Genomic DNA, 144,179 nt, shown 5'->3' on the forward strand with positions numbered 1-144,179 from the left:
CCTTGGGGCGCCTCACTTACCACTCTAAACCAGTATGAATACATGTCATTTATCACCACCCTTTGTCTCTCTTGAAACTTATTTACACCCTTGGTCAAGTTGTGTTTTTACACACACTTTAAACAAAGTAACACTATTAGCTACTAGCAGATAAGCTTATTAAAAGATGCAAATAAGTGGCCGATATAACAAAAAGCCAACCATAAACAACCTTGACCAGCAGGAGCCAAACAAAATTTGAACCATTAATGGGCAGGCTGAATGTACCAAGTTGAGCGATCAACTACGATACAAACCAGCCTACCGGATTTTCTTGCGATTGTCGCTAGCAGCTGTTGTAGCCGTTAACGATAATCACTGTCTTCTCCTGGTGGGGATGGCTTCCCCCATCAGAAGCCAATGTGCCGGTGTTCTGCCTAATAGAGTCCGGCCATCCATATGTGTCCGCTCCGTACTGCGCATGCGCAGTACGGAGCAGACGAAGCTTCGGAAAATCTCCGAAGCTGAACGGCGCCTGCGCCGTGAGTGGAGGAGGTAGCCCCACTATCCAAGCGGACATAGGGTTTAGAATTTTAGAGGGCCCCTCGCGGGCCAGCTTCGCTCGCCATGCTTCGGGCTCGGCCTCGCTGCGCTCGGCTCTTTTTTATTCTAACTCTATGTCCACTTGGATAGTGGGGAAAGGAACCTGGACTCACGGCGCAGGCGCCGTTCGTCCTCGGCAATTTTCGGAATCTGTGCTCCTGTGTACTGCGCATGCGCAGTACGCAGAGGACAGCATCTGATGGAGGACCCTATTTGACAAGACACCGGCAAGAAGGATTCCCACGTCAACACTACATTGATGGAGGAATAGAGCAAATTTCCTTCTCCGTGCATCCTACTTCCCTGAATATCTTTAAGTAACCCTATAGCTATACCAGGAAAAAAAAAAAAAATAATTCTCTAAAGGTAGTCTGCAAAATAAGGTTTTATGTTAAGGCAGGTGGCAATACCAATATTAATTAACTCTTACAGAGCAAAAGTATCCAACACTTTCAGGTGAATCTGACATTGCACTGTGCTTCATTCTACTTTCCAATACAGAACAGAATGATGTAGTGGCTGGCAGGTGGAACATCTGTGCATAAGAGAAGACAACATTCAGAAGTGTCATATACATAGAATCTAGCTCTGAAAGAAAGCAAAGACCGGAAAACCCATCAGACAGGAAAGTGATATTCTTTTACAGACTGGCTCTAGATCAATCAATTTGAGTTGCAACAGGTGTGCTTCAAAGGAGAAAAAAAAACAAACAAAAAAAAAACACTGAAATATCGTCACTGCAGAAACTGCTGTCCAGAGCCCCTCTGACACTAGATACAATGCAAATGTAACAGTTACATTACCTCTGCTAAAAAAAAAAAATCATCCTTCCTGCTCAATAGAAATCATGGGTTCAATGCACCAATCTGTGGAATTGCAGTGCACCGTTTTAAGAAAGTTTAGATACCAGAGTTATTTTTACCTTCTTAAAATGTACTAATATTTAAGGAGCAGGACAGTTGCAGGGTTTTTTTTCCCCACTATTAGTCTTTGAGACTTACAATCAAGAACCCAACTAAAGTTAGAATAAAACTGAAGGAGAGCTCATACGTTTTCAGTTTTTATTCTGATGCCTTAAAAACGTTAAAAAAAGCAGTGCTTGTGTTGCATTGGTAGATATGCGTATTATCCTTTGTAATCCAATGCACAAGAGTTTTTTTAAACCGCTACAATACAAATGGTTAATATTCATTACCAGGTAGCAAAGTTATTGCATCAAAGTTACTCCTCATCTATCTTCACAAAAAATTAGGATTTCACAAACCCTTAGCACTTCAGATTCAGGCCGAGATGCTGCCCTTTTCTTTTGATGTATATTTCAGAGTTCCTCTGAAAAAGATTTTTCTAAAAACACAATTACCAAATGCATTACATTACTAACATGCAAAACATCAATTGCCAAAAATAAAACTCTATAGCTCAAAATTGTAATTCCGATATGAAAAAGAAGCACCTGGAAGGGCCAAATGAAAGGAAAAAGTTATAAGCATGCCTTTGGAAATTCGAGGAGATAAGTCACTGGCAGGCACATCATTTGAAGTATGGTATAATGCCATGCTTTCAGTCCATTTCCACTTTTTTTATCCAAATTGGGATAACGAATGCATTATGTTCCCCATTAACACAGCATAACTTGCTAAAAACTTCTGGTTATTTTTTTATGTGCTGGTTTACTTGCCTAGAAATCCTTAAACTCCCTCTCTGCTCTGTAAGGTTTAGGGTGGAATTGTGGAATATGTTTAACCTAATTAAACCTGTGTCTTTACAGCATTCACAGTTCTTAATTTTCAGGCATAAACTACTTTTGAACACTGGCGGTCCTAACAAAAGTTAAAAAAAATGTAGAAAGCGTCCTGCATGGCATGTCAGTGAGGTACAACTCGTTCTGTATGGGGGCACAGACTCTAGCCATGCCTGCCAGACATTTAGACAAATGTGTACGTATAAAGAGTTTTCTGGATGAATGGGAGATCCACACAGTTAAAAACAAAAAATTGCTATATTCTGTGCAATATAATTTCTTAGGATTGTAAAGTTGGGTACACATGAGACAAACAGGTGGATTGGCAGGAACCGGCCATCTTTCGGTCCGTGTGTACAGCTCCCAGCGACTAACAGTATACCAATGGCTGTGAGCACTGATCACTGTGTTCTGGCGGGGGTTGGGGTTGGCAGTCCCCACTGTCAGAATACAAATAGCACAGTGGGGAGATCGTCACACCAACATTGGATCTGTACTTTTTTTCCCCCCATCAAGCCTGCTGGGTTGAATAAAAAACTCCCCATGTGTAAAACAAGCATAATTGCCATCAAGTTGCCATAATGTGGGGCATTTAAATACCTCAAAAGGGCATTATGACGACAAGATGCGACTTAGGTTCATACAAGATAATTCGATATCAGAATACAGCAAGTTTTGTTGGAGCTGTGCAAATGTGTTTTATCCCTTTTAAACCTGTACAAAAAAGCTTGATGACAAAACAACCTTAGGTTACACTGCCATTCACAGGTTGGACACTAGGCACCAGACTGACAGGCACCCACCTTGAATCTATTTCACTGCTCAGTCGTAATAAACAGTCCCAAGATAAATACAAGAGTATGGGGGGGGGGGGGGGGGGGGGGGGGCTCGGTGTTCAATGGACTTAAAGAAAAAGCTTTTTCGGTTAGTTTAAAATAACAAAATTTTTGTCCATTGAGGGACACAGTTTGAGGATTACCAAGCAACCTAACACCACCCAGAATGAGTCCAAAAAGAGGAGCAGGCGCACCTAAGCAAACCCAGGCAAATAGCCCAACAAGAAAATAAAAAACCAAGACAGAAGGGAGACAAGGGGCATTAAACTGCCTACAGATCCCTTCAACCAAAAACTACCAACTACCAAGGAAGACATATTAACCTTATAGAACTTTCAAAAAGTAAAGAAGTTCAGTTGAAGCCATACAGATCTGAGACAGACAATCAGGTGACAAAAAAAGTTAAAGAAGCACTTACTGTCCTAGTGAAGTGTGCTTAAACAGGGGGGAAAAAACTCACCCCACAATGCATAAGTCTACACAACAAATCACTCAGAAAAAAAGTGGTTCAGGAAGCCAGAAAGCCTCTTTTAGCTCATTCTGGAAAAGGGAAATCCAGGCAATATAGTTCTCCACGGGGTGAACAAGAGTCAGATACAGGGAGGTAAATGCATTTTTTGTGAAAGTGAAGAGAGACCTCAGAATAAAAAGAAGGTTCTTGGTGGGGCTCCTAGCAGGAAAATGCTGCTAACTCAGAACCTTTTGAGCATGAGCAGGACTAAATCAGCAAACTTGTTGTCTCTCGAAACCTGGGTTTCAAATGACCAGGCCATCAACCAAAAAGCCGGTGGAAGATTCATCTTTGAGATGACAAATCTGGTGACAGAGCATTGGCTAACAAACACGGCAAGTAACCACACTCGACAACACAGTTTCATCTGAGTGCTGAGAATGACAGATATGCCCTCAGCCTTGATTCTTCTCAGATGCGCAACAAACTTCAGTGAAGGAAATATACAGATCAGGGCATACTGATCTGGCAATGCAACAAGGGCATCAGCTGTATATGCTGTCATGTCCCACAACCTGGAAACAATTCTTCCCAGTTTGTTGAACCTAGAAATTAGCAGATCCATATTTGGCATTTTGCAACATGAAACATCCAGGTGGAGAGACCAAACCCCTGGGGCCCAGATGAAGTCCACCAAGAAAATATGCCTGCCAGTTGTCCCATACTGGGATACTGCACTGCTGCAACACTTTGTGACCACTAAATATTGATGCAATCCATAAGGGGGGGAAATAAATGACAAGCAAAAGCCTTGTAACCCCAGGACTGGCGTGGTGAAGGAAAAGGTGGCTGTTAGACTCTTAGGGCTGAAGCAACACCACAGAAAGAGGCTGGTACACTGACACCACTAATTTTATGTGTCAAGTTGCAGCTGGCGAGTAAATGGAAAAATGTTTGTACACGTAAAAAGGAACAGTAAAAAGGGGAACCATTTAACTGGTCACAGCATGACTAATATCTGTAACAAGAGAGTCCAAACACACCATGCATAGCCTGTAAACCTAGATTATCACAACTCTGATAACCTGACAAGGACTTCTCAGATATACTTACCCGATCCAAATAGAGTTCTGTGGTAAATTAACACAGACAGGTTGTAACTTCTTTGCATAAAAGGCAGTATAAACTGGCTAACTGGAGTTACTTACAGGATTTTAAATAGTCGGCATAAATCTGCCAGTAACTGATAATCGAAAAATCGTACAATTTGGTTAAAAAAAAATAAGGGCAGGCACATCTATTCTCCTAAGGACACTAAGCAGAACTGAGCAAGTGCTATGGAGGGGGTAACACATTTAAGAAGGCTGGCATCCAATTGTCTTGTGCCTAGAGTCCATTTCACTTAAATGGCTGCATAACCCTAGGTTTCTTCATCATCAAGCTATGTACCCGCTTCTCTGTTAGAAATACAGTATGTTTTAATTTCCGCTTAAAAGGTAACAATGTATCTGCAGTACTGAAATTCTAAGCATTACCAAATTCTCCCTTCTGGACAACTGTGCATCTCCCCCCATCACACTCCACCCTCTTCAGCGCCATAGTATAAGGGGGGGGGGGGGGGGGGTCGGTGTACCCTGTAGACCATAAGGTAGAACATGGACAGGGCCGATAACGTGCTGGGTTTCAGTACAGCCGAGTGCAGAATTGTCAGCTCAGACAGGAAGCTAGGGCTCACTGGATGTCTGATAGAATCCAAAAGTATTTTTTAGCACTTGCAGCATTTTAAAGAGAAAAAAATAAAATACATTTTGTACATATACTGCACCAATATACAGATTTTTTTTCACCCAAGCATACAAAAAGGTCTGTATTGACAGCTTCTGTATTTTTCGCTGTACAGTTTTTCATTAAAGTTGAATTCCAGGCAGATAAAGAAAGTTAGAAATAATAAAAAGCATAAACAAATCTGTACAGCAACAGTCACCCTGGGATGGTGAAGTATTATCAAATTCACAAACAGTCTGACCATGCTCTCAGGATAAGAGTGAAAAATTGAGTGCTGCATTTCCATTGCCCAATAAGCTAGGGCAGGTTTGTGACCAACATATATTGCTCAACTGCAGTAAAGAAAGGTCATTAAGTAGCAGGAGTGCCTAGATCGCAAAACTGGGCAAACATAACAAATCTTCTCCCATTCACATTTTCAGCTTTATATTTAGCTCCCGGAGGTGCGTGGTCCGCATAAGGTCATCGACACGGAAGCTTAAAGGGGCTAATCACGCACCTCTGGGAGAGCGGTGAGCTGTTAACCTGAGGCAATGGAGGATTGTTTTTTTTTCTTCTTGATGCACTGTACTTTGACAAACAGTGATTTTAATTATTGACGCTAAGAAATGGTGAGGACCGGGTTAGAGGTCTTTCACATGTACACTATATGGCTTATACTTGTACCCAAGAGCTGGCTTTCAGGAGATTACTGAGGCGACGGGATAATTTCTCAATTTTTTTCTTGGAGGGATATGTGCCCGTTTGACCTCTAAACATGTAAGGTCTGTTTACAAGATGAACAGCAGGGTTTACTACATGGGTGAATGAACACAGTGTTTACACACGAAGGAGAAGGTTTACAATGTATGGCACCTATTTTGTGTGACTGTATTAATCAAACTGTTGAGATAGTTCTGGGACTACATTATTGAAAACATTTTCACATGATGTTTTTTGTATGATTGATATCAATGACATTTGCCGTTGTGTCTCATTCTGTTTTGGTTAGGAAAAAAAAAAACCACACCTTTAAAGTTTTTGCCCAAAAAATTAGGATGGCCATACAAATTTCTTTTTCCTCCAACAATTCCGCCATTCATGATACACAGGTGAATCTCATGCTGCAGCATTATATTATGTTACCTGAATAGCAGCTGCATCTGATTGGATGCAGCCACTTTTGAGCCGACAATTTTGTGAGCCTCTGAACGAATTTAAGCTGGTTTAATAGTATGACCAGCTGTACAATTGGAACCCCTTTTCGAAAACCTTTTATCATCAGTTTACATACATGCTACCAAACGGTAGCTATAAAAAAAGAATATTAGGACAGCTGTGACCCAACAGTTTTATGCACCCACCAACATTGCTTACTAAAACTGCTATAATGCCATCAGCAGTAGGTAATTTGCAGTACTACAGAATGTGTGAAGAAACTACCATTACTACTTTTCTACACCTACATATGAGCAAGAACAAAAATCCTTCACAGTTTAAGAGAGACCAAAACTATTTGCATTTACAACATTGCTTATTTCTAATCTTAAAGATGTTACTGAATATAAAGATTTATTTAACATAAGTTTGTGTGGCGTTCAACAAATCTGACAGGTTTACTTTAAGCAGATATTGGTGAGAAAAGTAAAACATTTTTACATATTTGAAAAATGCCAGTGACTCTAGGCCATCAATTTTCAAACTTGACATGCCAATTTCATCATGTAGAACACCCAAAAAACAAACATTTAAATCTGAAAAATACATTGGAATATATATTTAGCAAATTTACATATTTGGTTTGAAACATGTACAAATCAATATTTGCAAAATGGGCATAATACAAAAAAAGTATTCAAATATTCTATTTACAGTTTAAATCACATGAAAAAAAAAATGAAAAAAAGCTGCAATGCATGTGAGCAAAAACCTTCACAAGCATGTCAAACCTAAAGTAACTGAAAAAGTGTTAAAGGGTACTCACTGTGTCAAGATCTATCCACTCTTGCCATCTACTTGTTGCACTGGTTAAGTCAGCAGTACTTGCTGCATGGTTCACACTTTACTTCAGTCGTCTGTGCTGCAGTATTGCTCCCCCCCCCCCCCCCCCCAACTTTCCATACCAGATAAATTTTTCAGTGCCTTACTCCATCCATATCTCCTGCTTTTTTCGACCAAATTCCTTTATAATGTCCAACCTAATAGTTGGTAAGGCTAAAGATACCAGGTCTATCCAGTTTTACCCGAGCATGTGTTTGTCTAGCCCCTTTACATTGTGTTCGCTAAGAAACAAACCTAAAAGATTTTGTGTCCAACAGTCCCAGCTGATACCACCAACCATAGGAGGGAGTTCCAAATCCTTAATGCTCCAATAGTAAAGAAGCCCTTATTCATTTTAAGACTTAATTGCTTTGCTTCACACTTCATTCTATGGCCACATTTTCTTTAGGGGCCTTATAGTAAATATTTTCTTTCCAGTGCTAGAGTTACCATTTAAAGATTTGTTTATTGCGATCAAACCCCCCTTTAAGTTCTTCCTCTACAGGTGCAGGCCTTCCTTATAACTGAGGTCATCCAGCCCTTTATTAGCTTTGATGCCCTTCTCTGGATGCTCTCCACCTCAAGCACATCCTTTCCTGAGAATTGGTGACTTGAACTAGAAGGCATACTTAAAAGGGGTTGTATACCCTCGAGTTTTTTTTCACCTTAATACATTCTATGCATCAAGGTGAAAAACCTCCTTTAGTGTAGCAGCCCCCCCCCCCCCAAGTGTCCTCGTTTTCCTTACCTGAACCCTGTCTTTCCTGCATAGGGAACACGCAACACCAGCCGATTTCGTGTCCTGATTGGATAAATTGATAGCAGCGAAGCCATTGGCTCACGCTGCTGGGCGGGGCCAAGTCCTGCGGTCTGTGTCAATAGATGTAGCAGGAAGACACAGGAGGGCATCCGCACGGGTGCCATGAGGGAGAGCGCTTCTCTGAGGAGGCACTCGAGAAGGAGGAACCAGGAGCGCTGCTGAGGGACACCAGAAGGGGAGCGTCGGGGCCACTCTGTGCAAAATCAACTGCACAGAGGTGGTATGACGACATGCTTGCTAAAAAAAAAAAATAATAATAATAATAATAATAATAATAAATATATATCTCTTCCCTTTAGATATCCTTTAAGATGTGGCCAAACCAGAGCTTTATAAAGTACTAGAATTATAGCTTTCTCTCTTGAGTAAATAAACTTTTTAATGCATGTTAGCCAGTAAGCCAGCTTGGCTTTGCATGCTATTGCTCAGCCTTTCATTAACTAGAAACCCCCAATCCTTTTCAATCCAGCCCCCCCAAGCATATTTTTAGCTCCCAAGTGCATTGCTTTACATTTTTAAATTTAAAACCTCATCTGCCACATAGCTGGCCACCACTCTATTGTAACTAGGTCTTCTTGTTTCAATATCCGGTTGTGAAGTTATTGCCCTGATTAGCTTTGTATCATGAGCAAATGCTGAGATGGGACTACTTTTTGCAAACTCCATAGTTTATGAACAAGTTAAACAGAATTGGTCCCAGGAAGGAGGCCTGGAATACCCTGCTCACAACTTCAGGCCATTTAATCCCCACCCTCTGGGCACATTTCCATAACCATTTATCCAGGTACATAAGATCTCCCCAATGCCAAAAGATCTTAAATTTGTAAAATGTGAATGAAATGTCTTTGCATAATTTAGATATAGAATATTCACAGGCTTTCCTCTATCCAAACTATAGCTCAGCTCATAGAATGTTAAGAGGATGACCTGGCAAGAATGGTCCTTCATAAATCCATGCTGGTTACTACCAATACTATACTCAAATTCTTGGGTATGGTCCCTTATCACACCTTCCAATTAGTTTACATACTATTGATGTTAAGCTGATTAATGTTTTTTGAATAATTTCTTTTCTACGAGCTGCTGGGACCATCACCAATCTGCATCTTCTCTGTGCTAGTATAGCAAACTCCTAAAAGTTGTTCACCAAATATCTGATCTCTCAACTGCAGTATCAAACTCAGCACAGTTTTGCAGGAGGCATCCTACTGGATGGAGAAACACGTCACAGGTAACTGGCACTTGAAACTCCAGGTATAAGCTGGCTATACAATAGGTTTTTGTTCAAACATTTTTGTATAAATGGCATTCAACTTTCTAATCATTATGGGGTCAAATTAACAATAGAAATTTTTTCTCAAATTAAGGCTGCTTTCACATTGCTCCACTGGAAAGAAAAATGCAACAAAAATGCATATTCAGTTTTTATACATATCCTGTGGATTTTCTGGTTTCCTGACTTCTAGCCATCTATGAAACAGACATGTGACTCAAAGCACACCAAAAATGCAACTGTAGTGTTTATGTGCTTTATATTCACCTCAATGGGGAGGTGTGTTTGAGGTGTCATTTTTAACAAATTAAAAGTGCAAGGACTTAAAAAAATAAAAATAAATGCAACTGACCGGTGTGAAGAGTTCCGAAGGATTTAAAAGGGGTGCATTTTTCAAAAATTTCTCTTCGGCTTGCTTTTTTGTTAACAGAAAAACTGATCAGGTCTTAACACATTCCTATTGGTTAATGTGTTTGTTCTGGAAAGTCCATTGACTCCAATAACAAATGTTACTAAAAGCAAATAGGTTTTGACGCTTTTTCAAATATTTGTCCAGTCATTGAATGCATGGATGAGAATTTTCATACGAACGTTTTCAAAAATCTACTAGCGTATGTATGGCCAGCTTTACTATGCAGAGAAGCGTTCAGCAGTCCCCTCTGTAGGCTTCAGTCTTGGTACAATGGTGCCTAAATTTCACAACAGCACCCTTAATCAGGCTATACACTGATCAAAAATTGGCTGGTTCAACAGGGTGAATGTGTGGGTGGGCTGCTCTGGTCGAAGTAAACTAACCATGTATATGCCAAGATTTAAAGTCAGAACAGCTGGTTCTTGATGAGTCTTTATTTAAAAATATGTTTACATCCAAGTATACCAAATCGCGTTTCTGATGAGATCATGGAGCTGAGAAAATTAAATGAACTGAAAGACAAGGGACAAAAAAACACCAGTTTTCAAATATTATAGAACAAATCACCAGACATAGCAATTCATAGTTTTCAGGGAAGGCATCTAGCAAACCTAACCTAGTCTGCCTGTTCTTGGCACATTTAGGAGGTGGTAAAAAGGCTCAACACTGGGCGACCGCAAATACTTGTATAGTAAAACCTTGGATTGCGAGCATAATTCCTTCCTGAAACATGCTTGTAATCCAAAGCACATATCAGAGTGAAATTCCCCATAATAATGGAAACTCAGATGATTAGATTCACAGCCATTTATACATAAGTCCTTCCGTTTATAGTCGATTTAAAAAATAAATTATAGCAATGTGAGGTTGTATAACCATAAAATGTCCATTTACAAATGGCAGCCTCCACAAGGGGATTAGAAGCAAAATCCAGAAGGGGTTTCAGAGTATAAAAGAAGAGGTGCCTCCAACTGTGGCAATACGGTTACATTTAGTGTCGGTTCACAAAGGGGCAGCTGCAGTCATCCGACTCTGAAGCCACCCCATACAGAGCGACTTCAGCACGGCTTGCAAAACGACTTCTGTATAGAAGTTAATGCAGGCCGCTCCAAAGTCACCCCCAAATAAGTTCAGGAACCTTTTTTTCAGACGATCCCTGAAAACTCATCTATTCGGGGAAGCCTATCACGCCTCAAACTAATCTACCACTTCCATCAGCTCATTCCCGACAGTTATAACCTTTTGTACTACCTGCCCCACCCTATTAGATTGTAAGCTCTTCCAAGCAGGGCCCTCTTAATCCTCTTGTATTTTATTGTATTGTAACTGTATTGTCTCCTTTTTATATAGTAAAGCGCTGCGTAAATTGCTGGCGCTATATACATCCTGAATAATAATAATTTTTCTAAGTCGGAGCAACTTCATTACAATGCATGGAGTGCGACTTGTCAGGCAACTAAGTCACCTGACAGGTTGCCCGTGTGAACCGGCACTAAATGTTCATTAAGTAACTTGCATGGTTTATGATTAAAACAGGCACATGTAAGTATGCAGGCATCCGAGGTAAAGCTTTCCACCACTGTCAGTCTGCAATCGTGACCAGGAAGAACACCCTGTAGTAGAGCGATCTGAAAGCGAGGCTTGAAGCGCTCGTGGACCGCAGTATGGAAGGGACTAGGTTGATGGCGGTGCCGAGGACAATCTGTGCGGACAGCTTTACCCCGGATACCTGCATACTTCAATGTGCCCGTTTTAATCATCAACCATGCAAGTTGCTAAATGTTGTACCTTTATTAAATGTAACTGGATTGCTACACTTAGAAATTCCTCTTTTCTCTTTTATACTCAGTTGTGACATGACACTACTTGTATAAAAAGACATCACTTGTAGAATATAAAAAATTGTATCGTATTGCAAAAACACTCAGATCAATGTTTTACTGCATTTAGTACATTTGCTATACTAAAGGAAATTACCTGGGAGTATTATGTAATTAAAGAGGAAGTAAACCCTAATGGGTTTACTTCCTCTTTTTTTCCCTGCAAAGGTAAAGCATAATGGACTACTATGCATCGCATAGTAGCTCATTATGTGTCACTTACCTGACACAGGAGCCAGCGAAGTCGCCGCTGTCCCCTGTAGTCCGCCGCATCCATGTTGCTTGTGGCGTCTCGCAGCTCCGACGAATCACAGCGGCGCAACCGCGATGACGTCACTCCCGCGCATGCGCACGGGAGTCGCGCCTCGCAGCTCCGCCGCTGTCATACGGCGAAGCCGCGATGACGTCACTCCCGCGCATGCGCACGAGAGTCGACAAATTTGGCAAATCCATTCTTGGATTTGCCGCATTTAGTGCGCCTGCGCGCCGCTGTCTACGGCGCATGCGCCGTAGACAGCGGTGCCCATTTTCGGGCAAATATCTCCTAAACCATATAGGTTTAGGAGATATTGCTTGGACCTACAGGTAAGCCTTAATCTAGGCTTACCTATAGGTCCAAGTTGTTTGGAAGGGTTTACTTCCTCTTTAAGAAGCCATGCAAACCGATTACTACCAATCTCTCGCCTTTGGTGAGTACCTGATAAGCTTTCATGTTCTAAAGAGTATAAATACTTCACTTAAAGTGATGCTAAACCCAGGAACCTGCATTCATTATATTCGGTCTTCCACAGAACATGGAAATACAATGGTTTTAGTAAATATAAAAAGCTAAATACCTTTTCTTATCGGTAGTTAGAGCAGTCTTGTGACTTCTATTAGTATCTGGTTAAAGCTTGTAGGAGAAGAAGTTTTCATTCTACTCTGACCATCCTATGAGACTGCTGGACCCCTGACCCCTCTGTCTAGACCAGTAGTTCTCAACCTTCCTAGTGCCGTGACCCCTTAGATAAAATTTCCCAAGTTGTGGGACCTCTAAAAAGTAAAATTATTTTCGTTGCTCCTTCATTGCTGTAATTTTGGGACTTGTGAACCTAAATATAAATATCTGATATGCAGGAGCCATAATTGCGCAATATTCCAAAAAAGATCATTTATTTAGCTTAAAATATGAACAGATGTACACTCACATGATAGGGTGTTAGACCAGCATTAAGTCTATCCAGCAAACCTACTTAGTTTGTATACACCGCTACGTGCTTAGAAACCGGTGCGCGTTCCAAGCCTCATTGCTCCACTAGCCTGATGACGCATATTTCAAGCAAAACACGTTGAGACTAGTGGAACGATGCTGACAACATCCTATCATGTGAGTGTACATCTGTTCAAGTTTTAAGCTAAATCTCTTTTAGAATACTCCGCAATGATGGCTCTATCTTGCATGAGTATATGGGCGGAGAATACATACCACTGGACCTGCTGAGGCATCTGTGGAGTAACCAGTACAAATGACTGAGAGACCCATGTTCTGATCAGGCCCTTATACCGTATTCTGGTGAGTGCACAATTCAGAAGGTGGTGGCGCATCACAGGTGTTTGGACTGGTGACAGCACTGTTTTTATTAATTTGTCTCTGACTTGCCAGTTTACTCAGGTGTTCCATCAGAATTAGCAACCCATCTAATGTGGAAAGGGAAGTGACGTTCAGTCGCCACCATCTGGGCACATTCTTCCGCAGTAAGGCTACAGTTCGTCGGCAAGCAAACTTTTTTTTTTTTTTTTTTTTTACACCCACCAAAGTCGTGCATGTTACACTTTTTTTTTATCAGTAACCTGAGCTTATATACTATACAAGCCTAAGTACATAAGCTCAGTTTACTGGTAAAAAGGGACAAATTCAAAACTTCGGTGGGTGTAAAAAGATGTCTGCTTGCCAACTTACTGTAGCCTTACTGCCAACGAGTGACCCAAGATGGCGGCGACGGAACGTCACTTCCACGAGGTCTCTCCCAAAAGTGGCGTCTCGCTGGCCCAAGAAGGAACCAGACGTTACTATGTGTACGGAGTCGGGTCTGTCCTGATTGGAACAGCGTTTGTGACCCCCTGGCAAATCAGCAATCGACATAACACACCGCCCCCCCGGGTGTCTCGACCCACGGGTTGAGAACTGCTGGTCTAGACAGTGCTGATTGGCCATGCATAGATCACATGCACCCTTCCAAGAAAAAAAATAAAAAAAACTCTAGCAATACACACCAAACTGAGCATATTGACTAAGGCTCTGTCTTATCAGGAGATTGATTGAGGACAGTAGAAGGGGAGGATCAGAGAAGAGGACCCAACAGCATTTTTACACAATGCCGAGGATTAACCCCTTAGGTTCCAAAGTATAACAAGCATGCTTTACTGCATATACTGCCAAATTTTACTGTTGTGGGTTTAGTAACACTTTAAGACTACAGTTTCAGTTTCTCCATTGAACAGTCTTACCAGTATCACAGTGTGTGGCCACCTTGAAAACGTGCAACACCTACTTTTCCCACTACTTTTAAACATAAAATAAAAAGAAAGCATTTCAAGAGAAAAATCTACCCAACATTGGTAACTGGGAGGAGATCCCATTCTCCAAATTCATAGCTAAAATGACACACAAGACAAGACTTTTTTAAAGATGTAGGCATGTTATTCTACTTACCCTTGGCTTCCCAAACCATTTTACATTACCTCAACTAGGTCCTGATACTTCCTTCTTAAAGAGACCCTGTCACCAAGGAACATTTGATTTGTGGCTTTCACTTTTCCTTAAGTTGATATTTTCGGTCTGGCACAGCGTGGCTTTTAATTTACTAAGGCGGTCGACCACTCTGGAAACTGGTTGATTTCATAGCTTATCCATGCTACCCTGTGATGGCATTGTTCAGCTGCGGCTCAGCATGGTCTTGCAAGATCTGGACTGCATGTCCTGAGGCATAGTGCAGGGACACACAGACATGGCAAACTTAGGAAAAATCCTAAGAGATTCCACATGGCAAACTGCTTAGGGAAGCGGCTTTTGTCAATTCATCTGCCAGCTCCAGGACACCCCTAACTAACAGCTTCTACTGATTTAGTACCTGGGTGCTGCGCTGTTATCATTCTTCAGTCATTGGTCATCTTTTTTCTTATTTTTAGCTTTTCGGCAGATATTTACCCCCCACTTTCATCAAAACCAATGATATAAAAAAGGAAAGTGTCAAATTATTTCCGCTTACACTAGATATTTTAGTGTAGGAAATCAGACAATATGTACAACTACTAGAAAGCCAATTGCAATGTGGACACAAATGTATCGTAGCCAAAAACATTTCTAGGGCAACCAAGCTTAAGTGCACACACCAGCAGATGACTTAGTTCTTAATTTACTGCAAAAGCCCATTGAGCTATGAGGGCTCAATGATCTTCCGACTCTCCAGTAACTGATTGCCCATACGTGAGGTACAGTCAGAAAGCTATACTGGGTTCTCCCAAGAGCCTTCCACTGCACCTGTGATCTGCCGATTGCAGGTGCAATGCTCCGCAGTCTCAAAAAAAAAAAAAATTTGATTGTTTCAACAGTTGCCTGTATCAGAAAGGAATGGCCAGGCACCATAGGAAGGGGAGAGCTTTGTATTGCCCCAAATGTCACAGTGCCCCCACAGGTTAAAGCTCTTGCACTTGATCCTAAAACCTAAATTAGGTTAACAGAGGTATAAACTGGAACTCAAATAGTTTTACCCGTTTTTATCCTTTATTACTATTTTTCTCTTATCCTTCCTCTATTAGCTACCCTAGTAACATTTTCCAGTCTGTCTCCATGCTATTTTTCTACTGTAAATAAAATATGGGTTTATGAGATTTGCTAATCATTGCATTCTGTTTTTACGTACATTTTACACAGTGCACCAACTCGGATTGGGATTGTATTTAAAAAAAAAAAGCCTATATGCCTAAAAATAGCTTAAAAATTTGGGAAAAGTTTGAAGCAGATGATCTTGTGTGTTAATGATGCAGGTCCTTGGTATGGAACCCAGGAAAATAATGGAGCCCACTACAATAGTGGCGAGTATTACAGCGATATCCACTGTAACCATGTAAAAAATGTAATATTCCAATGCCCTGAAATTTTTCAACTAAAATTATGAGGAAACCCTAAATCTTTTAAAAGGAAAAAGTAAACTATTTTAAAAAGAAAATATTCAATAGGCATGTCCAATTGTGACTGTACATCTACTTTTTTGCCACTTCAACTGAAGACAAATCATGGGAATGATATCCTATACTTGATGCCGATGGCTAAATATTGGTGAAACTAAACTTGATTCAGAAGCTTGCCACACGTTACAGTATGACTACACAGATCTCCTATAGATCTGCCAAAAACTTTACTGCCTGACTGGATGCAAAATGATTGTTTAGATAATCTAAACTTGATTTTACAAAGCTTGTATAAACAGATTATATTGTGCAAGATAACCTTGACCTCCTGGATATGTAGCCTCTCGGCAGCAAGGCCTTCACGCTGAGCAGCCGCATATTTTCATGCATTAGCGTCAACAGTGCTGTGCCTAGAGTGTGTGCTCCCGCCACAGTGACAGTTTTCCATTGATGTGATGACCAATCACAGTGGTCACGTGGCCATAAGGCCCACCTCTGGGATAGCAAAGTGCTTAAAGGGCCAGTGACAGCCAGCACCAAGAGGTTAAAATCTTCTTATGCACATGGGTGGTTTGAGCTTTTCAAACAGCTACACCATACAGCAGCCCATAATAATGGATTTCTGTATGCTAGCTTTCCGGGGTTATAGGGCATGCTTGTGTAAACCAGCACATGTGCACAGGCATAAATCCTGTAATGAGGCTTTTATACTTAGCATGATTACACCCCTACAAAATAATTCACAAGCATGACATATACCCACGTACAGCCATTACAATGGGCAGTGGAATACTGCAGTTCTGAGGCGTAGAAATATGCCCATAATTTACAACAGAAGCCTCAAACTGCCTAAGTGCATGAGGGATAAAAGCCACAGAAACCCTGTGTCATCTAATCATGAAAATTTTCTTAAGCCATGTGTACATTTTCTAAATATGGCTTGTTGTACACCCAACACAAAATAGATAAAAGCTAATATGCTAGTATGCAGTCATTCTTTAGAGTGACATACTAGATATATGATAAGAACATAGTACTTCAACCATTTTAACACTTTTAACACTCAGACTTGATACCTGCAAATGGTGGAAACATTTTAGATTTTAAAGCAAAATTCCTGCCATAAAAGTTTTTTTCTCCAACGGGTCCACACCAGCACTTTAGTTTAAAGCTTTATTTATATATAGTAGGTTTCAAAAACCATTTCCATATTCCAAAATAAATGAACAAAAATTCTGCACTTTTTTATAATCTACAATCAAATATTTCCATTTCGTCCAATTATTTTTCAACAAAAAAGCCAAAAACATGGTTTTCAAAGAATGTGGCTAAAATAAGAATAAGGAAATCAAATGGTGTAAGTCGTAAAGCACATCAGAACTTCGTTGTGTGCCGTGCAGTTCAGGCACACGCCTCAATGCATATGATCCTAAATTCTAGTACCAATTGGGTAACTTGATAGGCTGCTGGCAGCGGGGCTGGACGCTGCACCTATGCCTCCGGAGCACACACACAAAAATAAAAATGCTGAAATGCGACGTGTATGGGCCTAGTGTACATGAGGCCTAAGACCAAAAGGTTTAACAAAATAGATGCACCATTAATACATTTTATAGGTAAAAATTAAAAGGGTAAGTTTACCTTTACAGACAAATCTATAAAGGTGAACTTTCACAGGACCCTCTCTCACACCCTAGCATACCCCGCCCCCCCCTATCGCACTGACCTGGAGCGTGATCACCTGCACTGACACACCAGGTCGCCGCCTCACCGGTCTACAGCTCAGAAATCCCCTCAGCTTAATCTCCAAAAACGTAGCTAGTCAGGAGATACATTTAGGATCATTCTAACAGGTCGATGCCGACCAATCAGAACTCATGCAGCCCATCATGTAATTTCGGACGAAGAGGAGAGAAAACACAAGGATTTAAAATCCCTGGACTGGTACAGGGGTGATACGAGCTGTCAGTGCGGGGGATGCACCATACTGCAGGTTAGCGGGACTGGGTACAGTGTAAGCTCACCTTACAAATTTTCTGAAAAGGGCGAGCATAAACTTTAAATCTAAAAAGAGAAAAAATAAAAATGGATGAGCTGGGACTTTTGATCTTCACATCCAGAGAAATTCACCATTGCAGCATAGATTAAGGCATTCAGTTGCCACTTTTGCCAGCTTTTAAAATTAAATAATAATTCAAGAGAAAGAAATAAAGTCCCAAATTAGAAAAATCATGTAAATTTGATAGAATAAAAAATATCACCATGAAATCAAGTCATTCAAAATATTGAAAAAGCAAAAGAACCTTAGCACACAAGGTAAATGACCGACAAAACATTTCATACAGCATTGAAGATTTTTATTTTGTAAATTTAGGGGTAAACGTTTAGACAAGTAATCTATATGCTTGCAATATCAGAAAACATGCCTTTGTTTTAAATAAGGTCTGACATTTTTATGCTCAGACTGAGCACCTATAATGTTTATCTCACATGAGACCACCAGATCTCACTCAAAACACATTTTTCAGGAAACACTCATTGCATCAAAACGGCGATTTGAGACTGAGCCATTACTATAGGAGACATAATTTTTTTTTTACAAGTATTAAAGGCACGTCTAATGCTTTGTTTCGTGAGAACCCAGAAATTTGAATTCTGTAAATGCCAAATTTGCATTTTTTCCCCTAAAGGTTTTGCTTTAACTATGGAAAAATTAAATGAGACCTCATGCAATCTATCACTAGCATTATGACATTTTGTTTTGAGTCCTCCTGTAATAGTTTTATTAATACTAGTTCATCTTGCCAGTAGCTGTTCATTTTCCCCACTTCCTGCACAACAGCTTTGTCACTCTGATCAGGGTAGTTTTAGATGGACAAGTAGTTATAAACACTAGTGCAATTTCATTCTGAGACTTGTTGCACAGAACCACAAGACAATGGAAATCACATTGGTTGTTTATTTACAGCAATGCAACCCAGCACAGTGAGATTTTGTAAAATGTACTACTCTGGTGCGATTCCAGTGCAATTTTGGTCCCATAGAATATGCACTCCACATAATTGCACAAGTTGTACCACAATCTAACAGAATCAGATCAAAATCAGGGTTTCCAGCTAGGCTTGATGTATTTAACAAAGACAAAAATGAGTCCAACTCCAGCCAAAGCTTTTTTCTTTTTAGAAAATATGTTTAAGTGTAAAGAGAATAGAATAAAACTAAGAACAAACAAGGATAACCACTGTAAGCAAAAACAGACCTGGCAAAGTCCCAAGTTACACACTTATTGGGGGGGGGGGGGGGGGAGTAATGCAAACGTTAAATGCGGCATTTCAGATTTCTATACAGCTTGACCCAAAGCCTTGTCTTTTGGGTAATTTAGACGATTTCCAACTTGCTGTCCATATTAGAGAAGCTGAGGCTAGAGCTCTTTCAAGCCAGAAGTGTCATATTTAGATGCCGGAAGACGGAGTTTACTCTTAGACTGGGGGGGGGATCTTTGGGCCCCCCCTCGGCTGGATACTCGGGGCATGTAGTGGTAGCGGAATGTGGTTATCCCCTCTAAGATAATATCACATCCAATGCTCACCTAGGAGAGGTGATGGTGCTTAAAAAAATAAAATAAAAAATGTCACCAAGGAGAAAGTTCAACCAAGGGAATATCCCAGTAAGGTTTAAAAGGGAGGCTTTTGAAGAGCCTCAGTACCAGATTAGGATCCCAGTGTCACCTCTGTGTGATCAGAGTGACTCTAGGAAGGATGAGAAACTCCCTGAACAAAAGCTTTTACCATGGAAAGAGGGCAAAGAATACTGGTAAAGTAGTGGTCTCCAAACTGCAGCAGAGGGGCCAGATGCAGCCCTCCGATTGCCTCTATCAGGCCCTTAGGACACTTCCTCCAACTGACACCAATGATGAGGCACAATTCCTCCTATTTATACTAACCATAGGGCACTCATCCTCCTGCTAAAAAAACAGAACTATTCCTCCCATTAAAACCAATGACGGGGCAGTATTTACTCCCACAAATGCAGGACATTTTTTACTCGCACTGACCATAGTGCGGTAGCCATAAAGCCTGAAGACAGTAAACTGGCCCTTTCTTGAACAAGTTTTGAGACCCCTGTGGCAGAGCATAGCCAAGGCAGAATTTGTCCCTTGACGGTACTCAAGGCCAAATATTGATAAACAGACTTGAGAAAGGCCAGGAAAAGTCCCACAGATTATAGGCTAAAATAGGGTGGGCAACTCATCGATCGCATCCCCACCTTGCCAACCCTCTACCAGGCTCTTCCACCACCAGTAAAACACACAGGGAAACAAATTTCCTAAGTGTACTACACCAATCACTCTGATACTCTCCTGTCCATCCCGGGTACTTGTGTGTGTGATATCAAAATGCATGATAGAGAAGGGGAATCAGTATGCCAAAAAGGAAATGTATCCCCTATATGTAGATGCTATAACTTTTGCGCAAAATATATGCTCAATGTGATTTTTTTTTAACCAAAAATATGTATAAGAATACTTATCGGCCTAAACTGAAGAAATTTTTTAAAAAATAAAATTGAGCATATTATACAAAAATTAGAAAATTGTGTTTTTCCTAAATTGTCACTCTGTTTATAGCACAAAACTCAAACGCAGAGGTGATCAAATACCACCAAAAGAAAGTTTGTGGGGGAAAAAAATTGCACGACCGCGCAATACGTTGCAGTGTGTTCTCAAGGAGGAGTGCCTAACGCAGCAACTTTACACGCCGGCCTGTATCGTCATCAGGGTTCAGGTAGGGTACCAATGGCTTGCCAATCTGGATATTATGCTATTAGCTGAAGCAGCAAGCTCACAATCGATATAAAATATCCACAAAAAAAAATTCACTCAGGAAAAAAACAAAAAAAACAAAAAAAAAAAAAAAAAAACTCATCTGACACTAGAAAAAGCTATTACCATCAATTGAAGAAATTGGGGGCCCTAACAGTTCTGCTTGCTAGTATCCAATCACCTGAAGGTAACAACATATGAACAAGTCATCTAAGACTATGGCTGTGTCTGGTACTGTATGAACAAGTAAACCGATTTACTGGCAGTATCCACAGATAAAACAGTTACAGTGATGGGCTTCCAAACTCATGTTAAAGCTAGTGAAAGACTGCATACTACATAGCATTTTTTATTTTATACAGTTGCAATTTAAAGGGTAATTTAAACAAGCTTTTTATTCTCCCCAAAAATTTATATTTCATATACATTTCTCTAAGGTTACAATACCTTGACAATTGTCTGCAAGATTCTCTACGGACAATCCAAGAGGTGCAGCCTTGTACAATTCTTGTGTATAGTACAGTAGCTTGAGTTCATTAAGTTGATGATAATCGATTCCTTGCTGTTAGCTCCCTTAGACCCTTTAAGGGATTTTTAATGCCAGAGGTGTTTCCTGAACTTCCTAATATGTAAGCACTATCTGGGTGTCACAGCAATCACAAGATCAAGAGACTTGTTACTGGCTCCCAATTGTAAACCGTGACTGGGAGGCGTCTGACAGCGAGGTCTCATTGCTGGAGGCACAGAGTGAGCACACCCCTAGCAAAGGACATCAGCACTGGCTGTACACATTTTGTACTTGTTGCAACAGCATTAAAGCCTACTGTCACATATGCATACGGCTGGTAGCAACTGGTTTAAGTATAAGTAAAGGCAATTTTTTAGGACAAAGTGGAGATCGATAAGAACACTTAAACATTCAGGAGATTAAGCCCCTTGGATTTGTACTGTTTAACATCACGAAGAGCGAGAATAAAGTTAAAAAAAAAAAAAACATAACCCCAAATTTTGGTTTGTCCCCAGAAAAACAGAGGGGAACTCTCCCAAATGGCGTTAAAACCCTCCCTTACTTTATCGAAAATGAAAAACTGCCTTTAGTTATACTTTAAGTACACCAATTCATGCTTTTTCCCTAGTTATTCTAAAATTTTGGACTTGCGTATGTATAACAAAATTTAACTTTACTGAGCCTTCAACATAATGTTGGAATAATTATTTTTTCAAAAGTTAAGCAACGTTTTGGCTCATTCCAAGGAACAGAAAACAACTCAGTTTAAAAGCAGGGTAGACTTCACGATCGACAAGAACTATAGTTTAAAAATTGTATACAGTTGGAATCTACAAATATCAAAATACAGGAAACTCATTTGCAATGAGAAAATCTTATTCAAAAGGTCCAAAGTTATAGGTATTTAAATTCAGCATATGATAAACCATGAATTAAGCAGGATACCTTCAGTGAAATCTTTGGACAAAATGTAGATCCAGAGATTCTGGTAAAGCTTGTGCAAATTATAAAAAATAAAAAAAACTTCAAGTCACACTTAGTCACCCTCTGTCTGGATCCTCTGTGTTAGTAATTGAAGTTGCCCATTAGAGTAAAGGTCTAATACGATGGTTCAGAAGGTAGTGGTGGACAAACCTCACTTTTAATGGAACAGCAGAGCTCTGCCTTATAATTTCAGCAGTCCGAGTTTAGTACACTCACCTATTTGACATGATAATTTTTACGAAGATAACCATTGCTTATCCTGATATTTCATCATATGCTGAACTCAAACACCTTGAATGAAAGGTTAAAGTGGTAGTCCATGAAAAAATTTAAATCCCTGAATCTATAGCCACCAACATGCTAACACTAACCTATCTAACCCTGTAAAGAAAAAACGACTATAAACCTTTTCTGCTGTCGAGCCGACCCAATCTCCAGCGGTGAAAGCTCTGCCGAGTACACGTCCGACAACGGCTGTGAAATGAATATGAAGTAATATCAACCATAGAGTTACTATGGGGCTTCTGTTGACAGACGTGTCCTCTGCACCCACCTCCACAGCGAAAAAGGCGGGTGCAGAGGACACGTGGGATCAGAGCTTCCACTGCTAAAGATCAGGTTGGAACACCTGTAGAAAAGGAATGTATACCCCTTTCTTTTCAGGGATAGAGAAGTTAATGTTAGAATGTCGTTAGCTTTAGATGCAGGGATTTTAGTTTTTGCATGGGCTTCCACTTTAAGCTTTGAAAGACAACTTGAGAAACTTTCTGAAAATGTCAACATGTTACATTACATTGCATAAGGTAATGGAAACCCATACTATGAGAATTCTGTAGGCTGCCATTTCAGACATCCTATAAAATGCTAGCATCCTGATCCACTCTGGCTTCAGTGCTCATGGATAATTATATATACATGCACACGCACGCACGTAATTTAAGTCACAATTGATCTGCTTACTTATTTCAGGTAAACAAAAAACAAAACCCTCTAATTGCAAGGAGTTTTTTTTTTTTTTTTTTTTTAGCAAAGAATAATAGACATGCCCAAAAAAGTGCTAGGACAACATAACTGCACAGTAAATTACATCAGTTGCTGTCCAATGACCAAAGAGGAATGCTGCAAAACCCAAATAGACGTAAAGAGATGTAGGCAACAGCAGGAGCAGTAATCGATCAGAGCTCTGACCTTTTACTGCTGGAGGAGTAATACATGCCTGAAAGGGAAGTGTGCCATAATGTGCAAGTATCCTATGCATACCCTGCACATTATGACAAGAATCCACCATGAAGCAGACTATGTTTGAAAGTACAGAAGCCACTGGATTAGCATAGAAGCTAGACTAGTATTTTATTTTATTTTTTTAACTAAAAACTTTGTTGTACATTTTACAGGTTGAAAACTTAAGGAAAAAAAAAAAAGCATCCCTCCTGTCTCCCCCCCCCTTATCAGTACCACCTTAAGTCTTAAAAGGCCAATTTAACTGTAATTATATACCACTGAACAGAAGGTAACTAGCATCCCACATACATCTCTCAGCACAGGTTTCCATTAATTCAGAACATGTAATATGGCCAGGGCTAACTAAACCTTTACACGACTGTATATGTAAAACTTGGAAAGAAAAGACTAATTTGTCTACTTCATAATGAAACATTAAGACATCTCAAACGCTCTGTCACCAATCCAACACAGAAAACTGGTGTGTTGTCTGCTGGAAAATAGACAGGTAGGTACTCCTCCATAAAGTGGTGTCATTTAGTAAGAGTGAAAATTATTACACAAAAAGATGCTGTAAAACCCCACCTTTCAGACATTTTTTTGCAGACCATTGCAAAGTTGTAATCATACATTTTGACCATACTTAAATATTTAAAAACAAAGAACATCATCAAGAATTCATTAACGTGAATGTCGTCTCACAATGTAAAACATTGCAAAAAGAAATAAAATGTGCACATAACACAACCACCTGTTTTAAAAATGTAATGGAAAAAGGATCAGTATCATAATACTAATTTTGAGACTAATCCTTGCATGGTTATTTTAATTTGGAGAAACAAATTTCAGAAATCTTAAAAACCAAATTTGAAAAACATATAAAGCTGAGTATACACAAGTAGATTTTAGTTTTACATTTTTCATTTTAAGAACATTCAACTGAATATCTGTTAGTGGGATCAAATAGAATATTAAAATCCCCTGTGAATGAAAAAAAAAGCCTAACAAAATACGGAAAATTATGAATGAATTTCTAACCGTGTGTGTGAGTTTTCGTCGATTGAAAATTCTCAGTACATTCAACAGCTTCAAAGGAATAATGTACAAAAGTATATATCTACCAGTATATAGATTTATAAAGTGTGAAAACGGAAGAATGTATGTCAAAATAAAAAGGTGTCTTCGATAACTTCAGCAGTGTAAAACGTAAATGTCTTCTTGAACATTGGCAGTGTGTGTAAATAGCATAATCACATTTCAAATAACTTGTCTACATGAAGCGAATTTAAACCTGAAAATCAAAAACTTAGTTTACTGGAGTTTACTAGTCCTTAGATGTGGTGGGTGGCTTGTTTGTGTATTTTCTCTTTACCTGGTGATCCCTCAAATAATAATAAAAAAAAAATCTATGGAGAAAGCTATGATGTGACTTAGGCTGGACTTGGTGCTCTCCATTCACTCATGAATTTGGGGGGGGGGGGGGGGGGGGGGGGGGGGAGACTAGTAGTTTACATAATAAAAAGAATATTAATGCTAGTGCTCTTAAATTCAGCTCACAGGAACTGACAGGGACACAAATTCCAACAGGATCAATGGTATTTTCTGTACTGGCCGAAAACGTTCAGTTAGAAAAATGAAAACTATAGTAGCCACAACATCTGATATGCTGCAATAAATTAATTGGTCTTCAGGGTTTGGATCTGCTTTAAATTGCACCAAAAGCAACTAATTTGCAACTACTTAAAAGCCGTATTAAATTCCATATCAAAATATGTGTTCACATGGTGATCTGCCAGTAATGCAACTGAATGAAGAAGCAACACCTTTGGACAGCAGCATCGTCAGTATGGGGGGGTGTCAGGGTCGTGTTAGATGCACTAGCAGATTTAGGTACACTAACAATTGAAGCCAAAACTTTTACAGTTACAGAAACAGTTTTGCTCTTTTTGGATAAAAGGTTTTACATCATAATAAACTGACCATTTTAAGCACCCAGCAGTGGTAACTAGTTTGTCTCAACCCTCTAAATGTGACATCTGAAAGACAGCTTGTTTTTTTTTTTTAAAAACACTTACTGGCTAAATCACCAGGTGAAAAAAAAGAAGGAAAGCCTAAAAAGGAATCCAATGCAGTAATAATAATAAAATGTTTGCCAATGTAAATCTAAACAAAGTTATTGAAATGTTTTGAAGTCATGAGTGCTGGTGATTAGGATGATTTAGGACTCTTGACACTCGAGGCTGTGACCATTTCTCCTAGACACCTTTCGTACTGGCACTTCTTTCCTGGCAGGGGTGTTTTGGCAGAAAAAAAAAATGCTTGATGCTTGTAAATGCGTGCAACACCCACACGTCAAGCGCTTGGGTTTAAATTCATTTTGATGACCAGAATATGTTATTCTGGCCACTGAAATTAATGCTCAATCGCTAAACATGCCTAGCATGTTTACACTTCCTTTTCTAACATAACGATGTGCTGGCAGTGGGTTTTATCTGACACCCCTAAGAACAGCATTAAAAACGATCAGTGTGCACAAGGCCTTAGTCTGTTGAAAGTGGTAGAGCGATATTTTGCAAATCTACGGGGTCTAATCGTTAAAAGGTTAAGAACCCCTGCCTTAGAAAAAACCTCAGCACTAAACTCAGAAGTGGCCTGCATTTAGTCACTCATGAAATTCTACAGATGAAGCGACAGGAAAGTTACAAGAAGTTTTTAGGAGTGCACAGAAAACACAATTTTCATATTGTACCACCTTTAGGAAAAGCAAAAGTTTTGATTTCAGATTCTAAAGCGCTTTTCAAGATAGTCTAAAAAGGAAACCCCAATCCTTGGCAAGCAGATGAAAAAACACTGGACAGCAAAAATTTTGCTTCCTGGACACTAGTTTTTCCAATAGATTTTTGGCAGCTTATTTAAATGATAGCTTTTTTTTCTTAGGCATCTTCTGTTTTTGCAATATATATATATATATATATATTTTTTTTTTAAAGTGGTTGTAGGTCTCTGAAAACGTACAAATGAACAAAGATCTGTCTGCTCTCCTTCCACTGCTACCTGCGTGAGTCACTTCTGAGAGTTTGAGATATTCCGTGTGTGTGATATCAGATCCCAGCTTCCTGGAAGCTGAGAAATACCATCTAAACTATTTTGGAAAGCTGCGGAGAGAAGGCTGCAGATAAACGGGTACCATTTATTAGGATTTAATCACTAGGTGGGCTTAAAGGTTTTTCACTTTACGATTGCAAATTTTTACTTGCGTTAAAATGCTGTGTGTATCACATAGATGTCCAGGCATACACTATGGACATATTGCATAACATTTGTGGACTTTTACAGTTTGGGCATGCCTAGGCTGGGTGGATGCTGCGTGAAAAGGCTACAAAGTAATCTTGCATACACAAATGCTCATTTTGTTGAGATCAATTCCCATATATTTTGATGTCATTGTTTCAAGGCATAGCATTGTCTATGTACATCCAATTTACATAAGTAAACTAAACTAGTTATAGGAAAGCTAGTGGACAATTTGTGACAGACATTTCTCACCAACATCAGACAGCTGTGATATGTTCTGCTATGTTTGTGGCAGTACACACTTAAGCCTCAGATGCACCATGACTGGGCTTGTCGAGAAAGTGTATAAAAACTTTATTTGGTTGTAAGATTGGTGATCAAATCAAGGTCTGGGCTCCTCATATTTGTTGTGCAAGATGTGCTGTCAATCTTAGATCTTGGCTCAAAAGGAACTCCATAGTGTCTGCTTTCCCCTTGATATGGTGAGAACAGAATAATCCCGCAATATACCGTTACTTCTGTTTGACTAGTGGTGGTTTCTCTGCTAAAAATATTAAATCAATCGACCACCTCAGCCATTAGACGAGTGCCCGATGACAATCTGCCAGTAGCAGAGGCATCAGAGAAATCAAGCTTAGACGAAAGAGAAAGTTGCCAGCCAAGCACAAGACTAACAATCAGGATTTTGAACAGTGGATGTCTGGTGAGCCTCATCACATAAGTCAAAAATAAATGACTAGATCAGGGACTTAGGTTTGTCAAAATCTAAAGCAGAGCTACTTGGTTCAAGACTGCAAGGATGGTGTTTGCCATCACCAGGTGAGAAAATGTCTTTAGAGCTGCCAACCTTGTTTTCTGTACCAAGATTGATGGTTTGACGACAGTTTAGGGTTGCTGACAGTTTAGAAAGGTGTGTCTGATGATTCATAAGTGTTGAGCCTCAAGGCTGTCTTGTTACACAATGGTAATGTACACCCTTCAATACCTGATGTCTGTGCGGAACACAGTGAAAGCATCAAAAAGGTGGAAATGTAGTTGAAGCATATCCAGTACAAGAAGTACAATTGGAATATCTGGAGATATTAAAAGTTGTGGCTCTGATGTGCTTTGTTTCCAGGAATAAATTACACCAAGATTAAAGAACTATGGTCAAAATGAAAAAAAAAAAAAAATCAATAGGTTATGCAACTATAAAGTCTGTTAAACAGCTCACTGGTTGTTTTGCAAAAAAAAAAAAAAAAAATGTAAAGATTGTGAGCTACCTTATCTCCTCATTAAAGGAAGTGAACATGAGAGCTTTCAGCTGCAGGAGACAACAGTGCTTCCTCCGTTTCTAAATGTCTGTTGTCTCCTTTTGCATGCTGCCTCTCTGAAGAGACTACAGCATGTCGTCCTGACATCAATGGGGGAGGTACTCCTCCAGTCCATGGAAAGCTCTGGCCTTTCATTCTCCACAAGTCCAGACAAGGCTCTGCCAACTCCACCTCATGATTGGCCAGTGAAGTCCCGCCCATTCCCTCATTTGCCTACTGCTGTGTTTATATAGGCTGCTCCCCGCTTGGCTTTTCTTCTGTCAGTTTACCAATTACCAGAGACGAGAACAGGCAGAGAAACACACAAAAAATAAATAAATAAAAAAAAGTGTGCAAACTAACCTGCAGGTAAAATCTTATAAAGAAGATATTTAAAAAAAAAAAAAATTAGAGAGAGATATAGATATATTTATCTCTATCTCCGGTTTACAGTTAAAAAACCTTGTACGGTTTTACATAGCACTCCTCCCACCATCACTAGCAATATACAGCAGAGGAGGACTGCTGGAGGAGATTAGAGAACCCAATTGCAGGTATATGGTAGGAAAATAAAAATTCAATTATGCTTATTACCATGAGTAACTTTCAAGTATTTGTATGAGGATTTACTAAAATGTGTATGTTGCCTAAGCAGGTTGAAGATCTGATTTAAGGATGTCATTGGGACTTTCCTTGGCAACTACAGAGCCAAACTACATTCAACTGGTTGACAAACATCTCACAGCACAGAAGACCATGAAATGTCACTTATAAATGGAGATTCATTTTCTGCATTCACACTTGGACTTTTAGGTACAGTCAGTAATGAACATAGTGAAAGGTTTCACTGGGGCATTGCAATGGAAAAACAGTATCAAGACAACTGGAATCCATCAATACTGGCTGACAATTGCTGGACACTGCATTTTGTGCCCAGTGCATTTCCATGCAAACGAAAATCAGCTGCAAAACAGTCCTGTTGAATTGAATACACTATAGTCACTAAAATTTCATATTTCTCAAGATTCCTACGCGATATAGTAATTGTGAAATTCTGTGTATTTAGTTTTAAGGGGTCTCTCAAAGCCACCAAAAGTGTTTCAGGAAGCAAAAAAACCTTGAGAAAAAAATTGCTGTCCAATGTAATTCCAAAATGTTCTTATCAATGCACTATCATAGGCTGGCTAAAATTAAAACCAGAATAGACGTTACTGTAAAAATAAATGTTTCTTCGATACTTAAAAAAAAAAAAAAAAAAAAGACACGTAGACAGCTATTGGTCAATAAATGTTCTACACTGGTGGAGGTAAAGTAAAGCTACAGTCATACCATGTGATAATACGTGTTGCCCTAATGTGCATGATGAATGTCAATTTGAAAGGTAAATTCTGGTCAATGGACCCAAAAATGCAGCATGCTGAACTTTATGAGAACACACTGCATGCAGTGATATCTACTGCTGTGAAAAGGTGCTATTGAAAAAAAAAATACATTTCTCTTATTCATGCATTTATTTCATTGCTTTGAAAAAGTGTAAAGAAAATGTCCTAAATTGAATAATGCACTCATCCATGTACATCACAAAGTGGCATTCTAGGTTTATTAACAGGAAAATTACTGGTTTATCTTTAAATCATTTTCCAAGTTCAGAACAGAAAAACACAAGTTTGCTCAAAAAAAGGTAGTTGAAACGCAGCAGATACATTTTTACAACAAGAACGTATTTTATCAAGTTTAGACACCAAATTCCTACCTTTAAAACTGCTTTATTTCACAGTAAAACAAGATTTTCCTTTATTGTGATTTAACTGCACATTTTACAGCACTGTTACAAATAGATTAAATCACAATAATATTCAACATTCACAATGAGGCATGGCGAATTTTACTACTGATCAAAAACACAATGTAGAGTTACATAACAAAAAGTTCTACAAATGCTATAAGTGACAAAACAATGTTTCAAAATAAAATGAATAAAAAATAAAGGCATTCCACTGGAATTTATACTAAATGTATTCTGAGAAGGAATGGTGCACTAATAACGGTGACGCTTGTTAGATCCATCAAAGTTTGCCCCTTGGCTTCCTCTACCATAGCCACCAGGTCCACCACCAACTGTATTTACACCACCCATTGCTGGCTGAGCAGCTTCAGTCCCTGCTCTGTTAACCATGGGAGATCCCATCTGTGATGGAGATGGCTGGGAGAATCTATCATTGCGCTATAAACACATTGGTTCAACACGCAGTCCCGCAAGTTTAATATCGGTCAATATAAATCGGAAACATTCACAAAAGTGCGTAGTGACGTTCAGTAGACAGTCCGGTAGAGTCGTACATAAAGGGAAGAAAGGAGCAGTTAAATTAGTAACTGTATAAGAAAAAAGTAAAAAAAAAATTAAAAAAAATAAATAAAAAAGGGATTTAAGTGCTACAATTTTAAAAAATACTAAAAAGTAGTGGATTTCAAATAAACTGGTTGAGCAAATATGAATACAACTTATTTTACATTTTAATGTTCTAAGTAATTCCTACTGGTATCAACAGCACTACTATAATTATCTAAACGAGTCTCCATCACCATTTGTCTTACCAGTTGTTACAACTACATAAATACAATAAAGCAGTTAATGAACCAAGCATTTAAATACAGATAGAAATGATGGCACAAAACAAAAAAATAGCCATCTGGTATGTATATAACAAATTGATTTTTTTTGTTTTCCTCCCTTTTTAACAATACCTATTTTCCATGCACACACGCACAAAAGTATTTGAAACTACAGCTAAAATACAAAACATTTTTTTAAATGATCTCAAATTGTAAGTTGTAGATTTTAAGTTACGACAGTGTAGCTGTAAGTCAAAAATATATACTACTGAAAATTGAGTTGACATCAAGAAACCAAGTTTGTGCTTTTACAGACTTCTATTTATATTAAAAAGTTAAAAACTACCACGGTTTTTCTTTAAAAAAAAAAAAAGAAAAAGCGTATAACGTGCTCATAAAAAGCTAATGAATATAGCCATACGTTTAAAATTATAAAGAGAATTTAAATGCGACAAAATGCAGACCAGAAATATTACAAGTTTAAAAACTGCTACAAAGAGAAAAAAAAAAGTTTATATTTAAGTTGAATTGTAACCAAAATGTTATCTATACAGGGTACTTATATTAATTTAAGAGGCAACACAAAAGTAGGCAACTAAATTGCTGTCAATAGAGCATTGTAAAAGAGCAGGCACAAAAAAAGATATATGGCATCAATTCAAATACTGATCAGCACGTTTACAATGGCCTTAGCAGTTTATATAAAGTTTTAAGTATTGAGAAATTTGTGCAATACTGGTGATCTTGTAATGAGGATTACTACATGCCAACACACTAATTTCACTAATCTAGAAAAATACAAAGTTGCCCCTTATTTATTCAACAGTATACAGACATTACACAAATTTATGGGGCGATATAGAGGGGGTAAAAAGCCTTATGGATGTTATTGTAGGAAAAAAAAATGGAGTTTACTGAATATTGCAAAAGGTTAATCATTTTACGTAGCACAAATGGAAATGCAATATAAAAAGAAAAACTAGAGATACATTACCACTGCTCCATTATCTGGCATCATAGCAGCTCCCAGGCTTGCAGTTCCTTCAGAACCCATTGAAGCACCCGGACCCATTGAAGGGCTCGAAACAGTTGCTCGGTTGTTCATGCTCATGCCCATCATGGGAGGTGGACCTTGGGTACCAGCAGGTGCTGGATTGTATGCATCTATGTGAAACAATCTATACTTAGAAATGTCCTATGTCTATTGTAAATAATTACACAATGAAGTAATCCCTGAGCAAAAAAACAAAAAAAAAAAAAAAAAAAAAAAAACACAAACAGCTGTTCTGGTATTCACAGGCAATGCATTAAGCAGTCATCAGTAGTTAACTTTTTTTTTATTAATCTATAGGTTGCTCTACAAGCAATAAAAACAAAACTACAATAATTTCAGAAGTGGTTCATTTTCTAAGATAACATGCTTTATTCTGCATTGTCATGTTTTAGAGCCAAGAGACAAAGTAAATTCACAAACATTAACGCCTTATTGTGGAAGAGACTTTCAAAAATGCTTTGGGAAATTGTTGCATACAAAATATTTCTAAAAAAACACAATAGATGTACATGTTGAACATTTAGTTGAACTGTGCAGAACTGAAAAGGTTTTATTTTTATTTGAAAAAGTAGCAGACTATGCTTGCCAATTGAAAATTCCACCTGAAATATGCTTTAGAGAACTGACTAAAATTAGATGAAAGTCCTAAACAATGATCCACAGGGATCTTCACTGCATACATTTTCGAATAAAATGCTTTACAAAAAAAAATAAAAAATAAAAAAATTATTTATATATAATATATATATATATATATATATTTATATATAAATATATATATATATATATATATATATATATATATATATATATATATATATATATATATATATATATATATTTTACACACACACACACACACACACACACACACACACACACCCTAGGTATGGCTTTTTATTGTATAGTAGGCATGGGCCAATGCAAGTATGCATGTAGCATACCTGGTCGATCTCTGTGCCAGCTGGAAATCATTGTAGTAGGATCTGCCATCTTTTAGGTCACATGCCAAGCAGTTGCTCTGCTACATTGTGAACACAGTTGATTGCTTGGTGAAGGCACCATTCAGAGAAAAAAAAAAAAAATTTGAACAGCCACAATGTATTCTTAGCTATAGCTGCAGGCACTCCAAATAACCTAAAGCTGTAAGAATGTGTATAAATGCGCCGAAAATGACAAATATTTATACAAATGTCAAAGCACTGCAACAAAAATCTCCATTATGAAATGTGCAAGTGTGTATAAAAGTAACAATGATCTATCAAAAAGAAAAAAAATCTTCAATCTGCTCCAGCTTGTATATGCATTCGGAGCTAAAAATGGAGAAGCAAACCATACTGCTCACAAAAAAAAGAAAAAAAACCCACGTTCAAGAACTATGAAGATACTCAACATGCAAGATGAAACCAGGCAGGCACTTCTAAATGGCCTCAACCAATATCAGATTAAATGCTATCTGGAAGTATGAACAAAAACCCCTGTGCTAAAGCAGTGATCTCTCCAGTCAGCTCAATCCAAGATCACTGTAGTTTGAGAGGTCAATTTCATCAAGTAATGTGGTTGTAAAGCAAAGTCTTGCGATTCCCTCCGATTTATTGCATATACAAGCTGGAGCAGATGGAAGATGCTCTCAGGGTGCTGGTGTCTGCCAACCAGCTAAATTGAGCTTTGTGGTGAGTGTCAATTTCTGGAGGATTGTGTCTTTTCCCCCAGAACACACCTTTATTGAAGAGTGATTTTTGCATTACAGGAATTTTCGTTTTTCATCACTTGGGACCATTTATACTTTTGCATTTTATTTGAATATTTGTTCAATTTATTTTTATCATTATTTGCATGCAACATATGGAGCGGTTTTGGGTAACAATTTGTTTTTGGATAAATCATTGTTATCACTGTTACACACACATAGTGCACATTCTTACTGGAGATATTTATAGTAAAGCTTTACGACATTTGTATAGATTTGTCATTTTCAAAAGAATTTTTTTTATACACAAGTCCGAAAACACTTGGAATTTTCTCAATGAATACCAAAGCAGTGTCTGATTGGAGCATGTGGAAAGGCAGGGGGCAGTGACATGATCAGACAACACCTTGATCAAGCATCATTAGATCAAGCAGTAAAAGCCATCCAGAATAAAATTAGATTGTTTGGTTTACTTGTAAAATCCTTTTCTTGAAATTCAGGGGAGTGTTTCTCTGTATCCAAGGTTATGCTGCCACCTACAGGTGAATGAACAGCAAAGAAAAAAAAAAAAAAAAAAGGCAGGCTTCCCTGCCCAGGAAACCCTTTCAAAGAACAGCCATCATTTTGCATCAAGAAAAGATAAATTCACAAAGAGGGAAGGGAAGGGATCCACGTGTCCTCTTATGTACTCTAAGAAAGGATTTTTGACTTCTATGTAAAGATCTTAAGTTTCTTAATCTTGCATAACAGGACACAGGGTTTCGTCGCATCTAGGTCCAGTGGGATGCACCAAAGCACTAAACACGAAGGGTAGTCAACAGCTACAAGCCCAAAAGAATAAAGCTTCACTACAGAGCCACCTGCATGACCTTCCTCCCAAAACTGGCATTCCCAAAAGGTGAGAATATCTACTCCTAACTTTATAAACATGTGAACAGAAGACCAAGTTGCAAGCTTATAACCTTGTACATTTGAAGCTTGATGTTTATTCACACAGGAAGCACTGACATGCCTGGTAGAATGGGCCTGGACTAGAGAAGCAGAAAAGGTTTCCTTAAAGTGGAAGTAAACCCATCGATTTAAACAGTAAAAAAAAAAAAAAAAAAAAAAAAAAAAAGGATTCCGGGAATGCTAACTGCACATTGGCTGTGCTCTCAGCCAAACTATCAAACTATCCAATGGCTGGTGTCATAACGAATCACAGGTGCAGCACCATAGCAGTTGAAGATTAAACAGAGGCAAAGATGGTAGCTTACTTGGCTGAAAACAATAGGGGAGTTTACTTCCACTTTAATACCACACCTCAGAATGAGTGGACAAACGCAGAGAAATAGCAGAAATGGGATGATGCAGCCTTTACCTTACGAGGAGCCCCCAGCATAAAAAAATAAAATAAAAAAAATTAAAATAGTGAACCCTTGTACACACGGTCGGACATTCTGATGCACAATGTCCGATAGGACCGTGTTGTCAGATAATCCGACTGTGTGTGCTCCATCGGAATGTTTCCGTCTGAGTAACCGATGGACCAAGTTTTCCAGCTGGGCTATAAAATTTTCAGACATGATCCGATCGGACTTTGCCCGATCATGTGTAGAGAATTCTGATCGGACAAAGTGCCACGCATGCTCAGATCAAATTCCTAGACCAAAGCTATTGCCTACTAGCCTGAACGTAGTCCCGTCCTAACAAAATAACGTCATGTTAAGTACGATTGGATTTTCTGACAACTTTGTCCAACTGTGTATGCAACAGTGTCGGACAAAATCCGACAGATTTGGTTGTCGGAATGTCAGACCATGTGTACAAGGGCTGAGGGTGTTTAGAATTTTGACAAAGATAAACACAATGCCCTGAGGTCAGGTAGAAGGAAAAAAAAAAAAAAAAAAAAAAAACACTTCCCTTAGCCCAAAATAAATAAAAATATAGGGCGAAGACCTCACCACAATCTTATCCCAAAGGAGGACCATGAAAGGCCCTTTACCAATGAGAGCAGCCAGCTCCAAGACTACAAATGAAAGTAATGGCTACCAAAAAGGACAAACTGCCAAGAAGTGTCAAGGTAATATCCCTGATGGGTTCAAAAGGTAGCATTTTGCAAACCACCACCAATAATGGTCCCACAAAGGGCTAAAGGGCAGTTACAAAGCCGATCTTCACTCATGTCATCATGGTGAACTTGCCTCAAGAGGAGAATTCTGGGGCACAATTTAAATTCTGCTTTAAGGGATCACCACACTATACCTGTAGAGTACAGAAACCTAGGTCCATGTAGCCGGCAGGGTCTGGGTACTGTCTCTTTGGCCCCAAGGCCAAGGCCATGGACAAGCTATCCTGGATAGCACCCTTCCTTTCCCCCAACATGGGTGTATATAGAATAGGTAGTGAAAATCCATAGGGTAAAACTCACCCACAGAAATAACTCTTTAAACAGACTGCACAAGTGCCTCCATCACCCAACAATGCTAGCAATTGAGGCTGTACTGGGGCTTTGAGTAAGGAAGCCTGCATGTTTTTGGCCCTTGTCTATTCACCTGTAGGTTTCAGCATAGTATGTTGGTCAAGGATATACTGTAAAGAAACTCCAAATCCTATGATATACAAGAAAAGTGCTTATTACACTAGTCACTTTTTAAAAACTGAACAATGCCCTGCACATTTACAGAAAACCTTTGCTTTTAACATTCACCATTGTCTAGTGGTGAAACGGCATTTAAAAACAGTAGAAGTTATCAGTTTAGCCATTTAAAGACTAAATCTTTTCTGACACTTGTTGCTTACAAGTAAAAATCCTGTATTTTCTGCTAGAAAATCACCCCCCAAAAATTATATATATTTTTTTAGCAGAGACCCTAGGGAATAAAATAGCGGTTGTTGCAATATTTTATGTGATGCGGTATTTGCGCAGAGGTCTTTCAAACGCAATTATTTTGGAAAAAATACAGATTAATAAAAAATAAAAATAAAACAGTAAAGTTAGCCCCTTTTTTTTTTTCCTCCAAAAGTTTTGAGTACCTGTTTTTGTGTATTTAATATAGTTTTATTTTTATTTTTTTATCTAAATTATACATAGAAGTGAACTGATTGGAGGTTTGTTTTGTTTAATAAATGTGTAAGAAATTTTCGACATCACTTATTAAGGCTGCTTTCACACTGGAGCGGGCAGGCATTGACGGTAAAACGCTGCTAGTTTTAGCAGCGATTTACCATCATTTTAGCCCCGCTATTCGGCTGCTAGCGGGGCAGTGAAGCGCTGCTGCAAAATCGCATTGCATGCGCTTCAGCAGTAGTGCCCATTCATTTCAATGAGCAGGAGTGGTGGAGCGGTTTACACCGCTCCAAAGATGCTGCTTGCAGGATTTTTTTTTTTTTATGTCCTGCCAGCGCATCTTCTCAGTGTGAAAGCACTCGGGCTTTCACACAGACTGCAGGGGAGCTGTTTTGAAGGCAATTTACAGGCACTATTTTTAGCCCAAAATCGCCTGAAAAACTTCCCAGTGTGAAAGGTGTCCAACTTAGATTTTATGAGATGAAGGGAAAAAAAAAAAAAAAAAAAAAAAAAAAAAAAAAAAAATCGGCATCATATATCGGCCATCGCGATTTCTAAATATCGGCATGAGAAAAACCCATATCGGTCGACCTCTACTTGTGACCTCTGTACAGGCATCCGATTCCTGGATGAGTTGAATATCAAAGACATGGATATAGATTACAGCACTGAAAACGAGCAGAGGTAGGGGATTCAAACAGAAAGGCAAGTAGAATGGCTCCTCCCATGCATTGTACTACAGTTACCTTTAAGAGAGTAACAGTCTCCTTAATATCGATAATCTCCATTTCTTATTGGTATTTTATCGCAATCTCAAATGCTTCATTTCCAAAAGACATCTCAGAAGCTCCAATTTACAATTAAAACTTCTTGGGCTGCTTTTACACTGAGGCACTATATAGCTTAAAACAGCGCCTGTAAAGAGCCTCTCATGTCACTCCAGTGTGAAACTCTGAGTGCTTTCACACTGGAGCGGTGCGCTTGCAGGACAGTAAAAAAAAAAAAAAAAAAAAGTCCTGCAAGCAGCATCTTTGTAGCACTCCTAAAGCACCCCTGCCCATTGAGATCAATAGGCCGCGCCGCGGAACCACCACTGCCGTGGCACTTTGCGGGGGGTTAAAAGCCCCCCTCCCAGTGGCTGAATAGCAACAACGCCCCCAACGCTCCAGTGTGAAAGTAACTATTGAAAACAATTTCTTTGTAAAACTAAGGTACTGCGTTTGGTGAATTAGCCAATGCATTTTTTCTACAAAGATGAAAACAAAGGGTAGCGCACAACACCTATGAATCAATACCACTATATCCTGTGCAATGTATACAGAGTCAGGACACATTCAATACTTAAGAGGTATTATACCAAGCCAAATTTTTTTTTTACATTTTGCAGTTTACCATTTTTAAATGTTGTCGCTGCAAAAGTTTCCGTAGGCTGCTTTTCCTCAATTTTACCTGGTGATCCAGCCAGTAACAAAACCCGGTCTTTCAGGCATCTCAAATCCACTCGAGTAGCAATAGAGACACCTTTGGACAGCAGTATTGTAAATCTGGGGAGTGGGTAGTGTTAGCTGCGCTAGCAGATGTACGTAGACTTAACGCACAAATTAAAGCCACACTACAGCCAATACGTTTTAAGCAGTTACAGAAAAGCATTTTGTTTTTTTGTGGCAAACGTTTTATGTAAATAAAAAGCAGATGACCCCCCCATCAGTAAGCACCCCTTGTTCACATTAAATAGTTTTCCTCAACACTGCTGGTTTAACTGAAAAATAGGTTTACTGGCCAGATCAACAGCTGAAAATAAAACGTAAAAAAAAGCCTAATGAAAATTATGCAGCAACCACATTTACAAATTGGAAGTAATATATTGTTTTTTTGTCCTAGGGCATAAAGCTGCTTTCATCTACACAAACTTTTACTATTTTCTAACAAAGGTAGATATGCCGTTAATGTACGTTGGGGGCCTATTTAAAAGATATAAGATAAATTGTGCAAAATGTCAGAATTATCGAAATGTCACTATATTGTACATTGCAATTCCTGCGTCAGCTCCATCTAGTTGCTAAAATGCATTATAGTTTTCTCCAAGGTATTTCAGAAAACTACACCACTTTGTCCACTGGATGGAACAGATGATAGACACTAAAAAGAAGCATGGCCAGAACTTCTGAGATCCTGATTCAGCAGGCTAAAGCCAGCTGTTGGCTGGCATCACAGAGCTAGTCTAGGATCTGCCCAGAAGCCTGATCAGCAGCTGGCTCAGTTTGCCATTGAGCCACTGAGAGCCTGAGTCAGCCGCTCCTCCCCCTTCCACAGCCAAACGTTGCAGTAAGCTGTAGGGACAGAGCGGTGACTGACAGTCCATGCTCTGTGCTCAGAGCAGACTTGAGAACTGAGCAATCTGCTGTCTTTGATCACTCAGTTATTGGTGTAGGGCCAGCTGGGGACAGATTCAGCATCAGATCCATACTGCACCTAGCAGAGTATTATGATTTTTACTTCCCACACTTCTCTTAAATGGAGATTTTCAACTTGCACAAATGCATCTGACATTTGTGCAATGACTGTTTTAGAACTAGACCCCTTAAGGTCAGTAAATTCACTGGGGTAAATGTGACTAGATTTCGCTAGAGATATAGATACACACACACAAACACACAGCGTGCACAGTGGTAGGCGCAGGATAAACCATTTTCAAACAAGAATGGCAGTAAACATAAATGCACAATAAAATAGATTATACTGTTTGGTCATTTACAAATATTGGGTTAGAAAAAAAAAATTTGTGATCCAGTACAAGCCATCCCCAATAACCATTTTCATACTAATACAGTATTAAACAGCCCATATTCTACAAGGAATCTGGCTTTTCCAGGAATGCACGTTTCACCATTTTCAGGTATGAATCAATGATGACTGAACAGTATGCAAGAGCTTTATTCTATACCCTCCGGTCACAAACTACGTGAATTAAAATAATCCATTTTCATTATGTCACAAGATTATACAGCTATAAAACAAGTATCAGAAATAAAATTAAAGGATGTGGCAAAATATTCCGGGAATTATATAAAAAAATAAAAAAAAAATAAAAAAAAAATTAAAAAAAACTTTCTATTTAAATTTTCCACAGACTGAGAAAAGGTCAGAACGTCAGTTTTTTACTGCTCTGTAGTCCTGATGGAGAGATTTTATCAAGGTGACATCACTTGCAAACAAAAACAAGGCAAGGCTCCAAGAAAAAGACCAGAAAAAAAAAGGAGCAAGTGCCAATACCCCAATTAGTTTTATCGCTGTGCCCCCAGATTTCCCCTTATTTCCTATCAGAGTGAATATTTTAGAGCAGAACTCCAGGCAAATAGCCAAAATGGTTTCACTACATACTGTATATAGTATGTGAATTTTTTTAAATGTCTTGTAACCCTGTTTATCCCATCTTACCGACACCCAATATACTGCATAGTCAGAAAGATAAATTCCACCATTTAGTTACTCAGCACTATCGTATATTGAGCATCCTGTCTAGTGTGCAGACAATGAACCTAGAGTGACAAGTCAACATCCATTGAAGGGTGAAGAATAAAAAAAAAAAAAAAAAAAAAAAATTCACCTGCAAAAAAAAATGTATACTATCTAAGATGATTGCCTGAAATTACTCTTACAAGTTTACATTATCAAAGCATTTCATATCGCTGGCGTGTGGCTGTTGTAGCATGTACTGGTGTTAAAAAGTATCCTGATCTGTTTGTATTCATTCCTTTGTGTGAAGTACTGGTTGATCCTGCCAGTCCCCTTGCTTTCCCATTTCAAACTAGAAGCTCATCCATCCCAGTGTGGTCGGTTTTCTGGCTGTGTTGGGAGCACAGCCAGCCTCTCCTCCGATGGTCAGACTTGTGTTGGCACACACCCCTGCACAGATAAATCACTGGAAGGATCCGTGTATTCCTCTTGCCAAAACGGCCCCCCTACCCCCTGCGGTCTCCACCCCTCACTTCTCCAAACCTCTTATGCAGCTGAGAACGAAGGTTATGGGATTGATTCAAAAATGCTTTCCCTTTCATTAGATTTTACCCCCTACCACTTAAGCTTTGGAAGATTTTACCCCCTTAATGACTAGGCAATTTTGTGCTATTTAGTCGTATAACGCTGTACCCCCCCAAAAAAAAAATGTATATTTCACACAAATATTGCTTTCTTTTGGTGGTATTTGATCACCACTGGGATTTTTTTTTTCCAACTATATAAACAAAAAACAACAGTACATTTTTTTTGGGGGGGGGGTGAATTCATTTATTTTCGGTTATAAAAAATATTACATATTATATAAAAAAATAAAATAAAAAACACTAGTTTGCGTATAAGTTTTAGTGTCTACAGATACTGAATTTTTTTTTTTTTAATATATACTAGCAATGGCAGCGATCAGCGACTTAAAGTGGAACTGATGTGTGGCAGGCAATTTGACGCTATAAGTGACACCAATACAGTCATCAGTGCTGATAATATACTCAGTCACTGCACTGACACTGGCTGGGAAGGGGTTAAGATTTAGGGGAAATCAAAGGGTTAATTGTGTGCCTACATTTTTACAGTGTGTATGTGCTGATTTTACTCCCTACTTTTACTGTAGAGAGTCTTGTCATCAATCAATCAGCACAGAGCTCTCTTCTGTCATTCCTTCAGTTGATCAGAGGGTACCGGACACAAATCAATGGTCAGGCTGATCAGCTTATGCTGTAATGAATGACAGCACAACCCACAAATACATGTACACGATCTGACATCAGGGCTGCCGTGCCGCACCGTAAAGTGACATGTCGCCAGCAACATAGGCGGCGATTGATATAAGGGCAACGTTGAAAAAATAAAATATTTTAAAGCCCTCCATCCCCATGTACATATGTAAACCCCTATATAAGACATGGTGACCTATGGAAACGACAGCTGTGCTACATGCTACATGCTACATGCTACATATCACCACACGTCAGCGTTAAAGCATAAATTCTAGGGCAATCATTCACAACCAGCTCTAAAGTGGTGACCTGTAAAAACTTTGAAAGCATAGCCTATGAAAAATGTTTGCTACAGAAACTAAAGTTTGTGGTCATGAGCACACTCAATATGATGGTAACAGACAGCTTAATTTTACCAAAATTGGATAGAATATAATCGTTGTGCACCCTAAAGTTAACTTTGGTGTATTTTTGTACGGGGAAAAAAAAAAAAAAAAAAAAACCCTTGACCAACAGTTTTGCCAATAACTACCACAATTTTATTCTCCGTTCTTTTAGAAAATTTATATTTGCGGGTTTTATCTAATCTCATCTTAAACCATACATTGTATGCAAAAAAAGTAAACAAGGGTATGGCAGAAAAATGGTTAACAGCCAAGTGCATTCCTGGCAGATCAAATAGGATCTGAACTTGCCAGGTCTTTAACCGCTAGCCGACCAGCCAATGCAGTTGTACTGCGACAACATGACTCAGCAGCGCGAATAGCCGCCATGTTACATCACTAAGGGGGAGCTTGCGTGACCCTGGGAGGTGCGTATCCGAGCCAACGTGAGTGCCCGGCGGTCTCGATCACCGCTGGGCTCCAGCGATCACTGGGGGCACACAGAGAACCGGGAGCTGTGCGTAAACAGTTTCCGGTTCTCTGAGGGGAGAACTGACAGATCGTCTGTTCATATAGAGTATGAACAGCGATCTGTTAGTTTCCCTACACAGTCCCCATACCCTTTCAGTTAGAACACTTTCTAGGACACATATTAACCTCTTCACTGCCCCTAGTGTTAACTTCTTCACTAAAAGTGTAAAAATTGTCCGACGTGTCCGCCATAATGTTGCAGTCACGAAAAAAACAAACAAAAAAAAAAACGAAGATTTATATACATCTCCGATCGCTGCCATTACCAGTAAAAAAAAATAACATTTATATAAAAAAAAAAGCCATAAAACTATCCCCTATTTTGTAGATGCTATAACTTTTGCGCATACCAAACGCTTATTACGTATCGGCCTAAACTAAGGGAAAAAAAGGTTTAGATTTTTGGGGATATTATAGCAAAAAGAAAACGCGTTTTTCAAAATTGTCGCACTTGGTTTATAAAAGCGCAAAAAAAAAAAACGCAGGAGGTGATCAAACATTACCAAAAGAAAGCTCGGGGGGGTGTGAACGACAATTTTATTTGGAAGCCACGTCGCACGACTGCGCAATTGTCAGTTAAAGCGACGCAATGCCGAATCACAAAACGTGGTCTGTTCTTTGGCCAGCCAAATGGTCCGGGGCTTAAGCGGTTAAAAGGATATGTACCGCATTTTTATGTTTTTAAATACAAATTTTGTTGTATTTAGTTGTATGACAAAGCAAAAAACAAATCCTGAAGTTTAAAAAATAAATAAAAATGAAGGTTGAAGTTAATTTTAGCCTGGCTTGCTAGCACCTCCATATTTCGGACAATAGTCAGAGAACTAAAATTTCAGTTGTAATTCTCAGAATATATGATGGGTTGCATAACTTAGTACAGACATCCTTTTTGCATTTTGAGAATATTATACTTGGGTACAGTTTTCCAATTACGGTGTTTAATGAAAAGAATAAAAAAAGCACTTGTTTTCAGTAAATATCCCTACCTCCCATGTTTATTGCTCCACGGACGCCCATATCACCCATTCTCATATCCTGTTCTCTCTGAAAATAAACATAGTTTTCAGTGTCAACCTAAAACATTTGATTAAAAGGATTTTAAGCATTACAAAAAAAAAAAAAAAAAAATGTATTTAGTAATGATAAAGAACCAGAAAAAGGTTGTTACTAGTCTGTAAAGTACAAAGGGAGAACAGAGTTGTGTACCTAGACAAAGCAGGACTAGTCTTACATCCCCCCTCTGCTAGGAGAGGTACTGTAAATTTCCAACAGACAAATGTAAGTCAACAGCAGAAAAGCATGATTGGGCTTCACATGACTACACAACTAGCAGGCCTACCTAGTTATTTATAAAAAAAAAAAACAAAAAAAAAAAAAAAAAACCATGAATAGAAGAAACATTTTGCTACTAGAAAATGAAGCACAAGCAACATTTATGTGAATCCGATAGGTTTAAATACACAAACATGGACAATACAAAAAAAAAAAAAAAAAAAAAAAAATTCTACTCCGTTGAGCTTACAATCTAAATTTTGGATATCAGAAACATCCCACTTCCTAACATTTATTACAATGCAACAGCTATTCGTGGCACACAAAGCATTCATATGTTTCATTTTATGGAAACAAATTTTAAAAACATTCTTGGACTAGTGCATTAACCACAAATGCACATCAAACATGGGATAAAGCTTGTGGGGGGGGAATTGTTCCTGGATAAAACTGTCCCTCTGAATCGATACAGAAGCCATCTAACAGATTTAGTATTTAATGTCAACTAAATTCAAATGGAGCAAAATTATAAATCGTTAGTACTACTGAGTAACTGATTCTGAACAAAAAATAAATAAATTGTAACGTTATGAATTACATTAAACAATTCGGAAATTACTTATTTTAAACAGCATGCTGCTCATTTATTTTTATCAGTACCTATAAAGCAAACAGCCACTATAGAAGCCATTTTAAGAGAGTCAAGATACAAAAACGTTGCTCATCGGTTTTGTGAAAGATGCCCATTTTTAAACAACTATTTTTACGTTTATATTTGTAACAAAATAGTCAAACCCAGGAGTTAAAGAGCATTGCTTGGAAGATCTTGGATTACAATCATAAGGACAACAGCAATCCTAGGTTGCAAGCTTAGATACTACAATAAACAGGTTTTATCAAGTCATCAGCAGCATTCAGTTATAAACAAGGCTCGTTTTTTTCCTTCCATATTGGCCAAACGCATACAAAAAAAAAAAAAGTTTTATGTCAGAGGAAGAGCCTGCCAATACCGACAAGTATGTTTACATGTGACCAGCTGTGTGTCCATGGCAGAATCGTGCACATTTTTAATAAAGTGCCATCTGCATGCCAAAAGATCTTGGGTATCCAATATCGCATTTCAGTCTTGTTACTTGAGCACAGAGATATGTACTGTAGAGGATATAGTTTCAAGTCTTTGCAATTTTATGTTGAGAAAAATGTTTAAATTGTTCCACAATTTCATAAAAATTGTTGTACCTCTGTCCGTTATTACTTCTGACACTGACTCTCCAAGAGACTCATAATTATAAACAATTATGTTACCGACCTGTTGCCAATAAACCTAGTTAGGACCACTAACTTTACGTAGCTTTTTTTGTTGCCCTGTCTCAACTTTGAGACATGTAGCGGCCATAAATTTCAAAATTATCTTATTTTCTCTTCTTAAAATGGTACATTATCTCAATTTAAAAACATTTGCTACATTTTCTATTGTGAGCAACCTATAGGTTTATGAAATTTGCTAATCCTTCCATTGGGTTTTTTTTTTTTACAGTCCCAACTTTTTGGAATTGGCAGTTGTATCCAGAACGTCTGGATCTTGAGAACAGGAGGTAGTTTGCTTTGTTTGCATATGACCTCTAAACACTGCTCCACTGCTTAAAGTGGTTGTATAGTCCTTTTTGCAACTTTTACCTACAGGTAAGCCTATAATAAGGCTTACCTGTAGGTAAAAATAACATCTAAACCTATGCGGTTTAAGAGATATTCCCCTCGCAATGAGCCGCTGACTTCAGAGGTGCATGCGTACAAGGGATTCTTGGCTGAAAGTTCGGCAGACACCAGACACTGCGGTGCATACTAGCTCATTATGTCTTTTCCTTTACAGGTGTAATAAAAAATTAAAAAAAAAGTCAGTGGGTTTACTGCCGCTTTAAGTTCCTTAAACCCCTTGGCATCCCAGGCCTAGAAAACACAACGCTTATCTACTTTGCCTACTCTGGGCAAGGTACAGGTTTACTATAATTGCCTTGCCTGTCAGAAAACAGCACATTTAGGAATTTGAGGAATTGAACGACCAGGCAAAAAATTTAAAATCTGTTTGGTTGCTGGTTCACTGTAGTTGGTTTTAAAACCCTGATGGGTTTTACGTCCGCTTTTGTTTCCTGCAAAGTAAACGTATAATGCCACTTAGCTGCAAACAAAGCCTGCGCTGTCCCCGCTGGAGACCGAATCCATCTTCACCCCTCTTCCTTCCAGGGCCATGGACTCCAGCTCTGTGACTGGCTGGAATCACACAATGTCACTCCTAGGCGGGAGCTGCCGATTACAGCACGTGCCCTTTCTTCAGTGTGCATGCACCAATGACGTGGGTTCAAGGACATATGGCAAATATCTCTTTAATAGTGCACGTTTAGGAGATATTTCCAGTACCTACAGGTAAGCCTTATTATAGGCTTACCTGTAGGTATGAATGGTGCAACTAGGTTTACAGCCACTTTAAATCTTCAATATGCACTTTGATGGCTCTTCCCATACAATAAAAGTCTAGTTTGGCAAATAACCATTTACTGTGCACACAAAGTTAAATCAATTTATTTTACAATATGCACATGGAAATCTACAAAATAAAATAGTTTATATACACAACTTATTCAAAACACAAATCATGCAGACACCTACACTGATGAGGATACTCAGTACAGTTCATATATTAATACTAATTTGTGGTTAAGAGTAAACAAAAAAAGTCCAGAAAAATCCGGTGGCTCTCATTTATGGAATGTTCCTGTTCTCCTGCAGTGCTGCCAGTAGCTTTGCTTTCTTTTTTGCATGTTTTTTTCCTGCTCGCCTTGTTGGCTTCCGCTTCACCACAAGCCCCAGAGTTATGGCAATCTTAAAAAATTATAATTAGATCCATTTACCATATAAAACGACATCTATTGTCACATAAAATGACATTTTGTGGCAAGCCATTCACCAGTCTTGCTCTTTGGCTACGGGGGCATTTTTTCACGCACTAAATGTCTAAAAATAACGACCGTAGAGCACCTGAAAATGCCTCCCCTACCACCCCAGTGTGAAAGCCCGAGTGCCTTCCCCATCCTGAGGTCGCAGGATGGGAAAAGGGTCCCACAAGAAGCATCTTTGGGGCATTGTGGGAGCGGTGAATATCTAGATCTGTGTATATATCAATATATCTCAGGGAAAAAAACAAACTATTCCCAACATAGGCACGCACCGCTCCTAAAACGTCCCTGCCATTGAAATCAATGGCCAGTGCTACTGAAGCTCCCACAAAGCGCTTTGCACCCTCTAATGCCACTAGCAGGGGTTATCGCCGATGCAACCCCCCAGTGTGAAAGTGCCCTTAGTAGTAGAATGAAAGGTTTGAGAATATATATTTTACACACATATTACATACACAGACACACACACACATCAGAATGAAAGAAATTCTATTTTTTTCTCTCTTCATATTCTGATATGTGCTGGTACTATAGAAATCTATATCTGCGTATACATCTATACATCTCAGGGGAAACAAAAACTACGATTCCCAACATATGCATGCTCACATGTAAATGTTTATGGCATGGCAATATGAATACTCTATTAGTTTCAATTAAACTAAATCCTGTTCCAGGTTCTGCACACATCGGACGTCAACAAATTATCTGTGCACCCTTGGACCATCGGAAAAGGTTAGCGCTCTAGCATTCCACAATGCACTTGTGTGTAGGTTATTAGGACACCTACATTAATGCAATGTGGCATTGAGGAAAAGGATGGAACTCTTGTCACGAATAACGTACAGAATACTTGTATTCAGGACCTCTACAGCAGTGTTTCTCAAACTTTTATGGTGAAGTACCCCTGCAGATCCAAAGAAGATTTCCTAAGTAACCGTGACTCGAGAAAGTAATTTCTATTGTTTGGGTGTCATGGTTTCTGTGTGTGTGTAATGTCAGTATTTGTGATTTGTGTGTGTTCGAGATGGTTTTTGTTTGTGTGCAAAGTCAAATGCAGCCTCACCAGTGCCCATAGAATGCATGAAGGTGAAAAACCTTCAGCCTTTACAACCACTTTAACTGTTTGGGGGAGGTTAACTTAAGAGTATGTTGTCCCATTCTGGGCACCAGTCCTCAGGAAGGATGCACTGGAAATGGTCTAGAGGACATTGGTTAGGAGGAAAGGTTGCGAGCACTGAACTTATTCCCTCGGTAGAAGAGATGCTTGAGAGGGGATAAGGTTTTAATTTACAAATACCATACTGGTGACCCCACAAATAGGGATAAAACTTTTTTCGCAAAAGGAAGTTTAAAAAAAAAGACGTGGTCACTCATTAAAATTAGAAGGGGGGGGAAGCTTTAAACCATAAACTACGTAGAGGGTTCTCTACTATAAGCGGAAGGCAATGAGTGTTTCAAAAAACTATTACAGAGCCTTGCAAATGTATTCACCCCATTGGCATTTTTCGTGTTTTGTTGCCTCACTACCTGGAATTAACGGATTGTTTGAGGATTTGCATCATTTACAGAACATGCCCACAACTTTGAAGATTTTTTTTTTTTTATTATTGTGAAGCAAATAGGACAATATAACAAAAAAAAAAAAAAAAAAAAAAAAAAAAAAGTAAAATGTGCATAACTATTCAGCCCCCTAAAATAAAATAATTTATAGAGCCATCTTTTGCAGCCATCACAGCTCCAAGTTGCTTTGGATAAGTCTCTATGAGCTTGCCACATCTTGCCACAGATTTTTGCCCATTCCTCCTTGCAAAGCTGCTCCAGCTCCTTCAAGTTGGATGGTTTGTGCTTGTGAACAGCAATTTTTAATTCTGACCACAGATTTTTCTATTGGATTGAAGCCTGGGCTTTGACTAGGCCATTCCACATTTACATGTTTCCCCTTAAACCACTCAAGTGTTGCTTTAGAAGTGTGTTTGGGGGTCATTGTCCTGCTGGAAGGTGAACCTCCGTCCTAGCCTCAAATCACAGAGTGGTACAGATTTTACTCAAGAATAACACTATTTAGCACCATCCATCTTTCCATCAACACCAGTTTCCCAGTCCCAACTGCAGATGGTGTTCTTTGGGTGATGTGTTGGGTTTGCGCCAGACATAGCGTTTTCTTTGATGGCTAAAAAAATTTTTTTAGTCTCATCAGCCCAGAGCACCTTTCTCCATACATTTTGGGAGTCTACCACATGCCTTTTCGCAAAGTCTCGCACTGTCCTCCTTGACCGGTCTGCAAGTTTTGGTGTGCGGCCGGCTCTTGGCAGGTTTGCTGTTGTGCCATGTTCTTTCCATTTGGTTAAGATAGATTTGATGGTGCTCCTAGGGATCCTCAAAGATTTGGATTTTTTTATAATATATATATATATAACCTAACCCTGACTTGTATTTCTCAACAACATTGTCCCTTATTTGTTTGGAGAGTTCCTCTTCATGGCAGGGTTGGGTTAGTGATGACTCTTGCTTTAGGCGTTGCAGCCTCCAGGGCCTTTCAAAAAAGGTGTGTATGTGTAATGACAAATCATGCGATACTTAGATCGCACACAGGTGGACATCATTTCACTAATGTGACTTCTGAAGGTAATTGGTTGCAGCAAAGCTTTTTATGTGCTTCATAACGAAGGGTGTGAATACATACGCACATGCCAATTTTTTTGATTTCTGAAAAATAGTTTTATGTATATATATTTTTTTAATTTTACTTCACTAGTGTGCTCTGATCCATCACATAATTCAGATTTAAAAACATTGAACTAAAAGCTGTAATGTAACAAAATAGGTAAAAAGCCAAGGGGGGTGAATAAATTTGCAAGGCACTATAGATAAGCACCTGAACTACCAAAATATACAGGGATATACAATGTAATACTGACTTGTAAAAATCACACAAGTAGGTTGGACTTTTGTCTTTTCAACCTCATCTGTAACTACGTAATTAATCTACAATGCCATTTGTAGTATGCAACATGGAAGGGGTTAATGTATTGCCATAGGTCACTGATGCATTAGTGACCAGTGGCAATTAATCCCTTTGTGCTGCATTAGTGGCACCCATGTCAGTGTTCAAAAACCCCTTTATCAACCAGCATAAAGGGGTTAACACTGCCACAGCGCAAAGGGGTTAATCGCCACTGGTCAGTAAGGCGTCTGACCAATGGTAATATATTAGCCACTTCCATGCTGCATGTTACAAATAGCATTGTAGATTAACACCCCCCCCCCCCCCCCAAAAAAAAAATTAAATAAAAATAAATATGTTAAGCACTGCAGTAGGAGCACACAGATAAGACACAGCCATACAGTCATCAATGTTATAATGTTACCAGCCTCTGCCGAAAGGAAAGAGTGCAGGAGTGCACTCTTCTAGATCTCCACTGCAGGTAGCTCTGCAAATATAAAAATGTAGTGGCAGCTTTATACAACAAGCCACCCCTACATTAATACAGACTTTTTACCAGGCATCAGAGCCACAATTGCCACCCTGCCCCTGTAACCCCCACCCTTACTGCATGTACCCTTAGGGGTATGCGTATCACAGGTTGTGAAACAATGCTTTACTTTTTTTTTTTCAGGATACCATGTGCAAGCACTTAAATCTCCATGCCTGTGTAAACATCTTTCAAAATGCTTAAAGCGGTTCTTCACCCTAAAGGGGAAGTTCCGCTAATCTTATCCCTCCCCCCCCCTCCAGTGCCACAATCGGCACCTTTCAGGGGGGAGGGGGTGCAGTTACCTGGATAATCCAGGTAACTGCACCCACTTCCGGCCAGACCGCCGCAGACGCTCCGCCCCCCCCCCCCCCCCGTTGTGTTCTGGGAAACACACAGTTCCCAGAGACACAGCGGAGGACTATAAGAGACGCGCAGCGCGACTCGCGCATGCGCAGTAGGGAACCGGGCAGTGAAGCCGTCATGCTTCACTTCCCGATTCCCTGACAGAGGATGGCGGTGGTGGCAGCAGCGAGATGAGCGATCGCCCGTCATCTGCCGCCGACATCGCTGGAACCTGGGACAGGTAAGTGCGATTTTATTAAAAGTCATGAGCTGCAATATTAGTAACTGCTGGCTTTTAATATTTTTTTTTTTTTTGGTGCAGCTCCTCTTTAACATCTATAAGTAAAAAAAGTATAGGCTGATCCCATATCCCCGATTGGCACTGGCAGTGTTCCAGACACTTCCAATACCAAAAGATTGTCACAATGCCACTTTAACAGTACTGTTATCAGGTTAATTTGAATAAATCTATTTGATATCCTACATCAATTAAAAGGAAATTTAAACCAGGGGTCTCCAAACAAAAGGGCCATTTTATTGTCCTTCAGACTTTAGGAGGCCAAATTGTGGCAAGTGGGAATGAAAATTTTCCTGGTATCATTGGGAGGAATAGTGCCCCATTGTTGGTGTCAATTTGCATTATAGTGTCTCGTATCAGGAGGAATAGTACCCTATGGGGCTGGATAAAGGCAAGCAGAAAGCCACATCTGGCCCCCAGGCTGCAGTTGAGACCACTGCTTTAAACATTTAAAACCTGGGTGTGAGGGTAGACCTGCACACTGCTATACTTTTCAGCAAGGTCACCTGTGTACCCTAGACTTGAGTGCAAACTCTGCCAGCAGTGCAAAAAAAAAAGCTTCATATAATGTGCTGCATTTCAAAAATGCAAACTCCTGATCCCAGTTTTAAAAAGAAACCAAATATAGTAAAGAAGCTGCACTATGAAGGTCCTTGTGATATTTTATTGCATGGAACAAAAACAGGTAGTGTGAATAAATCATGTAAAATTGCAAAGCCAAATTTTTCTTCAAAACCATTTTTAGTTCCTTAATTCTTCTCTCCGCCTGCTTGTAGATTTGCAAAGCATTTAATGGCAAAGAAGTTATTCTGAAGCTTAAACCAGGCCTTTTTTGATAGCAATGGCAATGTTGATAAACTTCTTAAATATATGGGCCTCAAGTGCAGTCTCCAAAAAGCCAGAACTTGCAACGAAAAGCTTTACTGGGGCATAGAGTGAAATCTAAGGTTTTTCTTCATAAGTTTACAGGTGTGCTGGCTTCTAATTTTGTCTGAAACTGGGGTGCCTCTGCCATTAATGTGCACAGTGGAAAGGGCCAAACACAAAGTCAGTCCTGTCTACCAGTCAACTGAATCACTTGACGATTGGCAACTTCCACTCCTGATGAGCCCCATTCCCTGAACCGGGCTGTTCTCCAGAACGCCTCTCCAGCCTGACAAGCTGCTGTCAGTCTTCCTAACTTTTGACTGTATTGGAAAGAAAAGATTACACAGTATCCAGCATCTGTGTGGATATCCACAATTGCAGAGCCTACCTGGTCTTGGGAGTCGGATGCACTGGGTCAACCAAAAGGACTCCTGGTGTGTCTGCCATACCAACAGGACATTGAGCTGCAGAGTAAAAGAGGGCATAGAAGACCAATCTAAATGCAGCTACTAACTCAGAACTTTCATACACGCCAGGATCGAGTGACATTCTAGTGACTTCAGGGACTCTGTCGCAGCTTAGAGGCAGGCTTTTCTCTCTTGCAGCAGTACCCTTGGCTGTGCCATGTTGAATACGAAGCCTAAATACTTTAGAAGCTGGCCTTGGATTCCAAAAAAAAACTCCTAAAGTTTTAGTACCTAGCTGAATCCCCTCCAGGATTCATACGGTCTTGCTGGACATTTGATGTTAGCTTCTGAACTGACTGCTTCCTGTGAAGGTCATCCAGCTACTCAATGGGGATAACCCTGATCATAAACCCCAGAACTGGAGCAAACACCTTGGTTAACACCCTGGGGACACTAGGGGTCACCCCGCTCGGATCGGCACACATGCCGCGATGCGCGGAGCGCTCCGCGGTCTCGGCCTTAAGAAAGGCTGTGGCTTCGGCCTAGCTCCGAAGCGGCGGCCATCTTTCTACACCCAAGCTGTTTACACTGTGAGCGATCACTTGTAAACAAACCCACGTCATGTAATGACGCCGGTTCCTCCCCCCCCCCCCCCTCTCTGTACTAATCTGTACAGTGGAGGGGAGAGATCCTGAGATGGAAGCAGCCTAGCCAGCCTGTACGCTAGCAATAGCCAGCCAAAAGGATGTAAGTAGGTACCCTTGATTTCCACTGATGCTAGGAAGTGCCTTGGTTGAGACAAAGCAGCCAAGTGGACCCAAACATGATTTTTTCTACCTACAGGAACTTATGGAAGACTGAAGCAATCAATCCATATTCGGCCCCCCTCTACACCATCAGGGGTGTAGTAAACAGGCAAGGAGTAATGTAACCAAGCACGGCATCAATGCCATTATATCAGAGTGCACTATAAGAAAATTAGGATCACCAAAGTAACTCTGATGATGAGCTTTCAGGGATCATGAAAACGAACAGAGTAAGATAGCCAGACAGATTGGGATAGGGTTGTTCCAGAGCAAAGGCTCTGGAGAAGTCCTGGATGCAAGTATTTCAGGGTGATACAAGTGAGCTAAAAAGGAAAAGATATAGAAGAAGATATTTGGGTGATATTTTGTAATAAGACTGGTATGTAGCTCGGGCAGATTTGTAAATGGGTTTGCATGAAGATGTTGGCATTTTGAATTGGTTGTTTAAGTAGGAGTATGGCAGCAGCATTCAGAATAGACTAAAGGGGGATAGCCTGTGTAAAAGTAAGCGGGACTTGCAATAGGCAGGATGAGAGAAAATAAGGGAGTGAATGAGCAGGTTGTGAGATCATCATTTCAGAAGAGACATACTAAAACCCTCAACCAGAGCTGTGGATGGGGAGTCTTACACAAGTATTACCAGTCGGCCTTATTGGCCACCGCACTAACTACCATGCTATAAACTGAAGTAGCCCCCTTTGGATTTCCTTTGAAGTGTCAGAAAGTGCCCCTATACCGAATAAAAATCTGATATGGATACTGCAATGTGACAGGGCCTACCTGTGAAACGCAGTAACATTACATGCCCTGTCTACCTGAGATGACATCAAATTGACTGACATGCATTAGCCATCATGGCCCCAAGTAATTTCACATCTTACATATGGATTACAAATTGGCCAGATGAATGCTTTAGTTATTTACATGTTAAACATTTCATCCAATCTATGATCCCAGTCCCTGACAAAGGAATGACCCTTGTTAGGGAATAACCCCTTATTTAATGGCGGTGCTGCAAGGATCTGCACTCCCTGGGCCTGATGCAGAAGTGGAAAGCAGATCTCAGCATTACATTGAGCCACAGCAGCAAGTCTGGGACACCACTAAACTGTGTTCTTGTGAATGTACTTGCTCTTGAAACTACAAAACTGCTGTAACATTGGTACTTAGTCTGGACTCGTGTCGCACGTTATGCCACAGGACATGCGGGGGGGGACCTACTTTTGTGGCTGCCCAGAACCAGGTACTTGTGCTTACGTGGTGGACATGTCCAACTGTCCAGGCTTTATGGGCCCAGGTCTACGATATATTAAAGTTCTTTTTAGAGCCAATAACCCAATGCTGGCTGGTGAGGCGCTATTCAATTTGAAAGCAGAAAGGCTTTCCAAATGCCAATTTAGACTGACAACTTATTTTTATAGCCACTAAAAAAACACATGGTTAAAGCCGGGATGTCAAACTCCCTTCCTCTTGTGGCAGTAAAAGTGAAAATCCATTGGAAGCTCACTAGGGGTGCAACGGATTTAAAAAAAAAAAAAAAAAAAAAAAAAAAAAAAACACACACACTTCATGAATCGGATCGTTCCTCGGATCAGTCGTGGATCATTTTTCAGATCAGCAAACAATTGAATTTACAAAAACCTGTGAAAATTCCACCACCGTATAGTGCCCACTGTAATATCCACAATCTCCCCCACTGAAATATTGGCAGAGTATCGCAGAGTATGGCAGGGTATTGAGGGATGGCTGTGACTGCAATTGTCAAAGAGCAGCGCTGTGGGCACTACAGATCCAGCCCACAGCGCTGCTGCAATCCGATCTCTCCCCTCCACTGTACAGGGGAGAGAGGAACTGGCGTCATGACGGATCGATCACATTGTAAACGGCCACCGGGTGTACCAAGATGGCCGCCTCTCCGGAGCTAGACTGAAGCCGCAGAGTGCTCCGTGGAGCGCGGCATGTGCCAATCCGAACAGAATGACCCGTTCGGATAACGGATCGGTGCCGATCCATTGCAACCCTAATGCTCACCAAACTGACTACTAAAACTTATTGATACAATGCTTAACATCCACAAAACTTGGGACCCTTGGATTTCGCACTTCATGCCATCTGCTTTCAAGCACTGTCCATTTATTTGCCACCAACAAATTCATAGTGACCTCTGTGATACTGCTACCCCCACAGCCCCATTCCTCAACCCTTCCCCTCTCTTTTCTATTACTACAGTTCTACCTCTAAACACATGTTCATATTTTGCAAAAGCCCTGAGATATCATATTTCTCTCCTCCTAGCATATGGTAATCTGACACTTGGCAGAAAATTTGCACTGCTGGTAGGTGTGCCTTTTATTCATTATTTACCCTGTATTAACTATCCACAAACCAAAAACTATTGAAAAAAAATAAAAAAATTAGGCTTGGCTCAAACTATTGCGGGTGGCTGGGGGTGCTGGAATCGCAGCAATTCCTGTACCAGCAGTCAAAATGCACTGCCGTTTAAAAACACAGAGGGGAGGGCTGCTAATCATTCGTAATGGCAACCCCACGCATTTCTAACCAACAGCCCTTTGTGAGGACAGCAGGGCAGCATTAAGGTGAAAAGGCCTAAGGGATTATAACCCCTTTAAGCCAACCTGTAAAAGGAGAGGCAAAAATGTGGCGAGTGTGGTGGCAAGAGGCGCGTGACTCTTTATGCATGACTCTTATTGATGCTGATAACATTTAGAACAGAGGCCGCAGGAGAAATGAGGGCTGAATATTAGGAGCTCAGATTTAGTTTTGTTAGTGGTGCGATATCTATACTGATGCCAGTTCGGAATGCAAGAGGTGACTGAAGGGGTGAGTATAGACAGAATTGGGTGTCGTCAGCATAGAGTTGGTATTGGAAACTGTGTGGGAAGTTAACTAGCGAGCAAGGGAGGAGATGTAGATAGAGAATACAGAGAAGAGAAAGGAGGATTAGAGCTGAACACTTTGAGAAGTACGAAGTGAACCAGAAAAGGGCAGAGTGTCTTAGAGGTCAAAAGGTAACTTTTTTTTTTTTTTTTTTTTTTTTTTTTTAGGGGATGAGGTGGTGGTCAACTATATCAAAAAGGAAGAAGAAAGCGAAGACCGCTTTGGATGCATGGGTTTTAATTATTATTTTTTGGTTATATTCTACAAATGAATTTGAAAGGGATTGTTAAACCCTCGTGTTTTTTCACCTTAATGCATCCTATAGCAGTGCAGCCATTGGCTCACGCTGCTTTCGATCAAATCCAATGACGGGAGAATGCTTCTCCTAGGGGGGTTTATCTGATGCAGGGAGGAGCCACCGAGGGACCCCAGAAGACTGTGTTCGGGGCCACTCTGCAAAATTATCTGCACAGTGGAGGGACGTATGGCATGTTTTAAATAATCAAAGCTTTACAATTACTTTTAAAACATTCTTTCCTCCCTCACGTTATCCCTCTCACATTCATAAGAGACAATAACATTTTTGCACATACCCAATATTCAAACAATTTATTACTAGTAATCTTAAAAAAAGTTTACATTAACAGATTGTCAGCAGCAACTAGGCAAGAAAAAATTTTTTGTAAGTGCCAAGGCTGCAGAGAAAACAAATCTCTAGGTACTAAGATTTTGCTTCTTGGTAGTAACTTCTTTTAACAGAAAACCAGTCAATGCAAACGCTAAATATATTGTCAAAAAAGATATTGCAGGATTTTTTTTTCCAGGAATTGGTTATCAGTTAATGCTTAGATTTCATAATGTAATAAAGGACACTTCAAACTATTTACCAATACCAATATTATGAATAGACATGATCTAAATGTATACATACACATTTCATACAGACATTGCAAAATGAAAGAGCGTTTATTTTATGAAGCATGTATGGAAAAATGTGGTCATTTAGACAAAGCATGTAAAGATCATGTTCCTTTAACAGCCATTTCAATATACTTATCTGTCAAAACAACTTAAGGTTGGATGTGAACTATTACCATTGTATAGCAAATCATTCTCTTTTTGAATAGTGTTCATAACTGCATAATGAAAATGTGAAATGCCTTGTAGCGAAATACAATATTAGACCAAACAAATTTCTCTTAACATGCACAGGAATATATACATACATTAGAATCATTTCAAAAACTATTTTTTTTTCACTACACAATTTATCAGCAAAAAGTTAACAGATCTTTAAATATAAAAGTGGAATGTGCATTTGCCAAATTTGCAAACATTTCATTTACACAACCACAACAGAATTAAAATGAGAAAGTATTGAACAAAAATAAAATCACAATAGCGCTCAGATAGACTTTGTACAGATTTCCTGTAAGTTCCCGCATGCCCACAGGAATGAATGGGGCTGCGGTTTCCACGTACAGAAGGTACACCACACTGTTGACTTTAAAGACTTATTTTATTGGCACAATAAATCAACATTTTTCACCTTCAATTAAACATTTTTTTTTTTTACATTTAGTTGAAACTGCACAGCAACTTTTTGTAGGGTCTGAAATGTAGTTTAAAAGTGAAATTCTAGCCAAAACTTTTTTTGCTTTGAATAAGTACGACAAGAGTAAAATACTATCCTGTTAAGTGTTTACTGTTGCCCCTGAACCAGTTCGATTTTAATTCTCTCTCGGTAGCAGTAAGAAGAGTTGGGTAAGGGGGGGGGGGGGGGGGGAGAGCAGTTAACACCAAGACAGAAAACAAGAAACAAATAACCCAACAACTCCTAACCCTTCCCCAAATTTTACAGCAAAAACAGTTTTGGCCCCACCGCCATCCCTTCCTGTCCTAATAGGAAAGAAGGCAGACTCTTGCTTTGGTCTGTGAGCCAATTACTAAGAAGCAGACAGTTCCAATGCAAAAAAAAAAACGATTTGCTGAAATTGGGCCTTGATACAGAGGTCTTCTGTAGTGATGATGATCCAAGACCAGCGATTCAAAGAACAGAAATTATCATGGCTTAATCACAGGGTTTATATCTTGGCATTTTTCTTGAAGTTCCTCGAGAGATATTTTTTTTAGAAACCTTTCCACATGCACACTTGTTCTGCATATTTAAAGCTCTAGCACTGAACACAAACTTAAAAATAAAAAATTAGACCAATTTCGACAGTATCCCATATCAGATAGATAAAGGAACAAATACCACAATGAAGACCATAACCAAGTTAAAAAAAAAAAAAAAAAAAAAAAAAATGTTGCCAAATGGGGCACTTCCTAAAGATGTATTTGGTGGTGCTTCAGCCAAGCACAAATAGCTAAACAGATCCTTAAAGTGTTACTAAACCCAGGACCCTGCATTCACTATATTTGTTGACTCTCACAGTACATGGAACATGGAAATGCAATCATTTTAGTAAATATAAACTGATAAATACCTTTTCTCTTCCATCAGCAGTACATAGCAGTCTTGTGACTTCTATCAGTTGCTGGTAAAGCTTGCAGGAGGGGGTTTTCATACTGCACTGAGCTGTCCTATCAGGATCCAGGACTCCTGACCCTGTCTGGACAGTGCTGATTGGCCCTGTGCCGATCACATGCACTCTTCCCAAGAAAAAAAAAAAACCTCTCTAGCAATACACACCAAACTGAGCATGTGCAGTCTGACTCCAAAGGCTCTGTATTATCCGGACATGTTCCAAGTCAGTGGAAGGAGGAGGATCTCTGCATACAGGATCAAACAGCCTTTTTACATAATGCAGAGGATTAACCCCTTAGGATCCACAGTGAGTAGCACTGCAGACAGACTGATTTTACCATCATAAAACTTTGTCTGATTAATGGTAAAATGCCCAGTGTAATTGGTACCACATCCCCAAAAAAATTTATAAATCAGAAATAGAAGGGAGAAAGGTATTTTAACAGTGCAATAGAATTGGACGATGAGAGTAAATTGCAACCATAGTATATAAAAAAAAAAAAAAAAAAAAAGTTTATCAAATTTGTAATAAGCTCAAAGTTAAAAAAAAAAAAAAAAAAAAAAAAACAACATGTGAACATGTAAAAACAAAAAAGACAGTAATTCATAAAGATGGTGGTCATAACAGGCAGGCTGAATTGAAAATGAGGATTGCACATTAGCCCATGTTTCACTGTATTGCTTCTTCAGGGGATGTGCACACAGACAATGTCACAGGAAACTACATATATAGGAACACAAAAAACAAAACAAAATTTTTTTTTTTAAATAAACAGCACCTAATTGCGATGCAAAAAAATAAATAAATTACAACTTACGCTGGACATTACAAAAAAGCCTGCTTAACCCACCCAAAAATCAGCCAATATTGGAGCAAACAGTTCTCCCCAGGTGAGAGATCCCTGTGCAGCCACAGAGGACAAAGGCCAAGCTCAATAGATAGAAAAAAGGAAATATATAATAAACGATATGGATAGCCTACTGAAGGAAAAGTATAAAAAGCAAATATGCTATATACACACAAACAAAAGACAAGGGATAATTTTACTTTAAGAACAAGTATATCAAAAGCATGGGATGGAGGACAACTTAAGACAGCCTGCTAAACAGTCAGCAAGGTGTCATTCTATAAAGAAATAGTGGAAAATGGGGAGGGGGGGGGGGGTCGGAATGTATACGTTATGGTGGTATGAAGATAAATTAAATATATACACACATATATACACAAACATACGTATACACACACACACAAAAAAGGACTAATGTCTCACCTATATAAAAACATATATACAAAAGGGACCATTGAAATAAATGAAATAGTTAGGTGTATAAAGTCCAGTCAAAAGTATGACACCCCATAGGGGTACATGGGGATAATAGATATGCATTGAGGGTGAATTGTTATTAAGAAAGATGAATCTCTCCTAACTTACCGACATAGTGAGCTGGTGGACAAAGTCTGACCCTCCGACTCTGGAGTGTAGGATGCCAGAATAGGCAGCTTTATTTGTTCTCCACTGAGACAGCGTCTGACGTCAACGACTCAATGCGGGCGCCATAGCGCATGCCCCAAGTGCCATGCCTGCCCCTACAACAACCATAAAGGCCACGCGGCGGGAGTGGGGAGGACCCCAGGCACTGAGTCACCACCTAGGGAAAACGCAGTGAGCGTCACCACCTGTGTTTTGTCCTCCAGCTCACTATGTCGGTAAGTTAGGAGAGATTCATCTTTCTTAACAGTTCCCCCTCAATGCATATTATACCCATGTATCCCTATAAGGTGTCATACTTTTGACTGGATTTTATACACCTTACTATGTCTCATTTATTGATTTATTTCAATGGTCCCTTTTGTACATATATTTTTATATAGATGAGACAGTCCTTTTTGTATATATTTTTTTCACTAACTGGTTATGCCATCAAGCTTTATTTTCCATTAATACTGTCCCCAAGTGCTGGTTTGTCAAATATATACCATTTATATATTTAATCTATCTTCATACCACCATAAACCTATATACATTCTGACCCCCATGGATCCATTTCCACTATTTCTTTATAGAATGACACCCTGCTGACTTTTTAGCAGGCTGTCTTAGGTCACCCTCCAGCCCATGCGTTGATATACTTGTTCTTAAAGTAAAATTAGCCCTTGTCTTTTGCTTGCGTATACAGCATATTTGCTATTTATACCTTTCCTTCAGTAGGATATCCACATTGTTGATTATACATTTCCTTTTTCTATCTATTGAGCTTGGCCTTTGTCCTCTGTGGCTGCACAGCGAGCTCTCCCCTGTGGATAACTGTTTGCTCTAATAGGCAGTGGCTGATTTTGGGTGGATTCTTCGGCGGAGTAAGCAGGCTTTTTTGTAATGTCCAGCATAGGTTGCAATTTACTTTTTATGTAGCGCAATTAGATTATTTAAAAATGTCCTTTTTTGTTCCAATATATGTACAGTTTCCTGTGACATTATTGTCTGTTTGCACATCCCCTGATGGAGCAATACAGCAAAACATGTCGGGCTAATGTGCAATCCTCATTTTCAATTCAACCTGCCTGTCACGACCACCATCTTTATTATGGCCTTTGTTTCCATGTTCATGTGTGTTTTTTGAGCTTATAAAAAAAAAAAAAAAAAAAAAAAAAAAACCTTATATTATGGTTTCAATTCTCTCACCATTCAATTCTATTGCACCGTTAAAAGCCATTTATCCCTTCCATTTCTGATTTATAGACTGATTTAACTGTTGTGGGTTTAGTAACATTTTAAAATCACTAAACTTTTTTTTTGGAAGGGATTGTTACTATTAACACAAACATTTTTGTGGCTCTGCGTTTTTGGAAAGGGTTGGGGACTTTTTTTCATGCAAAATGCAGCGTTTTGCATGTAATAGAAGTCAATGGACATGCATCAAAAACACAAGGTATCATTTTTTTACCGCAATTTTGCGGTTTGTTTGTTTTTTTTCACTATATATATCTGGTTGCTAAGCAACCACAGTGTAAAAAAAAAAAGGGGGGGGGGGAACAAACGCAAAACGCAGCAAAAACGCGTGTCCAAAAACAAGCACCGCAAAAAGCATTGCAAAAACGCTCAAAAGCAACATGCATAGATGTGAATCGAGCCTAACAGACCTCTTGGGATGCATTTGAGCATATGGTAATTTTTCTCCAAAAACAAGCAGACTTAATTTAAAGGACAAATTTATTCATTGCAGTTATTTCTATTGGGTTCCACTGGCCCTTCCCAGAACACCCTCAGCCTGGTTCGCATCCAACCATAGTCATGGTAACCCAGCCATCTGGAGAAGTACAGACCTAGCCAGCCTGACAAATGAAGGTTGTGAGCGGCATTAGCAGTAAGGCTGCATTCACACCTGAGCATAGCGTTTTCAAGCGGTTTTTATCCCGCGATTCACTGCGTTTTTTACCGCGATTTTCCGCGAATTTGTGCAGGGCAAAAGGTCACCTATGTTAAAGAAAAATGCCACAATCAGCCCGATTAGCGCGACAAAAAAGGGTCCGGAACTTGTTTGAGCTTCAGGGGACTTGGAGTGGAGATGTGAACCATCGAGAATAATGGATTTTTTCCCCTCCAGCGTTTTGTAGCTTCAGGTGTCAAGCTACAAAACGCTCAGGTGTGAATGGGGTCTAAGACTGAAGGAACCTATTTAGGAATGAAGCTTCTCCAGAAGGCGGATGGTAAATTGTCCTTTAAGGCAATCAAACTGATAACAGCTAGATATAAATTCTTGTTTCCCCAAAGTTGTCAAAGGATTATTGGCACAAATGCCATCTTCCTTGCATCCACAACCAGCTGGTATATTAATAACATTGTTTTAATTTTGACTTTAAACTGCCTTTTAGTCATATCACAGCAGTTTCTAAGGTGTCCTTTTCTATAAAACCTTGTGCTAAGAACATGGATGCAACACTGTACTAACAGGTTTTAGGCTAAATCTGACCCCTGAACTGCAAAGGTGAAATGTTTCTACTGCAGTGTTCTCATGACATTATTGGCTGTTAAAGTCTGCGATGAATGACAATCTGTAGCTCTAAACTAGCAAAAAAAATGGTAGATAAAACTCAGTTACTTACAGTGTCCATGTAAGCTGCCTTAAAACCTTCCTGCCGGCGAAGATCCTCCTGCTCACGCTGTCGAATCATTTCTTCCTCACGCCGTCTCTGTTCCTCTTCGTGCCTGAAGGTTTACATTAGATGAGACTTTTGTCTAAACACAGAAAAAAGCTAGTTTACATTTTCCAACTACTGAATAGATTACCTCATATGAAACTGTTTCCGCTTCTGAAGCTCCTGATTTCTCAGCTCTTCCAGACGCCTAAGCTCTTCTTGGCGCCGCATAAGATCTAGAGGAAAAAAAAATATATATATATATAAAATAAATTCTATTAAAGAAAACTTAAAACCGATACATTTTGCAATACTTTATACAGACATCATGCAGTTGCTACAAGTGAACTATATCTTTATTATTAAGGATTCTGTTCTCACCTTGTCTCATTAGCATAAGCTGATGTTCATGACGAGCAGCTTCCATCTCAGTCTCCAGTTTTTCTTTAGCTTCTCTGATATTTCTGTCCACCTGCTCCCTTTGCTGCTTTTCCATTTCATACAATGCTTTCCATCTGGAAGCATATTCAAATTCAAATGTTCCAGGCTGAGCAAATCGTGGGGGTTCCTCCCTTTCCCTGAAAAAATAAATGATTTATGAGTGGACAAATGTATTTCAAAGTTAAAAACTACTGAAGATTGTCTTAGGGGCCTGCAGAGAAGATCAAAGTAATTTTTTTTTTTTTATTAAAAATAAAATCTGATAAAAATCCAAAGAATTGATTTGAAATCTAATTTATTTTAATAAAAATGCTTTGAGTAAAAATCTAAAGATACTTTTCAAGATACAGTAATCATTTAGTTTATTCAGCATGAAATGGGACTTGGTTCTGTAGCATGCGGATGTATATTCTGCAATATTTCCATTTTTCATAAACTCAATTTATCCAAGCTCTGCAAGTTGAGATAATACGCACTGCATTGATGCATTCGCACAATTTCACAGTAACCACGAGATAAAAATAAAATAAATTCAGGAATATTCCTCAATTTTCATTGTTTTGCAAATTTATGTACGCGACAAACTGTATGATTGAACCAGTTCTGATTTCATTGTTTTACTAACCTGACAGCTTATACTTCTAAACAGGAAACCTTCTTTTTGTTTGCAAATATTAACCACTTGCCGACCAGGCCATAGCTGAAAGACATCTACAGCGCGGTCTGCTTATTCTGGGTGGACGTCCATGGGACGCACCCGGGAACATCCGTGACTGCCGCTGATAGCGGTCACTTGTAAACAAAAGGGGCATGTAATGCCGGTTCCTCCCTCCCCTCTCTGTACCGATCGGTACAACATGAGCGGAGAGAGCGGATAGCAGCAGTGTTGTGGGCTGGATCTGTAGTGCCCACAGCACTGCTCTGTGACAATTCCAGTCACATCCAGCCAGCCCTTCATGCTCACCCATACCCTGCAATACCCAGCCTCTGTATATGGCCAGTCTGTGGAAGTCTCACACATGTGGCATCGCCGTACTCAGGAGGAGTAGGACAATCTATTTTGGGATGTCATTTTTGGTATGTACATGCTAGGTGTTAGAAATATTGTATAAAATGGACACCTTTTTATATATTTTTTTTTTAACACAAACGCGTTAACCACTTCCCACCCGCCGGCCGTCATATGATGTCCTTTGTGCGGGGATATCTAAATGATGCCTGCCGCTACTTCCTGGTTAGAGACTCATATTGGGCCTCGATTTAGATACCAGAGAGGCTTGCACTGCAAGCCAAGCAGCCATCTTTCCAAACAGGAAGCAATGTTTTTTATTTTCGTCAGCCATGGAGCTGGCTCTCATTGGGGTGATCCTCTTACTCTATAAATACGCAGTGACTGAAGTGGACAAGCTCCCCAGATGAGGTCTTATTGAGACAAAACCGGTCAGGCTCTGCTGATGCCATTACAATATTTGATTTCACTTACATAACTTTTAATGCTTTCTCAAATGTGAGTGACCATTTTACTTATTTGAATAAAATGCCTTTTATGTAAGTGGGATAATACTATGTGGCCCAATTATTTTCCTTTTACCATATATACTACTGGGAGGATTCGTTCTTCATCTTTGGTCATTGTTCCCTTGGTGGATACCCATTGATGTTATACATTGCAACAGACCCTTGCCCAATTGGTCTACATTGGACACAGTGTATGCCGATTTTCTCCCCTGGGTGTGTTACACCACAAGCTCTGTTGACTCATCAGGCGTATGCCTAGTTGGATTCAACTTGTCTGGTAAGCCTCTTTCCTTTTGATGCTGGATCAGATAACTAGATTTAGATTTCACAGATTTATCTCACAAGTCACTTTATATATTGGAGTCACTTTAGGGACTTTAATTCCAATATATATATATATATATATATATATATATATATATATATATATATATATATATATATCAGGGCTCGACAAACCCCAGGCGCCAGATCGCATTGGCGACTAGAATTTGTGATCTGGCGCCTGGGGCAGCACAGCGGGGGTATCCTGTCTCCTTCCACCCCCCCCTGGCGTGATCGTGTCGGGCCGCGCCGCCGCCGGCCGGTAATTGAGGCCGCGGCTTTGAGGCCTTCTGTGGTCCTATGTTTAGTTCTGTAATCTGGCGCCATCTAGTGGTGGCTGTTGGTATGACAGCCAGCGATGCTAATGAAGCTTTCACTGCCCACCCATCTCACCTTTACTTAGAATAAAAAAATTAAAAAAATGTGTGTGTGTGTATGTGTGTATGTGTGTATGTGTGTGTGTGTGTGTGTGTGTGTGTGTGTGTGTGTGTGTGTGTGTGTGTGTGTATGTATGTATGTATGTATGTATGTATGTATGTATGTATGTATGTATGTATGTATGTATGTATGTATGTATGTATATATATATATATATATATATATATATATATATATATATATATATATATATATATATATATATATATATATATATATATATATATATATGTGTGTGTGTGTGTGTGTGTGTTTAGGAGTTCTAACAACCTAGAGAATAAAATGGTGGTCGTTGCAATACTGTCTGTCACACCGTATTTGTGCAGCGGACTTACAAGCGCATTTTCGGGGAAAAAGTCTTATTTTTTTTAATTAAATATAACAGTAAAGTTGGCCCAATTTTTTTATATTGTGAAAAATAATGTTACACCGAATAAATTGATACCCAACATGTCACGCTTCAAAATTGCGTCCGCTCATGGAATGGCGACAAACTTTTAGCCTTTAAAATCTCCATAGGCAACGTTTAAAAAATTCTACAGGTTGCACGTTTTGGGTTACAGAGGAGGTCTAGGGCTAGAATTATTGCTCTCGCTCTACCGAACGCAGCGATACCTCATGTGTGGTTTGAACACCGCTTTCCTATGCGGGCGCTACTCACGTATGCGTTCGCTTCTGCACGCAAGCTTGGCAGGACAGGGCGCATTTAAAACGTTTTTTTTTTTTCTTATTTTAACTTTTTATTTTTTCACGGTGCTTTTAAAAAAAAAAAAATTGTCACTTTTATTCCTATTACAAGGAATGTAAAAATCCCTTGTAATTGAAAAAAAACAGGACAGGTCCTCTTAAATATATGAGATCTGGGGTCAGAGAGACCTCAGATCTCAAATTTACACTAAAATGCAATAAAAAAAAAAAAAAAAAAATTGTCATTTGAAAAAAAAAAAATAAAAATAAAAAATGTCCCTCTAAGAGCTATGGGCAATGACATGGAGACAGGTGGGGGGGCCGCGCTATCCTCCCCTCACTCGTCTCCATGTCAGGCCAGGGACAGGTCTGGATTGCCGTTACCGACCTGGCTCCTAACTTTTTTAGCTGGCTCCTAGATTCCAAGCAAATTTGTCAAGCCCTGATATATATATATATATGCACTGATGATTTATAGTGGCTGTAAACCCTCACATATACCCAGTGAAGTGAGCAACCTCAAATGATTTGTAGGGATATCGGTTTCATCCCTGTGTAAGTTTTACATGTATATATGCTGTCTTCAGCTTTATCTATTCTTTAGAAAGTGCAGATGTTAGATTTTCTCTTCCTGGGAGTGAAGTCTGGGCATACAGCCAAGACAGCTGATTGGAGGAAAGGCACACACCACCCTCCACATAGGCAGAGACTTTCAGAGCTGTTTTCAGATTAGTTCAGCTCTCTGGTAATCCATTTATAGCATCCATCACACAAAACTCAGCCTGGTTTTAGCACAGATGAGGGAGAAGTTATCATGCTGGTAGCAGAAGAACTGAGCAGGAGAAAGCCACAGGACTTAGTGCTTTGAAAAAAAAAGATAAGAAAAACATTGACGATATATGTGCCCAGCTCAAATTTCATGAATCGGGCTTAACATTCACGTTAATCAGGTTTTTTTTGCTAGAAAAATTTGTTGAAACCCCCAAAACACAGATTTTTTTTTCCAGACAACCTAGAGGGAAAAAAAAATCTGGCTGTCATTACAATACATTGTCACACTGCATTTGCACAGAGGTCTTACAAGCATAATTTTTTGGAAAGAATACACTTTTTTGAAAAACACCCCACACAGTAGTTATGCCAATTTTTGTGAAAGAATGTTACGCCAATTAATACCAAACATATCATGCTTCAAAATTGCACCGCTCGTGGAATGGCGACAAATTTTTACCCTTAAAAAAAAAAAATCTCCAAAAAAAAGCGACGGTTAAAATTTTCTACAGGTTACTAGTTTTGAGTTAGAGGAGGTCTAATGCTAGAATTATTGCTCTCACTAACAATCGCAGCAATACCTCACGTGTGTTTTAATTTTTTCTCTTCTTTTTTTCAGTTTTTCTCAAGGACAAACATTTATACTAAAGTGCAAAAAAAAATTTAAAATTACAGCGGGCAGTTCTTAAGTGGTTGAATCAAGATTTAGATTGGAATTAAAAAATCTACTACATTTAAATCAAATCCACCCTGGGAGCATCTCTAACCAGAATACTACTTTTATTTGCATCATTTTTCTCAATGCACAGCCTCATCACCATAGAACACCCAAGGAATTGGTGAAAGACACCTCCATCCTATCGTTATTGCTGCTTTGCCAGGACTAGTTGTACAATTGCGCTAGGGATGCTGCAATATGCAGTTTGGTCAGCAATGTTACAGGTGGGATTTTTAATGTGTCTCTACAGCTCAAGAATGGGTGCACCAGAAAGGAAATACAAGAACACAGAACAGGCTTTTAGGTTTGCCATACAGTTTTTACAGAAATCTCAAGTACACACTATAATTTTTTCATACTATTGTTTAATTCCAGAACAAAAAATGTAATATATTGCAGATTACCCAGTCCTAAAATGTGGTGGCTGCTGTTTTCAGGCTTTTTAATCCACCTGATTATCATGCCAGTAAAATTTCCTGTCCTAAGATGACAATGTTTACCAACTTGGGCATCTACAGAGAAGCAGTATTGAAAACCTAGAACAGGACTGCAGAAAAAATACCCCTCGCCTCGCTAAAACAGGAAGGCGTTTGAAAGTCCATAGAGACAGCTGGGAAAGTTGCTGATAAAATGTCAGAGCATGGGAAGTTTTTAGCTGACAAGGTTTCTGAAAGGAAGTTTTTTGTTTGTTTTTTAGACTATTGGAAAAAAAATAAAAATTAATAGTATAGCAGGGAAATTCAGATATTCGCCTTTGTTAAACTTACTTCAGATACTGTTGAGTCTTCTGCATGAATTTTTCTTGCAGGCCATCTTCATCATCAAACTGTTCCATTGGTTCAACAATAACTGGCCGCGGAGTTCTGGTAAAATAAGTATACTCAGTAAATCAAACCACATATTTGCAGTACCACCTTGTGACTGAAGAGAATATTTATGTCTGTAGGGACACCAGGTTTCATTCACTCTTGGTAGAAAAGAGTAAAGACAAGTCACACAGACATGATTCATGTTAGATTTTGCATGCTCTCAGAGACTTAGCACTTCATTTGGACCCCCTAAACTGAATATATTTTTATAACAGAGCTCCTGAAACTGGTCACACACACACACTACAGAGAAGGACTCGTACACATGGGTATATGAAAAAATGCTCCAAAACACACTGCCAGTTAGATGAATATAAGCGTGAACTCACTATTGGCCATAATTTTAGCCACTAGAATAAATTTACACACTTGTGTGCGTTAAAGTGGTTTTAAACCCCAAAGAAAATGAACAAAAACCCGCCCCCCCCCCCCAAAAAATAAAAATAAGTGGTTGTAAGCCCCATTCACGAAATCTGACCTGGGTACATATATCTGTAGTGTTTACTTATCTCTCTCCAAAGCTCAAAGTGCACCATCTGCTCTGTTCCTTTATCAGCATGAATCACTTCTGACAAGTTCTCCAACACCAGAAAAAGAAGCTGGAAATTTGTGTTGGGGGAATTTAGAGACGGATAGATAAGCAGTGAGCTTGTCTATTCACACCTCAGCTCTGCAAGTTTCTTCCTTCCTCTGTTTATGTGGAGTGGGGTGTGCGCCTTTCTTCCAATAGGCTCTCACACACAGTGTATGCCCAGAAATAAACAAACAGTCTTTAAATTAAGAAATGTTCACTTTTTAACCGCTTCCGGACCAGCTGCCACAGGCTGGCTCCCCCTCCACATTGGCTCCTTAAGATGCCTCCGGAGGTGCACAGAACACAGAAAAAAAAAAAAGAAAAAAAAACCCCACACTCCCAAAGTGCGTCCCCAGAGCCGATGCAAGTACCTGGTGGGCGCGATGACCACCAAGCACCCACTATCGCTCATGAGAGAGTGAGAGCCAGGATCTGTGTATGTAAAATGCACAAATCCCGGTTCTCTCAGGGGAGAGAAGACAGATCGTGTGCTCCTACTAAGTATGAACACTGATCTCTCTCTCCTCCTCTAGTTAGTCCCATCCCCCTTAACACTTGCCGACCAGCCAGCACAGCTGGGCAAAACGACATTATGTAATGTCGCTTGTCCCTGTGGTCACAAGGGGCACACACGCCCCCTGCTCTCCCACAGAGAGAATGTGAGTGCCCGGCAGTCTAGATAACCGCCAGGCTCCCACGATTGCTCAAGAACCGGGATGTGTGTGTGTAAAACACAGTTTCCAGTTCTCTGAGGGGAGAAGTGACTGATCATCTGTTCATACAAAGTATGAACAGTGATCTGTCATCTCCCCTACAGTTAGAACACACCTAGGGAACAGTTAACCCCTTGATCGACCCCCTAGTGTTAACCCCTTCCCTGCCAGTGTCATTTATACAATCAGCTATTTTTAGCTTTGATAGCTGTATAAATGTCACTGGTCTCAAAAAGTCAAGTGTCCAATCTGTCCGCCACAATGTCACAGTCTTGGTAAAAAAAAAAAAAAAAAAAATGTAATAAAAGTGCCATGAATCTATCCCCTATTTTGTAGTCACTAACTTGAGCAAACCAATCAATATACGCTTATTGCGTACATAAAATTTTGTTTGGGACCAATGTCACACGATCGCACAATTGTCAAAGTGCCACAGTGCCGTATCACAAAAAATGGCCTGGTCATTAAAGGGGCAAATTCTGGTCCTTAACCACTTCAGCCCCCGGAAGATTTGGCTGCTCAATGACCAGGTCTTTTTTTGCGATATGGCACGATGTCGCTTTAACTGACAACTGGGTACAACGTTGCACAACCACGCAAACAAATTTGGCTTCTTTTTCCCACAAATAGGAGCCTTCTTTTGGTGGTATTTGATCAGTTGCAGTTTATTTTTTGCGCTATAAAAAACAAACACAATATTGTCATTTTTGCTATAAGTTTTTTAGAAGAAAAAAAAAAAAAAAAAAAAAAAAGTTTCCCCCTCAGTTTAGGCCCATATGTATTCTACATATTTTTGGGTATAAAAAATTGCAATAAGCATATTGATTGGTTTGCGCAAAAGTTATAGCATTTACAAAATAGGGGATAGATTCATAGCATTTTATTATTTATTTTTACTAGTGATGCCAGCAATCTGCAATTTTTATAGGGACTGCGATATTGCTGCGGACAAATTGGACATTTGACATTTTTGGGACCATTGACAATTATACAGCGAACAGTGCTGTAAAAATGCACAGACTACTGTATAAATGTCACTGGCAGGGAAGAGGTTAACACTAGGGGGTGATCAAGGGGTTAACCGTATTCCCTTGGTGTGTTCTAACTGTAGGGGAGACAGGACTGTTTAGGAGGAGAAATATCGGTGTTCATACTTTGTATGAACACACAATCTGTTTCTACTACCCTAAAAGAACGGGGATCTGTGTGTTTACACACACACAGATTCCGGTTCTCGCTCGGTCACAAGCGATTGTGGGTGCCCAGCGGTCATCCCACCTGCCGGGCCCCAGGCACGCTCGCCCATAGTGGCAAAAAGGCGAAGCGACTTAAGGCAACGTCACTTCGCCCAGCCGTGCCATTCTGCCGCAGTAAAACAGCGGTGGCTGGTCAACAAGCAGTCAAATGGTTGACCGCTTGCAGAACTGTCTACGCAGTTTTAATGCGGCAGAATGGCACGGCTTGGCGAAACTACGTTATCCTATGTCACTTTGCCTTCTGGCCACATGGGGTACATCTCCAGAGCATGTGGCGTGTACCTGAAGAGAGTGCCCAGCGGCACGATGACCGCTTGGCTCTCGCGATCATGTGTGACAGAACAAGAACCAGGATCTGTGTATGTAAACAGACAGATCGCTTCTTTCAGGGGAGAGGAGACAGAACGTGTGCTGATACTATGTATGAACACTGATCGGCCTAAAATTAATAAATCATTTTTTTAAGGATATGTATTGTAGCAGAAAGTAAATTAAAAAAAAAAAAATTTTTTTTTTCAAAATTGTCGGGTTTTTTGTATTATAGCGCAAAAAATAAAAACCGCATAGGTGATCAAATATCACCAAAAGAAAGCGCTATTTGTGGGTGGGGGAGAAGGATGTCAATTTTGTTTGGGAGCCAAGACACCCAATTGTCAGTTAAAGAGACGCAGTGCCAAATCACAAAGAGTGCTCTGGTCAGGAAGAGGTAAATTCTTCCGGGGCTGAAGTGGTTAACTGACAATTGCAAGATTGTGCGAGGCTGTACAAAAAATAAAAAAATCCTGATGTCTCGTCTCTACCCCCCCTCCCCCCCAACAAATAGGTGGTATTTTATTTATATTTTTATGCTATAAAACAAAAAGAAATTGAAAAAAAAAAAAAAAAACATTTTTTTACTTTGTTATAATACATATCCAAAAAAACAAACAAAATTTCTTCATCATTTTAGGCCAATATGTATTCTGCTACATATTTTTGGTAAAAGAAAAAAAATCCTAATAAGCGCATATTGATTAGTTTGTGCAAAAGTTATAGTGTCTACAATAGGGGATAGATTTATGCAGTTTTTATTACTACAGTATTTATCAGCGTATGACATGAAAATTTTCCCCTAAAAAATGGGGGGGGGGGGGGGATCATGGGTACGTGTTATACGTCAACAGCTTACCTTGGAGGGGAAGGAGGGGGGACGAGTGACGCCAGAAATTAACCGAGCCGTCATCTTCTCTCCACTCGGCTCTCACGTCACACACACACACACACACACACACAGCTCCCGCCTCCGCCACCGGAATTGGACCAAAGTTCTGTCTATCAGAGGAGCTGGTCCAATTCTGATGGCAGAGGAAGGACTGTGTATGTGACTGCCGACAGAGCCAAGTAAACAGGAGAGGATGGCTCAGTGATTTCCTGCGAGAGATGGTGAGCTGCATTCATGGGGGAGATGGGCACAGATCAGACTGTATTGAGGCTGCATATGGGCACTAATCAGGCTGCATTGATGCTCACTGACCATTTGTTTCAAAGTGTTTTTTATTTTTTGTAATAAAAAAAGTAAATTTTCCTGAAACTTCCCTCTTAAATTGGGGTGCGTATTATACGGCGTTAAATACGGCATTTTTATTTTTGTACTAGTAATGGTGGCGACCTGCGATTTTTAGAGGGACTGCGACATTGCAGCAGACAATGTGACCCCGACACTTTTTGGGGAACAATGATACCAATATAGTGAAAAAAAAAAAAGCACTGATCCCTGTTTAAATGATGCTAACAGGGAAGGGGTTAACTACAGGGGCAATCAATGGGTTAAATGTGTTCCCTGGGAGGTGCCTTCTAACTCTAAAAAGGTGTTAAGTCTGTGTATTGTTGTTAGGTCCGCTGCACTGTATATTTGTATTGATTGACTTTCGATGTCTACATTTGGCAGGCATGGTCGGCGCAATTCTGCTTTGTTTTTATATTATGTACAGTACATGTGGCTGGTTATGTTCTTATGGGCTGTAACCATAAGTTTTCAGGGGGGGGGGGGGGGGGGAGTGAACATCCCTTACAATATAGAGTAGAGTTTTCCTGTGTCAAGTAAATCTGCTAGCACCAATATAAGTCAGACTCATTCACATTACATAAAAATCACCTGTGATGCGCTTTTAGTAAATGTCTACTAGGGTTGCACTGATACTAGTATTGGTGCAGATAACTAGTTTTTGCCTGAGTACTCAGTCTTACAATCACACTTTTTTGGGGACAAAAAAAATTCACTTTTGAATAAAAAAAATATATAAATCAATAAGACAGCAGTAAAATTAGCCCAATTTTTTTAATATTGTGAAAGATAATGTTACGCTGAGTAAATTGATACCCAAGATGTCACGCTTCAAAATTGCGCCCGCTTGTGGAATGGCGACAAACATTTACCCTTAAAAATCTCCATAGGCAACGTTTAAAAAAAATTCTACAGGTTGCATGTTTTGCGTTATAGAGGAAGTCAAGGGGGCTAGAATTATTGCTATCCCGATCGCCGCAATACCTCACGTGTGTGGTTTGAAGACCGTTTTCATATGTGGGTGCTTCTGCACGCGAGCTTGGCGGGACGGGGGCGCGTTTAATTTTTTTTTATTATTAATTTTACCTTTTATTTTTAAACTTAAAAAAAAAAAATTGTCACTTAGTCCTATTACAAGGAATGTAAACATCCCTTGTAATAGGAAAAAACATGGCAGGTCCTCTTAAATATGAGATCTGAGGTCAAAAATCCTCAGATCTCATATTTAGGACTAAAATGCAATAAAGAAAAAAAAAAAAAAAGAGAAGAAAAAAATTGTAATTAAAAAAAAAAAAGTCATTTTAAAAAAATTGGCCCTTTAAGAGCTATGGGCGGAAGTGACGTTTTGACGTCACTTCCGCCCACCAATTGTAGAGACGGGTGGGGGCCATCTTCCCCTCACTCATCTCCATACTGAGCCAGCGACAGGAAGCGATTGCCTCCGCCGACAGCTCCGGTAAGTGACGGAGGGCACCAGATCGCGACGGGAGGGCCCCTCTCCGTCGCAGGGACCACTTTTATCATCTTGTAGCGGACCACCTGCTCAAGAAGGGGATACCGGAGTTATGGCAGCTAGCTGCTTCCATAACAATAAGTGGTTAAATTGATTAGTTTAGTTTTGCTTTAGGATTTACTTCTGTTTAGGGTCTTCGGGCTTCAGCAAAATGGCAGCCTTCAGCAAGAGGAAACGGGAGCAATGCTGGAGGCAACTTACAGCAGACAAATTTTGGTGGCATAATTATTAATGTGAAATGTATGTTCCTCACTAAAGAACATTTTTTTTTTTTTTATCAAGTTTTACAGCAGAACTAAACACTCTTAAACTTTACAGGCTGCCATCTTTGCCTCAATTTGATCAGCAGCTGCCATAGGGCTGCATATGTGATCAGTTTTGACAAATGCCATTTGATAGCTTAACAGTATAGTTGAGAGCACAGGCACTTGTGGCCAGCTGTCATTCACATTATGGCCTCAATGTACCTGATGATGCTTCACATAGGGTGGAGCTAGGAGACCTGAGAGAATGTTAGGTTGCATTGTGAAGCACTGGAAGTTTGACAGTTGAGGCTCCCACAGATGATATACTAAACTCATGTAGCCGCAAAATTTTATAATTCGATCCATGATCTGGGGGAACAGTATTTGAGTAAAATATTTGTTTTTTAATAAATGATTTTAAATTGATGGTGAGCACTATGTAGCAGTCTCCCTTTTACATGTAGAGTATTTGAAAAGAGACTGATCTTCAGGAAGCAACCATCTAAGGTAGCTATCAATTGATAAGCTTGGCGAAGTTGAAAGGGGAATGCCATTAATAGAAATTTTATAGTCTTAAAGTGCAACTTCGTGTCTCAATCAACACTATTTTTAATCATTATGCTGCTAGCAATAGTAAATAGATAGGAAATGATATAATACTTGTTTTAAACGTTTCTTTTTTTTTTCCCATAAAAGTTTTATTGAATATAAGTAGGGACAAATTTACAGATCAACGTTTCTTTTTTACACGGCTTTGGTTATTTCGTGGTTCTTAGGCCTAGGCAAACAATTTCATACATCCCAGGAGTCAAGAGGGAAGGAGGAGTTTTCTTAGATAAGCAAGCCATCCTTTCTGTATGCCTGAGCTATGGGCAAATGGATTACAGGCAAAAACTAAAATGAACCATCTTCCTTTAATCGAGATGGTCATGGGCAAAAATGGTAGGGGGCGTTTTCAAAGTGACCTCAGCTAAATAAAGCATGGATACAGGGAAGCTTGCTTTAACCACTTAACGACCAGCGCACGACGATGTATGTCCTATTTTTGAAGAGGGATATCTCGGTAACGGCAGCAGCTGCTGCCACAACCGAGAAATCCATCTCTTCAGGCGCCGGTCGTCTGAGCGATAACGGTGGTCTCCGTGGCGGATTCACAGCGAGATCACCGCTATCGGCGGCGGGAGAGGTGCCACCCCCCTCCCGCCGCTTACCGGAGCCGTCGGTAGCGGCGGAGGCGATCGGGTGCTTTTGCTAGCTGGGTATGGAGACGAGTGAGGCTAAGATGGCCCCCACTCGTCTCTATACCATAGGAGGGCGGAAGTGACGTCAAAACGTCACTTCCGCCCATACCTCTTAAAAGGTATATTTTTTTTTTTAGGTATGTAATTTTTTCCTTTTTGTTGCATTTTAGTCCAAATATGAGATCTGAGGACTTTGACCCCCAGATCTTTAAGGAGGACCTGTCATGCTTTTTTCTATTACAAGGGATGTAGGAATAAAAGTGGTCCATTTTTTTTTTTTTAAACAGTGTAAAAAAAAAAAAAAAAATTAAAATAAATAAGAAAAAAAAAAAAAAGTTTTTAAAAAAAACCCCGCCACGACGAGCTTGCGCACAGAAGCGAGCGCATACGCGAGTAGCACCCGCATATGAAAACGGTGGTGAAACCACACATGTGAGGTATTGCCGCGATCGGTAGAGCGAGAGCAATAATTCTAGCCCTAGACCTCCTCTGTAACGCAAAAAATGCAACCTGTAGAATTTTTTAAATGTCGCTTATGGAGATTTTTGAGGCTAAAAGTTTGACGCCATTCCACGAGCGGGCGCAATTTTGAAGCGTGACATGTTGGGTATCAATTTAACCGGCATACCATTATCTTTCACAATATAAAAAAAATTGGGCTAATTTTACTGTTGTCTTATTATTTTTATTCAAAAAAGTGAATTTTTTCCAAAAAAAGGTGTGCAAATACGGTGTGAAAAAAAGTATTTCAATGACCGCCATTTTATTCTCTAGGGTGTTAGAAAAAAAAAACAATATAAAATGTTTGGGGGTTCTAAGTAATTTTCTAGCAAAAAAAAACTGTTTTAAACATGTAAACACCAAATCTGAAAAAGAGGACTGGTCCTTAAGTGGTAAAGTAATAAAATTAACTAAATCGAATCTTTGGTATGTGGCACTGTGATGTAGTGTAGTTCTGATTTAGGGTTCATCTCTTAAAGCGAGTCTAAGGACCTGCAACCTCTGCTATTGTCTGGCAATGTCTGTAAGGGAAACTGCTGCTCTTTGTAAATGGCCTGGTGGCGGGGGACCGAAATTCCAGGGGACCTCGCTGCAGCCAGGTATCCTCCCAGAAGCGAGAATGGGCAGCTGTCAGAACCAGATACCCATTTCCCCCCACAGATGTCAAATGTGGCACTGGATGGGAGGAAGCAGATAAGCGGCGCTTCCCTTTTGAGTGGAGCTCTGCTTTAAAAGCCATGCCTTTGCATTTCCTGTTTGCCAGCTTGTGCTCTCTCTCTCTAGCCAATATCTAGCTTTCATCACTCCTGCTGCTGTCCGTATCTCCGCTAGCACACGTTACCAACTTTTGGCTTGTTGGACTACGGTTCTGTTTGATCAGAAACCGCAACTTGTTACCAACCTCTGGCTTGTTTACTGACTACACTTAATCACTGCTTGATCCCCACCGGTTATATCTTCTACTGGACCCTGGCTTGCTCAACTCCTGGAGTGATGATCCTGAGAACTGTGACCTGGAACTAACATGCAGCAAAACCCATGTCCACCATTAAAAGCTCTGGCAACAGTTCGTGCTTAGACTCTGCACCTTGGGTGAGCCTCTGTCATCTGCCAAGGTGACCTGCTGCTGCACTTAACCAGCTGGTCAGTGAAAGCCTCTTTACTGCCTCCGACAGCTAGAGCAAGTGCACATCGGTGGTATAGTATGGAAAACTGCAAGCTTTCTATTTACCCGATTGCCAAAAATAAAGTCTGCAGAGTTGCTTCAATCAAGATTTATGCATGTACAGCTTTGCATAGTTTCCACGCACAGAATTTCTCACTATTTTAGTGATCATATGGTTTTTGATTTTTTTGGTTTTTGTATAACTAATAATTAAACTTAGGTAACACTTGATTTATATTTATTTAGGTTTATTAAATACTGATGCACAGATTATGGGATTTATATAAAAAATATTATATTGAACTGTGTTATAAAAAAACAAACACTTACGTTGTCAGTAAGAAAGCGCCATCTGAACATCTCTCCAAAGCTTTTCTTGCTGGCGGTTTCGCTGCAAACTCCACAAATCCTTTGCCAGTAGCTCTGCCACGATCATCAACAATAACCACAGCTCTCTCGACCGGACCGAACATTGAGAATGCTTCCTCCAGTAGCTCATTTGAAATAACATGCGATAGATTCTTAACCGTTAAAGCTGCACCATGAGTAGCAAAACGGATGCGGAGGGGTCTGCTTTTCATGACCATGCCATCAAGTTCTGCTTTTGCAATTTCTGCAAGTGTCCTGGATTCCTGGGGAAGAAAAGTTAAGAAACATTTTGAGCCTTGAATACAGATTCTTCAAGCTGCAATAGCACTTTAACACTTGCTTCAACATCACACATTAAACCACCTACCACTTAAAAAAATGTTTAGGATTAGTTTTTGATGCTTCCATGGCGCTTTAAGCTTTCATGAAGCTTGGCAGGTGCCGTGTGTGTCGATATCGCATACCTTCAATATCTCCAAAACAAAGTGAAGTTAAAGCTGAATTAAAGCCTCTCAAAAAGCTACAGATGCCTCAAGAGAGCTTTGTGAGACATCTATGGAGGCTTTAAAGATACTTTAAAGCAGCACTAAAGCGAAATGGGGTATAATTTTTAAAGCGATGCAAATGCAAGGTGTAAACAAGACTGTAAGCCAAACATTTTATTTAGTGACCGGAGCTTTGACTAGCATTCAAAGACCTTAAAAAAGCATGTTTGAAACCATGTTTTAAAGCAAGAGTAAACAAGCCCCTATAACTGCTGCCGATAAAATGTTATAACATTGAAATAAATGCCTGTTAGCCAGTACATGCTTTCTGCAGGTTCCATTGGCTGCTGTCCTTGCTAAAACTTTGTTGCATGTTGACAGAAAAATATCTCTGCCTTACACGTCCCAGACAAAGTGTGACATTGAAAACAGCAGCTAGGTCCAAAAGAGAAGTCTCCAAGGGTGACTGGTCAGCATTTGAATGCTAGAAACCAAGATGCTTGTCTTCTCTTATCAGATGCAGCATTGACAGGTAGACCCAATGTCAATACTTGGGAATTAGCTTTCAGTTATACCAAAGTCCTGGCTAAAAACTTGCATAAAAATAAAAAGTAGATTAAAAAGGATCACTATGGCCAAAGCTCTTTTGACTATACTTCTAAGTGCACTCCTGTGACCCAATGTAGTTCTGTATTCCTGTGATCAAGATCACGCCAACAGTGGGCAACACACACAACACACGTAAAGAAAGAATCAAAATTCCTCACTGCATGCTTTTTCTGAGTCAGCGACTTAAAGCACTAAAGAAAGTCAGCATTACAGCGAAGCCTTTTCAAAGACTCCGCAATAGAAGCCTAAAAGTGACATTCTAAAACCATTACTATTATTGTAGCTTTATGAATCTGGTCTATGGTACCTAGAACTTGTTGATATTTCTACAGCCCTTTGCTGAAGGTGTTCCATGGCCCCTTTCACACTGGTATGACACGACAGTCGTATGACTGTGGATCCGACATGCGTCTGACTTCAATGAACGGGGATCCGACTTTGATCGCAGACATTGCAGGCACTTTGTCTGGTATGAATCTTTAAAGGGAACTTCAAGCCAAATTTGAAAAGGAAAAAAAAAAACACTGCCGTGGGTTCCCCCTAACAGGCCCTTATCCAAGCATGCAGCCCGGTAGGTCAGGAAAGCCCCCCCATCCCAAAGCATCTTGTCCCCTATATTGATGACGACAAGGGCCTCTTCACGACAACCCTGGCCATTGGTTGTCGAGGTCACCTCGATTCCGGCCCCCCACACTATGTAAAGGAGTATCGGGTACACAGGTTTTTAAAGTAAATTTATTAAGTCAGCTCCAGTATCTCTTACGATCTCTTCTCCCCTCTCCGGCTCGGACAATTCTTCTCCCCTTTCCGAGTCTTCTCCGCTAGTTTCTCACTCTTTTGCCGGGTCTTCTTCCTCTGTTCTTCCGATGTTGACTCACTCTCCCCTGCTCTAATGCTGGGTGTGCCACTACTTATATTGGCATTGGGCAGGGTCACTGGGTGACGTCATTTGGAGGCCCCATCCCTTATGACATCATCGCCTGAGGCATGATGGGGTGGTGACGTCATAAGGAGCAGGGACACCACACACCCAGCATTAGAGCAGGAGAGAGCACTACTGAGTCAACTTCAGAAGAAGAGGGAGAAGACAGCAGAGAAGACCCGGCAAAAGTGAGAAGCTAGCGGAGAAGACACGGCAGAGGCCGAAGACAGTGGACAGAGGGAGAAGACTCTGAAAGGGGAGAATAACCTGCAGAAGATGTCAGCAGAAGAGCCTGAGAGGGGATAAGAGACGGCGGAGCTACCTTAATAAAATTACTTTTAAAACCTGTGTACTTTGCAGTGTGGGGCAGAGGGCCCCCCCGCCTCAAAGCTTCTGCTTCCACCGATGCTACCCCCCCTCCCCGCCAATGTTGAGGGCATGCGGCCTGGTACAGTTCAGGGGGTTTCACGCAATAGGGCCACCCTGCCGCAGTATATATGCGGTGGGCAATACTTGTGTGGTTAAACAAGATACCTGGATGGTCAGATCAAACTCCAATGTGGGCCACAGTCAGTTCCCAAAGATACCATATTTCCCAGTGTATAAGACGGCCCCCTAATTTTACAGGTTTTTATGATTTTTTTTGCCTGTACTCACCATATAAGACGACCATCCCCTCTGAAGCTTCCGACGCTTCATATCCTTGATTCTTGCTGTAGCTGGAGCCAAATCACAGCGAGCGATGTATTCTAAGAATGAATACAAAGCCTGCTTGGATTGGCAGAGTCTAACATCAGCCCACCGCTCTGACTCTCAAAGCCATTCTGACCAGACTACTGTATGTAGCCTGCTCGGATTGGCAGAGGTTGTTACTCCAATCCGAGCAGGCTCTGTATTCATTTGTATACATCGCTCACTAGGATTGGCTCAGCAGTATATACTGTATGTAGCCGAAGCTACATACAGTATTACCACACATCCAGCAGGCATTTGAGCAGCTGACCTGGCGTATAAGACGACCCCTGCTTTTTGGCCAGTTTTTAAGTGTAAAAGGTCTTCTTATACGCCGGAAAATACGGTAACTGAGTAAAATTAATCAAAGTGATGATGTGCAAAAAAAGCTCATGGCCTGCTAAATGGCAAATTTCCAACTAAAAAGCTCAATGACTGATAAAGTCCCCTCGTGACCATAGTAAAATTACACAGATGGTACAATAAGCTCAAAGCAATAAAACCACTGATGCAGAATTAGATCTGGGCAGGACAGAATTTGCGGCAGAGGAAATTAATGGCAGCCTATTTCCCTGTATAGGTTTCCTAAATAAACTAAAACCCATTTAAAACTGAGAACTTCTATAATCTGTAGACATACATACCATACAGACAATACATACCATGCAAACTGCGATATGGATGCATTATAAATATTAGATATCCCCGTACACAGTGGATTGCAACTGGCTTTGTACCACATGATTGCTGTAAAACAAGGCTGCATCCTGCTTGCAGCTAGCTCTAGGCAGTGAGAAGAAACAGTTCAGAATTGTGATTTTTAGCAGCATGTTTTGAAGTACTGTACCACCAGTGATGGCCACAGTGTGCCTGATCTCTAGCCACTAGGGGTGCAACAGATCAAAAAAACACGGATTGGATCATTTTTCGGATCAGCAAATAATTGAATTGGCAAAAACCTGTGAAAATTCCACCACCATATAGTCCCCACTGTAATATCCACTATCTCCCCCACTGTAATATTGGCAGAGTATGGCAGAGTATGGAGGGATGGCTGTGACTGCAATTGCCACAGCAGTGCTGTGGGCACTACAGATCCAGCCCACAGCACTGCTGCCATCCAATCTCTCCCCTCCACTGTACAGATCAATACACAGAGGGGACAGATTAAAACGGCACCGGTTTGTTTACAAGTGATCGCTTCATTTAATGGAGCGATCACATTGTAAACGGGCGCTGGGTGTACAAACACGGCTGTCACTCCAGAGCTAGGCCAAAGCCGCGACCTTTCCCAAGCCCGAGGCCACGAAGCACTCCGGCGATCAAGGCGTGGGCCGATCCGAACAGGGTGACCCTCCGTTGCACCCTTACTAGCAACAATAGTAGTTTCACCAAACCAGTAGTCTTCCTATCCACTACTCAAAAAAGTCCCAGTATCACTAGACCAGGGTAAAGCTGGCCGTGGACTTTTCGTTCTTCATTAGCTAGGGTACACTAAAAAGGTGGATGTGTGTTCAAACAACTGGACCTGTCGCCATTAGCATATAATGGCCAGTGGCTACAGCCCCTGATCGGAAAAAGTTTCACAGCATGTTCCTTCAGTCTGAAGCAGGGACTACAACACACTGGTCAAAATGTATACTGAACCAGCTGAATTTCAACAAATGCATGGCCAAAATTAAAGAAATCATAAAAAGGCAGGAGGTTGTCTTAATGCATTAAGATAAAAATCCGCCTGTGTGCAGCATCAAAAAAATAAACACACACAACAAAAAAAACAAACTTAACTGAGCCCCCTCCCTATTCAGCAATGTTTGAGTGCCTTGACTGTCCGGCGCTCTCTCCTGATTGGCGGAGACACAGCAGCGTCGCTATTGGCTCCCGCTGCTGACACACTCCGTTAGCCAATCAGGAGAGAGGGTAGGGCAAAATGGCAGCTCCGTGTCTGAATACATACACAGAGCTGCAGCTTGGCTTAAGTGACCCCATAGTAAGCTGCTTGCTGTGGGGGCACTCAACAGGAAGGAGGGGCCAGGAACTCCAGCCAGGGACCCAAGAAGATGAGGATCTGAGCTGCCCTGTGCAAAACCACATTGCATTACACAGAGCAGGTATGTTTGTTATTTTAATAGAAAAAAAAAAATAATAAAATATATGAGACTTGGCAATCACTTTAAGACCACATAAGCATTTTGCAGGAGTGTCTCCTGTGCTGGAACATCAGGGCCTGCGAAAATGTAATAGTCGGGTAAATAGACAAGTCCTTTTTTTCTCTTAAAGCCTGAAGGTGCTCCTAGTATTCTAAGCTCCTCTATGCAAAATAAAAAACCTTCAAAAACTCACCATACCTTTTACTAGTACTATGAATTGTCTATTTTCAAAATATGGGGTAATTTTTTTTTTTTTACTGTCCTGGCATTTTAGGTCTTCAAGATTGGGAACAGCAGCCAGAACATCAGGTTTGATCAATTTCAAAAAAATATACAGCATTGCATAGTTTGTAGACACTAACTTGCACACTGACTTGGACAAGAAAAAAGTAGAATACATTTTGGCCTAAATGTATGAAGATTTACTTCATACCAACTTTACTGTTTTTTTTTTTTTAATTATTGAAGTGTATTTTTTCCCAATTACATTTGAAAGACTGCTGGGCAAACAGTGTGACATAAAATATTGCAGCAATTGCCATTTTATTCCCTAGGGCAGGGCTCAACAAAACCCGGACGCCAGAATTAGAATTAGCGACCTGGCACCTGGGGCAGCACAGCTGGGGGTATCCTGTCTCCATGGACCCCCCCGGCATGATCGCGTCGGGCCGTTCCGCCGGCGGCCGGTAATTGAGGCCGTGGCTTTGAGACCTTCTGCGGTCCTATGATTCCTTCTGGAATCTGGCACTCTCTTGTGGTGGCCGTTGGTATGACAACCAGCAATGCTAATGGAGCTTCCTCTGCCTATCTCCTTCCCTTTATTTAGAACCCCCTAAACATATATATTTTTTATTCTAACACTCTAGAGAATAAAATGGTGGTTGTTGAAATACTGTCTGTCGCACCGTATTTGCGCAGCGGACTTACAAGCGCATTTTTTTGGGGAAAAATAATTTTATAAAAAAATAAGACAACAGTAAAGTTAGCCCAATTTTTTTTTTATATTGTGAAAGATAATGTTACGCCGAGTAAATTGATACCCAACATGTCACGCTTCAAAATTTCACCCGCTCATGGAATGGCGACAAACTTTTACCCTTTAAAATCTCCATAGGCAACGTTTAAAAAAATTCTACAGGTTGCATGTTGAGTTAGAGAGGAGGTCTAGAGCTAGAATTATTGCTCTCACTCTACCGATCACGGTGATACCTCCTATGTGTGGTTTGAACACCGCTTTCATATGGGACAGGGCACGTTTAAAAAAAAAAATCTCTTATTTTCTTATTTTAACTTTATTTTTTTCACTGTTCTTTTAAAAAAAAAAAAAAATTAGTGTCACTTTTATTCTTATTACAAGGAATGTAAAAATCCCTTGTAATAGAAAAAGCATGACAGGTCCTCTTAAATATGAGATCTGGGGTCAGAGAGACCTCAGATCTCATATTTATACTAAAATGCGGCACTATCTTCCCCTCACTCGTCTCCATGTCAGGCCAGGGACAGGGCCGGATCGCCGTTACCGACCTGGCTCCTAACTTTTTAAGCTGGCTCCTAGATTCCAAGCAAATTTGTAAAGCCCTGCCCTAGGGTCTCTGCTAAAAAATATATATATATATATAATTTTTTTATTAATGTTTGGGTGTTTCAAGTAATTTTCTAGCAAAAAAATATTGATTTTAACTTAAGAAAGAAGTGTCAGAAAAAGATTTAGACTTTAAGTGGTTAAACTTCCTGCATTTACACATGGTTGAAAGCTTGGGAGACTGCCCAGATTATTTGTTTACACAAGAAGTTCTATGCCTTTGATCTAAGGCTTGGTTCACACAGGGGCGACTCAGATCCGACTTCAGGTCGCACCTAGTCGCCTCAGGTCGAACAACATTTAAAAATCAATGTAAGTGAATGAGAGCCGTCTTAATGCACGCTACTGAAGTCGCTCCAACTTCAAAAGAAGTTCCTGTACTACTACAATCCGACTTGTAGGCGACTTGTACCCATTGATTTCAATGGAGGTCGCCTCCAAGTCGGATCTCTGTCTATACGGAGGCAACTGACAGAATTATTAGCTCTGAAGGGGGAACTCCATGCCAAATTTATGAAAAAAATTTGGCGTGGGTTCCCCCTCCGAGAGCATACCAGGCCCTTACGTCTGGTATAGATTCCAAGGGGAACCCCCTACGCCGAAAAAACTGCGTGGGGGTCCCCCCAGATCCACACCAGACCCTTATCCGAGCACGCTACCAGGCCGGCCAGGAAAGGGGGTGGGGGACGAGCGGGCCCCCCCCCCCTCCTGAGCCGTACCAGGCAGCGTGCCCTCAACATGGGGGGTGCCTTGGGGGAGGGGGGGGTCGTGTGGCCCCCCCACCCCAAAGCACCTTGTCCCCATGTTGATGAGGACAAGGGCCTCTTCCCGACAACCCTGGCCGTTGGTTGTCGAGGTCTGCGGGCGGGGGGGGCTTATCGGAATCCGGGAGCACCCTTTAATAAGGGGGCCCCTGGATACCGGCCCCCCCACCCTATGTGAATGAGTATGGGGTACAATGTAACCCTACCTATTCACCTGTGAAAAAAAGTTAAAAAAAAAAAAACACAACAGGGTTAAAATAGTTTATTGCACAGCTCCGGGGGGTCTTCTCGCCGGACTCCTCCGCTATCTTCCGCTAGCTCTTTTGCCAACTCTTTTGCTAGCGGAGGAGCCTGGCTTTCTTCCTCGCCGCCGGCCTCTTCTTCCGACTTCGGGGGTCTTGTCCCCCTCTTCGGTTCTTCTGCCGGGCCACCGCTTCTTCTTATACCTCTAATACAGGCGGTGGCCCGGTCTTCTGTCGTCGCCGCCGCCTTCCGTTCTTCTTCTTCTCCTGGGAGATGTTGACTCAACGCTGTCTCCGGCCGCAATGCCAGGGACGCGCTGCGCGGCGACTTATATAGGGACAAGGGACGGGGTCATCCGTTGATGTCACATGGGTTGTCGGGAAGAGGCCCTTGTCCTCATCAACATGGGGACAAGGTGCTTTGGGGTGGGGGGCCACCCGCCCCCCCTCCCCCAAGGCACCCCCCATGTTGAGGGCACGCGGCCTGGTACGGCTCAGGAGGGGGGGCGCCCGCTCGTCCCCACCCCCTTTCCTGGCCAGCCGGGTAGAGTGCTCGTATAAGGGTCTGGTGTGGATCTGGGAGGACCCCCACGCTGTTTTTTCAGCGTAGGGGGTTCCCCTTGGAATCCATACCAGACCTAAGGGCCTGGTATGCTCTCGGAGGGGGAATCCACGCCAAATATTTTTCATAAATTTGGCGTGGAGTTCCCCCTTCAGAGCTCATTCTCTGATTGGCCACGGCAAAAGTCGCCTGACCTGGGGCGACTTAAAGTTGTGTTGCAAGTCACCCCAGGTCGTGTCTAAGTCGCGTTCAAGTCGTCTCCAAGTTGCCTCACAAAGTCGTCCTGAAGTCGTGTCGCCCCTGTGTGAACTGAGCCTAAGTAGTTAGTTACAATGTTTCATGCAAGTTCTAAACTTGGCAGATTGCCCGGGATGCTTTATTTTGACAGCTGAGTGAGCAGATAATCTCTCCACTTGTTTATATGAAAGAATCGCCTATTCTCAGTGGGAGATATTGTCAGGAATCGAGATCGCGGTTTTATAACGATTAATTGCGCAGCTCTACCACAAAAGGGAGAACATTTTTTTTTAGGTTTATTTCCTTTGAAGTGGAAGCAAACTTTTTTTTACACTTGTACCTACGGGTAAGCCTATAAGGTTTACCTGTAGGTACAGTGACCATCTAAACCTGCACTGTTTTAGCAATAGTAACACTGGATGCAACTGGTGATGTTACTGGTGCATGTGCTCTAAACAGGACAAAAATACCCGCAGCGTCCTTTCAGAGGCCCGCGACTCCAGCACAGTCAGATGGCCGGATCACACAAACCTAGACGGGAGCCCTCAGTGAGAGCGTGCTGCTGGAGGGCTTCATTCTAAAAGGTATTTCATAATGTGCTAGTATGTGATGCATACTAGCACATTATGCCTTTACCTTGCAGGGTTTAAAAAGAAAAAGATAATAGTTTAGTGCGGTTTACTACCACTTCAAAAAAGTTAAAAAAAAGTCCCAGTGGTGAATAAACACCAAACAAGATCTGTCAGTCCCAAAAAATGATTTAAATTAAAAATTGTGTACAATGCTGCATACCTAAGGGCTTGTTTAGACTAGCTTCAAAACATGGCACTTGTTTATAAAAGTTTAAATCATTTTTCGCTACAAAATTACTTAGAAGCCCCAGACAGTTTTTTTTTTTTTTCTTCAGCAGAGACCCTAGAGAAGAAAAATGGTGGTCGTTGCAATTTTTTTTTATGTTGCATGGTTTTTCAAATGCAAAAATTTTAAGAAAATACACTTTAACCCACTTAGCACAAAACCCCCTTCCTAACCAGACCAATTTTCAGCTTTCGGTGCTCTCACATTTTGAATGATAATTGCTCAGTCATGCAACACTGGACCTATATGAAAATTGTGTCCTTTTTCACAGAGCTTTATTTGGTGGTATTTAATCCCCGCTGGGTTTTTTATTTTTTGCTCTATTAAAGAAAAAAAAATAATGCATTTTCTGTTTCCATTATAAAATTTTGGAAATGAGTAATATTTCTTCATAAAATTTTGGCCAAAATTTATACTGCTACATCTTTGATAAAAATAACCCAAATCGGTGTATATTTGGTCTTTGTGAAAGTTAAGAGTCCACAAACTATGGTGCCAATCTCTGATAATTGATGAGACCTGATGTACTGACTGCCTATTTGAGACCCTAACAAGCCAGGAAAGTATAAATACCCCCCAAATGACCCCTTTTTGAAAATCAGACATTCCAAGGTATTTAGTAAGAGGCATGTGAAGTTGTAATTTTTTCCCACAATTCTTTGCAAAACACTTTTTTTCCACCCCCCACAAAAATGTTATATTAGCAGATTACTTCTCACACAAAGCATATGCATGGCACAAATTACACACCAAAACACATTCTACTACTCCCGAGTACAGTGATACCACATGTGTGATCACGACTAACACAGCGTGGCCACATACAGAGAGGGAGCACCATCAGCTGGTTCATGGAGAATAAATTACACATAATTTCTTGACTAACTCTTCTGCCCCTTTCACACTGCTGCGTTTTTTTAGGCCCTACAGCGCTAAAAATAGCGCTTGAAAAAAATCTGGCCCCTTTCACTCCAGTGTAAAAGACTGAAAAAAGTCCTGCTAGCAGCATCTTAGGAGCGGTGTATTCACCGCTCCTACCCATCGAAATCACTGAGGCAGCGCAGCTATACCGCCAGCAAAGCGCAGCTGCATCTGGTGGTTTTAACCCTTTTACGGCCGCTAGCGGGGGTTAAAACCGCCAGTATGAAAGGGGCCTTACACTTTTGAAGGCCCTGGAGCACCAGGACAATGAAAACGCCACAAAAATGAATCCATTTTGGAAAGAAAACAACCCAACATATAATCTATGAGGCATAATGAGTGTTTTGAACATGCCATTTTTTCTTCTACAGTTTTAGGAAAATGCGTAAACAAAATGAAAACACTTTTTTTCTACACAAAGTTGTCCATTTATACAATATTTCCAACACATAGCATGTACATAACAAAAATGAAACCCCAAAATAGACTCTCCTATCCTTCCCAAGTACGGAGATACCACATGTGTGAGACTTTTACACAGCCTGGTCACAGAGTTTTCCAACATGCAGGGAGCACCATCAGGTGTTCTAGGGGCATAAATGTCAAATCTAATTTGACTACCTATTACACTTTTGTGAGGCAATCTAGTGGCATGATGAGCATGAATGGGGATGATGAGCCATGGATATGGATGGCTGAGTACGGCCGGGTACGAATGGGATGGCTGAGTACAGCTGGGGTGGATGGGATGGCTGAGCATGGATGAAGAAGCATTGAGTATGGATGAGCATTGCCGATTATGTATGGCTTGCGTGGGCACAAATCAGCACTGTGTGCACTACACATCCAGCCCACAGCGCTGCTGCCACCAATCTCTCCTCTCAGTCGTTAATTTAAAAAAAACCTGCAAACCCTCCCCCAACCGATCTCAGGCCTTCCAGCTGAACACATAGCAGTGTTTACAACTGCCAGGGCAGGATGTGACATCATAACCGGCCTCAGAGTCAGATTACCAGGGACCAGCTTGTCCTCACTCAGCTCTATGGTAATCTTCCACCACCGGTGGATTCATTCTCAGCATGCCGCCTGTAAAAACAAACAAACAATCAAGTGGCTGAACTGCCCCTATATGATTGTTTTTACTGTGCACGGAATCGCCAGCAGGATGTCATTTCATATGACTTTAAGCAGTATAGAAGTGATTAAAGTGAACCCGCGGCGAATTTGCAGTGGGGATCACTTATCTGAAAGTCTGGCATCTGTTGGGAAAGAAAATACTGGGGTTATAGCATCTAGCTGCAGCCATAACCCCAGTTTTTAGCGTTAAACAAAATGACCTGTTCACATCTCCAGCTCTGCACCCGCCATTGGACCTGTGTGGTGCATACTAGCTCATTATGCCTTTTCCCTTTCAGGTCTTACTAATTTAAGTATAGAGGCAAATTAAAAATCTAAAAGAGGGGACATAGCAAACCATTAGGTCTTCAGCAGCAAAAAAATAAAAAGCGGTTAATGCGCTTTTGTCCATGGATATATGAAAACCATGCAATGTTTCTGCCAGATTACACTCTACGATACACCATGTCAACTGTCAGACGGAGGGCGTGGTGTACATGATATTTTGCGAATCAACAGCAAATGGCCATATGACGACATCTATAGGACACGTAAATCAAATGCATGCTGGAGACCACAGTGTATTGAAATTTGCAGCATTAGAACACATTCCAATAAACTCTCAAGGTGGCAATCAAGAAAATTCTACAAAGAGAAATTAGATGGATTTCCACTTTGGATGCTACTACGGCTCCTGTCCTCAATGATGCCATTAGCTACAAACCTTTTCTCTAAATACTCATCTCTCTTTAAAGGAAAGATATTTGTTCATCTTGCTGTCCGTATTGATCTGCCTTCTTCTGGTCTCACCATAGGGGCCACATGTGGAGTTTTTTTTTTTTACTTATTTGTATGTCTATCTTGCCGTGAGCTTGCCTGTTTGATGCCAGTTTCCGGTCTTTGGGGGGGGGGGGGGGGGGGGGAATCTATGATATGGATGCGTTTTTGTTTTGGTGTTCATGCAACATGTCACTGCACTTTTTGCCGCATATGCCCCATCATGGAGAGCGCTTCTTTTTGTCCATTATTTATTTGGGTGTAGTCTTGGTGTTGGCCATTTGGTATGCGTCTATCTCCCTACTTCTTGTGTACTTCCATTTAATCACTGGATAAAATGTTTGTGGTCATGTGACCGCGCTCACTTCCTGTTATTTGCAAAACCATTTGAGAAGTACTGTCTGGCCACATGACCATGCGCACATGATTGATTATACGTCATGTGATCAGATATCTCTCTCTCTCTGTCCACCTAATTGGGGGTGGAGTTTTGCAGTGGGTGTATTGGCGTGGATGGATGTCATACCTTTCTAGGCACCTCACTACTTCCTGTTGATATATACCTAATCATTTGAGATGTTTTTTGGAGTCGCATGGCCTTGCTCACTTCCTGTTGCTTTTTAATCATTTCAAAAGATGGGTTTGTGATCATATGACTACGATCACATGGCGATGTTGCATGCCATGTGACTGGATCTCTCTCTGCTTTCTTTATGTCCTATCAGATGGGGATGTAGGTGGTCACGCATATGGCAAATCCACAATGGCTCACAAGTGATATGGTCCATAAATATTTATACAGAATATGGTGGATAAAGCACCTGGACCTGATGGCATCCACCCACGGATCCTAAACAAATTGAGCTCTGTAATTTCAAAGCCATTGTATCTAATTTTTTAGGGACTCAATGACAGGAATAGTACCACTGGATTTGCACAGGGCCAATGTGATGCCTATATTTAACCACTTAAGGACTGCCGCATGCCAATGTACGTCATCAGAATGGCATGTACAGGCACAAGCACGTACATGTACGTGCTTGCCTTCCAGCAGGTGGGGGGTCCGATCGGACCCCCTCCCGCTGGATACGGCAGTCCGTTTCGCTGCAGGAGCGATCCGGGATGAGGGGATGGCCGTTTGTTTCTGGCCATCCCCCCTCGATAGCTCCTGGCGAATGAGAACCTTCCTCCCGCTGTGTATAGTAAACACAGGCAGGGAGGAAGTGATGTCATTCTCCTCGGGGCGGTCTTTTTGACCGGACTACGAGGAGAACACTGAAAGTAAGTACACCAAACACTACACTAACATGTAGGCACACAAACCCCCCCCCCCCCCCCCCGATCGCCCCCGCCCCCCCTCCCAGTCACAGTGTCACTGATTGCAGTGATCATTTATTTTCTGATCACTGCATTCAGTGTCAGTTGTGACACTAACTGCCTTGACACTTTTTACTGTTAGGTCCAGGGTAGCCCCCTACCACCCCCCAATAAAGGTTTAACCCCCTGATTGCCCTTAGAGTTAACCCTTTCACCCCCTTTTGCCAGTGTCACCAAGCGATAATTTTTCTGATCGCTGCATTAGTGTCACTGGTGCCGCTAAGTAGCTAGTTATTTTTTTTAGGTTCACCGCCAGGTTTTTATAGCGCTAGGTACCCCCATCTACTACCCAAATGGTTTTAACCCCCCCCGATTGCCCCTAGTTAACCCTTTCACCAGCGATCACCGTATAAGTGTCACTGGTGACGCTGGTTAGCCAGTTATTTAGGTTCCCCGTCAGGTTTTTTTATAGCGCCAGGGACCCCCATATACTACCTAATAAAAATTTGAACCCCCTGATTGCCCCTAGTTAATCCTTTCACCAGTGATCACCGCATAAGTGTTACGGGTGACTCTGGTTAGTTTGCTTTTTATAGCATCAGGGCACCCACCATTTATTACCCAATAAAGGTTTAACCCCCTGATCACCCGGCGGGTGATATCAATTATGTTTTAGGGCCAGGGTCTGCATCGCCCCAGGCAGCGCTAGGTTAGTGCCAGTACCGCTAACACCCACGCGCAAAGCATAAATCTCCCGTAGTGGTATAGAATCTGAACAGATCAATATCTGATCAGATCTATACTAGCGTCCCCAGCAGTTTAGGGTTCCAAAAAAAACGCACTGTTAGCAGGATCAGCCCAGATACCTGCTAGCACCTGCGTTTTGCCCCTCCACCCAGCCCACCCAAGTGCAGTAACGATCACTGTCACTTACAAAACACTAAACACATAACTGCAGCAATCGCAGAGTCAGGCCTGATCCCTGCGATCGCTAACAGTTTTTTTAGGTAGCGTTTTAGATTTAAATCCGGAAGGCAGTGCTTTGTTTTCGGGGTCCCGTACGTGGCTAGGCTCCCAAAAAGTCCCCCACATGTGGTATCCCCGTACTCGGGAGCAGCAGCAGAATTTATTTTGGAGTGTAATTTGACTTATGCCGATAGCATGTGTGAGCAATATATCATTTAGTGACAACTTTGTGCAAAAAAAAAAAAAATTGTAATATTCCTGCAACTTGTGGCAAAATATAAAATATTTCATGGACTCAACATGCCTCTCAGTAAATAGCTTGGGGTGTCTACTTTCCAAAATGGGGTCATTTGGGGTGGGTTTTGTGCCATTTTGGCATTTTATGGCCTTCGAAACTGATAGGTAGTGAGGAGTGAAATCAAAAATGTGCACCCTTATAAATCCTGAAGGCAGTGATTGGTTTTCGGGGTGCCGTACGCGGCTAGACTCCCAAAAAGTCCCATATATGTGGTATCCCCGTACTCAGAAACGGCAGAATATATTTTGGGGTCCAATTCCACATATAACTATGGCATGTGTGAGCAATATATCATTTAGTGACAACTTTTTGTAAACTTTTTTTTTTTTGTGACAAAAAAACTTGGGACAAAAAAAACTTGGGACAAAAAAAAAAAAAAAAAAAAAAAAAAAAAATATTCAATGGGCTCAACATGCCCCTCAGCAATTTCCTTGGGGGGTCTACTTTCCAAAATGGGGTCATTTTGGGGGGGGTTTGTACTACCCTGCCATTTTAGCACCTCAAGAAATGAGATAGGCAGTCAAATTAAAAGCTGTGTAAATTCCAGAAAATGTACTCTAGTTTGTAGACGCTATAACTTTTGCGCAAACCAATAAATATACGCTAGACTTTTTTTTTTACTAAAGACATGTGGCTGAATAAATTTTGCCCTAAATGTATGACTAAAATTTAGTTTATTCGATTTTTCTTATAACAAAAACTAGAATATATTTTTTTTTCTCAAAATTTTCGGTCTTTTTCCATTTATATAGCAAAAAATAAAAATCGCAGAGGCAATCAAATACCATCAAAAGAAAGCTCCATTTGTGGGAAGAAAAGGACGCAAATTTCGTTTGGGTACAACATTGCATGACCACGCAATTACCAGTTAAAGCAGTGCAAAATTGTAAAAAGACCTCTGGTCCTTAGGCTGACAATTGGTCTGGGGCTGAAGTGGTTAAAAGGGAACAAAGTCTTTACCAAGTAACTATAGACTTGTTTAACTTCTATAGTTGGGAAGATACTGGAGAGATTAATAAAAGACCACATACACGAGTTCTTGCAGGAAAAAAAAAATGTTTTAAGCAACAGACAGCATGGATTCATGAAAGACAGAAGTTGTCAGACAAACCTGATTTCTTTTTATGAGGCAGTAAGTAAAACCTTGGACAGAGGTGTGGCGGTGGACGTGGTATACTTGGATTTTGCGATTTTACAGTTCCGCACACATGGCTCGTGTGTAAGGCAAAGTCTACAGGTGCAATGCCAAGCTGTGGTTTTCAAAGCGAGCAAAGTCCTTTCTTGTATGAGGGGAGAGGGGGAGAGAATTTTGCCCCTGTACAAATTAGTAAAACCTCATCTGGAATATGCAGTTCAGTTTTGGGCACCGGTTCTCAAAAAGGATATCGGGGAACTGGAGAAAGTGCAGAGAAGGGCAACCAAACTGATAAGAGGCATTGAGGAGCTCAGTTATGAGAAAAGATTAGAGGAACTGAATTTAATTACTCGATAAGAGATTAAGGGGGGATATGATCAACATGTACAAATATATAAAGGGGTCCATATACTGAACTTGGTGTTGAGTTATTCACTTTACTGTCATCACAGACGACAAGGGGGCACTCTATGTCTAGAGGAAAAGAGAATTTCCAAATACAGAAAGGTTTCTTCACAGTAAGAGCTGTGAAAATGTGGAATAGACTCCCTGCAGAGGTGGTTCTGGTCAGCTCAGTAGATTGCTTTAAGAAAGGCCTGGATTATTTCCAAATGTACATAATATAACTGGGTACTAACATTTATAGGTAAAGTTGATCCGGGGGAATCAGTTTGCCTCTCAGGGGATCAGGAAGGAATTTTTTCCCCTGCTGCAGCAAATTGGATCATGCTCTGCTGGGGTTTTTTCGCCTTCCCCTGGATCATCTGTGGGTATAGAATTGGGTATATGGGTTTGTATGATTTTTTTTTGTGGCAGAACTGGATGGACTATGTAACTACATGCTTGTTTGTTTTGTGTTTTATTTAGTGGTATCTACTATAGACCACATGATATATGTGTATCCTACTATCAGACACACATGCAATTTAGTTTTTTCGGCTGTTTGTCAGTTAGGTCAAGTTCTCAGACACCTTGAGCCACAAGTTTACCAGGCAAGCATACGCGTTAGGTTTATATATAATTAGTCTTTGTATACATGTACTGCTCTTGGAGAAATGCTGTAACAATCATAATTCATACTTCTACATGTAGTCTTGTTTTTTTTAAATATATCAGCACCTACCCAGTATCTGTCCTGAAGAAGCTAATATTTTAGTGAAATGCGTTTTTTACCTTGATAAAGTATTAAATGAATCTTTGTACCATAGGTCCAGTCCTCCATCACTGCATTAATAACTGAGTCTATACAGGGTGTTTGTATGTTTATACGTTTTCAATAATGTTGTAAAAACACACTTTACTGTGCCCACAAAGTCAGCAAATCTTTTGACTTTGGTCAATCCTTGAATATAAATTTTGGATTTTGGTATGGTCTTCCCTACTTACGTGTTTTAAAGTCTGTAAAAGTCCATTTTTTTTTCTCTTAATGCACGTGTGCAGCAGCAGCCCTCAGTCCCCCTAATACTTACCGGGGCCACATTACTGTCCAGCAATGTCCTTCAGAGTCTCGGTTGTCCAGGACTTCCCCTCCTGATTGGCTGAGACACAGCAGTGGCTCCATTAGTTCCTGCTGTCAAAGTCAGTGAGCCAATCAGTAGAGGGCTTGTTGTGGGGGCACTCAACAGGAGGGAGGGGCCAGGAGCACTGAAGAGTGACCCGAGGAAAGGAGGATCCTGGCTGCTCTGTGCAAATCCACTGCAACAGATCAAGCAAGTTTTTTTTTTTCTATAAAAATAACAAGCGAGACTTTACAAATCACTTTAATGTGTGTCGAAGTGTAAATTATTGTCAATGTATCACAGTGCTGAAAACTGAAGAATGGCTTGAACAGTAAGGTGGTTCAAAGGACAAGTTCACCTTTGGGAACAAGTTACATGTTCCACCCGTTTTTAGGAATTGGAAGATACATTTCAGTCCTTCCGCTCCTATCTGGACAAACGTCCGATGTCGTAGTCAACAGTTCTCCACCCCACACTCACATTCCCTCTGCAGCCAGGAGAGTGGTTAGTGAGTTGGAGGAGAAAATAATGTCTTCAGGGTCAGGCGAAGGGGGAAGACGAAGAAAAGGGCATCTTCCTCTCGTTATTGGCCCTCTTTGGAAGAGGTACATAACCTTCTAAAGACCATGCAAATGACCCTAAATATTGAGGACAAGACCCAATTGTCCCTTCAAGAAAATGCATCAGGGTATGGATTAGGTCAAGTATCGGGTGTTTCCAGTGCATAAAGTATTGACAGAATCTATTAAGGAGGCGTGGACGGACCAAGAGAGGGTCCCCTTTTTTTCCCAGGTCTCTTAACCTCCCTGGCGGTATGATTAGTTCTGGTTTTAGGTGCTGAAAGCGGTACAATTATTTTGCATGGAAATTTGGAGTTTTATATTGTAGTCCTGTAATTCTTAGGAATAACTCTTAAATATGTTCAACCAGAGTCTAGCAGACATGCCGGGTATGATAAAATGTATAATATAATAATAAAAATTATTCAATAATGTAATCAAATCCAAAAACACTGAAATTTGCTCATTTGCAGAATTGTCGCTGTCATTAGATTTAGTGTTTGATGACGAATTTCCCCACAAATCGCCATCGCTCAATTCTGCAAGTGATTATAATTTATTATCGCTGTTTTCTAGTTGGTCTAAAATCACTTTTGACATAAGGGACAGTTTTTGGTTGCTATGGGCAATCTCCAAATTCCAGGCAGAAAAAAACAGTATAATATAAAAGTGCATGCAGGGCACTGCACAGACCACTAGGGACAAAGGGGGTGTGTCTTTTTTAATACAGTACTGTGTGTTTTGACTTTTTAATTTGGCGCCAATCTCTGCTCCCGTGCGCCGTAACGTCACAGGGAACGGAGCTCAGTGGCATTCGGGCACTGTGTGAATAGAGCGGAGGACAGCTCGATCACACAGCACGGAGGACATTGCTGGATCTAGGGGACAAGGCAAATAACCTCTCGCTGTATCCAGCGATGCGATCCCGAGTCTGGCTCGGGGTTACCGCTCATGGAACTAAAATCCCACCCTGAGCCAGACTCGGGATTACCGCCAGGGAGGTTAAAAGGAGATTCCCTTTTGATGAAGAGCTCGCAAGTTTGGAAATAGAGACCTTAAACTTGACGCAGCTTTCTCGCAAGTATCACAAAACACTGACTTAGCTTTTAAGGACATGGGGGTTTTAAAGGACACCATGGACAAGAGAGCCGATTTTTTATTTTTTTTTAAAACAAAGAAGGCTTGGGATTCTACACTGGCTAATCTCAAACCAGCAATGGCATCTACATGGGTAGCCAGGAATTTAGTAGTTCCAACCAATGTTCTAAAGCGCTATAATGAGGCAGGAACCTCTCGCAAAGATTTGATGGATACTCTTCCAGTCCTACAAAAAGACAGTAGGTTACATGGCTGATGCCTCGGCTGAGTCGGTGAACATGTCCGCAAGATCGTCGGCATTAATTTAGCTAGAAGAGCTTTGTAGGTAAAGACCTGGTCAGGTGATTCAGCCTCTAAAACGAAGCTGTGTGGTCTACCCTTTGAGGGGGATCTGGTATTTTGCCTCGATCTTAACGCTGTTCTGGACAGAACAGCAGATAGGAAAAAAGCATTTCCGGACAAAAAGAAAGTTGCACCAAACCTAAAAAGAGTATGTCCTTTTTACCAGACCCAGGACGCAAAGGAAACAGGACAAAAAAATAAAAAATAAAAAAAAAGAGAGACCATGGCAGTCCCAGAGGGAAGTCTGGGGTGTTTCTCCCCCCAGCTACCCCAGTGATGGTTTCGACTGGAAGGAAGGCTCCAGTCCTTTTTCCCCGCAGTGAGAGGGGGCAATGTCCAGTGCATTTGTTCCCAAAGTAATCTCTGAGGGCTACGCCATGGAGTTCTCAGAAAGCCCATCGTCTCAATTTTATGAGACAGCTCTCCAGAGATCAAGAAAAGTCTTTGGCGATAACATCACTCTTGCGAGAGTTCAGGTTAATACTGAATTTAAAGATCTTAAACAGGTCCATTCGATACGAAAAATAATATTTGTATGGACACAATTTATTCAGTGAGAAAGATTCTTCTCTCAGGGTGCTTTCTACACTACATAGGATCTCAGGAATGCCTACTTGAACGTTCCCATAACACAGACGTCACAGAGATATCTGCATCTGGCAATCAGAGCAGAGGGAGTAGTGTCGCACTTTCAGTTCAGGGCTCTCCCGTTCAATCTTTCCGCTTCCCCAATGATCTTCACAAAGATCATGGCAAAGGCGTTGGCACCGCTCAGGTTGGACGGGGTTTCTGTAGTACCATATCTGGATGACCTCCTTTTTTTCGTCAGCTCATAATACCTATTATGCAGGGATTTGAAAAGGAGCAGAGCCATTTAGGAAATTTGGATTGGATCCTGAAAAGAAAAAATTCCCTCTCAAGTGATCATTTTCCTAGGCTATGTCATTGACTTGGTACGGGAAAAAAGATTTCCCTCCCAGAGGAAAAGATGATAAAAGGTTCAGGCGGCAGTAAACAGAGTGCAGACAAATCTGTTCAGGCAGCCATGTCCCAACTGCTCAGTGGGCCCACCTCCATGCGAGAAACCGCCTATGTTGGGCCTATGGAGCGTCTTTGGAGAAACAGATCAGGATCATATCTCCAGTAAAAAGAAAGTTATGGTAGTGGGAGGCAAATTAATTTGAGCAAGGGTTTGTCCTGGACCTTTCCTGCATGCAAGCTCCTGGGGGTGGGGTGCACACCTCGAAAACCAGGTGGCCCAGGGGTCCTGGTCAGTCGTGGAATCCAGGAGATTCTCCAACTGGGAGGGGATTAAGGGCAATTTTCCTGGCCTTCAGACAGATCAGGGGCCAACACATCCAGGTGCTGTCAGAATTTCATCACAGTCTACATCTCAAGACAGGGGGGGGCCACAAGAAGCGGGTGTCTTCTAAACTTGGCCCTACAGACTGACTTGGGCAGAGGACAACGTGGCATCCTTAACAGCAGTGCATCTGAAGGGCAACCTAAACCAGATAGCGGACTTTTTATGCGGAAGGGTGCTAGAGTCCGAATGGAGCCTAAAGCCGCATACACATGATCAAATAATCTGCCCGTGTGTAGGCTCCGGCAGACTTATTACCCAAAAGTCCGACGGACTAAGAAAGAAGTTTTGCACCTAAATATGTCCGCCAGACTCGCATTTTGGCGGACAATACGGCCGTGTGCGTGCTAGTCCGCCGTACTTTTGACCACACACACACACACACACACACACACGACTTCCGCCAGACTATCCACCGTACTTTTGAAATGAACGGACTTGCCCACACACACAGTAAAGTCCGCTCATTTTGAGTGCAGCTCCAGGTAGCCGAGACCAGCGAAGGAGGCATCGCTGGCCCCATCACCTGGTATGGGGTTAAAGGGGAAGCCCCACACCGGAAAAACGGTGTGGGGGCCCCCCCGGTCCATATCAAACCCTTATCCGAGCACACAACCCAGCCCATCAGGAAAGGGGGTGGGGACGAGCGAGCACCCCCCCTCCTGAGCTGTACCAGGCTGCGTGCCCTCAACATGGGGGGGGGTGCTTTGGGTAAGGGGGGCCGTGTGGCAGGTGACAGGGCCAGCGACGCTTCCTTCGCTGGTACCGGATACCTGGAGCCGCGCTAAAAATGAGTGGACTTTCCTCCGTGTGTGGGGAAGTCCATTCATTTCAAAAGTACGGCGGAAGTCCTGGTTTGTCCGCCGGATAGTCTGATCGTGTGTACGCAGCATAAACCCAGAGGTTTTTCAGAGTATAGTAGACAGATGGGGAGCTCCCAAGGTAGACCTTTTTGCATCACAACCAAATGCAAAGGTTCCGGTCTACTTTTCTCTGAACAGGCAGGACCAAGTGGAGGGTCTGGACATACTGGCTCAGTGCTGGACCTTCTGCTTGGGTCACGCTTTTCCCCCTGTGCAAAATGATCCCTTAAGTGCTCAGGAAGTTATATGGAGAAAAAACAACCCTAATTCTAGTGGCCCCGTATTGGTTCAAGAGGCCTTGGTTTTCAGTCCTACTAAAAAGTTAGTGGTAGAGTCCCATTGGTTGCTTCCGGTCCAAAGGCGCCTGCTGCATCCCAACGTAGGTCATCTCAAGCTGGCAGCTTAGTTACTGAGGAGCAAATTCTGAGGAATAAGGGTTTGTCCAATCGTTTAATTTGTATCCTACTACATAGCAAGAAGGTCACAAGGGTCGTTCATTTTAAAACCTGGAAATGCTTCAAGTCCTGGTGCTTTTCAAAAAAATTACTATTCACAGGAGAGCCTTTCCGTTCTGGAATTTCTTCATGACGGAATGGAGAGGGGTTTGGCAGCAAGCACCTTGAAAGTTTAGGTAGCTGCACTATAAATTCTTCTACAGAAGGTCATCTCTAGACCCTTGGATCATCGGGTTTTTCAAGGCACTAGCTAGGGCTAGACCGGTTCCATTTAAAGCAGAGTTCTACCCAAAAATTGAACTTCCGCTTTTCGGATTCCTCCCCTACTCCAATGTCACATTTGGCACCTTTCAGGAGGGAGGGAGCGGATACCCAATATGGGTATTTTGCTCCCACTTCCAGAATGATACCAGAACCACCCGTGGGTATCTACGCCACTTCTGGCGCCTCCTTCTGGGAGACTCACAGGTCCCAAAAGACAAAAAAGGGACCAGTGGGAACGCACAGCGCCAGTCGTGCATACGCAGTAGGAAACCAGGAAGTGAAGCCGCAAGGCTTCACTTCCTGTTTCTCTTACTGAAGATGGCGGCCACAGCACCCGAGAGCCGAGGGACAGATAAGTGTCCTTATTTTAAAAGTCAGCAGCTGCAGAAAAGAAAACAAAAAAAAAAAGGCAGAGCTCTGCTTCAAGTTTTCCCAAATGGAATTTATCAGTTGTTTTGCAGGGTCTGACTAGAAGACCTTTTGAATCACCGAAAGAAGCCACAGTTAAATTTTGGTTGTTAAAACACTGCTGATAGCAGTCACCTCTAAAAGGCGGCCACATGGACGAGTTATTCCACCTTTACCTGTCATTATAGAATGGACCTGCTCTCGGCAGCTCAACAGTCGTTTGGCAGGAAGGTTATGCTGGCGGTAGTCCCACACTAAGAGTAAGTACTAGTTTATCATCTCCGGGTGCTGTCCTGAAAGACGAGGTGAGAAAACTTTAGACGTAATGGTATTTCTACGAGTCTTTCAGGCCAGCGCCAACGACCCTCTCGTTTAGAAATGTTAATGTGTGTTTTGGTTGCTATATTCTGCTTATATAATTTCAGCATGGCTGGAGATACTCGGTAACAACTGAGGCCATGGTGATGATCCGCCCAGTGAACATCCGCTTGCTCAGTGGGGATGGCACCGTAGATCCCCGCTGAGCAGGAAGATAGCAGGTCCATCTCTGCACAGTGTGCAGGGATGGACCTGTCAGAGCACCGCTCTCCCCTATGGGAGATCGGATGAGTCCGTCATCACCTGATCCGAAGACTGATGGTAAAGTACGTTTTTCCTCCGTCACACTTTTTCAGATCGGAGCGGGTCAGATGTCAGCGGACATGAAACCTCTGACATCCGACACTACATAGAGGTCTATGGAGCATCCATTCAGGTCCACCTAAAAAACCCGACAGGCGGACCTGAACGGATAATTCATGTGAAAGAGTCCCATTTAAGGTTTTCTCCCCACAAAGCTTTCTTTTGGTGGCATTTGATCACCTCTTTTTTGCGCTATAAACAAAAAACCTGAATTTTGAAAAAAAAATAAAATAATAATTTCTTCAGTTAAGCCAACATGTATTCATCTACATAAAAAAAAAAATTTTTACTAGTAACAGCAGCAACTTTTATCAGGATTGCAACTGACAGATTGGAGACTTTTTAGGGACCATTAACATTTATACAGCAATTAGTGCTATAAAAATGCACTGATTACTGTATAAATGACAATGGCAGGGAAGGGGTTAAACGTGTTCCCTGGGAGGTGTTTCTAACTGGAGGGGGGGGTGTACTGACAAAGTGCAGAGCGACTGCTGTTCCTAATCACTAAAACAGATGGTCACTCTGTACTCCCCTGACAGAACTGGCTCTGTCTGTTTACATTGTCAGATCCCCATTCTGACTCTGGAGCGATTGCAGGTGGCTAATGGACATTGCAGCCGTGTGCATCTGGCACCATGCACATGCCCACTATTTATTGCACGAATCGATGTACACCTACAGCGATTTAAGGAACAGAGCCGTCCTGCCACAGTATAACTGCGGCGACTGATCAGCAAGTGTTAAAAGTTAGTATTTTTGCTAGAAAATTACTTCAAACCACCCCAAACATTTTATTAGCAGAGACTATAGAGAATAAAATGGTGATTATTGCAATATTTTATGTCACAAGTATTCGCGCAGCGGTCTTTCAAACGCAATTTTTTTGAAAAAACAAACACGCTTTAATGAAAAAAAAAAAAAAAAGGCACTATTTACCCCAAATCTCAGAATATAAAAGATGTTACCGTATATACTCGAGTATAAGCCGAGATTTTCAGCCTCTTTTTTGAGGCTGAAAGTGCCCCCCTCGGCTTATACTCGAGTCATCGCTGTCTGCCCGCTCGATCAGCGTGTCGAGCAGACAGACAGCGGCCATTCTATCATTCAAAAGCCGCGCCTCCGGCTCCGCCTTCGCCTGTGATAGGCGGAACACTGAATTTCCCAGCAGCCTGTGTTCCGCCTATCACGGACATCGTATCATCCTCGTACTATGGACGAGGATGATACGATGTACGTGATAGGCGGAACACAGGCTGCTGGGAAATTCAGTGTTCCGCCTATCACAGGCGAAGGCGGCGGCGCAGCTTTTGAATTTTACAATGGCCGCCGAGGCGCCGACGAAGAGGGCACGGGACGGAGGCAAGGCAAGGCAAGGCACGGCACGGGACGGGACGGAGGCAAGGCATGGCGGCGAGGCACGGCACGGGACGGAGGCAAGGCACGGGACGGAGGCTCGGGACGGAGGCTCGGGACGGAGGCTCGGGACACAGGTAGGCTGGACACACACACACACACACACACACACACACAGGGATGGATGGATGGATGGAGACACACACACACAGGGATGGATGGATGGATGGATGGAGACACACACACACAGGGATGGATGGATGGATGGACACACACACACACAGGGATGGATGGACGGACACACACACACACAGGGATGGATGGACGGACACACACACAGGGATGGATGGACGGACACACAGGGATGGACGGACACACAGGGATGGACGGACACACACACAGGGATGGACAGGCATGTCTTACCCTCGGCTTATACACGAGTCAATAAGTTTGTCAGTTTTTTTGGGGGTAAATTGGGGGCCTCGGCTTATATTCGGGTCGGCCTATACTCGAGTATATACGGTATGCCAAATAGATAGATACCCCACATGTCATACTATAAAATTATGCATGCTTGTGAAATGGCAAACTACAGTACTTAAACATTTCCAAAAAGGCAACACTCTTAAAAATTTTCTAACAGGTTACTGCAGGGGTCTCAAACTGGCATTTCTACAGCTGTTGCGAAACTACAAAGTCCCATGAGACATTGCAGGGCTAACAGTTACAAGCATGACTCCCACAGGCAGAGGCATGATGGGACTTGTAGTTTCACAACAGCTAGAGGGCCACCAGTTTGAAGACCCCTGTGTTACAGTTTTTTAATTACGGAGAAGGTCTTGCGCTAGAATTATTGCTCTCGCTCAGATGTTCGCGGTGATACCGCACATGTGGTTTAAACACAGTTTACATATGCGTTAGCTTCTGTGCGTGAGGAGGGAACATCAGACATCGCTCTGGTCCTCCAAGTGCATATCGATGAGTGGCGGCCATCTTGGTCTCACTAGTCTCCGTGCCCAGCTAATGGCCACATCATATCAGGGCTTCAAAAAGTGTAGCTGCTGGCTTAGGCCCCTTTCACACTGGGTGGTTTTCATGAGCTACAGCGCTAAAAATAGCGCCTGAAAAAAACCAGACCCTTTCACTCCAGTGTGAAAGCCAGAGAGCTTACACATTTGAGCGGTGCACTGGCAGGACAGTGAAAAAAGTCCTGCTAGCCACATCCTTGGAGCGGTGTATTCACCGCTCCTAAACATTGAAATCAATGGGGCAGCGCGGCTATACCGCCGCTTTGCGGGAGGTTTTAACCCTTTACCGCCGACGCCCGCACTGCCCCAGTGTGAAAGGGGCCTTAATAACACACTCACCTCTCCCAGGATCCAGCCGCCTGAAGACTCACTTCTCTCCTTCACAAGTGTGTGCACACGGCTGTGACAGCTTGCGGCTTCACAGCCTGGGTGCGTGCTATGCCTCCTCAATGGCTAGGCAATCTTCTAGGACCTGTGATGCGTCCCTGAAGATGGCGCGGGGGGGGGGGGCAGCGGGAACAGAACTTCCGCTTGAGTCCCCTAGGCGGTCCGAGCGAAGTGAGAGCTGTCAAAACTAGGTACCCACACCCAAAAAACAAAACAAAAAAACACACGCCAAATGTGGCATGTAAGGGGGTGAGGAGTCTTAGACCACTTACGGACCAGCAGCAGATAGCTGCCGTAACCTCGATATCCTCTTCAGCATGCAGTCCACTTTGAGATAAAAGCGGTCCCTGCGGTGGATTTGCCACATGATTACTTTTAGCAGGGGCAGGCGAGCCCCCCATCCGTTCAGCCGGTTCCACCACTTACCAGATCTGCCAGTAGCAGCTGAGACTATCGCATCCATACCCCTGGGTGCCTGGCTGCTGAGTGAGGGGGAAGATGGCCCCCACTCTGCTTCCATAGCATTGACTTACGGAAGCAGTCACTTACGCCCAATGCGCTTAAAAAGGAGAATTTTTTTTTTTTTTTTTTAATTGCATTTTAGTGTAAATATCTTTTTGACCCCAGATCTCACATTAAAGAGGTCCTGTCATGCTTTTTTTTCTATTACAAGGGATGTTATATTCCTTTTAATAGGAAGAAACGTGATCTAAAAATTTTATTTATTTTTTTTTTTTTTTTTTTTTTAAGGACAGTGTCAAAATAAAAAGTAAACTAAGGAAAAAAAATAATTGAAGGCGTCCAATTCAGTTTGTGTGCAGAAGTGAACGCATACGCGAATAGCGCCCGCATAAGAAAACTATATTCAAATCACTCGTGAGGTATCACCGCAATTGTTAGATCAAGAGCAATAATCCTAGACCCCCTCTAACAAAAAAAATGGAAACCTGTAGAAATTTTTAAACATCGCCTATGGAGATTTTTAAGGGTAAATGTTTGTCGCCATTTCAGTGCGCAATTTTGAAGCATGACATGTTGCGCAGCCGTGCAACATTGCACCCAAACAAAATTTATGTCCCCCCCTGCAAATAGAGCTTTCTTTTGGTGGCATTTCATCACTTCTGTGGTTTTTATTTTTTGCGCTATAAACAAAAAACAAAAAAGAGTGACAGTTTTATTTTTTACTATAACCAATATCCCCCAAAAATATAAAACATTTTTCTTAGTTTAGGCCAATTAGTATTATTCTATATATTTTGGGTAAAAAAATAAAAATTAGCAATAAGCGTATATTGATTGGTTTACGCAAAAGTTATAGTGTCTACAGAATAGGGGATAATTTTATGGCATTATTATTATTAATTTTATTAGTAATGGCGGTGATCTGCGATTTTTATCGTGACTGTGACATTATGGTGGATGCAGACACTTTGAGGCCATTGTCATTTACACAGCAATCAGTGCTATAAAAATGCACTGATTACTGTGTAAACAACACAGGCAGGGAAGGGGTTAAACACTAGGGGCTGATCAATGAGTTAAGTGTATCCTAGGGAGGGAATGGGCTAACTAGGACAAGACAGCGATCACTGATCCCTATCACAGGGAGCAGTGATCTGTCATGTCACAAGGCAGAACGGGGAAATGTCTTGTTTACATCTCTACATTATGCCGCTCCGTGACATGATTGTGGGAACCCAGCCGACATAGAGTCTGTGGGCACGGTTGCGCTGCATGCGGTGGGCACCCGCTGCCCCCCCCCCCCCAATTAAAGGGAATGTACAGGTATGCCCACTGCTGATGTATATCCACGCTCAGCAAGTGGATAATTAAAAAAAAAAAAAGTATTTTTTTTGCCCAAAAAAAAAAAAAGGGGGGGGGAAAGATGTGTGCTTGTAAGATCGCTGCGCAAAGTATTGCAACAACTGCCATTTTATTCTCTAGGGTGCATTTTTTTTTTGGGGGGGGGGGGGGGGGGATTAAGTCATTTTCTAGCAAAAAAAAATAATAAATTTAAAAAAGGAGAAAAAAATTATGGTTTGGAAACACCAAGTGTGAAAAATAGGTCCGGTCCTTAAAGTGGAAGTACCACTCTTGGCTAGAAAAGGGTGCTGTCGACATCTGAGCAAACCGGAAATGATGCAAATTCATCGCTTCCGGGTTACTATAGTCAACAGCGGATCAAAGCCTATCTTTGCTTTGTTTGGCTGTCAGGCCAGCTGGTGTACAGACAGAGTGGTCGGGGGAGGGGGGCGCCCCCAGCCCATTGCCTACAAAAGCAGTCCAGCAGCTAGACAGACACCAGGATTGCTTTTAAATGAAAAGGTAGCGGTGTGATGCCTGTAGCTGCAAGTATAACCACTGGAAGTCCAGCAATGGACGGGTAGGTTGTTGGCATATATATATGTGTTTAGCAATAGGAAAGAAAAAAACAAACAAACGTAAAATAAACGCCTGATGCATCTAAGCGCGTGTAAATACATTTACACGCTGGACGCGTTTAGCATTCCCTTATTTAATTAGTCGGATTATATTTGTTGTAGCCAATTAAACACGTTAGCGCTTGATGCGTTTGCGTCGCACACGTTTCCAAGCGCGGAGCGGTGTCCCAGGAGGAAGGCCTCTAAGGTCGGAGAACGGCCGATCCTCCAGTGTACACGAGGCCTTGGAATGAATGGAGAGCGCCCCCTCCTGGCCGCTCACACACCAGCGCTCTTACCAGGCGGATGAAGCCGAAGCCCCGGTCCCGGTTGATGAACACCTCGCTCGGCTCCCCGTACTTGTCGAACAGTTTCTTGAACTCGCTCTCGGTGATGTCGGTCGGCAGGTTGCCCACGAACAGGCGGCAGCGCTGGGTGTAGCTCTTCTCTCCGGGCTTCAGAAAGCTCTTGATATCGATGGTGACGCCGCGCTCCTCTTCCGCTCTTCCATCTTGGGAGGCATGAGGGACGGGTCCCCCTCCGACACCTCCAGGCTGCGCTTCATGCCCTTCCCCGGGGTCACCATCTGCTGCTGCGGGGGGGACACCATGTCGCCGCCGCTCTTGGGGGTGAACGTCCTCTCGATGCGGACTTGTTTCAGGTTCCTGTTCGCCATGGCCATCCTTACCGCGAGAGACAACGGGCAGCGAGCGAAAAACCGACAACTACAACCGCTCTAAAATGGCGCCGAGAAAATTCTCCAACCACCAGTGACGTCACGCCTCCCTCAAATCCCCTTCCGGAGAGTTGTGTGCGGAGGAGGCCAAACTGCCCCCTCTAGCGTGCCTCCGCCCCTCCAATGGCTTGGGGGGCTATGGAGGCCGGTTACTGGCTGCTCCGTGTCCAATCACATCCAGGGACACAATGGTAGGAGAAAGCATTCGGTGTGAGGGGGAGCTGCTACGAGCCCTTTGTTGTTATGAGAGAGCGTGGGGCCCGGGCAGTCATTGGTCCAGCCTGTCCAATCTATTTTCAGTGGCGATACCTGTTAAAACTATGCAATGGTCTCATGGTACATCCGTCTGATATGTTATCTGGGAGCCTGGGACAATGTACATAACTGCGCTGATGACATGTATACATCAGAGGGTCAGCCATCACACCAGGGATACCCCCAACACATCAGAGTCCCCCTTTACATCAGTGGTCTTCTTGTGCCCCCCCCCCACCTTTATATCAAAGTCACCCATCACATCTCAGCCCCCCCCCCACCTTTATATCAGAGTCCCCATCACACCAGGGGTCCTCTCAACACATCAGAGTCCCCCTTTACATCAGTGGTCTTCTTGTGCCCCCCCCCACCTTGATATCAGAGTCACCCATCACACCTCAGTCCCCATCACACCAGGGTCCTCTCAACACATCAGAGGCCCCCTTTACATCATTGGTCTTCTTGTGCCCCCCTTAATATTAGAGTCCCCATCACATCTGAGCCCCCTTTATATCAGAGTCCCACATCACATCTGAGCCCCCTCTATTTTAGAGTCCACATCACACCTCAGCCCCCCCCCCCCCCTCACCTTTATATCAGAGTCCCTATCACACAGGGCTCCTCCCAACACAGCAGAGTCCCCCTTTACATCAGTGGTCTTCTTGTGCCCCCCCGCCACCTTTATATCAGAGTCCCCATCACATCAGAGCCCCTTCTTTATATTAGAGATCACATCAGAGCCCCCTCTTTATATCAGAGTCACCCATCACATCAGAGTCCCCCTTTACATCAGTGGTCTTGTGGCACCCCCCTTTATATCAGAGTCCCCATCACATCTGAGCCCCCCTTTATATCAGAGTCCACATCACATCTCAGCCCCCCACCACCTTTATATCAGAGTCCCCATCACACCAGGGGTCCTCTCAATACATCAGAGTCCCCATCACATCAGAGCCCCCCCCTTTCTATCAGAGTCCCAATTTCTTCTCACCCCCCCCACCACCAGTTGCATCTCACCCCCTTTATATCAGAGTCCCCATCACATCAGAGCCCCCTTTATATCAGGGTCCCCATCACACCAGAGCCCCCTTTATATCAGAGCCCCTCTTTTATATCAGAGTCCCCTTTGCATCAGCGGTCCTCTTGTGGCACCCCCAATTTTATATCCGAGGTCCCCTTTACATTAGAGCCCCCCTTTACATTAAAGGTCCCCCTTAACATCAAAGCCCCCCTCCCTTTGTCATCAGAGGTCCCCATCACATCAGAGCCCCCCTTTATATCAGAGTCACCATCACATCAGAGTCCCACTTCACATCAGAGGGCCCCCCTTTATATCAGAGTCCCCCTTCACATCAGTGGTTCTCTTGTAGCATCAGATGTCCCCCTTTACATCTAAGGTCCCCCTTCACATCAGAGTCCCCTTTACGTCAGATGTCCCCCTTTACATCAAAGGGCCCCATCCACGTCACACACCCCTTTACATCAGAGGTCCCCCTTCACATCAATGATCCTGTGGCATCAGAGGTCTTCCCATCAAATCAGAGGTCCCTTATCACATCAGAGCCCCCTCCACTTTACATCAGAGGTCCCCTATCACATCAGAGGTCATTCCAATAGCATCAAAGGTTTTCAGATCACAACACTGATCCTCCTGTGACATCAGAGGTCTCGCATCGCATCAGAATGCTCCTTCACATTAGAGGCCCCTTATTACATCAGAACCCCCTTCACATCAAAACCCCCCTTAACATCAAAGCCCCCTTCATAGCATCAGAGATCCCTCCAATTCACATCTAAGCCCCTCTTCACATCAGTGCCCCTCCCATCACAGAGGCCCTCAATCACACAGTCCCCCCACCACATGCCCCAATCCAGGACAGACTGGGTTCTGTGCTTGCGCACCCCAGGAAAAAACAAATGGCACCCTGGTTCACAAAGTCTACAGTAGAAGTTAATTTTCTTATAGAAACAGAAATTGTTCTTTATAGTGTGTGAATGTGGTTCTAAAGTCAGAAGTTTTTTTTTTATCTTAATGCATTCTATGCATTAAGATAAAAAACCTTCTATCTGCAGCAGCCCCCCCCCCCCCCCCCCCAATACTTACCTGAGCCCATCTCAATCCAGCGATGTTGTATAAGAGTCTTGGCTGTCTGGTACTCTCCCTCTTCATTGAATGAGACAGCAGCGGCGTGCCATTGGTTCCCGCTGCTGTCAATCAATGTCAGTGAGCCAATGAGGAAAGAGATGGTGTGGGGCCGGGCTGGTGTGGCTCCATGTCTGAATGGGCACACAGAGCAGCGGTTCAGCTCAGGTGCCCCAAGAGCAAGCTGCTTGCTGTGGGGCCAGGAGGGAGGAGCCAGAAGTGCCAGCGAGGGAAGAGAAGAGGACCTGGGTTGCTCTGTGCAAAACCATTATAAAAACTATTAACCAGTATAACATGTTTGTTATTTTAACTACCTCCTGCCCGCCAAATAGTAAAATGATGGCGGACGGGATCCCATCTTGTTCTGGAGTGACGTCATATGACATCACCCCAGTGTCACTGCTCTCACGGGGGCATGCAGCAAGGCGCTCGCACCATGTTTCTTTTTTAATTTTTTTTATTTAACCACTTGCATACTGGGCACTTAAACACCCTTCCTGCCCAGACCAATTTTCAGCTTTCAGTGCTCTCACACTTTAAATGACAATTACTCAGTCAAGCAACACTGTACCCAAATGAATTTTTTGTCCTTTTTTTTCCCACAAATAGAGCTTTCTTTTGGTGGTATTTGATCACCTCTGGGGTTTTTATTTTTTGCGCTATAAATGAAAAAAGACCGAAAATTTTGAAAAAAAACGCATATTTCTTTGTTTCTGTGACAGAATTATGCAAATTATTAATTTTTCTTCATAAATTTTGGCCACAATTTATACTGCTACATATCTATGGTAAAAATAACCCAAATTAGTGGATATTATTTGGTCTTTGTGAAAGTTAGAGAGTACAAGCTATGGTGCGAATCATACAAAATTGATCACATCTGATGTACTGGTGGCCTATCTCACTTCTTGTGACCCGAACAAGCCAGGAAAGTATAAATACCCCCCAAATGACCCCTTTTTGGAAAGTAGACATTCCAAGGTATTTAGTAAGAGGCATGGTGAGCTTTTTGATGTTGTCATTTTTTCCCACAATTCTTTGCAAAATTAAGATTTTTCATTTTTTCACTTTTTTTTTTTTTTTTTCACAAAATTGTCATTGTAATAGGTTATTTTTCTCACATGGCATGTGTATACCACAAATGACACCCCCAAAAAAATTCTGCTACTCCTCCTGAGTATTACAATACCATATGTGTGGGACTTTTTCACAGCCTGGCCACATAGAGAGACCCAACATGCAGGGAGCGCCATCAGTTGTTCTAGGACAGTGATGGCGAACCTTGGCACCCCAGATGTTTTGGAACTACATTTCCCATGATGCCCATGCACTATGCAGTGTAGTTGAGCATCATGGGAAATGTAGTTCCAAAACATTTGGGGTGCCAAGGTTCGCCATCACTGTTCTAGGAGCATAAATTACACATCTAACTTGTTGACTACCTATTACACTTTTGAAGGCCCTGGAGCACCAGGACAATGACACGTGGCACTGATGACAGATGGCACTGATAACAGATTGCACTTACACGTGGCACTGATGACACGTGGCACTGATGACACGTGTCACTAATACGTGGCACTGATGACAGATGGCACTAATACGTGGCACTGATGACAGATGGCACTAATACGTGGCACTGATGACAGATGGCACTAATACGTGCCACCGATGACAGATGGCACTAATACGTGGCACCGATGACGCGTGAGACTGATGACAGATGGCACTAATAAGTGGCATTGGTGACACTGACAACAGATGGCACGTGACACTGACAGGTGGCACTGATGACAAATGGCACTAATATGTGGCACTGATGACAGGTGGCACTGACGACAGGTGGCACTGGGGACAGATAGCACTAACAGGTGGCACTGGGGCGGATGGCACTTTTCTTTTTTACACTCGCGGCCGCTGCAGCCGTTCATCTCTCCCCTCTCACACGCTGTCTGTGTGAGGAGGGAGAGCAGCGCTGAGAGATGATCTCATATGTTTACATATGAGATTATCTCACATTGGACACGCCGATCGCGCTGTGATTGGCCGTTTACAGCGATCTGTGTTTGCCTGTCTTCAGGGGAAACAGCAAACACAGAACTACCCCGATGCGCGCCCGCAGCGGCGCGCATTGCGGAAGTAAACAGCAGGACGGCCTCCCGGACAAAAGCGCCCACTCTATGGCCATCATTCGGCTATAGGGCGGGCGGGAAGAGGTTAAGGGTTGCAGGATATACAAAAAGATAAATAACCAACATATCAACCAACTTCTCCCAGCGTCAGACCCAGACCCATATTCATAATATAATATAATGCCTCGACTACTGCAACTCCCTCCTCGTTGGATTACCTTTACATAGGCTATCCCCCCTCCAGTCCATAATGAATGCCGCTGCCAGACTCATCCACCTTACCAGCCATTCAGTGTCCTCCACCCCTCTCTGCCAATCCCTGCACTGGCTTCCACTCACCCAACGAATAAAATTCAAAGTACTAACAATAATTTACAAAGCCATCCATAACTCTGCCCCCAGCTACATCACTGACCTGGTCCCAAAATACCAACCAAACCGCCCTCTTCGGTCATCTCAAGACCTCCTGCTCTCTAGCTCCCTTGTCCCCTCCTCCCATGCTCGCCTCCAGGATTTCTCCAGAGCTTCTCCTATCCTCTGGAACTCCCTACCCCAATCTGTCCGACTGTCCCCTAATCTATCCATCTTTAGACGATCCCTGAAAACCCTTCTCTTCAAAGAAGCCTATCCTGCTTCTAACTAACACTGTTTTACTTCCCCCATCAGCTCATCCCCCACAGTAATTACCTCCTGTATCAATTGACCCTTCCTTTTTAGATTGTAAGCTCTAACGAGCAGGGCCCTCTTATTCCTCTTGTGCCAAATTGTAATGTAAATGTAATGTCTGCCCTTATGTTGTAAAGCGCTGAGCAAACTGTTGGCGCTATATAAAACCTGTATAATAATAATAATAATAATAATAATATAGTTTTTGTGAACAAAAGAGACAGTGTAGCAATGTCCATTATTACACTGTAGTAGAATACTCATTTATCAACAACACAATTCAAGAAATAGCTAGCTGGTAGATCTGGGGGGGGGGGGGGGGGAGGATTCCTCGATCCCTATGGCTAACCTTATTCATCGCACCTAGGGTGGGTCTTAGCCCTTGTACACACGATCGGAGATTCAGGCGGAATGTGTCCTATCGGACCGTTTTGTCTGATATTCCGACTGTGTGTGGTCTCCATCGGACTGTTTCCGTCGGAGTATCTGACGGACCAAGTTTTCCAACTTGCCCGTAAAATTTTCAGACAAAATGCTCCGATCGGACATACTCCGATCATGTGTAGCCTACTCCGACGGACAAGGTGCCACGCATGCTCACAATCAGATTCGGACACGGACGCGCTCGCTCAGGTAAAACTACTGCTCGTAATCGATATAGCACATTCGTCACGCTGCAATGTTAAAAATTCTTTCATGAAGCGCATTCTCTTGTTCTTTACAAGGCTGCAAGAATGAACTTCTTTTGATGCTCATAGTCACACACACTTCTCCCGAACGTATTACTTGAGTCTTTTTACTCATTTCAGCAATACAATATTTTAAATCGTCACATCTACACAATTTTTTTTTTTTTGGGAATTTTTTTTTTTTTTTTTCATCAACATCTCCTTTTTTTTTTTTTTCAAATATAAAGTTTATTAAGCCCCAACATGGGAAGAGGGCACCAGTGTTACAGCATTTACAAAGATATAACGTACATCACAGACATCCATGAATCCTGTGATGCTGAATATCAGCCAATAAAGAGGGCAAAAACCAAATTACATACTTCACTAGTTGCAAAAATCAACAAGTAAACTTGTTGATAACCTGGCCATATAAGCCCTAGTATTGATAACTGGTCTCTCCTCCCAAATTTTCAGTTTTCTACTTACCAACTGTAAGTTCAAGTGGGGGGGGGGAATAAGCCACCCCGCATCCAAAGGGGTGGGTGAAGAGGAAGTAAAAATAGAGTGGGGGGAATATGGGTTGAGGATTGGGCAGGAGAAAAAAAAGGGGAGGGGCGGGGTGAAAGTGGACTTGTTTGGAGTAGGGGGGGGGGGGAGCGGCCACGACAGCCAGTGCGAGAGTCCGTTCAAGTTGATCCTCCAGGGTTTTGGATGACCTGTATCATGTAGCTCAGTAATTAGGAGTGCAAAAGGGAATTTCCTTCTGTTGAGTAAATAAAGATATTCCAACTAGCCCATGTTTGTATGTATTTCTCGTGTTTGTGTTGTGCCGTAAGGACTAAGTCCTCCAGTTTGCGTATTTCCTCCACCTCCACCTTGCGGAGACAGTCCGCCACCGTTGGAGGGCACTACTGCTTCCATCAAATAGGGATGCATGCTTTAGTGTGAGCGATTTTTTTTGTACTTTTTCATCGACATTGTTGATAAGTGTAGGAGGAAGAAGGCCGCTTTGTCGGGGACTGTATAGTCTGTGAATAGCTGTGTGATACGTTGAACCTCCCTCCAGAAGTCGCTCAGTTTAGGGCAAAACCAAAAAATATGCAAAAGCGACCCTTCCCCCTCCATACGCCAGCAGCGGTCTGAGGTGCCAGGTAAACACATATGTAGTCTGGAGGGAGTGAGGTACCATCGGGACATAATCTTGTAGTTAGTTTCCTTCATTTTGCTGCAGATGGATGAATGGGCTATGCAGTCTATAATTTTTTGTTGTGAAGTCGAGAATGTACAGTTAAGCTCTTTTCCCCATTTCTCTAAATAGGGTAATGTCATCTGTGTTGAGGGTGCGTTAATCAGAGCATGCATCTGCGAGAGAAGTCTTGTAGTGGTGTCAGTATCTGAGCAAAAGTCCTCAAAAGGCAGTAGTTGCCTATCAAAGTTACCCGTTTTCGGTAGGGAATGTAAAAAGTGGTGTAGTTGCGCAGCGTTCCAGAAAGAAAGCCGGGAACCCCCCGGCGGGGTCCATCAGCTCTGTTATTGAGGGCCATCGTCCGTTCTGTCTAAACCTAGCCGCACAATCACACCCCGATTCCCGTAGGGTGTCAAAACTAGATGGTGAGAGCCCAGGCGTAAAGTCTGGGTGCCCTAAAATCGGGTAGAGTGGAGAGTCCTCGGAGGTAAGGCCGAATTGCACCGACGCCCTCCTACTCTAGAGGAGTGTGTTCCCTATCAGGGGTTGCTCCTTCAGATCCTTGGGGAGTGAGTCATAACACCATAGCGCACCTTTCAGCGCCACTGCTGTTTGGGCCTGCTCCACCCGTATCCACAGCTTAGATGTCGCATTATGTTCCAATCTAAGATTCGGCCCAAGTGTGTGGCTAGGTAGTATTTTCTGATGTCTGGTAACACCAACCCCCTTGTTTCGGAAGCGAGATAAGGTTTCTGTTTATACGTGCCTTCTTATTAGCCCATACGAAACGGGTAAACAACGCGTGCAGTTGCCTGAAGGAGAGTGGGACATGAATAGGGAGAGCTTGGATCAGATATAGGAATTTGGGCAGTATGCACATTTTTAAGAGGTTGCATCTGCCAAACCAGGAGTGCAAACCAGAGCCCCATTTTCCCAGAAGGGTCCGGACCCTTACCAGGGCCGGGGGAAAATTCAGTGCAAAAGTGTTCGTGATATCCTTGGGTATCTGAGTTCCGAGATATGAGAGCGCCTCATTGGTCCACTTAAAAGGGAAACTCGGCTGGAGGGAACTCGTTTCTTGAGTGGACATGGCTAGCCCCATGGCCGTAGATTTAGATTAAGGTTGGACAGCGCTCCGTAGGCGTCAAATTCTTTCAATAGGTTTGGCAAGGAGATCCTAGGTTTCGTTAATGTGAACAGCAGGTCATCCGCATATGCTGCGATCTTACAGTCTACGTCCCCCACTGACAATCCCTGTATGTTCGGATTTCGTCTGATTGTATTCAAGAAAGGTTCTAGTGTAAGAGCGAAAAGGAGAGGCGATAGGGGGCAACCCTGTCTGGTGCCATTAAAGATATGGAAGAGCGACGAGAGAAGTCCGTACCTATCCAGCCCATCATGTTGTCGCCTAAGCCAACATGGCGCAAGACCATAAACATAAAGTCCCAATTTACTCTATCAAAAGCTTTTTCAGCGTCGGTGCTCAGGAAAACACAAGGGCTATTTCCAGTATTTGCAATATGTAGCAAATTGAGAACCTTAATTGTATTGTCTCTGGCTTCCCTGTGCGGAATGAATCCTACTTGATCCGGGTGGACCAATGAAGGTAGGTGTTGGGCGAGTCAGGTTGCTATTATCTTTGAACACATTATAAGATCTACGTTAAGCAACGAGATGGGCCTGTAACTACTACATGCCGTGGGGCCCTTACCCGCCTTCGGAATCAGTGATATATGGGCTTTCAGCATTTCTCTGGGTATAGAGGTTGCATTGCCAATGAACATCTCCTTATTTGACAGTTTGCTCATCTTTGCATTTTTTGGGGTGTGTTTTGGGTTTCAACTTACCACAACACCATTATTATCTTTTTTGTATTTTCTTTTTCTTTTTTAATCTACAGAAGGTTGTTTAGTGTTGGTGCCCCTTGTTATTCATTTCACTTTGTATTTTTGAAATGTACCTGCCTGCTCACAAATAAACTGTCCTTTTTTAAGTCAAACACATACGCAAGTATTTCTTCAAACAAAAAAAAAAACGTTATTTAGGTGTCAGTAACAAATAAAGAGGGAGGCAGCGCTGGAGAAACTGGGGAGATTAGCGAAGCCTTTGGCCCCCAGGGCAGACCTCAACTATTTAAACGCAAAAATTGGTGGCCTGAGGAGTACATATCTGAGGGAGAGAAGTCTGGTCCTGAAGTCCAAGAAACCCGGAACAGCAGCAGATGACATCAATGTTCCCAGGCTGTGGTACTACAAGAGGCTGCATCTTCTGTCAGACCAGACTGAATCCAGGTAATCACACTCTGGTCTTCCTTCCATGCTTCCTTCCAGGCTGTGGCTGTGGTGCTGGAGGTGTGGCAGAAGGAGGAGGAGGAGGGGCATGGGCCAAATCACACAAGTGTGTTGCTTGTGTGATTTGGCCCAACAGACCCTTATTGAGGGTGTAGAGAATTAGCTCCTCACACAAGATCTCCTCCATTTGCTCGAGTTTACATGCAGCCAAGGCGGCAAAGGCCTCTTGATAGGTGGGGGTGGCTTTGAGGCCCGCATAAGCCTCCCCGATGAGCCTCAGAGCCGACTCCTCCACATTCCCCCCCTTTCTCGCCCTTTTGTGTGGAAGGCGGAGGGGAGGGACCTGGGATTCTGTCAGGCTCCTCCGCCCGCCCAGCCCCTGGCTGCTGCTTACCCCTGCCTCCTCCTGGCTGCCACTTTCCACAGCCACCTCCTGGCTGCTGCATTCCACACCCTCCTCCTGGCTGATGTCTTCCTGTGTATGAAAAAGGGACATAGTTTTAGTTTTTGGTTCATCAAACACACACAATTTTCACATCAAGACTGTTGCAAATTGTTAACCAATAGAAGACTATCATTTTGAGCCCAGCATTTTTCATTCTTGTCCCAAAGGTTTTGGCCACTACTGTCTATTGATATGTGAAACACTTTCTAAAATCAGCAATTAGTGAGCAAAAATCAAGTTAACATCATTCATTTTTACTCCCAAAATATGTACAACAATACTATATTTGGCTCAAGCTGGGCTCCTCCAGTTCTTTCTGAGTGGAAGGCCCAGGTTGGGCGTCAGAAGACTCAGCGGGTGTGAAATGTAGCATAGAAGGACGCATGGAAGGAAGGGTAGAGAGGGATTCCCTGACCTCAGCCTGGTCTGACAGAAAATGCATCCTGTCATAATACCACAGCCTGGGGACATAAACTTTATCTGTTGCAGCTCCAGATTGCATGAACTTCAGCACCTTCTTCCTCTCCTTCAGATATGTACTCCTGAGGCCACCAATTTTCACTTTTAAATAGTTGACCTCTTCCCTGGGGACCACCGGCTTCACAAACTCAACCAGTTTCTCCAGCGCTGCCTGCCTCTTTAGTTTGTTTTTGTAATGATGGTGCGTCGATTGCCACAGGCAGGGCAGCTCCCTGTATTTATCGATGAACAGGGAGAAAAATGTGGTCATTGAAACCGTCCATAATCTCTGCAAGACACAACACATGACAAACCCTAATGTCAGGCTCAACTCCACTAATTTAGGCCTCAATCTAGAAGCAGTATAGGCTAGTGATGTACCAAGTTCAAAATTTTACCTTCGTTTGCACGATCGTCACGTCAGCTTCTCCCTCTGTTCACAGATCGTACGGACGACACACGTGTGTTGAGTTTTATATACAGTGCGCATGCATGAAACTTCGCCTGCCCCAGACGTTCTTTCTAAACTATTCCCCGCCCCTTCTCTTTTGGCGTAGTGGGGAGAGCACATGGCGTTAAGAACGTAGGTGCGCAATCAGAGTTCCACTAACGAGGAGGAGGGTGAGGAAAGCCCGGAGCCTGAAACATCCTGATCCTGGAAGAGAAGATTTAAGACCTCAAATATGTCTTTTGGAGAGATGGAGATGGTGGACATATTGAAGAGGACCGACTATTATGAGAAGTATGGACCTTACTCAAACCCAAATATCAGAAAGGCCAAGATCATGACTAAAGTTGTGAAGAGTCTTCAGAAGAATTTTGGGGTACAACGATCCAAGGATCAACTGAGAAAACGCTGGTCAGACCTGAAACTGAGGGAGCACGATCAGTACAAAAGGATCAAGCGAGTTCTTCAAAAAAGTAAGTAGTTGTCGTGTGTTCATATGATTATTCTTGCTTGCATACTGCTTCATGTGCTTTGATTTCATGTTGTACAGTTTAAAATGGCCACTTTCAAGTTCCTGGGTTCAATCGTTCGTAAGAAACATCGTTCTGCAGGTAAGTATTCCAGCTTAACAAAGTGTCCACAATAATGTTCTCACCTTTGAACTCGGCCAAAAAACACAATTGTACCACACTTGCAAGCAATGTTTCATATTCCTATTTCTGCCCTCTGTGTGTGTTCCTTTTTTACATTCTCATAAGGGAGAGAAGACTCGGGAAGTCTGAGGACACCAGGGACCCCACACCTCCCAAAGAAGGCGAAATTCCAACACCAGAAGCAGAGGAGCAGGAGGAGGAGGAAGGAGAGATCGTTGAAGTTGGACAAATTGTCACCACAACAGGTGAGTGTTGGAGACCACAGCTTACGGTAAGCTAATCAATGTATGTCGGCATATTTATAATACATGGTATGTTTTTTTTGCTTTTTTTGTAGGTGATGTGGAAGAAGAATCACATTTTACTAGTGAAAGTGCCCAGATCCTGATTGGGGAGATAATGGTGTGCGATCGGGATTTAGAAAATATACAGAAAAACATCAATGATGTTCAAAATAAAATGAAGAACATCATTGATGTTTTGGGGAGAGTCTGAAACACCCCAAACTAGCTAGGGTTTTAGTTTTGTGTTTTTACTAAACAACTTTTGTATTTTACAAAAAGCCAAATTTGGAAGATGCACACAGTGTGTCAACATGCCCTATCTCCCATCATGGGGGATCAATGTACGTGTTTTGTGGAAAGTGGCTGAGATGAAGGGGTTGCAGCCCCAAAACATGTACATTGATCCCCCATGATGAGAGATAGCACATGTTGACACACTGTGTGCATCTTCCAAATTTGGCTTTTCCAGGGATGGCACCCCATGTGATAAAGGCAATATCAGCCCAGTTTGTACATACTCATGTCTGATATTGTCTTCACTTTTCAAAGTTGAACTTTGTAAGTTCCTGTGTTCTGTATGTTACGCTTTGATACATGCCTGTTTACACAAAAACACCAAGTTACAAAAAAATGACCTTAAATAATGTTTTTGATACACCCAATATGTTGGTTTGTTGTAAAACCCTTTTCTAAACGCACATGTGTATGTGCTTTGATTAAAAAGTTAAATTATCACAAATGTGTGGCTTCCTTTTTCAATGCGCAAAAGCAGTATTTGGAGTAAAATTGTTGTTTTCTGTGACAATGGGTGTTATTTACTAAAGGCAACTCCACTTTGCATTCCAAGTGCAGTTTCAGGTGTACTTTTGCAGTGCACTTGTAGTGCATAGTGGATGTGCCTTTAGTAAATAACACCCACAGTGATGTGTTAATTTTCACAATCATGCCATTTTCCTGACCCCACATATTTCTGCCATGGTGCTGAAAATGAGCAAGATTTTTGTCAGTAATGCACTACATACACTAGTTAGCAAAAACAAGGTGTATGTGTGTGTGTAGCAGACCCACAACATAATAAGATTATCTGAAGAAGAGACTGTCCCCTCATCTCGCTCAGAACTTGGGTTTGCACTGTTGTGGAAAAAGGCACATCAACAAAAATCTAAAATTTACCTAGGAGACACCTAAAACCAAGCTAAGCAGTAAATGAAAACAAAGATTATTGTAGTTTCAAAGAAAAATGTATTACAAAAATGCCTCTCAGACATTGTCTGGCATATCAATGCCCCCCCCTACCCACAAAGTACTCCATGTATTGGGTTTGGACCTCGCGGGCGCTTGGGGGGGGGGCAAGCCAGGACGAGCAGCTTCAAGGCCCATGAGGTTATCATTTTCAGGCAAGTCTGCATCTTGGCCAACTGAGACCACATAGTTTGCTGAATGTCTTTTCAAGAAATTGTGCATAACACAGCAGGCAAGCACTATGTGATTGATTTTATATTCCACCATGTGGATAGGCGTTAAAAAAAAGGCGGAACCGGCTGGCCAGTATTCCAAAAGTGTTCTCCACGACTCTTCTGGCTCTGGCTAGCCGAAAATTAAAGATCCTCTGGTCGGGGGTGAGGGTCCTCATCGAGAAAGGCTGCATCAGATGGTTTGCCAGGGCAAACGCCTCATCCGCGATGAAGACGAACGGGAGTCCTTCCTGATTCTCCTCTGGGGGTGGCAAGCCCAGACTGCCACTCTGGAGACGCCAGTAGAATTCCGTCCGTGAGAATACTCCACCATCCGACATCCGGCCATTTTGCCCCCCACGTCCACATACAGGAAGTCGTAGGTCGCTGACACCACCGCCAACATCACGATACTATTAAACCCCTTGTAATTATAATAGTACGACCCCTGAGTTGGGGGGTGAGACGATGCGGACGTGTTTCCCATCAATTGCACCTCCACAATTGGGAAAGTCCCAACGACTGGCAAAGTGGGAGGCCACAGTCTGCCATTCCTGTGGCATTGAAGGAAACTGTGGAGTGAAACAAGATAAAAAATTATTAATTTTGCTAATCAATATTGCAAGCAGATTAGACACCAACATTTTTGGCCAAGATCAGTATAACATTTTGGGAAATTAGTATTTAAAGCCTAAAGTATAAGGTCCCCTTATCAGAGTCATCACCTCCCATCCCCCCCATCTGATGGGCCAGCCATTGCAAAAAAGGAGGGGGGGATGTTTTGGACAGGTAACCCTCTCCACTTGATTGAGAGCTGAATGCCTAAACAATGTGTGATACTTTGGGAAGCCCCTCCTTACTTACACTATTGGCAGCCCACCGGACAGGTAAGAAGTGTCATAATACCAAAAATAAAACAAAATGGAAGCACATTTTGACATTCTGCTATTACCTATCAAGATAATAATAGGTTAAAAAAATAATAAATATAGCATTTGAAAGTATTGAGGCAGGCCCTTGCACTACATACTTTAAATAAAGCATGTAGTGTAGTGCATAAATGTTACCATAAAAAAGGTAGGTAGAGTGTGTATTGGGTTTGGTAAAGTCAGCAGATAGAGAATTGCTATCAGCTGACCTAGCAGTTGGGGGGAGGGGGGTTCCTAAGGAGTTTGGCCCAACCAAAAAAAAAAAAAAAATGTCACTCTGCATGAATTGAAGCGCACACACATAACATTTGTAGACATTTTAGGGGAAAGCAATACTATGGAGCTGACAAAAGACATTGCTAAGTGACTAGACTATAGTTTTATTGGCCCAGAAGAGCATGGTGGGGAAGTTAGTGAAGCAAATATGCACGAGGACAAAGGGGCAGAGCATATGAATTAGAGCATATTGCAATCATGGTAATTAGGGAATGAGGAAAGAAATCCAAGACATTAGCAAGCATTAAATACATAGAATGTGATGTTAAAGGATAAAACTTACCTTCATATAGTCCTTCTGCAGGACCTGAATGATGGCAGAACAGGTCTCTGGAATAATGATCCCCAGAGCCTGGGGGGAGATGCCTGTGGAGAACTTGAGGTCCTGAAGGCTTCTCCCTGTCGGCAAGTAGCGCAATGTGGCGTTGAGCCTCTGCTCTGGAGTGATGGCTTGCCGCATGCAGGTATTCTGCCTGGTGATATAAGGGGACAGCAAAGCCAGCAGACGGTGAAAAACGGGGGTCCGTCATCCGGAGATAATTCCTGAAATCATCAGGATTATTCTCACGGAGCAAAGGCATGTGCGAGAACTGGTCATGCTGGCGCAACCAATTCTTGGTCCACAAATGCCTCCTCGCCCTGTTCATGGACCGGGCTTGTGTGAAAGCTAAAAGCCCAACACCAAGCCCCTGCACAGCACAAACTCTACGACGAGTACGTACACGAAACATGGTTTGAAAATGGTCGGCTGGTCAGAACGGACAACAGAAAGCACCGATAAACAGCAATGCCTGAAAGAACGACCTGAAAAGCAGAAGCAAGCAGACAATAAGCAATGCAAATCAAAGCGTACTATACCAAGATATAGTCCACAATGAGAAACAAATGCTTACTGACTACACGCACTGATAATCAGATACGCAAAGACAAGCAGAAACTGAAGAGCAGTACCGAACTAAAGCACAAATCTGAAAAGCGCGAATCGTCTCTCACCAAACTTCTACTAACATGCGATAAACACGAGATCAGCAGAAGGAGCCCAAAGGGTGCCGGACGTGGTGCTGAACTCCCTTTTTCTAGTGACGCCGTACGCGGCTTACGTCACTGCGTTCTTAGCAACCAAAACTTCCGGCAATTTAGTCCAACCGTGTGTATGCAACATCACTTCCGGACCTCTTCCGGAATTAATCAGTCGGAATTTATCCGACGGATTTGGTTGTTGGAATCTCCGACCGTGTGTACAAGGGCTTAGATTCCAAGGAGGGAAAAGTGGGAACAAGGACAACAAACTTTCTGCAGCCCATTAGAGGTTTTACATTGTTGTGGAATTATTAGGGATGTAACGGCTCCCCTAATATAAAGGGGGTTAACGCCGTTTACGATGTTCCCTCTCCTAGACACACATCCACTCGCGACCAATATCCACACCTAAACGACCCTTTCCTATAGGAGCCGACCCCTCTGGCAAAAAGACGAGACGCACTCTGTCCCTTCTGTAGTAGGAATGACTTTATTAAAGACCAACATTGTAACTTTATACACAATTCAAGGCACATGCTTTAACATGAACAAGAGCCCAGCTCCAGCCACACATCCCAAGACTCAACACCTCACCCTGACATCTGCTAGGCTTCAAACGATCCCACCCAATACACATCTTTTCACAAAGGGTTGGCAGCCAGTCTGTCTGGCACTTTACAATACACACAAGGACAGACTTAAATGAACAATATGCAAAACAACTTAATTCCTCACAGCAATGACACTTAACCCCCACATACAGTATACATCCAATCTATATACAATGTATATACAGCCTTGAATATGGCTATCACAGACCATATCGGGGGTTTCTTTTATTCACCCTGTGTCGAAAGTGACCCCACTGTCACAAGGGAGATGAATAGAGAGAAGGAAGTAGAAGAAAGAGAGGGGAAAGGGAGGCAGCCTGTGGGAAGGAAAGGGACGGGAAGGAGGGGGGTGGGGGGGTGTGGTGCTCCAGCGGGGCCGGCGCCCCCACTCCCTAGTTTTCCTCAAAACAGGGGATTCAAAAGTAAGTCTTGTACTCTTCTGAATATCGGAAGAGGTTCCACTGCGTCCATCGGGTGTTGTGCTCCTCCTCCCTGTCCCGCAAAGCAGCTGTGAGTTGCTCCATTCGCTGTATATCGCAAACCATTGAGACACTGCCGGTGGAGACTGCTGTTTCCACACACTGGGGACACAAGCCACGCTAAGAAAGTGTTTCAGTAGTGACCTGTGAAACCGCCTTCCTGACAAGAGAGTCAAATTTAAGAGTACTGCTGCAGGATTGTCCTGAAGAGTGACATCATTGAGCTGGTAGATAATCTGGAGAACTTGTCTCCAAAAAGGGGTCAGGACAGGACACTCCCAAAAGATATGCAGCAGGGTGCCAGTTTGCATGCCACATCTCCAACAAAGTGGGCTATGTCCCAGAAATATGGCAGCCAATACTGTGGGTGTCCTGTACCAGCGTGTCAAAATTTTATAAGTAATCTCCTGGTACTTACTACATAGAGAGGACTTGTGAGCGAGAGTAAGAATGCGATTCTTTTGCTTCTCAGTAAGCGTAATGTTAAGGTCTACCTCCCACTTCCTCAGATATGGGGGGTCGTGGCAGGATGCGTGTGTAAGTAGGATACTGTATGAATAGGACAAGGATTTCCGCAATGGTTCCTCTCCCAGGCACATTCCCTCAAACAGTGTCGGTTGTCTCCAAAAACTGCCAACCTCCGGGAGTGATCTGAGGAAATGTGTGAGTTGCAGCAGCCTACATTTACCCAGGGCGGAGGACCCCAGTTCCGGGTACATGCCTGAGGGGTCAGTCCACCCTGAGGCATCCAAAAAGAAGGAGGCTTTGATTAGGTTTTGGTCCAGCTGGAGCCTAAAATATTTGTCGGAAATACCTGGTGGGAAGCTTGGGTGACCGATTATAGGAGTTAGTGGCGAGGGAAAGCTGGGAGTATCCGCCAGTTTAAAATATATTTTTAATTCCTGTAAAGTGGGATAGATTAGTGGGTGTAGTAAGGGAAGTCTGGAGAAGTTGACTGCACGCCAGGGCAGCCCCTCTATGGGGAACAAAGCCGATTCCCGCTCCAGTCTGACCCATAGTTTATAGGGCTGGTGTCTGCACCAATCCACTACTCTGTTCATGTGAACTGCCTAAAAGTAGAGGGCTGGATCAGGGAGACCAACCTCTCCCCTATTTTTCGGTCGCTGTAGTAGGGATCTGCTGAGTCGTGGAGGCTTGCCCTGCCATATGTATTTAAGGTTGAATATATTTTTATTGTATGCCAGACAGGGTAAAATAACACATTTGTAAACAGGCAACTACATCACAGACGTCGCCCTTGACATCAACTAAGGCACATCAATATAAACAGGACAACAGGGGGGGGATTAGAGGTAGTGGGTACAGCCAGGAAAAAAAAGGGGGGGGGGAAGGGGGGAGGAAGAGAAAGCCAGTACGAATAGAGAAAGAGAGAAAGTAGGGTGGGGAGAAACAGGGGGGAGCACAGCAATCGCATTTATCAAAACGAATATGTGCAGGATATGCACCATTGTTGTTCACGTATGTTACATCAGGAATGTTCACCCCAGAGGCAGAGGTAATCAAGGTGCGGCCGCTAATGTCACCAGCGGTCCACATAACGACACCATCCCCCGCCCAATCTTGGCAGGAAGTTTGCTTAGGAGATCTTGAGATTGTTGAGAAATAATTCCGTCTGAGAATGGTGTCGCCAGATGGACCACAACATGGTAAACCTATCGTATGCATCGTCCGCCTTCGCCTGCAATTCCTCCATGAGCATAGTGTCATTAAGGATATCCACCCACGCTGAAATAGGGGGGGTGGAGTCCTTTTTCCAGTATAGGGAGATGGTATGACGAGCTGCTGAGAGAAAGAATCTCAGAAGACTACATTTCTGAGACCGGATCGACCCAGGTAGAATGGATAAAAGTGCAGACAGAGGCGATGGAGGCAACGAAGCCTGGTACATATCATTATGAATAGCGAAAATCTTATCCCAAAAAGGACGAATCCTATCACACTCCCACCAAATATGAATGTATGATCCCTGTGCTCCACGACAGCGCCAACACACGTCAGTGGTTGATGGAAACATCCTGTGTACCGAGACCGGGACCCTGTACCACCTCGAAAGCAGTTTGTAGTTCTTCTCCTGGAAAAACCCTGACCTAGAGGATTGATGTGTGTGGATAAAGGAGGTAGACCACTGTGTGGGGGAGATCTCTAAGTGTAGGTCTCTAGACCATTTACTTGTGTATGTAGGGAGAGCATCATATAATCGAGTTTGGATATCTTTATAGATTAACGATAGAGTGTGTCTAGGGGTTTGAGCCAGGTTGCAGAGGTCCTCAAATAGCGTAAGTGGTCTGTGTGTTTTACCGGAGAGGTGAAGGTCTCTGCAAATCTGGGTTAGCGAAATTGTAGTGAGCCAGTCCGTCGTGATATTGGTCTGGGGATCTGGAGGGGGGCGGAAATGTCCAGTAGTAGGGTGAACAAACTGATTGGCTGTGGGCCAGTGTTCACGGGTATAGTTCCCACAGTGCAGCTTAGCAGCTAGGGTCGGGAGGGCCAGATTGTCAAATAAGGGGGTTAACGGTCCAGGATCCGTGGACAGAGCGTAAGGGACAGCTTTAATATACCACAATGTGAGAGCTGCTCTCGTCAGAGGGGAGATCCCCTGCATCACCCGAAACCCGGTATGATGCCCTCATAGTAGGGCCCGTAGGTCCACCGGGGCCATGTCCTGTTCAATTAAAGTGGAGGGTTTAATACGAGGTCTCGGGAACCAGTCCAAGAGTCGGGATAGTATCGCGGATGTGTGGTACAATCGGAAATCCGGGAGGCCTGCACCTCCTCTAAGTTTGGGGGCACATAAAACCTTGTGTTTAAGTCTAGAAGGATGGTGTTGCCACACAAACGTGCCCACCATAGCTCGCAAAGCCAGGAAGAAGGACGTCGGTAGAAGGATGGGAAGGGTTTGGAACAGATATAATGCCCTCGGAAGGATATCCATTTTAATAACACTCATTCTCCCCCACCAAGAGAGCTTGAGATTGTGCCAATTCTCAAGAGAGCGCTTAATGGAAGTCAGCAATGGGCTAAAATTAAGAGCGTACACGTCATGGAAGTTAGCAGGGATCTCCGTACCGAGGTATTTGATCGAGCGAGGTTGCCATTTAAAGGAGAATCGTTGTTGAACGAATTTTAGGTCAGTCGGCGAAAGTGACACATTTAAAGCTTCCGTTTTGTTCAGATTCAGTTTGAAATTACTATGAGCCCCAAACCGATCAAGCTCCTCGAGTATGGCAGGGAGGCTAATACGGGGTCGAGTGACATATAAGAGTAAATCATCTGCGTAGAGAGACAGCTTACGGGGAGCCGAGGGGGTGTTGATCCCATGAATAGAGTGATTGTTTCTAATGGCTTGAGCCAAATGTTCGACAGTAATCGCGAACAGAAGTGGCGATAGGGGGCACCCTTGTCTGGTGCCGTTCTGGATCTCGAAAGCCTCCGACGATTCCCCGTTAGCTAGGACCCTGGCAGACGGGTTCTTGTAAAGAGCCATTATTTTAGTGAGCATACGTGGACCTAAACCTATTTGCTGTAGGGAGGCCTGGAGAAACGACCAGTTCACCCGATCGAACGCCTTTTCGGCATCGCAAGCCAAAAGACAAGTAGGGATGTTGTGGAGTTTGGCGTATGAGATAAGGTGTAGGGTTTTAGTGGTATTGTCCCTGGCCTCTCGGCCTGGGACAAAGCCCACTTGGTCACTGTGAATGATAGAGGGGAGCAGGGGAGCCAGGCGTGTTGCCAAAATTTTAGAATAAAGCTTGAGGTCAACGTTTAATAGGAATATATGCCTATAATTTCCGCAGTGTGCTTGATCCTTACCCGGTTTGGGTATGACCACTATTTGGGCTTGAAGAATCTGTGGGGAAAGGGGATGCGTGTCATCTATCTCCTCGAATGTCTTGGCCATGAGTGGGGCAAGTTGGTGAGCGAATTTCTTATAAAATAGCGGGGAGTATCCATCGGGACCAGGGCTTTTACCAGTCTTCAGACCTTTAATCGCTACTAGGAAGTCAGTCGTAGTTAGCGGCAACTCTAAGTCAGCGCTATCAGTTAAAGAAATGGTGGGTAGAGCCGTATCTTGAATATATTGCTTCAAATCGGACGACGAGGTGGAGGAGCAAGAGGTACTCGGGGAGGGGAGATTGTATAGGGAGGAATAGAAGTCCCTGAATTCCGAAACAATCTCGGAATTCCGGAACCTCTTCTGTTGGGCAGAGGAGAAGAGGTAGGGGATGTTTTGCCTCCGTTGTCTAGGGTGGATAACGCGTGCGAGGTGCTTTCCACATTTGTTTGCCTGCGAGTAGTGGGTGTGGCGGCCTTTATGATACGCGTTCAGCGATCTTGCCGAGAAGATCTAAAGCAGGTCCCGACGCGCGTTAGATAGTTCCGTCAGAGTCCGTGAGTCTAGAGTGCGTTTATGTGAGGCTTCCAGGGAAGCTATCCGGGAGAAAAGTCGACGTATGTCCTCCGTACGCGCTCGTTTCAACTTAGAGCCGTGCTTTATAAAAATACCGCGAATGACGCATTTCAGGGCCTCCCATTTGGTCATGTTGCTAGTCTCATCGTGGGCATGATCATTAGTGAAATCCGTAATTGCTTGAGACACTTCTGAAATGCAGAGGGTATCTGTCAGCAAGTTGTCATTCAACCTCCACGCACCTCGACGAGGGCAGCTAGGAAGATTCCCGAGGGTCAAGTGTACCGGAGCGTGATCCGACCACAGTCGTACCCCTATCTCACAGTGAGGGGCAAAGTCCAGAAGGTTTTGGCTGAGGAGTATGTAATCTATCCTACTATAAGAGTTATGTGCAGGGGAGTAATAGGTGTAATCCCTGTCAGAAGGGTGTAGTAGTCTCCAGGCATCTACCAATGTCATGTCCGCTAGGGTGGCCCTGAGTTTGGACAACGAGGTGGGTGACAGGTGGGACTTACCCGTGGAGGAGTCGAGTCTCGGCACAAGAGGGACATTCAAATCGCCTCCTAGGATCAGATTAGTGGTCCCAAAAGATTTGAGGCAGGCGGTCACGGAGCACAGGAATTGGAGTTGATTCTGATTGGGGAGATAAACATTGGCAATAGTTAATACATTTTCAGAGCATTGTAATTTCAAAAATAAAAACCTTCCATTAGGGTCTATGTCGCTTGCAAGCACGTGCGGAGTAAAGGAGCAATGAAAAGCCACTGAGACCCCTCTGGAGCAGGCAAGGGGGTTCGTGCTGTGAAACCATGATGTGTAATGTCTATCTGGAATAGACGGCACCTTATCAGTCCTAAAGTGGGTCTCCTGTAGTAATAGAACTTTCGAGCCGGCCTTGTGAAAGTGATGTAAAATCTGTCTGCGCTTTTCAGGAGTGTTAAATCCTCTACAATTAAGAGAGGAAAACTTAATATCTAGCCCAACAGCCATGGTGCGAGAGGGTAGGCGGCATGATCCGCGGGGCCAATAAATGCAACTAAACAGGAAAGTATGCAGATGTGCTGTGCAGCAGGGGTGAGGAAGAGAAGGGAAGAGGGGGAGGTCAAGAAAGGAGAGGGGAAAAGAAAGTCAAAGCGCTGAAGTAGGACAGTGTGCAGATGAATCCCTAGAAAGGCTAGGGGTATGTAATGCAGGTAAGAGTGGGAACAAGAGTCCTGTAACAGCATGAGAAATTGTTCGCTAAAAAGCTGACGATGTAGAATTATAGGGAGAGTGCTCCCTCTAGTGTCCATGTGGGGGTAGAAGTGATAGACACTACAACAAAAAAAAAAAGGCTAAAGAATATATCAGAAACAAAGTCACTAAAGACTCTGTACACCCTATCGTGGGGGAACGTGGGCAAAATGAACTCAGGGGCTCCGCCCCAACTGTAATAAACTGTAAAACATGATGAACTGATGGACAGCACACAGCGCCTAGAGATACAAAGGTCATATAGTGTGCGCCAATTAAAACAGGTAGCTAAGCAAGAGGGCAGACAACTGTCTGCAAATGTTTAAAAGGCACACAACATCAAACTAGAAGATCAGAGCAAGTGGACTTAGCATAGATATATGTAATCAGAACAGTAACCTAAGAGAAAGAAAAATTGCATACAACAGTTAAGGCAAGTAAGGTATTTTGCTAATCCACATAACCATCTCCCCGTCCCCTCCCCCAGCCCCCCACAACATAATATAATATAACACAAACCCACAACAAACAGGGTACAACATGGAAGGGGGGGGCCCACAGAGTCAGTAGCAAAGGGGGAGAGCGGCAGGGGGTGATCCGCAAAAAAAAAAGGGGGGGGGAGGGGGGGGGGAGGAATGAAAATACAAAAGTGCCAATATGACATGGTGTGAAGCGTCAACAGGGGTAAGCAGGAGAATGAGCGAGTGGATAACACTCAGGCCACAAGGTGGTAAGGGACAACCTGAGGGCCAGGAGTCCAGTACGGCAGTGGTAAAAACGTAGAAGTCAGACACCCACTTTCCAGTGGGACGCAATGTGTTCATCCTGGAGGGGATTTGGTGGTGCGGGAGCGGGACCTCTTCTTCTTGGTTTGCGTCACCCAGGCAGAGGTGCTGGGTAGGCCAGGGGTAAAGGCAGTCAGGGGCCAGTCCGGGATCCTGATTTGAGGTAATTCAAAAGTGCCAAGGAAGTTGGGCAGGTCCCCTAGCGTGCGGAAGGTGGCAGATTTACCATCATGGGAAGCAAAAAGATGAAACGGGAACCCCCAACGATATTTAATCTGTTTAGCATGTAGAGCGTCTGTGACCGGCTTCAGGGCCTTCCTCATCAGCAACGTTTGCTTTGAGAGATCCGTCAGGAGCATAACAGGTGTGCCATTAAACAGGATGGAATCTTGTGCACGCGCAGCTTGCATTATTTCAGCTTTGACATTAAAGAAATGGACGCGGCAAATGACGTCTCTGGGGTGAGCCGGGTTAGGATTGCGAGGGCCAAGAGATCTATGAATTCTATCGATCTCAATGGGCGATTCTTTAGGTTTATTCAGCAATTGGTTAAACATGGTGGTGGCCGCTGATAACAGATCTTTGTTTTCAATCGCTTCAGGGATACCGCGGATGCGAATATTGTTGCGGCGACTTCTATTCTCCTGGTCGTCGAGACCATAGAATAAGTGCTGGATCTGATTAGTATGTTGCTGTAGGATATGATCATGTTCCCTGAGTCTATTTGCAGATTCCTCAGCATGGAGCTCAATGTCCTCAAAGCGTTGACCAATGTCCTGACGCAGGTCCTTAAGCTCCCTCTTATATGTCCTCTCTAGTCTGTTGATATATGCCTCAATGTCACCTTTAGTGGGGAGAGCTTTAATGTAGCTCTCCATGTCCCAGCCTCTGCTCTGCTTGCCAGAGGCTGGAGAAGGGCTCCTGGAGGGTGCTGGGCTCTCTGGGCTCCCACCATGCAGCGTGGGGCACCCGGGGGAGGATGGGGGCGAAGGGGGCTGGGAGGCCTGTACCTTAGAGGCAGTATGAGCTGCCTGTGCCGCCGCCGAGCGGGTCGCCGCCATCTTGGATTCCGGCGCGGCCTTGCAGTTCGGCCCTCTCGCGGGGAAAAAACTGTCGATGTCTCCCGGTTTTTGGGGCCCCGAGGTGCGGGGGGTGTGTGGGGCTCCTCTCCTGCTCATGGGGATGTTCGGGGAAGCACGGGACAGCGGCGCTGTGTGCCGTTGGGATCGGTGGAGCGGGAGCTGAGCTCTCACACGTCCTTCTCCTCCATGCGCTTGGCCACGCCCCTGCCATATGTATTTAGTGAAGGTTGTGCGTAGTGCTCTAAAGAAAGTCTGTGGGATCTTAATAGGTAGGGCTTGAAAAAGGTAAAGCAACCTTGGCATTACATTTATCTTTAGCACGTTGCATCTACTAAACCACAAAACTGCCAGTTTCCCCTACTTCTCCAAGTCTGAGGAGAAGCTTTTCAAGAGGGGCTGAAAGTTAAGTTGGTAGATGAGATGTAGGTTTGCCGGGATCTTAGTACCTAGGTAATGGATTGCCTGGGGTGCCCACCGGAAAGGAAACATTGAGCGCTTCCGATTTTTGCAGATTGACTTTGAAGTCCGATAGTCCGCCGTATTGGCAGAAGGATCGGCAGTGAGGTGTGGGGCTCTGAGATATAAAATAGCAAATCATCCACGTATGCGGCCACTTTGTGATGATACAAGGAGGTTTCCAGTCCTCTGATATCCGGGTTAAGCCTAACGTGCTGCAGAAGGGGCTCTAGGGTAATTATAAAGAGGAGCGGGGAGAGCGGGCACCCCTGTCTCGTGCCATTGCTAATCCTGAAGGGGTTGGAGGCTACTCCGTTTACTTTGACCGAGGCAGTAGGGGACGAATAAATGGCAGCGATCCATGCCAACATGGAAGATGGCATTCCAAGACGCCGCAAGGTGGCCAAAAGGAAAGTCCAGCTCACCCTGTCAAACGCCTTTTCGGCATCTGTGGATAACAGAATGAAAGGGACACCAAGATGTCTGACCCTTGTTATCACATCTATCGTCCTTGTGAATAAAACCAACCTGATCTAAAGGGACTATACGTTTTAGTACGGGCCCAAGTCTTTCTGCTAGTATTTTTGTGAACAGTTTTAGATCACAATTGAGTAAAGAGATGGGCCTGTAGTTAGAGCAGAGAAGAGGGTCTTTGTCAGGCTTAGGAATAACCAAAATGGTGGCCCGTAGGAGGTCTGGGGGTATAGTGTGGTTGTCTAATGTTGCATTAAACGCCTCAACAAAATGGGTTCCCAGTTGGGCCTGGAATGTCTTGTAATACGAGATTGTGAAGCCATCGGGTCCAGGTGCCTTCCCCTTAGGAGACCCTGCCAGGGCAGTCGCAAACTCCTCCGCAGATATAGGCTGGGAGAGTGCCTCTACTTCCTCCTCATTCAGAGAAGGTAGGTTAGCCTCGGCAAGGTAGGTCGCATCTAAACTGTCCCGGGGCCTGTCTCCTGCTGAGTGGGTTTGTAAGTTATAGAGGGCTTCATAGAAGATTCGAAAGGCTTCCGCCATCTCTGCAGAATCATGAATTTTGGCCCGGGTAGGAGTGGATAGGGCCGGGATATAGGCCATGTTGCATTGGACACGTAGGGCATTCGCTAGCGATCTACTACATTTATCCCCGTATTCATAGAAAGACCTACGGACCCGAAGAAGCTTAATCTTAGACTGAGATAGTGAGTGTTCCCTAATTTGTTTGAGGAGATCGATCACTTCTATCTCCTGAGCCCTGTCCGGGTGGGATTTATGGTGTTTTTCGCACTCGTGTAATTTTAAGAGCAGTTCGGACAATGTTTTCACCTTGGCTGCCTTGAGTCTATGCCTGTGTTTGATCAGAATCCCTCTAATGAAGCATTTGTGTGTGGCCCATACCGAGAGGGGGTTGGGAACTGAGTCTTTATTGCTCTGGAAGAACTGTACTAGTTCTCGTAAGATATCTGCCTTAACTTCAGGGTCCTGCAGCAGCGACTCATTTAGTCGCCAGGTGCCTGGACCAGGAACCCCCTGTGAGGGCCAGCACCATGGAGATTGGGGCATGATCTGACGGCGATGTGGCCAATCTGGGCATCAGTGACCATGGGGATCATACCGTGAGAGATTAGGAAAAGGGCAATCCGTGAGTATGAGCCATGTACCGCGGAGAAGGTATAATCCCTCTCTCGCGGATGGAGGATACACCAGATATCGATCAAACGGTGGGAGTGCAGTAATTCCTTGATTCGAGTCCTGGAGGACAATGCAGAAGAGCCTGTTGAAGAGTCTCTGCAAGGGTCAATGGTGAGGTTGAGGTCCCCCCCCCAGAATCAAGGTACCCTCAGTGAACGAGGCCAGCGCATCTAGGCATGCGTCCAGTGCAGAGAGTTGATCCACGTTCGGCATGTACAAGTTTGCTAAGGTAAAGGTCTGCGAGTGGAGCATACCTTTGATAAAGAGGTATCTACCATCTTTGTCTCTGTGGATATCCATCAGCTGCCATGGAACCGTTTTGGCTAGGAGGATGCACGTACCCTTAGATTTGGTATTAGGCGATGCACTATGATACGCCACTGTGAAATGTTTGTTATAGAGTTTTGGTATTTTGTCCGCTCGGAAGTGGGTCTCTTGTAAAAAGACTACATGGGGTCTTTGCCTCCAGAGCTCGGCAAGGCAACTGGACCGTTTCTCTGGAGCATTTAGGCCCTTTACGTTCCAGGATATAAATTTTAAAGACATTTCAAGGGAGTAGGGCCGAAAGGCCAAGCTCCGCTAGAGCCCCAATGGAGAGCAAATGTGGGAGGGGGAGGGGGGATTGGGGAGGGGAAAAGAAGGAGAAGACTATAGAGGGCTGAAGAGAAGTAGAGTAAAGGAGTGGGGGAGAATAGGAAGTAAAGGGGGGTTAGTCTAGGTCTCCAGACGGAGGGTCACTGCCTATCTGGACAGTTATGGCCTAATTGGGGAAGGGTTAAGGCACTTCAGAGGTCGACCCTGGTGGTACAGTGCCCCCCAGACAGCTCCCTGTCTTGTGTGGTCCCGATGGGGGCCAAATTGCTAATGTGTGCTTCCCAATATTGTAGTAACTCAAAAGAAAAAGAACACCAGGTTGAAATAGAACATTTAACTGCTCTTAAAGAAGAGATACAACAACTAAAATAACAACAGAGAAGAAACCTTCATATGTAACATTCTAGCACACAATCATTTTAGCCCCTTTGCACGCCCCCCTAGAAGCTTAACCCTTTAATGCTGCATTCTGTGACCGTATCTAAGTCAGGATTAATAACCTCAAGACATTCAATACCAACTACCCCATCTCTGATACGGTCGAGGGGTTAGGTAACATTGCCCAGATGACGAGGTCTGCAAGATATGAATACCCCAATGTGGTTCGATTACCGAACTCTACACCCAGGGCATATCCCCATCAATATGGTGTCAATGGTGGCCCGTAAAGAGGGACCCCCGTATAATGGCATGTAGTTAGAGTATGGCGGGCATCCTCACCCACCAGGACAGCAGTGTAAATGTCATTTTTGGAGTATTTGGCCTTGCAGGTATAAGGCGACCTTGGTGGGGACATGGATCCCCCACTGTCCAGCATCCCCCTGGAGAAACCTGCCTAGGAACAGCTGCTCTACAACATATAGCTCGTTACAACATTAGGACCCCCCCCGTGGGTATTATATTCTCCCAGACCCACCAAGGTAACTTAAGGAACAATGATCCATTATGAGGCTCCAGATAACCCTATTGACCCCTGCCTAATCTATGCAGGTCTATCCATTATACATTTGCGAGAACATAAAAAAATAAAATAAGAAAAATAAAAAGGGGGGGGGGGGGGGTTATGGGACTCAAACTTGGAGATTCCTTCTTATATGGAGAGCCCCAAATATGGCTACCTCGATATGCTAGTTCCAGTCTATCTTAGGATAACCTTTATGAACCAAGTATGTACAAGGCGTCTCCGTTAAGGGAGCAACGTTGTCTCAGTCTAGTGGCCTCGGGGAGTTAACCCTTGTCCTGACAAGCTCCAAGGCTCATGACTCCCAGAGTGGTGGAGACCAATGCTGCCATCTGTGGGAATCTCCGCTCACGAAGGCTAGCACCAAATGAGGCAATTGGAACAGAACTGGTTTGCACTTAGGTAAAGCGAAAGGCAGGTGAGTCTCGTGTAATCCGGTATTTCTATGCAGAACTCGGTCAGGAGGGCTTACAATTCATTGTCCTGAGGAGCCTGAGGTCTTCTGCGTTGGGTCTGACGATTACGCAGGGGCCGCTGAGGTCTAGCTGGCTGGTTTGATGAGGGGTTCCCGTTGGTCGGGGGAAGGACGAACGCCAACCAATTAGGTATTGCCATCGATGGTATACCGAGGGATTCCAGAAATGTAGGAACTTTGGTGGGGTGCCGGAGAGAGTATGATCGGCCACCTTTCCGAGCAATAAGGTGGAATGGGTGTCCCCACTTGTAAGTGATCCCCTGCTCGTTGAACTTCTCCAACAGTGGCCACATGCAGCTGCGCATCTGGAGGGTTCTCTAGGAAACATCAGGCAGGAGGGTAATCTGGGCGCCATCGAAATCAATATTCCCTCTGCACCAGGCCCTCTGGAGAATGTCCTCCTTGACTGAATAACTGTGGAGGCAGCATAGGATGTCTCTGGGCCTATCTTCTGCAGTGCCTCTTGGGCCCAGAGTTCTATGGACTCTGTCAATTGCGATTTGCGTTTCCGGCTGGCGGTCTAAACAGTTGTTGAATATGGCGGTAATAGTCATCTTAAGGTCCACCTGACCAGTGGCCTCGGGCAAACCGTGGATTCTGAAATTGCGCCTGCAATTGCGTTTCTCCAGGTCATCCAGAAGCAAATGTAATTGGGCAATCTCTTCAGTAATTTTCCCCTGCAAAGCCTGCAATCCTGAGACTTCCTGACAGAGGGCTGAGGAGCTAGTTTCCAGTGTGGCTACTTTCGCCGTCACATGTGTGACTTCTTGTTTGATCCCTGTTATCTCGCTATGGAGGGCTGTTTCTATTCTGGCCGCCATCAGCTCCAGGTCCTCTCTTGTAGTCAGCTTCTGCAGGAGAGACCATAGGGCCTGATCTGTGTGGAGTCCTGAGGGGGGATAGTGTATAGGCATAGTCTCTGGAGTAGCATACAACACAGTCTGTGACCGCTGCATGGGAGAGAAAGGTGCATTTAGAAGGGATTTCTGCGGGGGCTGTGTGCCTCGTGTAACCCATGTCAGCACGCTGCTGTGCTCCTCTTCAGGACTGTCTAGTAAGGCCAGGAATAGTGAGCGGGGGATGCAGGGGGAGAGATCACTGGGTGGGGAGAATAGAGGCATGTCATTACCCTGCACTCGTGCACCCTCACCTCCCGTGTGCGAGCTGGGTCCCGCTCCTGTGACTAGCGGCGGCGCCATCTTGGCCGGATCAGGGGTGGAAGCTGGCGGCTGTAGCGGTACCAAGAACCGATCCATAGGGGCGGTAACGATCCCCAGTCTGTGGGTTCCTTTCCGCTGGCGTTCAAGCGTATCTGGGAAGCAATAATGCGAGGTTATGCTGAGCAAGAGAGCCGCTGGAGGCCGTGGATCAGGAGCCTAAGGCAGATGCGTCCTCACGCTTCCATGCCGAAACCACGCCCATGTTTCTAGGACACATCGCAACCCCCGATTTAGGTAAAGAGCCAATGACTCCAATCACAGCCGGTGTCCTATCATATATGGCCCCCCATCGGATAGTGTCCGCTGTGTACTGCGCATGCTCAGTACACAGCTCACACAGATTCCAAAAATAGCCGAGGATAAACGGCGCCTGCGCCGTGAGTCCAGGTTCTATCCCCACCATCCAAGTGGACATAGAGTAGGAATAGAAAAGAGCTGAGCGCAGCCCGCGAGGGGCCCTCTAATTTTCACAACCCTATGTCCACTTTGATGGCGGGGCTACAACCTCCACTCACGGCGCAGGCACCGTTCAGCTTCAGAGATTTTCCGAAGCTTCGTCTGCCCCGTACTGCGCATGTGCAGTACGGGGCAGACACTATATGATGGCAGGACACTATCTGCCAGAACACCGGTCACATGTAAACAGGGAAGAGTCGATCAGCAGCATCTCCTCACAGCAGAGAGTGTAGAGGTAATCAGGGCACTAATCATCTGTGCCCTGCAATGTAGTCCCAGCAGTGACACCAATCAATGTTCATCAGCGATGCCACTCAGTGTTGCCTATTAGTGCCAATCAGTGCCTGCTCATCGGTGTTACCCTTTAGTGCCACCTATCCATGCAACTTGTTAGTGCCGCCTTAGCCTATCAGTGCTCATCAGTGCTGCATACAGTACAGACCAAAAGTTTGGACACACCTTCTCATTCAAAGAGTTTTCTTTATTTTCATGACTATGAAAATTGTAGATTCACACTGAAGGCATCAAAACTATGAATTAACACACGTCCAATTATATACTGAACAAAAAAGTGTGAAACAACTGAAAATTTGTCTTATATTCTAAGTTCTTCAAAGTAGCCACCCTTTGCTTTGATTACTGCTCCGCACACTCTTGGCATTCTGTTGATGAGCTTCAAGAGGTAGTCACCCGAAATGGTTTTCACTTCACAGGTATGCCCTGTCAGGTTTAATAAGTGGGATTTCAAGCCTTATAAATGGGGTTGGGACCATCAGTTGTGTTGTGCAGGAGGTGGATACAGTACACAGCTGATAGTCCTACTGAATAGACTGTTAGACTTTGTATTATGGCAAGAAAAAAGCAGCTAAGTAAAGAAAAACGAGTGGCCATCATTACTTTAAGAAATGAAGGTCAGTCAGTCCGAACAATTGGGAAAACTTTGAAAGTGTCCCCAAGTGCAGTGGCAAAAACCATCAAGCACTACAAAGAAACTGGCTCACATGACGACCGCCCCAGGAAAGGAAGACCAAGAGTCACCTCTGCTGCGGACGATAAGTTCATCCGAGTCACCAGCCTCAGAAATCGCAGGTTAACAGCAGCTCATATTAGAGAACAGGTCAATGCCACACAGAGTTCCAGCAGCAGACACATCTCTAGAACAACTGTTAAGAGGAGACTGTGTGAATCAGGCCTTCATAGTAAAATAGCTGCTAGGAAACCACTGCTGAGGACAGGCAACAAGCAGAAGAGCCTTATTTGGGCTAAAGAACACAGGGAATGGACATTAGACCAGTGGAAATCTGTGCTTTGGTCTGATGAGTACAATTTTGAGATCTTTGGTTCCAACCACCGTGTCTTTGTGCGACGCAGAAGAGGTGAACGGATGGACTTTACATGCCTGGTTCCCACCGTGAAGCATGGAGGAGGTGTGATGGTGTTAGGGTGCTTTGCTGGTGACACTGTTGGGGATTTATTTAAAATTGAAGGCATACTGAACCAGCATGGCTACCACAGCATCTTGCAGCGGCATGCTATTCCATCCGGTTTGCGTTTAGTTGGACCATCATTTATTTTTCAAATAGGACAATGAGCCCAAACACACCTCCAGGCTGTGTAAGGGCTATTTGACCAAGAAGGAGAGTGATGGGGTGCTGCGCCAGAGGACCTGGCCTCCACAGTCACTGGACCTGAACCCAATCGAGATGGTTTGGGGTGTGCTGGACAGCAGAGTGAAGGCAAAAGGGCCAACGAGTGCTAAGCATCTCTGGGAACTCCTTTAAGACTGTTGGAAAGCCATTTCAGGTGACTACCTCTTGAAGCTCATCAACAGAATGCCAAGAGTGTGCGGAGCAGTAATCAAAGCAAAAGGTGACTACTTTGAAGAACCTAGAATATAAGACATATTTTCAGTTGTTTCACACTTTTTTGTTCAGTATATAATTGGACATGTGTTAATTCATAGTTTTGATGCCTTCAGTGTGAATCTACAATTTTCATAGTCATGAAAATAAAGAAAACTCTTTGAATGAGAAGGTGTGTCCAAACTTTTGGTCTGTACTGTATCAGTGCGGCATATTCGTTCATCCTCATCAGTGCAGCCTTATAAACGCACATCAGTGAAGGAGAAAAATTACTAATTTAGAAATTTAATGACAGAAACTAAGAAAATCCTTTTGTTTCAAAATTTTCAGTCTTATTTATTTTTTTACCAAAAATAAAAATAAAAAACTGTGGTGATTAAATACCACCAAAAGAAAACTCTATTTGTGGGAAGATAATGATAAAAATTAAATCTGGGTACAGTTTTGCATGACCGCGCAATTGTCATTCAAAGTGTGACAGCCCTGAAAGCTTAAAAGTGGCCTGGGCAGGAAGGGAGTGAAAGTGCCTGTTATTGAAGTGATTAAACAAAAGAAAAAGAAACAAGACTTTAATATCTGCTATTTTTATTATTAGCGGGGGTATTCAGCCGCTATTGGGGAGCTTTTAACCCCGCTAGCGACCGAAAAAGGGTTAAAACCACCCACAAAGCGCTGCTGCAGCAGCGCTTTGCCAGCAGTATAGGCGCGCTGTCCCATTGATTTCAATGGGCAGGAGCGGTATACGCTTCACTGCCCAAAGATGCTGCTACCAGGACTTTTTTACCATCCTGCCAGCGCACCGCTCCAGTGTGAAAGCCCTTGAGGCTTTCACACTGGAGTGAATGGAGCTGCTCTTTTAGGGAACTTTGCAGGTGCTATTTTTAGCACTGTATCGCTTGCAAAGCGCCCCAGTATGAAAGGGGTCTAAGTGCATTTAAACATGTTTCAGACAAATAGAGATCTATAGTCAGACAAAAAAGTAAAAAAAAAAAAAAAATGAAAAGGGCAAACTTGATGGGCTACTTGGTCCTTTTCTACTTTCGCTGTTCTGTGTTTTTATGTTCACTTTGCAAAGTGAATGTTCCCCAAAACCAACAGGAACCTGTCACATGACAGCCCCATGTCATCCCAATCAGCTGCAGTCATGGAATTCCTCGCTCTGCACAAAGGGGTAGGGATGCTGGTGATATCATTGACCTAGTTTGGCTTTATTTGGACAATGGAACCCTAACCCATTCTCATTAGTAATATGATGACACCGTGTTCACGTCAACCAACCAATTATGTGGTGGAAAATATCTATTCTTAAGTAAAGTTAAAATGTTATTAAACCCAAAAATGTAATTCACTGTAGCTTAACAATCATTAGATGCAGTGACTGCATCAGCTTGCTTTTTTTTTTTTTCAGGCTTCTTCCTTCCTTTGTTTACCTGGTGAACCGGTCGGCAATACACTTCCTGTACGGTATTGGACTGACCCCACTCTTGATGAAGGAGCACAGAGAGCATTGTTAACCTGGGGGGACGGGAGTCTTAGATATATTAGCAGATTTACAAAGAAATTGAAGCTGAACTCCAGCTTACACATATAAGCAGTTACAGCAAACAGTTCTCTTTCTTTTTGGGATAAAGATTTTATACATCATTGTAAGCATCCCTGCCAGTTGCCATGTACTTGATACATTCTGCCAGACAGCTTATTCTTTTAAAAAATAACAGACTGTTCATATTCCCAAATGAAAATAGAAAAACAAAGCTTAAAATGAAAACAAATGCAGCCACCACATCTAAGAATTGGTAATCTGCAATATAATAAATGTTTTCTTTTGGATTTAATACCACTTAAATCTAAAGCCCATATATTTTTTTCCTTTTGGATAGTTTGTGAAATTGTACCCATCTGTATTTCCAGTCACCTTCTGTTCCTATGACAAATGAAAAATATTTAATATTCCATTACTTTTTGTATTGTTTAAAGTAACCACCAGGACAAATCAGTATAGTGACCACCAGGACAAATCAGTATAGTGACCACCGGGACAAATCGGTATAGTGACCACCAGGAGAAATCGGTATAGTGACCACCAGGACAAATCGGTATAGTGACCACCTGGACAAATCGGTATTGTGACCACCAGGACAAATCGTGGCACTGGGGATGATTTACTAAAAGCAAATAGACTGTTCACTTTGCAAAGAAATTTGCCTCAGAACTTAGTAAATGGGGTGAAGTCACACTTTGCAAAGAATACCCAACCACATGTAAGGAAAAAAAAAATATTTTTTTGCTTGCACATGTTTGAGTGATGGAAGTCAGAAGAACTTCACCTCATTCACTAAGCTCCGGGGCAAAAAGGGAAACTCTGCTTGTTTGCCTCCTCCCTTTCCACTGCCACATTTGGCACCTTTGAGGGGAGGGAGTGCGTACCTGGTGTTGTCAGGTGCCCGCTCTCCACTTCTGGCTGATCTTGCCATGGCAAAGTCACCCAAAAGTTGAGCTACCTCCTCCTTCCCCTGCCATCGGGCCATTCACAAAGAGCAGCACGCTTCGTGCATGCGCAGTAGTGAACAGCCGCAAGGCTTCGCTGCAAGTTCCCCTTACAAGAAATGGCAACAGCAGCACCCGAGAGCCAATTGAAAAATCGGCTGGGGTGAAGACATCACTGAATCCAGGGACAGGTAAGTGTCCTAATATTAAAAGACAGCAGCTACAGTATTTGTAGCTGTGACTTTTATTTTTAAGTTGAAAAAAGGCATCTACACTGAGCAAAATTATAAACACAACACTTTTGTGTTTGCCTCCATTTATCATGAGCTGAGCACAAAGATCTAAAACTTTTTCAATGTACACAAAAGGCCTATTTCTCTCAAATATTGTTCATAAATCTGTGTTAGTGAACACTTCTCCTTTGCCAAAATAATCCATCCACCTCACAGGTGTGACATATCAAGATGCTGATTAGACAGCATGATTATTGCACAGGTGTGCCTTAGGCTGGCCACAATAAAAGGCCACTCTAAAATGTGCAGTTTTATCACACAGCACAATGCAACAGATGTCGCATGGTTTAAGGGAGCGTGCAATTGGCATGCTGACTGCAGGAATGTCCACCAGAGCTGCTGCCCTTGAGTTGAATGTTTATTTCTCTACAATAAGTCATCTCCAAAGGTGTTTCAAAGAATTTGGCAGTACATCCAACTGGCCTCACAACCTGCAGACCACGTGTAACCACACCAGCCCAGGACTGCCACATCCAGCATCTTCACCTCCAAGATCGTCTGAGACCAGCCACCCGGACAGCTGCTGCAACAATCGGTTTGCATAAACAAAGAATTTCTGCACAAACTGTCAGAAACCGTTTCAGAGAAGCTCATCTGCATGCTCGTCGTCCTCATCTGGGTCTCGACCTGACTGCAGTTCATTGTCGTAACTGACTTGAGTGGGCAAATGCTCACATGCAATGGCGCCTGGCACTTTGGAGAGTTGTTCTCTTCATGGATGAATCCCGGTTTTCACTGTACAGGGCAGATGGAAGACAGCGTGTATGGTGTCCTGTGGGTGAGAGGTTTGCTGATCTCAATGTTGTGGATCGAATGGCCCATGGTGGCGGTGGGGTTATGGTATCGGCAGGCGCATGCTATGGACAACGAACACAGGTGCATTTTATTGATGGCATTTTGAATGCACAGAGATACTGTGATGAGATCCTGAGGTCCATTGCTGTGTCATTCATCTACTACCATCACCTCATGCTGCAGCATGATAATGCACAGCCCAGTGTAGCAAGGATCTGTACACAATTCCTGGAAACTATAAACATCCCAGTTCTTGCATGGCTAGCATACTCACCGGACATGTCACCCATTGAGCATGTTTGGGATGCTCTGGATCGGTGTATATGACAGCGTGCTCCAGTTCCTGCCAATATCCAGCAACTTCACACAGCCATTGAAGAGGAACGGACCAACATTCCACAGGCCACAATCGACAACCTGATCAACTCGATGCAAAGGAGATGTGCTGCACTGCGTGAGGTAAATGGTGGTCACACCAGATACTGACTGGATTTGAAACCCCCCTTCCCCCAAATACAGTACAACTGCACATTTTAGAGTGGCCTTTAAATTGTGGCCAGCCTAAGGCACACCTGTTCAATAATCATGCTATCTAATCAGCATCTTGATATGCCACACCTGTGAGGTGGATGGATTATCTTGGCAAAGGAGAAGTGCTCACTAACACAGATTAGACAGATTTGTGAAAAATATTTGAAAGAAATAGGCCTTTTGTGTACATCGAAAAAGTCTGAGATGTTTGCATTCAGCTCACGATAAATAGAGGCAAGTACAAAAGTGTTGCGTTTATAATTTTGCTCAATGTAGTTCAATCATTAGAAAAAAACAACATATTGAAAATCTCCATATACAGTGTCCTTTACCCACGGTTGATCCAAGGGAAGGGGAAAAACCCAATCAAGCATGATCCGATTTGCTCTTTCCTGATCCCCTAGGAGGCAATCGGATATTCACGGGATCAACTATCCCTGGTCTTATTACTTGGAAATGTTAGTATCCATTTGTATTTCTTGCATTCAAGAATTCATCCAGCTCTTTTTTTATAACAATCTACTGATCTGGCCAGAACTAGTTCTTGAAGGAATCTATTCCACATTTTTACAGCTCTAATGCCACGTACATACGAGCAGACTTTTCCACAGACTAGGTCCTACAGGCTTCCCGAGGGACTTTTGGTGGAGTTCCGACGGAGTTTCCGAATTAACGGACTTGGCCACTCACATTCACACCAAAGTCTGACAGATTCGAACATGACGATGTACGACTGGACTAGAATAAGGAAGTTCATAGCCAGTAGCCAATAGCTGCCCTAGCGTTGTTTTTTGTCCATCGGGCTAGCATACACAGGAGCGGATTTCTCTATAGGAACTGGGACCCAGTTCGGAGGTGGAGGTGGAGGCGGAGTCCCGGCAAAAAAAATTTGAGACATGTTCTATTTCTGAAGTCCATCAGATTTGTGGACAGCAAAGGTCCGATGGAGCCCACACACGATCGAATCCGTCAGACCTTTGCTGTTCAAAAGTCCAGTCGTATGTACGCAGCATTGCTGTGAAGATGATGTGCACAAACACTGACTATACCATCTGTTCTCCTCCTAGTATGTATAATGCATGCATGTTTTTTAGCCCCCAAGTATATAACTTTACATTTATCAACATTAAGGTGGGTTCACACTGTAACCCTCTGCGGACCGCACAGGAGCACTGTGTGTCCCTGTTCTCAGTTCCAGGGACAAATCAGGGCCAATTCTATGCCTGAATTCGGCCCTGAAACAGAGCCAAAGATGCACAGCGTTTCTGTGCAGTGTGCTCCGCAGCCGCAACAGAGATATGTGAACTGGCTCCATAGGGAGACAGTCACATTCTCCTGCTATGCAAATTGGATGCAGGGAAATCTGCATCTAATTAGCATAGGTGTGAACTTGGCTTAAACCTCAATTGCCACATAGTTGCCCAATTATATCATTGCATTGAGGCTGTCTTGTAAGTTGGAGACATCTTGCATAGCTTGGTGTTTTTCCTGCAAACACAGACATGGCACCTTTAATCCCAGACCCTATATCATTTATAAAGGTATTAAAAAGTAAGGGTCCCAACACTGAACCTTGGGGTACACCACTGATAACCTTAGACCATTCAGAGTAAGAATCATTAACCATTACTCTCTGAATGCAGTCTTTTATCTATTTACAAGCTGAATTTTTTTAAGCCGTGGTTTTTACCTTACACATTAGCCGTGTGTGGGGAACTATGTCAAATGCTTTTGCAAAGTCCAAGTATACTACATCCACAGCCTCTCCTTTGTATAGTTTTTTTTTTTCTTATCTCCTGCTGTCTGTTGTTTATAATATTGTTTTCCAATAAAAACTCTTCCATGTGGTCTTTTATCAAACTCTCAAGTATCTTTCCTGAAAGGCTCCATGGCAGCATACGTGTGGGTAGCCAAGCCTCCACGATTACCCAATAGGACCCAACTTCCATAAATCTTTGCTCCTGGCTACTATCAGTGTTCCTTTTTTGTCCTCCCCAGTAGGACCAGATGGTTTCTTTCCTGGAAACAAAACTTCACGACGATCAATTGGCTGATTGACTGAGATTTATTCCTCCGATAGGCCCTGACTGTTAAGCAGGGTATGGAGTATATTTGCAGAGTAGCGCTGAAGAAAGCATTTCCTACCTGAAGTGCGCACGGTCTGTGTCCCGTTGCTATGGATGACCATTATCTGCTTGGAGGTGCGGCGTGTGTGTTCCAGTCCGTTCGGCCAGGTGATCGTTGGTGGAGTGGTGAGCCTTTTGTCTATCCATGGCAGCAATGTATTTGTGTGTATTTTC

At 42.6% G+C, this 144,179-nt stretch overlaps 2 protein-coding genes across 2 annotated transcripts; one reads left to right on the forward strand and one right to left on the reverse strand.

Annotated features, from left to right (window-relative positions):
* Positions 1 to 29,664: 29,664 nt before the first annotated feature.
* On the reverse strand, positions 29,665 to 106,230 carry PSPC1 (paraspeckle component 1). Its single transcript, XM_077483991.1, is given in 10 exon segments — positions 29,665 to 30,314; positions 31,698 to 31,867; positions 43,130 to 43,187; positions 62,096 to 62,198; positions 62,280 to 62,364; positions 62,510 to 62,706; positions 67,793 to 67,888; positions 76,976 to 77,277; positions 105,711 to 105,913; positions 105,916 to 106,230. Coding segments are annotated over 10 exon segments (1,578 nt in total). The 5' UTR covers positions 106,094 to 106,230; the 3' UTR covers positions 29,665 to 30,128.
* Positions 106,197 to 118,519, forward strand: LOC143983876 (uncharacterized). Its single transcript, XM_077483993.1, has 4 exons — positions 106,197 to 106,338; positions 116,839 to 117,316; positions 117,602 to 117,741; positions 117,834 to 118,519. Exons 2-4 carry the CDS (start codon positions 117,079 to 117,081, stop codon positions 117,882 to 117,884), a joined length of 429 nt encoding a protein of 142 aa, XP_077340119.1. The 5' UTR covers positions 106,197 to 106,338; positions 116,839 to 117,078; the 3' UTR covers positions 117,885 to 118,519.
* The last annotated feature ends 25,660 nt before the right edge of the window (positions 118,520 to 144,179 follow it).

Source organism: Lithobates pipiens, unplaced genomic scaffold (genome assembly GCF_037356315.1).
Source record: "Lithobates pipiens isolate NorthernLeopardFrog02 unplaced genomic scaffold, aLitPip1_a1.2 Scaffold_16, whole genome shotgun sequence".
NCBI lineage: Eukaryota > Metazoa > Chordata > Amphibia > Anura > Ranidae > Lithobates > Lithobates pipiens.

Coding starts and splice junctions, on each gene's coding strand:
- LOC143983876 (XM_077483993.1), top strand. CDS start 117,079: ATGTCTTTTGGAGAGATGGAGATGGTGGACATATTGAAGAGGACCGAC. Junction 117,317..117,601: donor CAAGCGAGTTCTTCAAAAAA/GTAAGTAGTTGT, acceptor CATTCTCATAAG/GGAGAGAAGACTCGGGAAGT. Junction 117,742..117,833: donor ACAAATTGTCACCACAACAG/GTGAGTGTTGGA, acceptor CTTTTTTTGTAG/GTGATGTGGAAGAAGAATCA.